The sequence below is a fragment of the Mesoplodon densirostris genome, chromosome 8, assembly GCF_025265405.1.
Source record: "Mesoplodon densirostris isolate mMesDen1 chromosome 8, mMesDen1 primary haplotype, whole genome shotgun sequence".
NCBI classification, from domain to species: domain Eukaryota; kingdom Metazoa; phylum Chordata; class Mammalia; order Artiodactyla; family Ziphiidae; genus Mesoplodon; species Mesoplodon densirostris.
The window spans coordinates 111,054,509-111,181,199 of record NC_082668.1 but is presented as its reverse complement, the minus strand read 5'-3'; the positions used below and the strand labels follow the sequence as shown (position 1 = coordinate 111,181,199).

General features: G+C 45.9%; 1 protein-coding gene across 2 annotated transcripts; it reads right to left on the bottom strand.

Annotated features, from left to right (window-relative positions):
* Positions 1-24,519: 24,519 nt before the first annotated feature.
* On the bottom strand, positions 24,520-112,411 carry CCDC93 (coiled-coil domain containing 93). 2 transcript variants are annotated; one of them, XM_060107224.1, is made up of 24 exons: positions 112,215-112,411; positions 108,008-108,121; positions 106,441-106,535; positions 99,419-99,530; positions 95,383-95,481; positions 94,530-94,586; positions 84,721-84,821; positions 77,279-77,315; positions 74,592-74,684; positions 74,255-74,305; positions 73,310-73,396; positions 53,833-53,949; positions 49,925-49,987; positions 46,072-46,145; positions 44,851-44,932; positions 43,979-44,050; positions 42,660-42,713; positions 41,135-41,197; positions 37,760-37,868; positions 35,710-35,792; positions 33,654-33,691; positions 32,006-32,090; positions 29,524-29,637; positions 24,520-25,036 (listed from the first exon to the last, which is right to left on the bottom strand). In XM_060107224.1, exons 1-24 carry the CDS (start codon positions 112,254-112,256, stop codon positions 24,983-24,985), a joined length of 1,896 nt encoding a protein of 631 aa, XP_059963207.1. In that variant the 5' UTR covers positions 112,257-112,411; the 3' UTR covers positions 24,520-24,982. The 2 variants fall into 2 exon arrangements, with proteins under 2 accessions (XP_059963207.1, XP_059963208.1); XM_060107225.1 differs by having other exon boundaries at positions 53,833-53,946.
* Between the last annotated feature and the right edge of the window lie 14,280 nt (positions 112,412-126,691).

Here is a 126,691-nt window from a genome sequence, read left to right as displayed (position 1 = left end):
CGGTCACTAGAATCAGATCACGAGGTCAGTGCAGCACCATCTGCAAGGCTCGTTTGCACAAAGAGAAGGCCTCCTTAGGTTCCTGTGCTAAGAGCACAGCTGCTGGTGGCATGTGTGCGGCCACTATCTTGACAAATGGGATTAAGTGGCTTCAGCCAGGAAGGCCAGGCAGCGTGGACTGGAAGCAAGCAGATCACTGCCAGCAGATAGAGACCTTTGGGTCCTCTGGACTGCAGGTGTGTCATTGCTATTTCTAAATTTATTTGGTCTTAGCTGCCCAGGTTAAAGCTGAATTTGGGATATCCAAAAAAGGATCTTGTTTATTCAAAAATACGTAGTGATGGGACTTTCCTGGTGGTGCAGTGGTTAAGAATCGGCCTGCCAATGCAGGGGACATGGGTTTGAGCCCTGGTCCGGGGAGATCCCACATGCTGCGGAGCAGCTAAGCCCGTGCGCCACAACTACTGAGCCCGTGCACCTAGAGCCCGTGCTCCACAACAAGAGAAGCCACCGCAGTGAGAAGCCCGCGCACCGCAACTAGAGAAAGTCTTCACGCAGCAACGAAGACCCAGCACAGCCAAAGATAAATTTATATTAAGAAAAAAAAATCATAGTGGTTACAAATGAGTACTCTGGAACTAGAATGCCTGGGTTCAAATTCCAGCTCTGCCTATTTTCTGGGCCTGTTAAATGAGTAGAACAAAGAAAGTAATAAAACCTACTTTGTAAGGTGGTAAGAATTGAATGCACTAACATGTAAGGTGCTAGGACAGTACGAAGTACCTGTTAGCTGTCTTTATTAATACCTAAATCCTACACAAAAGGCCTGCTGCCCAACGGGATCAGGTACAAGGACTCACTGAAAAGCCTGAGCTATCTTGGGCCTTTTGGAGAACAGGCCAAGGATTTCTGACAGTCTAGGTCCCCTGGAATTCTGATCAGACCCAGGTTCTGGGAAGGGCTCCAATCCTGCAGTACCTTCCTAAGGCAACTGTCAAGTTGATTCATGCAGTTTTCAAGGCTGATTTGTATTGGGTATTTGGTGGAGGGAACAATGACTTTGGATAATGCTACATGTTCATGAATCAAGAGCCTGCTAGGTACCAGGAATTGCAGAGGACACGGATGCATGTGGCTGAGCTCCTCTTAGGAGCCTGGTAGGTCTAGAGAAGATAGGTGTCATAAGCAATTGTAATACTGTTTTCCAAGCCATGTGACATGGAGATATATAGAGAAATGTCCCAGCTATTTCTAAGCCTGGAAATTCTGCATCCTTGGGATCATGTGGACTTCAGATGATAAAAGAGCTGTCGGAACCTTCTCTACCTATGGAAGACAGGCTTCTGTTCTGGGAAGTGAGTTCCCAAATGCCACACAAGAAATGTGCCACACAAGAAACCATGAGATTTTTTTTTTTTAAGATTTTTCTTGCCCATGCCCAGGAGATTGCCCATATACGCCTTTAGCAGGGCAGAGGAATCTGGATGGTTCTCAGCACAGCTAGGTGTGGGAACATCCAGTCTAGAGTACAAACACAGACAGTCTCTTGCTAAACCTTGTAATGTTCTCATCCTGTAAAGTAAAATTGCCAGACACAGGAAATGGTGTTAGTGTGTTTCGCCATCCACAAGGCAGGGTGGCCAGAGGAGACACCTAAGACTCAGGCTTTCCAGCAAGAAACAGCTGTGCCTTTGTTTGAAATGCCTGACGTGGGAAAGCACAGTGCAGGATAGCACAACAACCTTGGCCCCCATTCCTCCCCCAGCCAGCCAAAGCCTCGAGATCCCCCAACAGTGCTCCATTCAATTGGGATCCAGTTGGTTGGTTTTAGCACAGGAGATGTCACTAAGAAAGCCATTCTCCCCTCTAGGACTCAGCATCTCATCTGTAATTTAAGGCAGGGGGAGGGGAGGGGGTGCAAACAAATTTTAACTAGATGACCGCTGTAGTGGACATTTTTGGTTTGTGGGGCTGCCCAGCATCTAATCTTCCTGGGTTCAGACACCGAGCCATGTAAGTCCTGGTGTGTGGGCGGGATCACTTCCCCTTGGAAAGCAGAAAGCCTCCCCTGCAGTCAGAAGGGCTGTAACCTAGGTGTAACCTGAAGGCATCAGAATGCTGAATCAGGTACTAAAAAAGGAGCAGAAACAAGTGGCAGATTCCTCATCCATCTTCCAGAGACAGCTGCGTCAGGAGCAGAGGTGGCTCCAGCTGTGGCGTCCGGGAAGCAGCAGGACTTAACGCCAGACTGACTGTGGGACGTGACTTTCGCTGTGGTCCTGCCCATTATCGACCAGCCCCTATTTCTGCCTCCTCTCCAAGCCGGGGTCTCCAGCCACCCACTGTCATTTCAATTAATTCCTTTCAGTTTAAATCATTGAGTGGCTCTTTGTTGCTTATAAGAAAGAACCTAACGAAATAACCTCTAAGGCCCCTCCAACACTCCGTGACTCTCAGGTTTGGTTTCTCTCTCCCTCTGTTGGGAGAGGATAGAAAGTCCAGGTTGCTTCCCACCATCCAGGCTCTCGCCGCGCAGACTCCTGCCTCCTACACAGGGAAAATGGCTGATGTGGAGCAAAGCCAGGACTTGAAACATGCCAACATCCTTGAGGCAAGGATGCGTCAAAGGAGCAAGAAGTGGCAAGTTCACCACCTCCAGGGAAAGATCATAGAGTACTGCCCTGGATCTGGGGGCCTGCGGGGCGGGAGAACGTGGGGCCTTCGCATTTCTCAGAGCCTCGTGTGGAGCATTGGCGCTGGGAACGGACTGGGCTGCCCTCATCGAACCTTCCAGGGCCGCAGCTTCTGGAGTCAACCTGTGTGAATCCCGACTCCACCACTGACCGTGAGGCTTTGAACAGCGACTTCCCTCTCTGTGCCTCAGTTTCCTCATCCACAGAAAGGGAGGAAGTCACGGCATCCGCAGGATTAAACGCAGTAGAGCAAGGGAAAACTTTAGCACCGAATGGAACCGAGTCAGCTCTTGGAAATGACAGCTATTGACAGCTACTACCGCGAACATCAGAAAAGGGATAGGGTGGGTCAGAAACAAAACAATGTTTTCTCGGACTTCCCTGCTTTCTCACACCCTCTCCCCACCATCAAAACGTCAGGGTTTCAGACGTAGGCCAATAAAGCCCGGGAGGTGTCGTACGCTTTCTGTGATTCCGCATCTCGCCAGCAGGGGGCGTGGCAGCCGAGCGGGAGCGACCGGCGTCTGCGGCGGCGGCTGCGCTCCCGCGGCCCCTCTGCGCAGAATCCGGGGGTTGATTGGTCTTCCTTTTGTTGGCAGAGGAGGGCCATAGGGGGCTCCTTCCCCCGTCCCCAGGCTAGAGGAAAGGGCGCGGGGCGAGTAGGGGGAGAGCAGGGGTGCCCGCTCGCCAGGCTCCATCCTGCTCAGGGCTGGCGCGGGTGTCCCCAGATGCAGACGGGACACAGAGCCCCTGAGCCCTGACAGAGCGGGCGATGCTGGCCGAGGGCTCAGGAGGCGTGCCTCGTAGCCCTGATGCTCCGGTCGATAGGGCTACCAGGGCGGCTGTGATAGAGGAAAAATTTTAAAGGTCAGAAACCACATGAGAACTGGGCCTCAACTTTGTTCAGGTAACGTGTATTGGAGCATCTACTAAGGGTAGAACCCCAGGAGTGTAGGGGCGGTTCTGATGCCATTCTAGAAGCTTACTGTGAGAGAGATATGACATAAATACAGGCACAATGTACTATACAGAGAAAATAACCATCTCCAAGGGTTAAAAGACAGGAGCTTTGGGAAGGTGTGACGTCAGAGTGGAGTCTTGCAGGAGGCTTTACCTGGAGCAAAGGGGGTGACGCAAGGGAGGAAGCAGGTGTCCCGGCAACGATGTGAACAGCCTGAGCAAAGGCAAAAATGAAGCAGCTTGGGTAAAACAAGAACAGTACTGTCCACCTCACTGGGCTGCTGTAAGGATTCTATGAACCAATATAAGCACTTCAGATATACTAGCTGCTATTAGCAGAGCAGGACGTGTACTTTAGGAGGCAGTGAGAGACGGGACTAGGAACCTGGGTGGAACTCAGAGAAAGGAGGCTCGAAAGCCAAGCCATGAAGCTTGGACTTTAATTTGGTTCGCAGTGGAAAGAAAGCGGGTGCAATGTCAGATTGTGCATTAGGATCCATGCTGGTTAATGTTTAGGGTGGAGAGGACCAGGGTGAAACTGGAGGTGGGGCAAGCTGGGAATTAGAGAAGGAAACAAGAACAGAGATGAGACATTGTGATGCTGCAGTCCTCCAGACATGACACGAGTGGCTCGAAGAAGACGGTGTGCTGACCACAAAGACAGGGCACGGAGAGGAATGTGGTGCCATTAGCAAATACAAATACGTCGCCTTGAGCACGTAACCTTAACTCATTAGCTCACTTTCCTCCTCCAACTAACGGAAAACCATCCCTGCCTCGCAGGATTGTCGTGAGAATGAAATGAATCCACAGATGCGAAGCAGCTTCTGCACAGCAAGGACTGAACAAGGTTTAACCCCCTCGTCTCCCATTATGAAAACGCTGTCTTGTGTTGCCTTTTAATTATTTCATGTGACGAAGCTTTAGATCCTTGGCCAGTTCATCAGTGTACATACAAGTATTTCCCAAGTCTCCAATTTAATTTTCTTACAGATCACTTCTGTACTTTATGCTTACATCTACCTCATTTGGAAATTTTTCTCTCTCTGTTTTTTGATGCCTCTGCATGTAGACCAGTGGTTCTCAACGGAGGTCAGTTTTGTCTCACAGGGGACATTTGACAGTGTCTGCAGACGTTTTTGGTCATCATGATTGGGAGAAGGATGCTGCCAGCGCTTATCGGGCAGAGGCCAGAGATGCTGCTGCACACCCTACAGTGCACAGGACAGGCCCTCACAGCAGAGAATTATCCAGCCCCAAATGTCAGTGGCATCAAGAATGGGAAACCCTGACCTAGACCCTCCTTGAGGGCATGGCTCTGGGTGTTATTTATCTTTGTACCCCTTGTGTCTAGTACACAGAGTTAAGAGTTTAATAAATAGGGATTGAACAGAAAAGAAATCAGGAAGAGGTGCTGATTTCTGGGGAAGAAGAGGGACTTCGGAGCAAGTCAATGTTGAGAATTCAGCAGGATCTCCAAGGGAAGAGGCAAGGAGGACCAGAAGTCATGAGAGAACTTGCAGCAGGACATCTGGAGTCATTCCGTCACCCATGAGAGCTGTACTGAGTAACTACTTTGTATGAGGCGCCGTGCTAGACGCTGCAGCAGCAGAGGGGAGCAACTCCATCTCTACTCATAAGGAGCTCGTGGTCCACTGGAGGAGGAGACGCTCAGAAGCAAATCCATCATGAGCAGAGCCTCGTGGGAGCCCTGAGGATGGGCCGCTAATGCTGCCTGCGGATTCGTGGATGACGCGAGCATTGACCAGAGGCAGGAGGGGCCGGGAGAGATGTCTTGGGTAAAGAAGACGAGCAAGGACTGGAAGATATTCCAGGTGGTGGGAACTGCTCATGCCAAGCGAAAATGGTGGAAACGCCAGGCAGGGCTGCACGAGAGGACACTGAGGAGTGATGTGTGGTGGGGAATAGCAGGTGAGCCAGGGCTCTGTATTTGGAGAAGGGTAGGAAGCATTTGTAGGTGGACACAAAGACAGAGGGCGGGACTTCCCTGGTGGCGCAGTGGTTGAGAGTCCACCTGCCGATGCAGGGGACACAGGTTTGTGCCCCGGTCCGGGAAGATCCCACATGCCACGGAGCGGCTGGGCCCGTGAGCCATGGCTGCTGAGCCTGCACGTCTGGAGCCTGTGCTCCACAATGGGAGAGGCCACAACAGTGAGAGGCCCGCGTACCACAAAAAAAAAAAAAAAAAAAGACAGAGGGCGGTCAAGAGTCCTGTACAGCAGCTACACGTGTCCTGTGTAATGAGCACTGATTTCCTGTTAAATAAAGGTTCTTGAACTGCCACCTTGCCTAGGTCAAGAGCTGCTGTAGTGTCCTGGGAAGGCAATGCTGTTTGCTTTTCTAGGATTGAAGAGGCTTAAACATATCGTTGGGCAAAGGAGTGAGAAATTGAAGGTGGAAAAGAGAAAGTGAGGGTAGTCGAAGAAGCAGAGCCTCAGAGAAGGCTGGCAGGTGAGTAATTGATTTAAACAGGACACTTTCCTGTTTGATGTCTTCCCCACTCTAAGTAAAACTTAAGAAGTGTCTGCTTCCTAACAGCATCCCTGGGCATCCTTGGCTTTGAGGTGTAAGGTGGCATTCTAGCTCCCCTGGCACCAGAGCCTGGAGGTTTGCAGCTCCATAGGGACCCAGGTGAAAAGACCAGGTTCTGGTTAGAGCAGGAGCACCTCGGATATGTTGGGATCTATGGCAGCCAAAATAATGCCCCCCCCCAATAATGCCCATGTCCTAATCCCCAGAAACCATGAATACACTACCTTACGTGACAAAAGGGACTTTGTGGATGTGATTAAGTGATCATCTTGAGATGGAAAGTTATCCTGGATTACCCAAATGGACTCACTGTGATCACAGAGGTCCTTATAAGAGAAAGGCAGGAGGGTCGGACTCAAAGAAGGTGATGTGAAAACAGGAACAGAGATCAGAGAGTCAGGGAGAGATTTGAAGATACTACCCAGTCAGCTTTGAAGACAGAGGAAGGGCTGTGAGTCAAGGAGTGCAGGCAGATGCTAGAAGCTGGAAACGCAAGGAAACATTCTCCCTGGAGCCCCCAAAAGGCTCTGCTGACACTTTGACTTTAGTTCAGGGAAGCCCACTTTGGACTTCCAATTATTGTAAGATAATAAATTTGTGTTGTTTTACACCACTAAGTGTGTGGTAATTCATTACAGCAGCCATAGGAAACTAATACAGCACCTTTCCCCCATTTCGAGTTGAAAGACTTCTTTGTACCTGTGCACATTTCCCAGGATCCTTGGCAACCATTTGGAAGACACAAGCTGTAAAACATTGGACTTCTGCATTCAGCCTTGGAACAACATTCACAGCTGTGGAAACTGGAGTTTCAATCTTAATAGAACTCCACAGGAATTGAAGACGCTTTAAAACAAGCTATCTTTTGACCCCAAATCAGACATCTGGAAGTCTCATTACAGACTCTTCTGCAAACGCCAGTGTGGCAAGGAATTAAATTCACCAGCATTCTCTGCTTCAGAGAAGTGTCCTCTGCAAACGCCAGCTGGATTGAACCCTTCTGCATCTGTGATGGACAGAGTGCAGCAATGTATTCAATACCTACATGTTTGTTTCCCTTAATTCTTTCAGGTGCCTTTGGGGAATAAGCGGTGGTGGAATGGTTGTAATATTCAGTTTTTTAGTCCACCTTCATTTCCCTCAACTCTAAGTAACAGCTTTACATGCCGGAATAGGTTACCATAGCAATATTTTCTAAGCAATAGTTGGGCTGAATTGCACTACTGAAGAATCTCAAGAGAAAATATGAATAACGACCTGGGAAAGTCCAGCGTGCTACAGAGCCTCGAGGCTGTTTAAACAAGGGGCTCAATGGATTCCCTAGTGATCGATCAGAAAGGTGCGACCCCCAGGTCATATAAAGTGCAGTGTGGGCAGCTATGGATCACCCTCAGAGCGCCCACCTCCTCATCTCCAAGTGACCCATCCACGAAGCTCAAATGACAAAAGACAAATTAAACAGGTTGGGGGGAGGAATCTTTGAAATTCATATCAAAAAGGGGTACTTGACAAACCTCTCCTACAGGGATCCTAGGAAGATGGTGGTCACCCTGACAGAATAAGTTTTTCATTTTTCTGAATCCCCACATAAAAACAGAGCAGCCAGAGAGCAAAACAAAAAACCACAGACAATAGTTACATAAAAACAGAGCAGCCAGAGAGCAAAACAAAAAAGCCACAGACAATAATTACAACAAAAAGTAGGTTACAGAGTGTCCCGTTGAATCCCAAAGCACAGGTGGCAAACAGCCACAGACCTGCTGGTTATTGGCAAAGTGCAGGAGGAAACAGTGGGAAATAATGCAGCAGCTGATGGATCTAAGAACAGGAGAAACCCAAAAAGAACAAACAGGGGGCCAAGTTGAGACCAGCAGCTGAAACTGGAGGTTTTCCCACTCTATCGTGAGTGAGGGCAAGGCTGGAAGGGCTGGAGGAGTCCAATCCCTTTGAACCCTTTTTGGTAGCTCTAATGAGACATAATATATATTATTATACCATTCATGTACCATACAATTCACTCACTGAAAGTGTTTTTCACATATTCAGGGAGTTGTGCAACCATCACCACAATCAATTTTAGAACATTTCCACCATCTCAAAAAGAAAGCCTGTACCCATTAGCAGCCCCTGCCCCCTGCCTCCAGCCACTGGCAGTCACTAATCTACTCTCTGTTTTTATAAATATGCCTATTCTCTATCTTGCACATAAATGGAATCATACAATATGAAGCCTTTTGTGCCTGGCTTCTTTCACTTAGCATGTTTCCAAGATTTATCCATGTTGTCACGTGAACTAGTACTTCATCCCTTTTTATGGCCAAATAATAATCCATTGTATGAATATACCACATTTTATTTAAACATTTGTCCATTGACAGGCATCTGGATTGCTTCTGTTTGGGGGTGTTATAAACAATGCTACTATGAACATTTGTGTACAAGTTTTTGTGTGGACACATATTTTCATTTCGCTTGGGAACATACCTAGGAGTGGAATTGTTGGGCCAAATAGTAACTCATGTTTAACTTTTTTGAGGAACTGCCAGGCTGTTTTCCAAAGTGTCTGCACCATTTACATTTTTAACAGCAGTGTATGAAGGTTCTAATTTCTCACATCCTCAGTGACACTGGTTATTGCCTGACTGTGGTTTGTAGCCATCCTAGTAAGTGTGGAATGATATCTCATTGTGGTTTTGATTTTCATTTCTCTGATGACTAATGATGTCATGAAGATTTTCCTCCATGTTGTCTTCTAAGGATTTTACAGTTACAGCTCTTACATTTTGGTCTTTGCTCTATTTTAGTTAATTTCTGTATATGGTGTGAGGTAAGGGTCTAACATAATTTCTTTATGTGTGGATATCCAGTTGTCCCAGCACCATTTTTTGAAGAGGATGTTCTTTCCCCCATTGAATGGTCTTGGCATCAATGTCAAAATCAACTGGCCATGAATATATGGGGTTATTTTTGGACTCTCTATTCCAGAGGTCTATTGTGTCTGTCTTTATGCCAGCACCACACTATTTTGATGACTGTGACTTTGTAGTCACTTTTGAATTTGGGAATTATGATTCCTACAACTTTGCTCTTCTTTTACCCAATTGTTTTGGCTATTGGGGTTCCCTTGAGACTCTGTATAAATTTTAGGATCAGGTTTTTTATTCTGCAAGAAGGCCATTGTGATTTTGATAGGGATTACATTGAATCTATAGATCACACTGGGGAGTATTTCAGTCTTAACACTATTGTCTTCCAATGCATGAACATAGGATGTCTTTCTGTTTCTTGAAGTCTTTTAAAATTTCTTTCAGCAATATTTTGTAGCTTTAATTTACAAGTCCTGAACCTTTTTGGTTGATTTTATTCCTAAGTATTTTATTCTTTTTAATGATATTGTAAATGAAATTGTTTTTTTGTTTTTTGTTTTTTTTTTTTGTGGTACACGGGCCTCTCACTGTTGTGGCCTCTCTAGTTGCAGAGCACAGGCTCCGGACACGCAGGCTCAGCGGCCATGGCTCATGGGCCCAGCCGCTCCGCGGCATGTGGGACCTTCCCATACTGGGGCACGAACCTGTGTCCCCTGCATTGGCAGGCAGACTCTCAACCACTGCGCCACCAGTGAAATTGTTTTTAATTGCCTTTTTGGGTTACTCACTGCTTGTGTATGGAAATATTCATTTTCGTATGTTGATCTTATAGCCTGCAACTTTGATGAATTTGTTTATTAGCTCTAACAGTTTTTTGTGGAATCTTTAGGGTTTTCTTCATATAACATCATGTCATCTGTGACATGTCTTAGTACCTTCTTTCCAATTTGGATGCCTTTTGTTTCTTTTCTTGCCTAGTTGCTGTGGCTATAAACATGGTGAACATAAGTGATGAAAGTGGGTATCCTTGTCTTGTTCTTAGTCTTAAGCTTTCAGACTTTCACTACTGAACATGATATTAGCTATAGGTTTTTCATTTATATCCTTTATTATGTTGAGAAAGTTCCCTTCCATTCCGAGTTTATCTAGTGCTTTATCTTCAAAGGGTGATAGATTCCTCAAATGCTTTTTTGCACGCAGGCATAATTTTTAAAGATTTGGAAACCATACCCAAAGATTACCTTATACCTTTCCTCTATTTCATGTTCAAAACATATAAGAAAAAGAAAGAAAAGAGAGTTTTATTTTCCTTTGTGATTGACTGCCATTAGCCCTTCTTAAAGTCATTAATGAAAATAATAGCTAGTATTTGGCTGGGGAAGTTTTTAAAGAAAGACAGTCTGAGGATTTCAGAATTTGTCATGAAGTCAATCATGTCAGGGTAAGGGGTGGGTCTGGTTGTAGCTACTTCCATAGTCCTGTATCATTTCACCCTCAATAAAGAACACTCTGATACTGGGAGTTGCATATCTTGCCAACAGAATATAAATGTTACTCAAAAAAGACAACAAGGACTAGCAGCTCTTTTGACTAGATGAGTTCAACTGTCAGATTGCTCAGGAAACAGAAGAATCTCCACTGGACCATACAGGCATAACACTAGAGACTTGACAAAGAAAAACAGCAAAAGAAAATCCTCCATGACAAGATCATCTAGGAAGTGAAAAGCAATTTGAATGGAGAGCTTTGTAACACAAAATGTGAGCTCTTTTAAGGCAGCTTAAGACCAGTGTATCTATTTCTAAAAGGCTTACAATAAAAATCAATATAGAGCTAGGTTATTAAAATTGTTGCAAAGTAAGGGAAAAGAAATACACAAAAATAATTTCTACAATTAAGAATGAAATATGAACCACAATGATATACCACTTCACATCTACTAGGATGTCTATAGTTTTCAAAATGGAAAATAACCAGTGTTGGTGAGGCCGTAGAGAAATTGTAACTCTCACACATTGCTGGTGGAACGTAAAATGGTGCAGCTGCTGTGCAAAACAGTGGGGTGGCTCCCCAGGAAGTTAACCATAGAGTTACCATATGACCCAGCAATTCCACTCCTAAGTACATACCCAAAGGAATCAAAAACATGGACTCAGTTACTTGCAGGCCTATGTTCATCACAGCATTATTCACAATAGCCAAAAGGTAGAAACAACCCAAGTGCCCATCAATAGATACATGGTTAAACAAAATGTGGTTTATACACTTCAGTCCAATATTATTCAGCCATAAAAAGGAATGAGATGTTGATACACTCTACACATTGTTCCTGCCCAGATGCCAAGCTCCCTTCACACGCCACTTGCATCAGTGAAATTTTCACCCACCTGCTTTCCTTCCTCCAATTTAGTCCCAATGTTAACCCGTCATAAAAACTGCTGGCAAAATATCAATAAGACTCCTAAACACACAAACCCAGGAGGCGGGTATCATGGCAGTACATGCCCTGGTACCTCCCTCAAACTCCCTACATTATGTGCCAACATCCCAGGAGGGGGAAAGTGTAATTGCAATGGAACAGTCAAAGGTTGATAAAACAGCTACACATGTAGTGAAATTTGGATCCAGGTAGTCATTTACAACCAAGTAAAAAATAGTGGATTTTTGTTAAAATAAGTAAAATTAGGAGTGATTTTCAATAACTGGCAGCAAGTATTACTATGAAATCTCTGCCCACCTGGCCCCAACCATGAATGTGCTCCTCACTGCTTGTGGGTATTGTATGTCATGGCCTGGCTGTCCAAGTTCTTCCAAATCTGATATTTAACCACAATCTAGCGTATCCAAACCCTATATCTAGCTCCCTCCCACCCCCCAGCAAATGGTGTCTGCTTTGCCTTCCTAAAACTCCTGTTTCACAAACTAGGGATGCTCAGTGTCAAATTGCTTGAGTGATTCCCCCTGTCAAAAGCATCCTGTGTTGTTCTTTCTTCTTTACAAATCCTACCCATCAAGAAGTCCCAACACTTACAACACCTCCTCCAGGAAGCCCCCCTCACTATTTTCACCCTATTGAAGTTTTCCTGTGAATGTGTTTTTTGAATGGTAACTTAATGACCCTTCGTTAGCCTTCATCTTGTATTGCTCTCAACCCATTTAATGTGCACTTCCTCATCCATCAAATTGTGTCTTCGGTATCCTACCTCATCACAGCTGTTGCAGGTGGAATTCCCTAGGACACAGATGCTGGGATGGAGATTAGTGTGCAGGAAGTTTATTGGGGTGTGGCTCAGGGGAAAACATCACCTTCAGGGGCTAAGTGAGAAGCTGAGCTGGGACACAGTCACCAAAAATTCACAGCTAAGCCCACTGGGGGCTCTGAAGCTGAGATTATCCTTCTGAGTCTCAAGTTGGAAGAGGGGCTGAGACTTTATACTGTGTTGGTCATGGCTGAGCGGTCCTGGGAGGGGCTGCGACCTGGGCCAGGGACTCCCTTCAGCAGAGGCAATTCCAGAATAAGCCGGGGGTGGAGGACTCTCTGTGGCAGCTCCCCCAGCTACCAGGGGACCAAGTCCTTTGATTCTAAAGGGGGAGCTGGTTGTCAACTCTGAGGGACCACCACTCACTCCCTGAAGAGCCGTCAGAATTTATTTTAACCTACGGTTTCAAGGACTTTTTCACCTAATATTTACTGATGGAGTATGGGATCAATGCATCTTGAATGAGGCTGGAGGGGAGGGGTTGGCCAAGGTTGGAGTGGCCTCATGTCGCTGTACCATCCAATGATACGTTTTATTTTTGAATTCCACGTTTCCTTTGTTCCCAGGTGAAGGAGGCCCCTCACGAGGCTGAGATGGTGTTCACGGCGCGTTGACCTGTGGTGGCCTTTCAGATGAACAGAGCCTCGTGGCGGGAGCATAAGGTGAAGCGCGCAGCCGTGATGGTGGGCGTTCTCATCAGCGTGTTCGTGCTGTGCTGGAGCCCCTTCTTTCTGACGGAGCTCATCAGCCCCCTCTGTGCCTGCAGCTTGCCCCCCATCTGGAAAAGCGTATTCTTGTGGCTTGGCTACTCCAACTCTTTCTTCAATCCCCTGATTTACACGGCATTGAACAAGAACTACAACAATGCCTTCAGGAAACTTTTCACCAAGCAGAGATAAACCCAGGGCTTGGAGAGACACGCAGGTAGGATTGTGGGGAGGGAACTGGGATTTCTCCCCTTCACTGGAGATCTGGGTGGGAGCCGTCCCCACAGCTGAGTATTAATGACGTATTAATGGGAACCATACCACTTGGGCCTGGACTATAGGAGCAGCAGTGCCAAAAGTTCTCCAGAAAAACAGCAAATGGTTGGCAAGTGTGCAGCTATGTCCTCTTGCCATGTACGTGGAAGACATTGCTAATTGATCTCAGTGCATCTCCCCACTGAGGAGGAACTTGGCCTCAGAATCCTTTTCAGACAGCACATCAGGCAGTTACTGCAAATTGGCTAGAATTCATACAAGAGTCAAAGCTGATTTGCCCTTCCTTTATCTAATTACCATATTCCTCAGCACAGGGCCCCAGTGGCCTGTTTTGTGGCCCACTCAGGAGCCTGTCTTCTTTGTGAAACAGCCCTCCCCTCACCCTTATCCACCCAATTCAACTTATCTTTCCCAAATTCCAAGGCAGTGTATCCCAATTTGGGTGATAAGGATCATCTGAACTTTTGTTTTCCAAAAAAATTGTCCAGTTCAACCCATATCTATTGAATTAGCCTGGTAAAGAAGAGGTCTGGTAATTTACATTTTATTAAATTCTCTAGATGATCTTTTTTTTTTTTGCGGTACGCGGGACTCTCACTGTTGTGGCCTCTCCCGTTGCAGAGCACAGGCTCCGGATGCGCAGGCTCAGCGGCCATGGCTCACGGGCCCAGCCGCTCCGCGGCATGTGGGATCTTCCCGGACTGGAGCACGAACCCATGTCCCCTGCATCGGCTGGCGGACTCTCAACCACTGTGCCACTGGGGAAGCCCGATGATCTTTTTTTTAATCAGTGAGAGACACTGCTGGATGCTTAGGCTGCTCTTTAGAGCAATTAAATTGGCATTTCTGGGGGTTAAAATCCAGGCAGTAGTGCTTTTTAAAGCTCCCTGGGTGATTCCACTGTGCAGCCAGTATTGGGAACCCCTGGTGAGGCCTTTCCTCTGCTTCTGTACAAGGGACAGCAGCTGTGAGAAATGTTTCCATTACTTCACCATTCTGACTTGTATATGTAATGAAGTACTTTTGAAGCATTCATTTTTGGGTTCAGAATCATTCACATGTGATTGGTCACACACACGGATACATGTTCATATGTACATACACTCACGTGTATGTCACTGAAATGGGGAAAATGTCTGTTGTGAAACTAAAACACAAATACCACCACCAACCTCTCCCCCCAAAACTGCCATAGTGAATCTTGGCCTTCCTGAAAATATTAAATGTGGCCCACATATGGAGGAATCCAAGGGCTTTGATGAGGGGGGTGCCTGGACTAAGTCTTCTTGGCCAGGGTCTACCTGACTTTGGAGGTGGCTGGCTGCCTATTGATTAGGTGTTTTAATTTACATGAAACAGTTCACCCCACCATTGACTCACTTGATGTCTGAGGTACGCAGACCATCTTTCAACTTACACTATAGAGTATCTGTACTTTGGAGTTTATCAGAATATAGGTCCACTGGGCCTTTTCCAAAATCTTTGGGACAGATAGAATCTTTTTTTTTTTTTGCCGTACGCGGGCCTCTCACTGTTGTGGCCTCTCCCGTTGCGGAGCACAGGCTCTGGACGTGCAGGCTCAGCGGCCATGGCTCACGGGCCCAGCCGCTCCGCGGCATGTGGGATCTTCCCGGACTGGGGCACGAACCCATATTCCCTGCACCGGCAGGCGGACTCTCAACCACTGCGCCACCAGGGAAGCCTGAATCTTTTTTTTAAGTTTCAGAAATGCAATATGGTGTGTAATCCATAGATTAATTAATACCCCCAGCTGGTCTGAGCCAGCAGCCTCTAATCAAACACATGGGTACTTCTGCAGTAAAATGCATGAATATTTACACTGTGAGAAAAGAACTAAAAATAACCTCACGCTGGGTCAGATCAGATTTTATCATCAAATGAGTTAGAAACAACCTTTGTTTCCTGAGCTTTCTGTGCTTTGCTATTGAGGACCCGTATAACCTCAAGCCATCTGAAGTCCCAAACTTGCTCAGCCCTGCTGAGAGGAGGGATTCTGCAGGGAGTCTGGGAAGAGTACGTGGTCCAACCATTCCTTTGTTGCTAGAGGCCGGGACATCACACAGTGCTTGGCATGGCCCCTAAGACAGCCTTCTTGGAGTCGTATTTTGGAAATATGTTCTTCTCTTTCTTTGAAGGTGCTTCAAGAAATAGTCTTATGAAACTTATCAATGCCTTTCACATAACGCTGTAGTTGAAGGCATCTGATGACACTCTTTGTGAAGGCATGTTTTCTTATGATAATGGGAACTTTTAATTGACCATGTTTCCGTTTTTATTCTGATCAGGAGGCAGAACCAAATTTATGGCTTAACTTTGGAACCTATATAGGAAGGGGTAACCTACGTGTGTTTGATGTTCTTAGCCAGTCTATAATCCCAATTCTTATTTAGGTTCTCCCTATTCTAGCGTTTTATGTCTTATTTATACTTTACCATCATATTCTGTGTATTTCCTACAAGCTACCTCAAATCCTCTGTGAACTGAGACAGGGAAGCAAGGACCAGGAGATGACTGACAACCTGGATGCAGTGGAACAGGTGGGCACATCATTACTGATCAAATGGCGTCCTCCAACATTGTCACTGGTGGGTTTTAAGGGCTATAGCTCAAGCTTGGGGCTAGTGAGGATTTTCCCCTCTTGGTTGAAGGACGCTAGGTGGTGTTAATGGTCTTCTCCCCATCCCTCCCCTCATAAAACACACAATCAGGAATACATTTAACAGTACTCTTTATTGAGCACCCACTGTGTGTAGCTGCTATACTTGGTTTCATATACAAATACTCGTTTAATCCTACATCTATCCTACAAGGTAGGTACTGTCCTCATTTAATCAAGTTCCAAGAGGGTGAGAAGCTTGCCTGTGGTCACACAGCACATGGTAGAACAGTACCTGGACTCAAGTCTGCCTGAATCCAAACATGGGAAAGTGAAGGGAACACAACAGAAATCTGACTGGACTCCATGTTTCAATGTTGGCTTGCATTTCGCAGCACGGGACCCATACCTGTGGTAGTGGCTCCACTTGCATTGTTCTGGTTGGATTCCAGGCAGGAGACTTAGAGGAAGAGTCTAGGTATGGCTGGGGGGTGGGGAGGGGAATGCAAGTTTTTGGTTTACTCTCACTATTGGATAGGATGCTTTATCACTGTGTTCATTTGGCCTGGGCTTTGACTTAATGCAGGATCATTATGGAAGCATCCCAGGCAGAAGGAATCATTTATGTTGAGTTCTTCTTGAAAGGAAGTTGTTTGCTGGTTAACTTGGTGGCAATTTCTGTTGGACCTTTCAGAGTTGACCTTTTTCTTCAGTTAGTGAGGCCTTCCCTGACTACTCACTGTAATTACAAAATGCTCAGTTTCTGAGACAGATCCGTTGATGACTCACTTTATGTAAGGATGTACTTGTAATTCCTTTCAGTACAGAGTATCAGAAATTGAAATCTATAGACAAACTCATGGATTTACAATAAACATTGTAGGAACTCCCTTAAGCCTAATGTCTCTGTTCTGCCTCCAATCTCTCTGCCTGTAGGACATGAGGGAGAGAGGGTTGGGAGGCTGTAAGAGGAACTAATCTCTTCCTTGCCAGAATTTATTTGCTGATTATCACTAAAGGGTCTTCATGTCCAAATCCAATTCCATAAAGTTCCAGGCCTGTAGGGTGGGTGTGGCTAACCTAATAGTTTTATTTTGTAAATTTAGTCCTGCATAAAGTATGCTACTTCTCTCCCCTTTATCACAGCCTCCATGTTTCTGCAGGCTGTGCCTGAAGGGAACCTGGGTTCTGCTCACGACTGCTGTCCTCTGTGAGCATCTCTTTCACGTGTGGGTACCAGCCCCAGAAGCCCTCTCTTCTGGCCCCTGACCTTCTCCCTCCACACTAAAGCTGGATGATACAGAGAAGGTTTTTTTTTTTTTTTTTTTTTTTTTTGTGGTACGCGGGCCTCTCACTGTTGTGGCCTCTCCCTCTGTGAAGCACAGGCTCTGGACGCACAGGCTCAGCGGCCATGGCTAACGGGCCCAGCCACTCCGCGGCATGTGGGATCCTCCCGGACCGGGGCACGAACCCGCGTCCCCTGCATCGGCAGGTGGACTCTCAACCACTGCGCCACCAGGGAAGCCCTAGAGAAGTGTCTTTTAAACTCCAGGTCACAACTTGTCATGCCATCAGTTGGTGATCGTCTCAGACAGCTGTGTTCTCAGTGTCTGTACACAATCACTACAGAATCTGGGTGGCACAGAGCAACAGGCCTTCACTCCCTGCTAAGGTGTCTGTGAGTTGCTGGGATTTCACTGGTCCAGGCTGGGCTCTTCTGGGCTCAGCTTCAAGCTTCAAGCTGGTCTCCGTCTGCTCCATGTGTCTCTCAACCTTCTCGGGCCAGCAGGGCAAGTTCTTTTCCAGAGAGACGTGCAAGAAGACAAGCCCAGCACACAGCACATTCTCAAAGCTTTGCTCCTATCAAGGCTGCGAATAACCCACAGACCAGACCGAGCCCAAAGTCAAGGGTGGGGAAGCACATTCCAGCTGCCAGGGTGCCATGACGAATACGTCCGTTCCGGGGAGTGAAGAATGGAATCCAATAATTCAATGTTTAGCATTTTTCAAAAGTTACGTAAGACAGGAAAACTATCAGAGTGTAGCGTGGAAAGGGTAAGCACTGTCTCATAAACCCCCTCCAGGCATGTTGCAGCTGGAGTATCAGTCACTGCTTAGCCGGACTCCCCACTTCTCTCCTTGCCCCCCCGCCATCTGTAGTCAGCACAGCCGCCAGAGGGGTCTCTGCTGAAATCTCCTCAAAACCCTCCAGTGGTTTCCCACACAGGACGCCTTCCTGCCCCTCACTCACCTGCTGGGCATATGCTCGTACCTACACCTTGACACTTGCTACTTCCTCTGCCTGGAATTCTCTTCACACGGTATCTATCTATGTGATTCATTGCTCCACTAGTAGTGAGGTTTTGTTTATTCATATTTATTTAATGCTAGGAACACAGATATCCTAAAGAAGGGGCCGACAATTAAAGAATCGTAATAAAACCACTAGTGATTCAAACCTCTAAAACAGAAAAGCACACAAATCTAGAAAAATGCACAACATATTTTCTCTCTTACTGGAATTAATCTGACAACACCTAAATATTATCTTTAAGAAAGAGCCATATTGAAATGGTGCCAAGAGACAGTACCCATAGCTTTTAAACCATGAAACCAGCACCTGGCTTGTAATCAAATGAAAGCGTGTAAAACAGTCTGCAGTTTATAGAATTCAAAGAAAATCAGGGGGACTAAAAAGTGAAAGAAAGGCAATTAGGCACAGGAGATACCCTGTAAAGCAGGATGCTCCCATGACGTCTACTGCAAGCTTGGACGAAACCAGGCTCTGAACGCCAAGAACCACTGATCAGACGGATAAAACGTGGCATCTATGACAGGCAGCAAATTATCTGGCTGTCTGGTAAAATTTCCAGACTATAAACTGAGGTAGTTTTCAGTCAAGAATGCAAAGTAGTATCCCCTGCCTGCGCATTATAAAATTGCAGCCATCATCACCAAACCACTTTGCTGGTTTGCTTAGTCAGCACACTGAAGCAGAATGCGATAGTGTACGTGTTACCTGTTTGTACACTTTCCCCTCAGGAGTGTACCTCTAGGAAAACTGGTTCCTTTGCCTGCTTGGGTCTATTCCCAGGGCCTGACCCAGAGCAGAAGCTCAAATATTTGTTGGTTGAATGAATGAGTGAACAGGGATTTATTTTTCTCATGGAATAAGAAAGGAGGCAGGCGGTCCCCACGTTGGTTTGGAAGCTCGTCGTGCCTTCAGGGAGCCAGACTCTTTCCAGCCTTTCGCTCAGGGCGCCAGATGTTCTTTCTGATGGTCTGGAAATGGCGAAGGCTGCTCCAATGCCCTGCTCTTCCCCAGGCAGCTGCCAGGACAGAAGCTCTTCTCTGCATCTCGTGCCGATCATCAGCAGCAAGGTCTCCTCCGTATTGGCCATAACTGGGTTAGACACTCAATTATGTGCATGTCGGTAAACCAATTCTTGGCAAACAGAAATAGAATTCTCATGACTGTTTTAGGACAGCTGTCACGATTCCTCTCCTGGGGCTGGACACACTGCCACCCAGAGCTGGACAGAATTGGTTCTGCTGGTCAGGAAAGGGATCACCCACATCAGGTTTCCACATAGGACAGGCACAGCTCCCCCTGGACCATGACTCAGAGGTCCCATCTCCATCTTTTAAAGCCCAAAAGCCAGAGGAACACGGGTTGTGCTGTGATCCTCATGAGATGGAGGCAACCATACAGCAGCCCTGGTCTGTTCCCAGGATGCAGCCACTTCACCGTCTCTCGACCGCGCGTCCCCCTCACTGCCACCCAAACCCACTCACGTAATCAGAGCAGAGCCACTCTCACTGCTTCGTCTCCCCGGAGCTGTTCCTCCAGAAGAGGAGGGTGCCCTCTTTGCTTCGCTATTTCCCCCAAGACCCGAGAAAAGGAGATTAACTACTTTGGGCTCAAGGACTTTCAATTCCTAAAGAAAGCAGATTTACTGAACAAGAATCTGATGTCCTGTTTCTATTTTTTAGAATAGTAAACAAAGTTAAAATTTAAAAACTTTATTTTTTGAATAGATAATACATGTAGATGGTACAAAATTCAAAAGGTACAAAAGGTACAGAGTGAAAAGTCCCCCCCAGCCCTCTTCCCAGAGGCACCCAAGGCTGTCAGGTGTCAGGTTCCTGTGGATCCCTTCAGAGGCACTCTATCTGTACACACACACGTACGGACATGCACAGCCACAGGCATTTTCCTCCATCCCCTTCTTTTTTTTTTTTTTTTTTAGAAACAAACACTACTAAGCCAAGAGCCTCTTTTTTCCCCACTTAACCATGCATCTTAGGGATCATTCCATGGCAGTACATACAGAGTGGCTTAATATTCCATTGTATGGATTTGCCACAATTTGTTTAACCATTGCCCTACGTTGGTGGTAGTTTCCAACTTTTTACTATTACAAATAATGCTGCAATGAAAATCCTTAGAAGTAGCATGGCTGGCCCGAAAGATTTGTGCATTTGCACTTTTGATAGAAATTGTCTGACCACCCTCCATGGGGTTGTACTGCTCATACTTCTGTATCCAGAAGGCTGTATCCCGGGGCTGCTTCCCACTTCTTGGTTTCATGTGGCTCAGTCGTTTCAACCAGACAAGTTACCGTTATGCATGGTTTACTTTGAGCCCAAACATGCTCATGACCTCATCACTGACAGTAACGTGCTTCCTTGCTCCCCTCTTCCCCCCACCTACATGGGGAGAAAATACTTCTGTAAAACATAATTCCTTTGAAAGGCCTGAAACCTCTGACAACTTTCTCATCCCAACCATCAAGGTTAGAGTGTAACAAAGACTCTGGGATCCTCTAAAGCTGCTGAATAAAACTGCCTCCTTGTTCTCAAGCTAAGCATAAAATAGATGAAAGGTTCAATCTAAACTTTGCTAATACGGGGATGCATAGCTGCAATGTGGAGAAGCTGTTTTATCCAGCCAGAATTTCCTGATCATCCACTCTAGCCAGATGCCGAGGAGACCGCGGGGAACGATACAGGCGAGGTGCCTGCATTTGCTGCTCTTACACACCAGAGGGGAGGGCAGGCAACACACGTCGCAAAAGACTACGTCAGAGTCCAACAGTGACATGTGCCATCAAGACAGAGCGGGGGAGAGGGCGGTGTGTGGTCAGGGCTGCAGGCTGACACTGAGGGGTCTGTATGAGCAGCAGGGTGGGGGGGGGGGGTCTGGCAAAGCCCTTGCCCACGATCTGGAAGGAGGGCGGTCCAGGCAGAGGCAAAGCAGGTGTGAGCCTGGCACTTTTGAGGAACTGATGCAAGGCTGACGCGGAGAACCCGTCGTGGTCCCCACGCTGTCAAAGAGGCTGCAGACCAGCCCTAATGTTTTTACACATTTATTGTGAGAACAGGGGAGACCATAACGTTATTTTTTAGTAGCATTTTCAGCCTATTACCATGTGCTGTGAGAGGGAATGCTGTGGGCTGGCGGAAAAGGACCAAGAGCGGGCCTGGGGACTCTGAAGACGCATCACACAAGGCCCCTCTCCCGGCCAGCGCCCAGCCACCCGGACAGACAGCGGGCCCTCACCCCACGGGGGCTCTTCACCGTACGGCTCTGCGGCAAGTCGTGCTTTCCCTGAGGCCAGCACTGGCTGTGAGCGACTCATAAAGCACCTCCTTCCTCAGAGTGTGTTCTAGGTCAGGCATCCCTGACCCCCAGGCCGGTACCGGTCCGAGGCCTGTCAGGAACCGGGCCGCACACAGGAGGCGAGTGGTGGCGGGCAGAGCTTCATCTGCCGCACACCCCCCACCCCCGTCACTCCCCGTTGCTCGCATCACCACCTGAACCTCCCTCCCGTCGCCTTCTGTGGAAAGACTGTCTTCCACGAAACCGGGCCCTGGTGCCAAAAAGGCTGGGGACCGCCCACTAACTGCAGCTCAGGCTCCGCCTAGTAACTGTCAGCACGTGTTGCTAAAAGGTCCACTGCCCTCTCACACTGATCACCCGTCACCTGCAGAGAGGGCAACACAAGGCCGTACTGAGGCGACAGAGATCAGGGTGGAACAGGTGCGCAGGCCACAGCTGACGGCCCACAGTGCCCTCGGGCAGGGCTGCTTTGGTCACTACAGACGCGATCGGGGCTGTCAACTTGACAGCCTGAGGCCTCCCCATCCCCTGCGCCTGGTTTCAGGAGGCCCGGGAGCTGTGGGGTTAGTCAGGGAGTGGATCCTCAGCCTGGGAAAGGCCTCCTGTCTTCTGGCCCTGCTGCCGGCCCAGTGGACACTGATAGGACCCAGCTCTCCACAGAACGTGAGCAATGAACCCACACCCAATTAAAACCATACCCTGTGGACTCTAAGAGAGCTCAGGCCTGACGAACTTGGGCTGTGCCCTCCCTGTTAAAAAGGGAGACAGGCCCCTGGCTTGTAACCTCAGCGCCTCCCTCGGGTGTGATTAGCTGAGCCCAGTGAGCCAGGAGCCTGAATCCAGGCCAAGGACAGCAACAATTACGTCCCCAGATGCCTCGTGGTTGTCTAGCACGTCCTGCTCGCGGCAGCTCTGATTTCCGTTTAAACCGAAGCAGCCCCATGTACTCCCTGAGGGCCAAGTGGGATGGAGGGGAGCTCCAGCCCACAGGCTCCCCGAGAATCCCAGGGCACCTGCCGTCAGCAAGCTCGCTGCTCTGAGCAGGGACGACGGACCGCTCCCCGGGGAATCCCTGTTCCTCCCGAAGCACAGGTTTCCTAAAAGTAACTTATTTTTTAGCTCCAGAAAAGCCTGTGGGCTTGGCAGAACAGCCAGCCATACTCTGTGGCCACACAGAAGGACACGATCCTGGGAGGGCCCCCTGAGGGGCTTCTGAAATGATCAGGGCCTCGGGGCATCTCCTCAGCCTCTGAGGCCTAACTGTAAAGCACATTTTATGTCCTCATAACTCACAAGGGCAGCATCCGCCCCGTGGCTTATCTGTGGCAAACCGAATTCTGAAGACGGACTTCTGTAGTTTAATTCAAAATGTGCTCAAGGAACAGAAATTGATTTATTATCTGTCTTAGGCCTTGCAGATTAAAAAATGGGAAAAGATATCTACTGATACCTCCCTACACCCAAACCAAACCAAACGGAACCCTTTAGAAACAGCCCAAAGTAAACGCCCCTACTTTTAGAAGAATTATCGGTTGCTTTGGATTAGTCATGCCCTACTTTCCCCAGTCATCTAGGAGGAGGACCACCACAACCTCTGATATTCCCTGTTCCTCTTCCCTACCACCTGTGGATAACACTCGAATAATGTAATTGCTCACAAGTTGTTGGTTAGGGAATGGGTGCGTGAGCTTCTCAACACGATAACCCAAGATGCTTCTCGGAACCCGAAACGGTTTCCAGTCAAACTGTTGTCTCCTTCCCCTGCCCTCGGAGCCCCACCTGCTCTTTGGCAGTCACTTGCTTCAACTTCATTGAGTCCTTTCAAAACCCACAAATGACCAGGGCTCAGGGCCAAGTGGAGAAGCGCATGGCCCAGGGACAGTGCCCTTATCACTCGGGCACCGGGAGCAGCCTCCTCACGGGGTGGGCCTCGCTGAGAGGACACAGAAGCCAAAGGCTGTTAATCCAGCAAGAGACTGTTGAAGTCTGTACGCATCAGCCCCGCTTAACGTATACGTTAGGGAACTAAAAATGAGCACGGCGTCCCTGTGGCCGCACTGAGCGCCCTCCTTGCATGTTTGAGCTTTTATGTTTTATGACCCAAACCTGCTGACTGGTACGTATGCAAGGCTCGTGTGGAATGACGTGCAAGCCTCGAGCTGGGTTCACTGACCCCAAGCTGCCAGATTGCCCAGGGCTGGGGCAGAAGTTCCGTCTGGATGGACTGCTCCTTCCAGAGGAGAAACCTGAGCCCTCCACCTTCCCTTCAAGGCCCTGCAAAGGCGGATCGCAGCCCACCTTTCCCGACTGGTCTCTAAAGCCTCCTGCAGAGACTGGCCGCTCACTCGTCTCCCCACAAGCATGCCTTGTACTCTCCCCACACCCTCCTCAGTTTTAATCACAGCCGTACTTTATCCAAAATGGCCTTCCCACCAATCTCTGCTATTAAATAGCTATTCCCCCTTCAGATCCAGCCCAGACCCAGCCTGCTCCATGAAGCCCTCTGGATCTCCGCACACCTCGCCGCTCTTCCTGCTGGGACGCCCTCTGCCACCTGCTTACGGCCGGTCCCTCCGCCACTTACACGCTGGCCTGGACGGCAGTGGCTGGTGGGAGAGCCCATCTCTGGGCCCAGCCCTGACCTGTGCAGAGCGGAGGGCATGTGATGTGCTCTTGGTGAGGGGGATGCACAGGACCATCCACAGGTTGGCTGGGACTCACAGGAGAATAGGGTGAGGTGAGGTGTCATTCTTACTTACGTGTCCTCTAGCTGAGGCCCCTGTTTTCGATTTGTGGTGAGATGAACTTGAGCGGAGCGGGAGGGGGAAGCCAGGGCAAGTGCTGAGCTTCCTTTCTAGTTGCTACACCATCAAGCCTGCTGGCTGGCACCCGAGGGGACGGGAACAAAAGGCACCACGGGCACGTGAAAGGCCCAAGTGAGCAACACTCACCTGGGCTGGTCATTCAGCTAAAAGCCTTGTTTACTAAGAAAAAACAAATCCCAGTGGTCAAGCTCTGGGGCCACTCGCTGGGAGCCTGGCTGCAGGGTCTACGCCACCCTGCTCTCTCCCTCAGCGCCTCCTTCTCAGTGGCTGCTCAATTAACATTACTTTATTCAGAGTCCAGACAAACACGGTACCTTCATATGTGCAATGTCACTGGAGAAATAAGAGTTGAATCGACACAGAGAACAAATAATGCCCACATTTCTTCACCGGAGGATGGGTGTTATCCAAGCCACAATGGTTGCACCATCTGATTCCATTGACAACAATGGAAGCAAATAGGAGAAAGGAAATATCCAGGGTGTCGAGATCATCACACCTGCGTCCTTGCTGCAGCGTTCAGAACCATTTCACCACCTTGTAGTTGATACATGGCATTTAGAAAAAGACATCAGTGACGTACGATGCCGTCTGGGAATTTTCAGGAGGCCTTGGCTTTCACCTTGGACAGCAGCACCTCGTTCTTGCGGCCCTCCTGGAGGGGAAGCAGAGACAGAGAGAGAGAGAGCAGAGAGGTGGGGACTGCGTCAGCACCCGCATGAGGCTCAGATGGCCTCTGCATCCTTTCCCATCCCGCAGGGAGCCCTGTGGACCATGGACCGGCCTCCTTGCACGCTGCCACCGGCATGGCGGAGCTTCCTGGCCACACGCTGACCTTCAAGGCCCCAACGGCTACAAAGACGACTGGTTTCTGGACTGTCAGACTGAGGATAGGAGAGGATTAGGCACTGTCATTCCAAAGGACTTCAAGAAGCCTCTAAAATCCCAAGGGACAGAAGCAGAAAGCAGATACTTACGTGCCCATCTCGGACCCCTCCAGCGAGGAAGGGGGAAAGTCCTTGGAGACCATGGCCTAAGGAGTTACAAGAGGCAGCGCCCGTCCACACAGCAGGCAGAGCACGTAGAAAAGCTCTTACCCCGGCAAGAGTGAAGGTTAAGAACACCCTTGGCTTTACGAGAGAAACCCACAGAAGACAGAGGGAGAGAGACGCGTCAAGGGACGCCTCCCCCTCAAAGTGAGCTGAAGGAAACCCATCACTGTGTGTGCTGAGGGGTCACTGGGGCCTCCCCCGCGTGGGGAGTCTGGCGTCCAGGGTGCAAGGCCACTGATGCCTCGTTCTGTACCCCCTTCTTCCAAAGCTTATCACTGTGTGTCCTCCCTCCCCCTTGTTCACAGAGGCCTGGGCAGCTCAGGGTACCTGCATCTGCTAGCACACCATCTCCACCCCTTCCCCGGGCCACGTCACAGGGAGCCCTGTTTAGAGTGAGAGGTGAATGCGGCGGGGGGAAGGGCCTGGAGGGGACGAGCCCGAGGGTGCAGGCCCGGCATGTGGCTAGGCCTCCAGCTGCCATGCTTGGCTGGAGATCCACTTAGTGTGGAAGAAAGTTTCTGTCACCCTTGGCCCCTCTGCATCCAAGACCCCTAAAGTCAATGTTTCCATCTCCCTGGGCCCGGCCAGGTGCTCCCACTTCTCTGGAGGCCCTTTGGTCTTTCTGGCTGCAAGGACCCTGGTTCACCTGTAGGGTTTCTGCGTATCTTCCACTCAGAGCTGGGGAGGCTCTGGGCTGGGTGGGGGTGAAGCTGAATTGTTCTGCCAGAAGCAAGATACTCTGACATTTTTTAAGCACGTGTTTTTGGAGGGGTAGATAGTTAATTTTTCCTGGGGATGGGAAAAAAAAAGAAGGTGAAGATAAGTAACATTTGTTGTGTTAGAAAAGTTGAGAAGAAAGTTTTCTTATTTAAAATGAGTTACTGAGATTTGCTTGGGTGAAAAACCTCCAGCCAGAATAAAAGGGGAGGGGGGGTAAAGACAGACCAAGACAGGCAGAGTCATGCTATTATATTGTGAGAGAGACTACTTTCTCTACTTCTGTGTGTTTTTCAAAATTTCCATAATAAAAAGATAAAATAATAAAACAATGAATAAATAACTTTTGTTACCCACCTCACCTTCTGAATAGGGCAAAAAAAAAAAAAAAAAAAACCCTAAAAACCCAAACAAACAACTCATAAGCATCAAAACACTGCTGTGGCAGAGTCCACCAGGGGTGATTTTGCTCGTCACACCACACTGAGATGATGCTGGAAGTTCTCAGTAAAAACATCCTTGGCTGTCACCTGGTGCGTGAGCACTGATTACATTTCATGGAATCTCCTCGGAGCCTTTCGGGGCTACAGAATGATACTGTCGGTCTGTGCAAAGCAAATACAGAAAGGGCCCTTTAGGTGCTTCTTTCTATAAGAAAAGGGAAAATGTCTCCTCCCTCCTGCTTCTTTCCTGCTGAAGACAGTATGGGGCTCGCTATGTGCCAGACACCCTGAGCTCCGCTCACCGGAGATTACGTGCCCAGAGCCAGCGTCATAAAAATGTATGGCTGGCATTTATCAGAGCCAGGCTAGAATCTGAATCTTGGTTTGGTGACCTTGTGACAGACTGTGCTTTGAGAAACACAATTAGTTGGTATAATAATGCAATTAAGGTGATTCCAGAGTATGTGTTTTTTCCTGGCAGACTTGTTATTAATAAACCGTCCCAGAGCAAGCAAGCCAATGGGATTTTAGAGACAACCCGACGTTGTCAGTCAAAAAGGCCTTGATCCCAGAGGAGGCTGGACCAGGCACGGAGCCCACAGGCATCACGGGGCTCAGTTAATGTGGAGTCAACTAAACCATAAAGGGACGACGGCGGTGGTCAAAGGCCATGTTCTGGCTAACACCGTGCTCTGCATGAAGAACCGTTACTGCCCAGGACGGTGCTGGGGACCAGGATGCAGTGAGAATTCAGAACTGGGGAGCAGTAACCCAAGCAGGTCGAGGAGAGGCGAATAAAGGACGCAGACAGAGGGTTCTGGGAGGAGAGTCCATCCTGGGATGAAAGTCTGACTTTTCGAGCTGTGTTTCTTCCACAAATGAGATCTTACCTGACACTGCAATACGTAAAAGAGCAGAATTCCTCTATCTGGAGGAATGGGGTGGAAACTGGGGAGCAGCAAGCAAGCCTCAGCACCTGTGATGGCCCCAAGTTACCTCAGAGGATCTTGAAAAAAAAATTTAAGATTTGGGAATGCTAACCTGTGGTTGTTAATTTAAAATTTTAGCCAAGTAAAATGATTTAAAAAAAAGGAATGCATACTGTCACTATCATTTTATAAGAGAGAGCAATCTTAACATCAAAAAACAAGGGGACGTGCAATTTTTTAGAAAGGTGAGTCCTTTAAATGAAATACACTTAGCTATCTGAGGAACATATATCACATTCCCCCTACCCCCTTTTTTCCAACTTGTTTTGGATTGAAGAAAACTGAGGCCAGCACCTGGCCCAGTCTGGGGTCTTCTCGGGCTCTGAGGGACCCACCCTCAGTCTCTGACTGAGAGTAACTGTGTCGAAGAGGCAGGAACGTGGAAACCTCAACCTTAACGCGTCTGAGGGAACCTCAGACCATCCCAAGCCTTCAGCCTGAGAGCCTGCAGTGCAACAGTGAGCTTTTCTATGCCACTTTTATTTGCTTTGATTCTGACAGCTTATACTTATCCTCCTCAGCTCATTTGCTTTCTGTTCCTGCTGTCAAAAGGGCGGTGCTGGCGTTCATGCAACGTGTGAGATGCAGTTCTCCTCTGGGCCTTTTCTCTTTGTGCGTTATTTGGGAAAAAAGAGCTCAGATGGGGAGCAGTGGGTCCCTTCTTGTTCCCTGTCAGCTCACTCACTGGCCCTTCAGCTCCAACTGCTGCCGGCCACAGGGGCTTCCAGACCCGGAGCACCTCGCCTGGCCACTCTGCCCAAGGCCAGGTCCTTCTCGTTGGAAAGAGGCCTTCCCCGACCACACCCTCTACATTAGTCCCCGTCAAGGCAATGGCTGGAAGTACTTCTTATTTGTTACTACTTGTTTATGAGGGTCTGTTTCCTGGCTTGCTATCTGTCTCCCCGACCACAATGCAAGCTCCCAGACACAGGGACCCAGTCTGTTTTACGACCTGATGTATCTATCCCAGGGCTGTGGTGGGAGCTGGAAGAAAGAACATTTATTGAAAGGATGAGAGAATCTGAAATGCCTATGGTTGTGGTTCTCAAAAATTAAGTTACAAAAAAGGGAAGGAGAAGTAGAGAAGAAAAAGACAAGGAAGGGAGAGAGAAGAGCCTCAAAACAGGTAAGGACCAAATTACTGGTATGGACACATTGTATTTTTTATTCCACTGACCACACCCCAGGATACAACTACCTTTAGCCGCCCCCTGTATTTTCAGCAATCTCTAAATTCACTAAAACCACATGGATTTACATTAGAAAGGGGGAAAAAATTCTGGAACATAAAGCTGATGAGACAGATCTTGGCAAGCAACAGAATGAAGTCTCCTTTCTGGAAATTTTCTTAAAAGGGCACGTTTCCTTCTGGAATGATGGAGAATAATCCTGCCCAAACGCAGGGAGAAAAGACAGGGGCAAACAAAGTTCACTTGCCTGTGGGTGTGACAGGTGCCACAGACTAGATGTTCTCCTCTCTCGTCTGACCCAACAGGGATGAGGTCCCTTTCCACCTGCACAGCTGGCAAGTGGCAGGATGTGAACCCAAGCCTGCCACACTCAAAGTCACTCTCCTCCCATGTGGCTTCTCAAGGTCCCTCCCCAGTCTAAGATTGGGAGGAGGGGAAATGCTAGACCTGAACCCACAGCAAACACTGTTTCCAGGTGGGCTGATGAGGCCATTTTACTTGTGAGTTTAATGTGGTTACTGAGTGTTAGGGAATTGAAGTGACGTTTCTTAGAATGTTCAGTTAGAGCCTCAAGTGGGCCACAGAACAACGCAATCGTGATGCACGCTTCACTGTCGCATCCACTGCCAACTTGCTATTTTCCATTTCAGACCAGTGGAAAAACAAAGCAATGCTCTGGTTTGCAAAGGCTCACCTGGGGGTGAACACAAATCTCGCCCAGCCTTACATGCCAGCCCGGCCCTCCTCTTACCTCCTTGAACTCTTTCACAGTCTTAAAGTACAGCCTCTGTTTTTCTAACAGTTCCAAGTACTGGTCGTTCAGCTGGTCTCTTCTCATTTTGTTCTCTTGCTTCTTCTTCTCCATCTGTTGAAACATTTTGGGAAATGGTGATAAAAGGCATGTTCTGACCAAGGGCAGCTGGCAACGTCCAAAAGGCAACTATTACTAACATTTTCATGGATTTCCTTCCAGTAGTTTCCTTCTATGCATCATTTTTGAGGTTGGCTTATTGATTTGCATAATATTGCACAGAGACTCTATAATTTTTCAGCAATTCTCCTATCACTGGGCATTAACTGTTTCCTTTACAGTAAGTCCCCTATATACGAACCTTCAAGTTGTGAACTTTCAAAGATGAGAACGTGCATTTGCGTGTCCAATCACGTTAGTTCATGTGTCTGGCGTACACTGTCATGTGTGTGCATCCTCTATAAGTGGTTGTGCTTTTGTGTACTTTACTGTACTGTATAGAGTACAGTATCTTTATTTCAAGTCCAGGATGTCTGGAAGCAAACGTAAAAGCAGTGGTGATATAGCTGGTACTGTACTGTACTTTTCAAGGTACTGCACTGTAAGATTAAAAATGTTTTATTTTTTGTTTGTTTTCTATGTATTATTTGTGTGAAAAGTATAATAAACCTATTACAGTACAGTACTGTATAACCGATTGTGTTATACAGTGTGTGTAACACCCTTGGTGTTAGTTGGGTACCTAGGCCAACTCTGTTGGACTTAAGAACAAATTGGACTTAACGAATGCGCTCTCGGAACGGAATTCGTTTGTAGGGGACTTACTGTAATGAGTTTTTGTGTGAATATTTGTGTGAATATAAACAATTTCACAAGAAACAGGTAGGCAGTACCCTCTTTATTCAGCAACTCTTCCATGGACACCTAGTCTATTACTTGCACTCACTGCTCGTCTGTTCTGTGTACACCCTGCACCTGTCAGTTCCGGGGAAACCTGAGCTCTGGCCAGCACTGAGGTGCCTTCGCCATGAAGCCTGGGGGAGGATGGAGAGAATGAAGGGGTCGGGCTCATTTCTTTCCCCAGAAATGCATCAGACAGTAAACAAAGGGGAAGCCAAAGGGGAAAAACCCCAGTAACTTCCTGTTGTCCTTTACTATGAGCAAGAGCATCTCCCTGAGGACAAGCATGGTGGGTGGAAAGGTCCCAGCACTGAGGGTGGGTTGTTACAGGCCTGTGGTTGGCCAGGCTCTCTGCCCCCCACTTCCCTCACACCCCAGATCATCAAGAAGGGACTCCACTCCCTCCTGCGAGAGAGCCTGTCCGCCCTGGGTTAGGGTCCACGCACGTGGACACGTGCCGCCTCATCTTTGCCCTCATTTTTGAGGTTGAGTAGTCTTGTCACCAGTGACACAGTTTTTCTTTTTTTTGCTCTTTTGACATGATTTTATTGACGTCCTTAATAGGAAGATGAATATTTTGCTACAGGGAAGGGGATATGGTGAGCTTTTGCCCGCAGTTCATCTCTGGTGAGATGGGATTACAGGCAGCTTGAATGAGTGGATTTATAGGACAGGTCCTACAGGCAATCCTCCCTTTCATGTGTTTACATTCTGGTTGCCCTCATTGGACCACTTTGCCCCAGGATTGTGAGACGAGATGCCTTAAGTCCCCAGAAGGTTTCACTGCCGTGCCCAAGGACCAGGTGTCTGATATGTTTTAAAAACACGACCAAAAACAAGAGACGTTGGAAGCACTAGTTAGGATTTGTCTGGCTATGGTAGTGGGAGGCTGTGGCTGCGTGTTCGCCTTTCAGACCATCAGCAGATCTTCTTTCCTACTGACACAGTGTGCCCGTGCAGAGCCACAGAGCGTGGGAATCCCCACGCTGCGCCCCGTCTGAATGACTCTCTGCAAAACTATCTCTGGAGCACCCACACCCCTCTTCAGCTCCTCTCTTTTCTCTTCTGACTTCTGAGGCTCAATATCATCTCACTTTAGCAGAGTTCAGCAATTACTTGCACTTTTTACAGGGGGTTCCTGGAAACGAAAATGCTCTTAAGCTGCTAAGGAATGAATCCCTAACGGTAGAATGTCAGGAACCAAAGAGCCAGTGAGGATGTGACTCTGGGCAAGAGAGAAGGCCTGCTGGTGAAAGTATCCTCATCTGTGAAATGGGGGGAACCCCACTCACTTAAGAGGGCTTTAGGAGGATTAGCACAGTGCTTGGCACATGGTAGGTGTTCAGTCCACAGAGCTGTTGCTAAGAGCAGCCTTTGAACAACCAGTGCGGGCAGCCCGTGGAGCTAGCCCGCCCACTGCAGCGTCAGAGGCCTGGTGGGACCCCTTGCAGAGACACTGAAGATGTGTCTTCAGAATTGAGAGCACGTTCCCAGGACAAACAGAAGAGGCCTGCTTTCCCCAGGGCCTTCTCCGTCACCAGTGTGAAACCCTGGCCGCATTACAGAAAGGAAACCATCTGACCTTCATTCGACTTTGCTTAATTCCTTCTACGATCTGTTCCATCTGACGTAAAAACTGGTCCCGGGAAGCAGGGGAGGCCATGGCTCTGAAAGAAAGACCAGCAGAGGTACGACCAGCAAACAGGACCCTCAGAAAGGGGGAGGCACCGAGGGGGTCAGCCCTGTACCCAGATAATGCTCCAAGAGGCAAGCAGGCATTTGCAAGGCAGGATGGACCCGTGGGGCCCCCAAGATTCCAGGCAGCCAAAGATTCTAAACTCTGAGGAAGGCATGAAAATTAGCCTGGTCTTATAACTGAATAGTAATCTTTTTTTCCCACGCTCCCTATAGTTTTCTTACTAATACATATTTTCTTAAATAAAATAAAATGTGACTAAAATTAACAATTTTTTTAAAAAATTTTGAACAATGGCAGGTTCTGCTTAAGAAATGAATTTCACTTAGTTTTTAAAAACCTGCAGATTTAGAGGCACTGCTCACAACTGAGAGACATTTTCTGAGGTTTTCCTAAAACCAGGCTGGGAAACCTGGTCCTGCTTCCAGGAATAGCAGCTAAAGAAATGATGCCCTAAAACATGCCCCTTCACCTGCAGTTCTGCAGAGGAAATGACACCAGAAGGATCAGAGCACATGGATACAAGAGTGAGAATTCTTCCAAAGGACAGGCTGAGAGAAAGCAGAATTGGCCACAAAAACACTCAAACCTCAGCTTCTCTCCATGATCAGGGGATAAAGATGAAGGCACCATTTTTAGAAGTGTCACAAGGTTGTTAAGTCACTAACTGAATCTGAATATTAAATGGGGCTGTGAGGATTTTTGTTTGTTTTAAGTTAGAAATGAAACTTAAAGTCTAGAACTTGTTATCCATTAAGATTTTAGTTGCTGGTCACCTGCTAGGGAACAGCAGAGACCTGTGCTGGAAGGGGAGGAAGCCTGATGGGCGGAGCGCCAGCCTGGGGTTGCCCGGATGGCGGGCAGGCCAATGGCCATGCTTGAGGGCTGGTATGATTTGGGTACAGATGGGCCTTGCCATCCAACTTTTAGAGAATATATTTATACCTGAACAAAGTAGTTTAGAGTATGCACATGACTTAAAAGCCAAAATCTACCACAAGATTTGAAAAGTATTTAAAAAAATCATATAGATTATTTCATTATTTAAATTTTATCTTATTTTATTTTTTGGCCACGCCACACGGCTTGTGGGATCTTAGTTCCCTGACGAGGGACTGAAGCTGGGCCCTCGGCAGTGAAAGCACAGAGTCCTAACCACTGGGCCGCCAGGGAATTCCCTCGTTATCTAAACTTTCAAGCATCTCTACGTGCTCAAGAACCAATGTTATTAATCTCATCCTAGCAGGACAAAAGTCATCTATGAAGAAATCATAGTAGTTAGGCAGAGTCAAATTATTTGAAAGTTCACCTTTTCCCTAAGCTATTCTTTGGCGTTTTAAAAATTCACTGTATCGTTAAGTTTTTGCAAGAACTCAAGCTCTGCGTAAACCGAGGCACATCCGCACGTAGCAGCAGGGGTGAAAGTGTAAGAATCCCACCCTGAGCACTGAGCCTTGCTCGATCGGGCAGAGGTGAGCCAAGAAAAGCGCAGGGCACACAAGCCACCGATGGGAGGAGGGCCGAGAGCACTTACTGTGAGAAGTTCTCATGAACTGAGTTCAGCAGGCTAATCTGGGGAGGAAAGAAGAACAAGAACACAAAGCAAAGGCTGAGAGACGCCTGCGCTGACCCCAGCCACCGCAAGCTCGTCCCGTGTCTCTGGAGGCTGCTTCTGAGATGAACACACCTTGTTCGCACAGATGAAAGTAACAGGAAAAAAAAGAGCGACGTGTTCTCACCTCCGGAGTTTCCCCAGAGCGTCTACCTTCCCACAGCCATGACCACAGGAATGACGGAACCCAGATCCCAGCTGGGAAGGCTCAGCCAACATTAGGGCTCTTAGGGCTGGACCACAGCCCTTTCGATCTCACCAAACACTGCTCTTTATTTTCAGGGACATCAGCTTAGCAGAGGGTCAGTGGGCGTGGAGGGTGAGAACACTGTGCCCATTCTACTCCTTCCCACAAAGTCTCTGCCAATGTGGCCAGCTGCCGGGTGGCTCCGAGAGCCACCGCGGGGATGCGCCATTCAAGGCCCCTCTCTCCCCTAGAAATGCCACAGCCCGCACCTAGGACCCTCTATGTGTCCTGATGATCATCTGGGGAAGGCCTCTGAGTCTGGAGTCTAGAAACCTAGGTCCTCTTTCTGGCTCTGTCACTGACTCGGCTTGTGAGCTCAGGACTGAGCATTTACTATACTTGGACTCAGGTTCACACTCTGTAAAACGGAGATGATATTCTTGTCCTTATGACTCCACAGGCATGCTGAAAGCTAAAATATCACAGGTATAAACAGACTTGAGATAAAATGTACAGTTTATGCAAATGCAAACTTCTAACTGCATTAGTATGGCTTGGAATTAAATAGCCTCGCCCCCTTGCATACTGCTCGTTTTTAAAAGAATGCAACAACTTTAAACACTGCCGATGAAGGAAGGTCAGTGGGGTTCGAGGCTTCCTCAGAAGCGGCTGCCTGTCTTCCCTCACCAGGCAGGAAGAACCCAAGGCCAGGGTGTGCAGCAGAGCTACCCCCAGGGCTGACGTACATCCCCCCAACACACTTGGTTCATCTCCTCGAATGTTTATCAGATGCCTGTCCTGTGCCCATTACTGTGTACGGCCCTGGATACAGAGAAAACAGAACCCAACCCATCCTCAAGGAGTGCATCTCGGAGGAGAGAGATTGATCTGGTTTGACTGACAACAGGCAGTCAAGGACAGTACACACTGATGCCTCCATTTGGGTCCGGGTAAAAGACACACCTGTAATATTGTTCTTAGTAAAGTGGTAATTAGTGCAGGTTGCAGGATGATGATAAAATAAAAACAGGTTCTGTCACCCTCAAGGGGAGGGGGAGGCAGGAGCTACCACGTATCACCACATGCGAGGGCCTTCACAGGCATTGTCCCGTTCTGTCTCCATCACTGCAGGAGTTCTCCCCGTTTTACAGGTGAGGAAGATAAGGCCGCACTGAAACCCAAACCCGTGTGAGTCCAGAGTGCCTGCTGGGGCCACCACACTGTGCTGCCGCGGGGAAGACGGCGCAGCTTTTTCCTAAACACAGCTGCACGCCTGCCCCCATCGCCTGCCTTCCATCGAGGGCCCTGACCACCAGCGGATCTGGCCTGAGTCAGAGGAACAAGGAGGGGCTGCCCCGGTCACCCCTTCCGCTCCTGCTTTCGTTCTCACAGTTCTTTTAGTTCATGCCTCTGCCTGCCATGGATGATTAAACCGCCATTTCCCCCCGTCAACCCTGACAGCCCACCCTCCCCATTTCCTTTAGCTGGCTCTTTCCTTCCCCTAAAACTCAAACTAAAGTCTCACCAGCTCCAGGCCCTCCTCCGTATGCACCTCTCGAGCTTCCAGGATGTTTCTTTTTATGACGTCACCGCTCACGAGGCACCGTACAACTGTTGCCCACCCTGCACAGTGGGCACTTTCTGCCCCTGTACCCAGCACGGGGCACACGACAGGTGCTCCTCCCACTTCAGCCGAGGCATCCCGACACCAGGTTCGTGCGAGCTTCCCGGGCGGACAGCACGAGTAGCTGCTCGTCTGATTACGTTTCTTCTTTCTATAAAGGCTCTTACCTCTTTTTCCAAATAAACCTTCTTGTCATCCAGGGTATTATATAAAGTGAAGAACTGCTTGGTTTCTTTGTGCACTGCTGAAACTGCAAATGCAAAGAAATCAGCACATGAGTGAGAAAATGTATCAAAAGAATCCTGAGTACCCTCTCCCCGCGGAGGCACTGCGGACCTGCCGGCGCCGTCTGTGCGGAAGCCCCACGGGGCACAAAGGCTGGTGCAGGGCCGCCGCAGGCTGATGGCACGTGCGTGGCAGCCGTGACGGGCCCGCTGAGATGAGGAGCCAGCGGAAGCTCCCTGTCGGCGTGTGGGACGCGGGTTTCTCCGAAGTCCTCCAGGTGAGGGGTCCCGGGAGGAGGGCAGGGGGACGAAGCAGCCCCGTGCCAGCTCTTGCTGTCTGTGTGGCTCCCTGCCTTCCCACGCTCCTCAGGGGCGGGAGCCACAGCCGGCTCACTTTTGTAAACCCCGTGCTTAGGGAGAAAGATTTAACTTAAGGCAGAAACTATTTTCTGCTGAGAAACTGCCATCGTTGACACCTGTCCCTGATCATCTGAGTCAAACATGAGGACCGTATAAAACGTCAGGCTGGTGAGGTAAGACGTGAAAGGAAGTGTGCGTCTGGACGCATGTTCTGAGTAGGGACAGTGCTCCGGCTCGAACCAGGAAGAATGGCTGAGACGCCAACGTCTCAAGGGAAAATCTGGGCTATATTCTGAAAGGAGACTTGGAGTTTTCCAAGTGGGAACTGTAGGGCGCTGGCCTCCTGGGCCTGGGACCAGCTCACAGGGGTGAGGGACACAGGGACTGCAGGGGGGCCAGCTGGCCCAGACGAGGCAGGACTTAGGATTCTGAAGATTGTCCATCCAGTTAGGGGGAGCTATTAAATATCAAGGCTTTTAAAGCAAGAGTGTAAAATGATCAAATTTTGTGTGAGAAAGATCCCTCAGGCAAGAGTGCAGACAAGGGGTTAGACCCTGGGCAGTGGTGAGAAGGTGGCTACAGCAGAGAAGACAGGGGGGTCTAACTTGGCTTGACGGCGATGCCAGTGACCGAGCGGAAAGACGGGGTGTGGGGAGGCAAATTCAGTCTTGTATGTGTTGAGTTTGAGGTACCCAGGAGACAAGCAAGAGTGGGAACCTAAGGAAGGGGTGCTGGTCCAGGATCTGTTTACAGAGGATGTGAGCTGGGCCTTGAAGGATTTTGTCTAACAGAGTGAACAAGGGGTCCCAGGCGCAGGTTAACAGGAGTCAAGGCCTAGGATGTCAAAGTGCATGGTGTAGGCAGAGGCAGCGTGTGGACTGAGAAGGCCAGAGTGGGGACCGCGGGAAGGAATCGGGACCTTCAGGCGGGCCACCTAGACGGGGGACGGTCCTGGGCAGCACAAGGAGAGAGGCTTTCTTCAGCGGGTCTAGGAAGCGCCAGAGGATTTGTCACAGGAGAGAAGTGCTATGACTGGATGGGTGGGTGACAGACTCGGAAGGGGCTGCCGACCAGCTAAGGCTCACCGGGCTGAGCTGTGACGCCCGGGAGAACAGATATGGCAACAGCGCTGGGAAGAGAAAGGCAATGACAGCTCTGAGCGTCACTCTGAGCCTGACGAGATGTGCTCACTGATTTAGGCTGAGGGAGACCCAGCCCTGCATCCCTGGGTGAACAGGATGCTGTTAAAGGCAGGGACCACATGAGCAAGAAGGTCTGCAGAGGAGAAGAACAATGAGCGAAGGCTGATCTAGAGACGCCGGGGTCACGAGGTTCCGCATGACGCTGGAAAGAGAAGCCCGATGACTGACAGGGGTGAGGGTGGGCTAGAAGCATCACTCAAAGAGCTCAATCAGCTCAAGCTGTCTGTCCAGGGAGAGGGCAGTCAGAGCTCCATGGTGTTGCTCTTGGGCTTCTGGGCTACATGAAATGAGTGGGCCTGACGATGAGCTGGGGGCCTTCCCAGGGGTGGCCTTCATGGACGGCGCCACCACGCTGAAGTGGGACGGAGCCCCTCGCCTCCTGCCCCTCCCAGGGTCAGCCCCGGGGGCTGGTGTGTGGTCGATGCACCTACTCTGGCGGTAGAGTTCGATAAATCTCTTCTGATACTGTATTAGCTCGGCTCTGCTGGGCACTTCGTCAATCCTGCGATGCAAAATCGCTATTTCTCGGTTTCTTCGAGCCTAGATGCAAAAGGGAGGGGGAGACAACACCGTTTGGTGAAAGGCCTTACGTGTCCTCTGGGGAGCCAAAACACTGCCGCCACCCACCCTGTGCCCACACACCCGCCCTGGAAGGCAGGCACCCGACGCGGCTGTGGCCTGAGGTGCGCGTCTCAGACCCTGGCTCCCCCGGCAACACAGGGAGAAGGCGTCAAAACAATGGATCGGAGGGAGGATTCTGAACGGGAGGGCATGTGTGGATGGTGCCCCCAGGCCCCCGAGGACTCCAGAGTCCAGGACTCCAGCGCCAGGCAGGGACCCGGAAACCGAAGTGCTTCCCAGATGACAAGGGATGCTGCCCTGCTGCGCCCATGCACATCCCACATCCCTTAGCGTGTTTGAAACGCTCCCACAACTTCCTCCTAAAGCAGCTTTCTGGCACTCTCCCCCTCCTGTGAAACGAACTGGGCTCTTCTAGCCGAACTGCCCCAGGCGCAGCCGGGGAGGCAGGGCTGTGCGTGGCACAGGGGAGACCTCGGGCTCCGAGGTGGGCGGCTTCCCCGAGGGGCAGCGCTGAAGAGGGCCACCCAGCTCCCACCACAGGTTCACGGTCTCAGCGCTGCTCTTCGGCTGCGCCTCCCGTCCTTCCCCTCTCCTGGCCCACGTCATGACAGCGGCAGACGGGGACCTCTAATTCGTTAGGGCGCAAAAACCCCTCCAGGCACAAAACCCACTATCAACTCTCGTGATCAAACCAACACAGTGCCTGCTGCTCTGGCTAGAGTAGAGGGAAAGATGCACCTCTCCTTGTGGCCAAGGCTACACCTCCCATGGGTGCTCAGGCTCTGGCTCCTATACTTTCTCAGGAATCTAAAGATAAAACCATTCACTCTTTTCACCGTATCTTTAACCTCTCCTTTTCTACTGGCTTCTTCTCATTGGCATTTACATATGTTCAAGTCCCTCATCCTTAGAAAGGCCCTTCCTTAAACCCTGATCACCTTTCAGCTTCCATCTTTCTCCTCCCTTTAATAGCACAACTTCCCGAGAGCAACGTACCCCAGTGCCTCTGACCCCTGCACTCCCCTCGGTCACCCTTCAACCCAGTGCCGCTGGCTGCTCCCAAGACCCACTGGCACTGCTCTCGCCAAGGTCACCGCAGACCTGCTCCCTGCACCTACGGCAATTCTCAGCTTCCAGCTTTCCTGACTTCTGGCAACATTGACCCTTCTCTCCACTGAGCTCGCTGCTCAGCTGCCACGAGACCTCGGGCTCCTGTCTTCCCTGGGCCTCCGGCTGCCTGCTTGGTCTCAACCCTCATTGGTGGAGTCCTTCTTTCCCTCTTCTCAGCCTGTATTTTCACATCCTAGGTTATCAACTATACAGCGCTGACCCCCAGATCTCCAGCCCAGACTATTCCTACTTGGGTGCATACCCCAACCTTTAAAAGCCCTAAACAGATCTCATTAACACTTCTATTCACACTCCCATCCCCTTCAGCCCTATCCTTTCTCCTTTAGGCTTTTGCTCAATGAATAACTCAAGGATCCACACTAGTGCCCAAGTCAGAAATTCCCCCACCATCCTCGACTCCACTTTTTCTCTAACCCATCCCAAGTTCCATGGATACAGCTGCTCAGCCTCTCACCTGCCAGTTTATTTCTGTCCATTTTCACTGACCCAGCCCTGGCTCAGGGTTCAGCAGGCTTGGGGTTCTACTGCACCTTCCCTCTAGCCAGTATGTATGACTGACCCCAGGTCTCCAGCCTGCAGTATGCAATTCGCATATAAGCCCCCTTGTACTTTGATGTATATGGACATATCTTGGTTCTCAAACAGCCAGCCAGCTCCCAGAAGACAGAGCATCCCATTTACTATTCCTGGGATCTAATGCAACACTGAATACATAGTAAGCACACAGTCAAAAAGTTTCCAAGTATGCAGCTGTACTGTCCTGATTTTATTTAATTCTGTGTCTCTTTAAGATTGGTACAGTGTCCTTGTATCAGGACAAATTTGACTCCCCGGAATTTAGCCAAATGACTCAGCAAAATAAGCACGGGCCAGAGAAAGGAGAAAGAGGGTCCCATTGGCCCCTGCAGCCCCTTGGCCACTCCCCCCAGAACCTGGCCTTCCTTTCCCAGAGAACAGAGAGAAGGCCTGGGCCAAAGTGCAACACAATTTAACTCTTGGCTTTTGAATGTGCATGAGCCAGACCCAGGCAATGTAAAAGATTCTGTAACGTAATCTTGATCTATGTGAATTTAGAGCCAACTTTAAAACTCCCCATATCTGATGGCCTCCTCACAAACCCCTAAGGTTATCAACTAAGACAGCTAAAGTGGGCACTTAATTTTAGGGGAAAGGTACTAGACAAGAACACAATTTTTTTTTCTTTTTTTTTTTTTTTGCAGTACGCGGGCTTCTCACTGTTGTGGCCTCTCCCGTTGTGGAGCACAGGCTCCGGACGCGCAGGCTCAGTGGCCATGGCTCACAGGCCCAGCCGCTCCGCGGCATGTGGGATCTTCCCGGACCGGGGCACGAACCCGCGTCCCCTGCATCGGCAGGCAGACTCTCAACCACTGCGCCACCAGGGAAGCCCAAGAACACAATATTTTAAAATCTACCTTATCCTCCCCCTTTAAACAGCTATGAGATAAAATTCACAGGCCATACATTTCACCCAAACTATACAATTCAACGGTTTTTAGTAAACTCACAGAGTCATGTGACCATCACCACTACCTAAAATTGCAGAACTTTTCCATCACCCCAGAAGAAACCCATACCAATCAGCAGTCACTCCCATGTCTCCCGACCCCTTACCCCCACCATCAGGCAGCATTAATGAACTTTCTGTCTCTACAGATTTGCCTCTTCCAGACATTTTAACAATTTTTTGTAGTTTGCAGAGTACACGTTTTACAATTCTTTTGTTAAATATATTCCTAAGTATTCTGTTCTACTGTAAATAAAATTTTCTTAATTAAAAAACAAAAAAAAGTACTGGGCTAGAACATTAGACCTCTAACCTTGGCTCTGGCACTTACCAGCTGCTTGTACTTCACAGATGTGAGTCAATTTCTTCACATAGAAGATGAGGCTAATAGCTACTTTCTACCCATCTCAAATCAAACCGACGATGGTGAAACAACATACCAATGTGAGGTGTTATAACCAACATAATCCGCTGATTATAATCAGCTCTTAGATGCTGAGACTTTCTACTTCTGCTATAGGCACGCAAGCCTAGTTATAGGCATTTATTGGCCCTTGTTTTCACTCACCTGTAGTAAACGGATCTTGTAAAGCTTCTCTTTCTCCATATTATACCGTCTGTCTAGGTCTTCCTGAAATTGGAAAGAAACACAATTATCTGGGAATAGGAAATTTTCATTTTTTGATGAAATCTTTTGAAGCTGAACAGTTTTTATATATCTCCCTCATCCTGAGGCTCCAAATTCCTTTTTTCAAATGGCCGAATTCAGGGTCGGGTCCTAAGTCCTGTGAGACCCTTGACACTCTTTCACATCACTTTATAACAACTCTTCCTTCTTCCGGGACCCAGGCTGCATCCCGGGTTCTTAAGTGAAGTATCCCTCAAGTCCACATGCCCTTTCCTCCCGCACCAAAAAAGATCCATGAGGAGGAGGAGACAACCGTGATTTAAAGAGCCTGTTGTTTTATGTATCTGTGTTTGGAGATGATGATGGCTTGCTTCCTATGTTTCTGTTTAGACCTGCACTATCCAATATGATAGCCATCAGCCACAAGTGGCTATTTAAATTTACATTAACTAAAACTTAAAAATATTCAGTTTCTCAACTTCCCTAGCCACGTTTCAAGTGCTCCGTAGCCACATGTAGCTAGTGGCTACCATATTGGATAGCACAGATAGAGAACATGTCTACCACTGCTGAAAGGCCCTTTGGACAGAGTTGAATTAAAAGAGAGAAACTAGCCCTTCACTGAACCCAATGGGGTAAAAGACATGGCTGGATGGTTTGCTGAACTGGGGAAAGCTACAGTAGTGGCAGAGGTGCTCCTTCCCCACTGTGCGCGCGCACACACACACACACACACACACACACACACACACACACACACACCCTCCTCCATGGGGCTCAGCTGCAGTCAAACCTCAATAGCCTGGGAGTCCCGAAGGGCACGAAGGGAAGAGAAACCCTAAAGGAGGAGAATGTTAGAGGCTTTCCTGTTTCTCTCTTCCTTCTCCTCTTCCTTTTCTATTCCTTTCTCCTAGAAGCACCTGTTTAACTCAGAACAGGGGTCCGCAAACTACAGCCCAGCAGCTAAATCCCACAGCCCTTGGGTCAATTTCGCCTCTGTGCCTAGTTTTGTAAGTAAAGTTTTACTGGGATGTAGCCATGTCCTTTCACTTATCTATAGACTACGACGACCACAGTGCAGCTGGCCCACAAAGGTGACAAAATTTACTACCCAGCCCTTTACAGGCTGCTGACCCTGGAACGCAGTCCCCCCAGAGAGAGCTCTCTCCCTGTGCACTGCTCGCCCCTCGGAGCCTGGGCTGTGATGGGCACGTGTGGACCACACAGGCCTGTCCCCTGCCCGGCTCAGATGCCAGGGTGGGGACGGCATGCCTTGTGCCAGGTGCCCGCTGTCAGGGCCGTCCCCGGGAGGTCCTGCTCCACCCAAGGGGCGGATGCACAAGATGGAGCCACGTCCCGAGAGCCCGAAGACAAGGAGGTGGCTGCAGACAGGATGAAAGGACGTGTGAGAAGCTGCCACACCCGCAGAGGACAGCGGTGGTCCTGAGAATGGGCAGGTACTTACGTTGTGCGTCATGGCAGGGGTTAGGGCACCGTGCCGCTCTCCCCCGGAGAGGGTCTGCAATGAGGAAAAGTAAAAAAAAAAAAAAAGAAAAAAAATGTTTCTGAGGAAAGGGATGGGACAGAAAAGCTGAGGGTCCAGATGTAGAAAGGGGGGTGGGTGGGCAGACCACGTCTGAACAGGGCACAGCCTGCACACGAGCCCCAGATTTTAAATTGTTCTTAAATGCCTGTCAGCCACACACTAACAAGGTAAACTCTAACTGTCTTTGAACGTGAGTCAATCCCTCTAACAAGGTGTGACTGCTAAGAAGAGAAACGCCATCCAGAAAGTCTGTGATTTGTGCAAACCCAGAGGCTGCTGAGCTCATGGGAGCCTCCGAGCTCAAAGTCTTAGAAACAACTGGAAAGGCTGGATGTGGGTGGGTGGTGCCAGGACACCACCCACGGCACGGCCACACTCTGCTATCCCCGTGCCAGTCCTCACGGCTGTGGCTGGAGTAGCACAGCCCATCACGACAGGGAGGTGGCCCCTCTGAGGCCCATCTCCCCGCAGCCCTGGTGGAAAGCATCAGGACTCATGCTGGCTGCTTGGACAAGTCCCCTCCCCTCTCTGAGCCCCAAGTTCCCCATTTCCCCAAGACAGAGGGTGCCATGGATGGGGCCCAAAGCCACACCCAGCTCTCACATGTGAAGCACAGGGAGCCTCAGCAGATAAGCCTTGAACGGAGTGCGAGGAGGACAAACCACAGCGATCCCTACGACCTCCTCGGGTCAGAGAAACAGACTTATTTTTCCGTCCTTGTCCACACTAGCTCCTTGGAAGATCAAGGCGTCTGTTCCGAGAGCCAGTGGGCCGTGTTTCTGAGCCCGGGATGCTCCCATGCTGCCAGAGCTCTGACCTCACATCCCGTGCTGCTCTCTGCTGCCTTCCTGTGTCCTCGGGCAGGAGCGCAGGGTGAAATGAGCAGCAAACTGGCACAGAATTTACAGGCAAATGGGACGAGTGGGAACAGAGCTCAGGGGGCTCTTGCAAACACCCTGTCCCTGACAGAGGGGGCAGCCGGGCTTCTGACCCGTTAATTCTCATCTGGAGTTGCTGCTGGCCACACCTATGGATGCTTTAACCCATAGAAGGAAGACAAAGGACAGGGACAAATATCTAAGAAAACTACTTGAGAAGTGTGTGTTCAGAGGACCAGGCTGAGGGAAGTCTGGTCTTTTTCGGCACCAGACGCTTCGCTGTTGAGTCCTCTAGAAACCCTTTCACGGTGGAAGTCACACAGCGCCCAGCAGACTGGAGCGCTTCTCCACAGCCCGCACCTTTTCATCTCTGCCTGGAGCCCTCTCAGCCTTCAGGTTTTCAATTTCCTGCTGCAGCCGGGCCAACTCCTCCTTTAAAAGTAACATGAACATTTGTTAAGATTTGGACAGGCTAGTAATCGGAGGTAATTATTTACCTTGATCTAGAGTCTTTTTTTCACATTTCGTGAGTTTACGTGGAGTCAGAAAGTCCATTAGGCGGTAGCTCCCCAGACCCCTGATTTTCAGCCTGGGAAGGTTAACTCAGGAGGAGACAGGCAGCTGTACCTCGGTCAGAAGGGGCCTTTCTTCCTAAAGGGCAGGCGAGGCTCGCAGTAACCCCTGGGACACGGAATGAACGAGTGGCTTAGAGCGCAGTCCAAGCCTCCTTCTCGGGGCCGACCCTTCTCCACCTTTCCTGGGACCTTGCAGCTGGAGCCCTGGCTCACCGAGGCACTCCTCCCCTGCCACCCGGCCCTGCGCAAGTCAGACCAGCCTCCGGATGGCTCTGGCGCTACCAGACCATGAGGTCTCACGTGGCAGAACACACAACACACAGACACGTCAGGTTTTCAGGGCGGCCCTGGTCTCCTAAGATGCTACGCCTTTCACACTTTGTAAGACTTTTCTTTTCAGTACATTTGGAAATTAGAAAACATCGTTTGTTAGACCGTGCTCTCAGTCTGGGGGTTTGGCACACCTAAGTCACTTGCGGTGTCCTCGGAGGGCACCTACCATAGTCCTCTACCCGTCTCACACACTGCCGCATACCCGCCTGGTGAGCCTGCTTTTCTGACCGCACCTGCACAGGACCCTCGGCAGTGCAAGAGAGGGAAAGCAGGAGATCTTACAAGAATCTTGTTTAACATCTGCCGACACCAAGCAACACTTACTCGACAATGTGCTTTAAACTCCTGTTCCTGACTTTTCAGATTTTCATTCATGGCTACAAGGGCTCTCAAGTTCTGCAGGATGCTGAAAAGAAAAGACCAAAAAATGACTGACTTGAAACAAACTATTATGATTTTATGAATCACGGGGAAAACCAAGACCCCAGATAAAAAGGGATTTCTTTCTTAATTTCCTTGTCTCTCCCAAGAGTGTCTAATGGGCTTCCCACAAATGGTTATGACTACCCTTTAACTGACATTATTATTCATTTATAAGCCGAATGAATATATATATATATATATATTCATTCATCAGGCCACATCCAAAACAAACACTACAGAATTCAGCATTAAAATGTCAGTTGCAGAAACAACAAGGAGTTTCAAGATTACTGTATATTTTTAATGATACTTAACAGACTCAGAGCACAGACAGTATCGCAATTTTAATTCCTATTTTTCATTTCCCTTCTGAAAGGAAACGAGTTTTAAGGTCATTAAAAGCACTAATTTGAAATTTAAAATGTCAAGTATCTAATAGTACTTTGCTCCACATCATGAAAAGAGGGTTTCTAATCATAAAGCCAAGTAATCTGTAGGTACTTCTTGGCTAAAAATGTCCTCCAAACCCAGAACTGCTCAATCTGTGCCTGAAGCATTTTATTATTTCATGATTTCACTCAAGTGAGTGACACTTGGGAGATTTCACCACCCAAACAGTTTGGTGCTAAAATGGTCAAATGTAAGTGATTATATTTAATTTAAATTGTCTAAATACAATTAATTGAAAAACAAAACAAAACAAAACACAAAAACCCAGCAGCTGTGTCTTGGTCAAAAAAGACTGTACCTTCACTCCCAAAGGACAGGGCTAAAATGTGTGCTGTTAAAACCTGGTAACCATGGTTGATTCTAAGGGAGGGGGGCAAGGGCGGGAGGAGACTTTTCGGCGCACGTCCTTTTGAACCTTGAATGTATTACTTAGTTTTTAAAAACAGAAAAACAAAACAAAACACAAAATGAGCTGTTCCTGACCCCAGGGGGAACTGGGCGGGGGAAGGGGAGGCTAACTCAGCACTCCCTGGGCAACAGGCACGGCCCAGATCAGCGGTGAAGTAACTGAGCGGCACGGGGCCAGCAGCAATGACCCCCAGTTCCTCAGCCCTGTGCTCAAACCACCAGATAGCTTCACGGAGAAAATAAGCACACGCTGAAACCTCTTACCTTGGATCAGCTTTGGCTTCTACTTTCTCAAGGGCGGCCTGTTCTTTGTCCAGTTTCTCACCATAACTCTTGAGCTGCGGGAGACAAGGAGGCACGTTGGGGGGACAGGAGATGTCCTCTCCTTCCCGGCTCACACCTGCACCCCTTTCCTGACAGCCCACTGGATTTGGCTGTATGTTGAGAAAATAGGTGAATGAGAGGAAGAGGATGGGGGTGGAGGGACAGCATGGAAAGGTCAAAACCAGACCCTTCTTGACACATTCTGTTGGTAAATGAGACCTTAAAGGCAATACCTTTAAATCACAGCAGCAAATGGGTGGAAAGCCAAAAGTAATGCTGACAGCAGGTGTCTTTCAATAGGAAGAGGTAAATAATAACCGTGGCTGTGAGAGACAGACCTGGGTTTCAATTTCAGGATACCACTATCATGGCTGCTTGACAGGGGTAGGGTTAAATCTCCCATCTTGAAAAATTCCACTTTCTTTTTCTGAGTCAGACAGTTGGGGATTTTAAAAAAGAAACTTTAAAGAAACTCAGATTTTAATTTTTAAGGTGTGCAGATCTATCACACAATAGAATACTAAGCTGCTATTGAAAAAAGAAAGAATAAACAGCTCTTTTATGATGATCTCTAACATCTACTGTTGGTTGAGGAAAACAACATATAAAGCCATGATTCCAATGTGCTTCCAGTGTGTATAAAGGAATGTATACATCGGATGTACACAGGTATAAAAGAACCTACATGTTATTTGTATATGCATGAAAATTTTCTGAAAAGATTCACAAGAAACTGGTTACCCTCTGGAGAGAGTAGCTGTTTGCTTGGGTTACAGGGGGACACCCTTCATACTTTTGGAATTTTGAACCATGTGAATGGGTTACCTATTAAAAAAAAACAAGTTAAAGAAGTTCTAAGAGTTCCAGCTGAAAATGGAAGACCAAACACAAGCTGCAGCAAGCTCCTCTTGCCTCAAGTCCTAGAAAGTCCAGGTCATTCTGCTGGTCCACAGGAGTTGGGTACCTCGGGGACAAGGAAGATGGCGGCAGACAGGAAGGGCCTGCAGAGGACCTGCCGTGTGGACCCAGAGGACGCAGGAAGGCCTGGGGTGCAGGGCTGGGGCCTGCATCAGGACGAGCCAGTGGGCTACGCTGTGAAGCCTGGCTCCCTTGACCCAAGGGCTGGCGCATGGGTCCCAGAGGCAGGGCAGCCCCCAGAGAGCTGGCAATGCTCGGCAGCAGAGACGGTGCCCCAGCCCCGAACATCAGGTGCCACTGGCTCATCCCACCAAGTAGTGGGACCCACCCTTCCAGAACAGTCACTGCACAAAATGGACACAGAACCCACACAGCTGGTAACAGAAAATTTCAGAATCAACAGTAAGCACACCATGAAGAATTATCAAACATCTGAAGAAAGATATAACCATAGGGGGCTTCCCTGGTGGCGCAGTGGTTGAGAGTCCACCTGCCGATGCAGGGGACACGGGTTTGTGTCCCGGTCTGGGAGGATCCCACATGCCGCGGAGCGGCTGGGCCCGTGAGCCATGACCACTGAGCCTGCGCGTCCGGAGCCTTTGCTCCGCAACGGGAGAGGCCGCAACAGTGAGAGGCCCGCGTACCACAAAAAAAAAAAAAAAAAAAAAAAAAAAAAAAAGATATAACCATAAAAAATGTATCAATTCAACAAATGAATTCTGATCTGAAGGAATAGTTTATAGATCAAGAAAAACTTCAGACACAGTTAATGCCCTCAGAGAAGCAGGAGAGGATACTGCATATTTCAAACAGAATTAACCTCTCAGGTACAAAATCAAAGCTGTGATTGCTGAAACTGAAAGCGCACAGGCTAGAACCCGGGCGCCTCCGCTGACGCGGGGGCCTGTGGCAGCCCCCATCCCCCGGCCACACGTCAGGGCTCCCGTCTGTCCTCTACCTTCCGTGTTCTGCTTCACTTCTCCTAAGCTAACTGGGAAGGCAGATCTTCCCAGTTTTCCAGGGCTACTAGGTTATCCTGCAAGGCAGGTTTTGCTGAAAAGGTAAAACCTGGGCACACTGGCACGAAAGGGCTCAGAGTGGTCAGTCTGCCCAGTCCTTGCCTTGAACAGATAAGAAGACTGAGGCCCAAAGGCAAAGTTCATTACTGATTCAGGTTCACAGTGCTCAGGATCTGACCAAATCCGTCTTCTATAGAAGTTGTTCAGCGCTAGGTTTTGGATAGCCTCCCATTTTTCTAGATGGGGATTAGTTTGACTGCCCTCCTAGACAGCGAGCTCGCTAAGAGGTCATTGGTGCCAGACTGTTAGCAGTGGAATCTGAACGGCCCCTCTGCTTTAGTTTCTCCAGCTGAGGAACAGGGATAGCAACAGTGTGGTGCCAGGGTTGTTATGAAGATTCAATGACTAATACAAATGATGTGCCCAGAGCACACCCAGCACACTGTAATGTTAGCTGCTACTATTATGTGAGGACAGGAAGACTATCTCCTATTACTGACTTAACTCATACCTTCCACCTTGCTAGCACATGTACGGGGTTCAAAAATATTTGATTTAGTGTCTAATACCAAAAGTGACTTGATAGCCATTCTGGATTTATATCCTAAGACATTTAAGTGTTTTGGGAAATTGATATCAAGATGTTTTGCCTTTAATCTCTTCCAGATTGTTATAGAAAGATGGATCCATGACTTGGCAAACTTCAAGCCAGGGACTGTGTAGCATGAAAAGTAGGACAGCTGCAGGGATTCCACCCCAGGAGTTTGCCATCTAATCCAGAAGGAATGGAGTCACAGAATAGTGTAAAGAAAGCTGATGTGTCCAAATGCAACACAGGCATCTTTAGAAAGAATTTTTAAAAAAATTCCTCTAATTGTCATTCTTGCATCTGCCCTTTTCAAACATTCTGACAATAATTGAAGCCACCAGTCCAGGTCAGAATTACAAAGCTTTGTCAGGTTTATAGCAAAGCAGTGAACTAAGTGCTGCATACTGCTAGAGAAGTGACAATTTTAAATGGACAAATTTCATGTGAAATTAAAAAAAAAAATAGGGACTGCCTTGGCTTCAGAGATGCCTTTGAAGGCCAGTCCCGCTTCCACATGGTCCAGAAAGCACTAGGTGGGGCCCTCGCAGCGAGGCCCTTGTAAAGTACAGCTGTAGCCCGAGCACAAAAATCACAATGGGGAGAGCTCTTCAGACCTGGGTGAGGATTCGCTTTCCATGGAAACAGGAACAGGAGTAAAAAGAACTACATTCCTCGCATGACAGAGCTGGTATCACAAATGTTTGTTTTCCTCGCCTGGCTTCTGAGGCAGTCGCCAGTGGGAGGTAAGCATGCTGTGATGCTGACGGAGGACCGCAGGGTCGCCACCTGGGTCAGGACACGGACCACAGGGTCAAAGAGACCCACAGCCCCTCTTCCGTTCCGCCTAGATCACCGGCAATTGTGAACAACGAATTATACCCTCTGTAGTTGTGTCAGAAACCTTCTCTCTCTCACGGAATCCAGTGTTCTAGAGCAGAGGCCCTTTGCCGTGAATGACCCACCCACCGTGTGCTTCAACGTGGCTGCCCTGCCCGTCAGGCCCACTGTCCTCAGGAAGCTTCCCTGACCCTTGCAGCCCACGGCGACCTCTCCCAGCCAGACTCTGATGGTTTAGAACACGGCAGTGTGGATAAACTGATGGCTCGAGTCATGCACTACCATGTGATTGTCCTTTGTCCCCAGATGGACCTGAGCCCTGAGAAGGGGACGGTGACCCCTCCACACGGACTGATGATGTAGGCATCCCATCAGTAGTGCAGGTCAAACGATTACCAACAAGACCCGTGGAGGAAGGAAACCTGCTCACCTCTGTCAGTGTTTTCTTCTTTTCCTCGTATCTGGCTTGTAGGTCGGTACGACTTGCCTGCAGCTGTGAACGAAAGATAAAAGACATCTGTTCTCATTCAATCCTCACAATGGCACAGATATGGGAAGTATCCACATTTCACAGATGAGAAAATGGAAGCTCAGAAAGATTTGAACTAAACAAATATGGACGTTTCTGACTCAATTAGCACCAACTACATGTCAGGTGATATACTAGGTTTTCTGCGTAAATCCTAACAGTGAATCCTTACTAAAGTCCATGGACGAAGACATTATCCTTATTTAACAGATGAGGAAATAAAGACTCAGAGGGGTTAAGTTACTTTACTAAAGTTTCATAGCTGATAACTGATAAGGCCTCGGTTCAAATTCGGGTCTGACTTCTTTGTATGGCTACAATCACTTCAGTTAACAAACCTGCTCGTTCACAGGATACAAACTGCATTGCTGCACTCAAGAATCTAGCATAAAACTTGACTGGATGGCAGACAATGCCAGATAGAAGAAAGGATTCAGGACTTCAACATGAAGAGAAAGAAAATGAACTAGCTTCACTGCTCCAAGTTATACAATCGTAAACTTACATCTCAAAAATGTCATTTCCCTTTTCCTTACAAAAAAGGTGTATCTTGTGCTGTCTATGAACTTTCAGGTATCTGAAAACATTCCATTCAAAGCTCAAAGCATCTGTACATTTCTACTTTTGAAAAGGGGATGTGGTAGAAAACCACAGTTAGACTCATCAGACACTTTGGTTGTTACCTGCATACAAATTAACAATGAGAAATTGTATTTTGTATCTCAACGATGATTTCAAAATAACTCAGCCCATTAAAAAAATTTATTTATTTATTTATTGGCTGTGCCATGTGGCTTGTGAGATCTTAGTTCCCCGACCAGGAATTGAACCCGGGCCCCAGCAGTGAGAGCATGGAGTCCTAACCATTGGACCACCAGGGAATTCCCAACTCAGCCCATCTTTGAACCTGTAAGCAACCTATTAAGAATTATGTCACCTTCAAAAATCATTACTCTTAAACTGTGCTTCTAGTTACCAGTCTCCACAACTGATGAATTTCCAGCCAGGCCTCTCACGAAGCCGCCTCAAGCAGAGGGCAGGAGAGAGGAGGGAAGCAGGGGGCTCTGGCTTCTTGCTTTTCAAAGTGTGCCATCTGTGCAATGGGGACTGTTATTAACCTGTGTCACTAGCAGATGAGAGCATTTCTGGAGAAAGTTTGTTTTTCTCTTGAAATCCTAATGACTTAACTCTTGAAGCTCCAGGAAGAGTTCCTGCTGTTTTTGCACCTGCTTCACCCACCTTCCTGCCCCCCTCCCTCCCCTGCACCCACCCACCCATCTGACAAGGCTCTGCTCAGATGAGGTGTGCAGTGGAAGGCAAAGAGCACGGCACAGTCCTTTCCCTCAAGGAGCCGAACCAGTAAACTGGGGATTAAAGTATGAGAAGAGCTGGGCCAGAGACAGGCCCCGGGGAGGCCAAGGAAAGAGTCGGCTTGCTCATCAAGGAAGGAGTCACTGACAAAGACACACGGGGGCTGGATCCTGACAGGGAAGACACCTCTTCTCTTTAATTAACTAATCACAGATCTGCCCAGCTTTTCTCTAACAGGGGCTGTCCCGATAGCTTAGCTAAGTTTTTGTCTTGCTGGAGTCCTCCATGATTCTCCCATCTCCATCTTCTTCTTCATCATTAACCCCGAGATTTACCCCCCAAACTTCAGCTGCTGGTTAACACTTCCTTTCTGGATTCCTCTTTCTTCAACCTCAGGTTTCTTGTCAGCTGTCTACTAGCTGGCTTCCTGCTCTCTGCCTTTGGCAGCATATTCCCCTATTGGACCATGTTCTTTATTCCTTCTCCTTCTTTTACTCCTCCTTCCATCTCTCTGTTGGGCTAAGGTTCTCTCCGTGGTTCTCAACACCAAGGCCGCAGGAGAATCCTGGTCACTTTCTACCCTCATGGCCTTGTAGGAGAGGTTCTTAGATTTAAAGAGTTTGGATTTTCTCATACACTATTGGTAGAAGTATAAATTAGTAAAACAATTGGTGAATAATTTGAGTTTCTAGAAAAATTGAAAATGCATATTTTTTTGATCCAGCAATTCCACTTCTTCAAATCCATTTTACAGAAATATTTACATATTTGCACAAAGATGACTGTACAAAGATGTTCACGGTAGCATAAGTTTACAACTGGGAAAAAAACCCTGGGGAAAAAACCTCATAAATAGAGGACAGGTGAAATAAACTACAGTACATATATACTGTGTATATATACTACGTTCTTTCATCAGAAAGAATGAGGTAGATCTATATGTTCCAATCTTGGTTCCACTGCTAATAAGCTGTGTGGCCACAGGCAAAACTGCTTCACTTTTGTGTCTCAGGTTCTTCACTTGTAAAATGAGGGTAATAATAGTATCTCCTTCACAAGGATGTTGTGTGAACTGAATGAGTTAATTTTTTAAAAATTAATTTATTTATTTATTTTTGGCTGTGGTGGATCTTCATTGCTGTGCATCTTCGTTGCTGTGCACAGGCTTTCTCTAGTTGCGGCGAGTGGGAGCTACTCTTTGTTGCTGTGCACGGGCTTCTCTTTCGGTGGTTTCTCTTGCTGCGGAGCACGGGCTCTAGGCATGCAGGCTTCAGTAGTTGTGGCCTTAGGGCTCTAGAGCACAGGCTCAGCAGTTGTGGCGCACGGGCTTAGCTGCTCCGCGGCATGTGGGATCTTCCCGGATCAGGGCTTGAACCTGTGTCCCCTGCGTTGGCAGGTGGATTCTTAACCATTGTGCCACCGGGGAAGTCCCTGAATGAGTCAATTTTGAAAAGCACTTTGTAATTACTCTAAAAGAAAGTCTTTATTAGACATTACTATTACTGACAGAGAGATATCTGTGATAAAATAAGTGAAGAACAAACTCAATTTTTTTTTTTTTTTTTTTTTTTGCTGTACGCGGGCCTCTCACTGCTGTGGCCTCTCCCGTTGCGGAGCACAGGCTCCGGACACACAGGCTCCGCGGCCATGGCTCGCGGGCCCAGCCGCTCCGCGGCATGTGGGATCTTCCGGGATCGGGGCACGAACCCGCGTCCCCTGCATCGGCAGGCGGACTCTCAACCACTGCGCCACCAGGGAAGCCCCAAACTCAATTTTTATAACCAGACAACCCCCTCTCCCCAGGTGAATGAGCATATATAAGAGCTTGCAAAGCCTAGGAAACAGTGGGTTGCTCTAGGGAACGGGACTGGGCGAGAGTACAAGGGGATTCCCATTTTTAACTTCATACAGTTCTATATTATTTTGTTTATTTACAGTGAGCTTGTATTATCCCTATAATTTAAATTTAATGAGCTGAAGCATTTAAATTTATAAAGACAGAAAAAAATGATGTATTTGTCTAGAGTACGTCTCCTCATCACTACCTTCAGACCCCTGAGAGCAGAGATCATAACTTGTTCTTCTTTCACCACCACGGCCTAGTTCAGTGCCCAGCACAGCGGTGCTCAGCTAATCTCTGTGAATTAATAAATGCTCTTCTTGCCCTGTGATCTTCTTCTAGAACAGACGTTGGCAAATATTCTCTATAAAGGACCAGACAGTAAATACTTCAGGCTCTGTAGGTCTCAATTCTGCCACTGGAGCTTGAAAGCAGCCACAGAACATATGTAAACAAATGAGTGTGCATGTATTCCAATAAAACTATTTACAAAAACAGGTGGTGGCTGGGCTGCCCTAGGGCCTGTGAGTGTCGACCCCTGTTCTAGAATCTCCTTTGACCATTCTGACATGGAGATCTTAACTCCTTCCCCAGTTTCTCTCTTCTTGAAGAATGGTTTTATTTTACTTGAATAAAATTATGAAAAGAAAACACTAACCTCTTCCAGTTGTTTGGTCTTCTGCAGAATCTGCTTGTTCAAGGAAATGACTTTATGATGATGTAGTTGGGAGGTTCCTAATTTTTCTGGACTTTCTTCAGCTGATAGCTCAGACTGCTGTGGGAAACAGATGGAAGACCCAAAGGATTTAATTAGCCCGCCCCAGTGCATTAAGACAGCCCTGTCCCTGTGCAGTCTGGGCAAAACACTACTGGGCAGCCAGTCACAACCAAGCCAGTGGGGCCCCGGGGTCCAGTGCAAACCCAATTCAGAGAAGAAGATTTTGACCCAATGACCAAAAGCCCTATCAGGAGCGTCTACATTCCTGGCAGAGTGAACAGCGTGCGCAGAAGCACAGGGATATAACTGCGGTTAGGTTGATATCACATAAGCAACAGGGTCTCAACACAGGGTTTCAAATAGAGGAATAACATGGTCATCTTAGTATCTTCATTAAGACCATTCTGCAGTTATCAAGAACAATGAATTGATTCACTTTCATCAAGGTATTATAATTATATGGTTAAAAAGTTTAACCATTCAGAAGCACTTACAATGAAAAGAAACGGTCTCTCTCTCACCTTATTCTCCCCATCCATGGGCCCATTTCTTATTTCTATTCCTCTGGTGTTCAGAGGATAGATTTGAGAGGGGTGAGGGTTGCTGAGAGAGTCCAGGAGGAAGGTCCTGAAATTGTGTCAATGATGAGCAGATGGAGAAGGGCTGGACAGGACGTCAAGACTGTCAGGACGGGAGGAGAGGAAGGGAGAGATTTCTGGTTGGGGTGATGAGGTGAACGCAGCAACGTTACCAAGAAACCATGCAAAGAAGGGGCAGCTTGGTGCAGATACTGAAAACAAACACTTGCCTCAAGACCCCAGAGAGGGAAGTCCGAGGAACAAGAAACAAGAAGTTTGACCCTATTCCAATAGGCATCTTTAAAACACTTCTTGGGTGATCACAGAATAGACAGCTTCATTGACCAGCCAATGAACATCCATTATAACCACATTGCCTTCTTTACTGGAAGTACCCCAATTCCAAGCTAATCACTGATTTTAAGCCCAAGCACAACGTAACTGTATGAATATCTGATTTTCCTTGCATGTTTTAACAGTGATCATGAGCTTCAAAGTTTTGGAAGATTTACCTCTAGTGGAAAGAGACAGAAAAGTGAGAAGGAGAAGAAACTGGACGGTACAGTCATTACTTATCTTGGTTAAGGATTTCCCTGAATAAGTCAGAGGCACTATTAATAGGGGATAAGTTTTTTGCTGCTTAATGACTCTGGAGGTGGGAGTCAACCAGCAGGATATGGCTGCATAAAATGGCAGGAAACATCATTTTCTATCTTGTGAGCTGCTAGGCCATAAAGGAGAACTAGGCATTACAAAATAACTAGCCTTGAAACCTGGGATCTTTGGAAAATGTCAACTAACACACTCCAGCTTATCTGAATTTCTTCAAATTGGAGTTAACTTTTAAAATGCAATTAACTTTGGGCACATCAAGATATTTACAACCTGTAGTCAAGGGAAGGAGAGCTGTTCCTGAAAATTATTTGAGAGCATAAAAAAAGGGGGAAAAGGAAAGAGCACTCCCTCGTGATTTTCAAATCACTTGTCAGAAACATAATTATAATTAACCAATTATATCTCCTCCACTTTGACTACATCACCCTGAACTATGTTATCAATTTGGCCACTTTTGTCTGTTATATATTTAGTAGCTTTCTTCTTATAGTTCATTTCAGATTTGGGTTTTAACATCCAGCTTAGATTCCTTGATACTGATTTCCAAAATGTCACTGGCATATCCTCAGAGCATCCTGCTTTACTAGCAGAATTACATAAACCCTCCATCTCATGCTTTATTGATGTCTGAAATGGAATTAATTCCCTAATCATAGGAACTACCCCACGTGGTATGTCTCTATGTTTGATGTCAGGATTATCTTGAGTGCCCTGACCTCCTCTGGCTGTCTCTCTGGCTTTGGATCAGGTCAAGCTGTGGGCAAGCAGGCTCCAGGGGATCCATGTCTTGGTCACCTCCCAGGGAGACTTCCTCCAGTCTGTGGGGGTGAGGGGTAGGCACATACTCATTCAGTGCTGTCCTGCACCTTTGGCATGAGTTGGATGATGTCTCCAACTCTCAGCATGCCTTCCTGCTGAGAAACTGCTTTTATGGCCCAGGTCCCAACAGAATGAAAACTGCATTTCCCACCCAGCTTCCACACCCTCTTATCAGTGTACCTGGCAACACGCACAGCTTTGTTTAAGACTATGACCTTTGACTTCACTTCCAAGAACCCTTCTTGCAGGAAAACCAGTAGCTAGCTTGCAACCTGGAAAGAGGACTTCTGGGCTAGCTGGCTATTCCTCCCCCCTGCCCCTGCCTCTCTCTCAATTTAAATTTTTAGCCACATGGTCCCTTAAGATCCTTTCAGGGGGTCTCTGAAGTCAAAATCTTTTTCATAATCATACTAGGATATGATTTTTTTTCACTCATTCTCTCATGATTGTACAGTGAAATTTTCCACCTGCTATATGACACGTGACGGTATCACTGCTCTGATGTTAATATGTAATGCGTTTATCATTGTTATTTGTAAATGAATTAATATGTAAGTTTAGGACCTCCTCAGTGATTTTTAAGGGTTCTTATAGGGTCCTGAAACTAAAAATTTTGAGAACCATTACGTTAAGGGGTTGGCTCTCTTGGGAATCTACTCACTGACTGGGGCAGCCTCATTAACCCTGACTCCAGCCAATGCAGTGGGCCCACCCACGAAACTGAGAGGGGAAGCGCTTTCTGATTCCACCCTCACTAGACAGCTGCTTCAACCAACCAGAGAGAAAATACTTGTAGCGCACCGACAGGATGCTCAAGTCTCCATACAAACTTACTATTACATCTCTGTTAGGACAGTGTATGTCCCAAGCAAACATGGGCTTCCAAAATCCTTTCTCTTGCTGCTAGGTAGCAATTCTCACTGCTCTGTGCAGTCCCTTAAACTTGCATCTGCAAAGCATTAATGCACAAGTCAGGTTATTAAGTACCATTTCCACATCTGACATTTCTCCAGTGCAATTAAAATGAATAATATGCACATAAACAGGCCCACAGTACATATAAATTTGTGAATTCCTCCATTTGCCTGAGTCTAGAGAGGGTGCTATGCAAACTGCTTTATTTAACGGGAAGTTATTTTTGTAACAGAAAAAAATCATTTATTCCAGAGCTGAACTGAAGAGAGTTCTTAACCTAGTCAACGGAAAGCTGATTGCTCTATATTTCAAACACACTTTTTATTAAGTAATTGAAATTTTTCATTTCTTTCAAATACCCTCCTCAAAGCCAAAAGAACTAGAGCGATGAAGGCAGAAACAGGTCTTTGAAACAGTATGGCTCATCTGACATTGTGTTCACTGACAGTCACAGTGGGAAGAAAACTAAAGATCACCAAGTTGGATCTTAAAGGATGAAACAAAGTTGGACAGATGGGGAAAGGAGAACGGGCTTTACGGTAAATCCTTGACAGAAAAAAATTAAGTCCCTGGGGTATATTAACTGATTTTTACTTGAAAAGCCCAACATCTCTCAAAGAATGCCAACCATCTATAAATATTCCACTGTGTTTACATTAGAGCAGGGGCTAAAGTGCCAATCTAATTTTGTTCAACAATTTCAGATTAAGAACGTGCTTTCAAAACCACTGGGTGGATTAAGATGACTTCTAGTGCAGATTCAATGTTTTCTAATAATTGACAGATGTTTGCAATTTCTATTCTTAGGGGAACCAGATATAAATGTCACTCCATAATATTAGTCCAGTTCAAAATAGTAAATTCCTAAGAGAAACAAAAAATTGATTACTTTAGCTAAAACTATATACTTTCATAATGAAAGAGACCCAAAAGGTTATCTACATATCAACCTTCCTAATACAGGAATCTTTCCTATGTCATCCCTCTCCCATTCCCCCACTAAAATATGGCTACTAAGCTGTCAATAATAAAAGATCCTTATCTCATGAGGGTGCCACAAGTTCTCCATACTGAACAGATGAACTTCAGTTTCTGGACCTTGACAAACCTTCCCACTGAAAACAAGTAAACAGACAATACAAAATATTTATTTTTTTAATCTTAAAAAAAATCTATGCACTAGCAAGAATGTAAGAAATCCTAAAAGGCCAAAAAGTTAGTAAAGGTGGGAATCCAAGAGGTAGGTGTACCCGTGGAGGTTGGCTTTTTTCTTGAGGGTATTTGCCAAAACCAAGTTGATCTCAGGCTTTGCTTTTTATAATTCAACAACTGCTTTGCATAATCCTTGACACAGATGTAGGAGGAAAAAAAAATCTGCAGTGAGATTGTGTGACAACAGATATGCCCTCGTGCAGTTCTATAATCTAAATTTACACACTACCTGGATGGTCCAAAAAACCTACAAGTCAAGACTGTGTGTACAATGGGCCTGAGCTGGGGTGTGCCCAAATGCGTGTAAGAGCAAAAGAAAATCCTCTCTGGAAGAATAGAGCTTCAACTCCAGGTCCCAAAGAATTTCTACAGATAAATTTCCAAGCAGTATGAACTGACAGTCAAAAATCAAAAGCACACATGAAGTCAAAGCATCATGAGAAAAAGCTGGCAGAAACGAACAGCAGAAATGGACCTGCAGACTCACACACATATACCCACTCCTCCCGGAAGCCACAGAGATAAAGTGTAATCACTCTTGTGTAACGGTCCAACTTTTCTAACAAAGAAGCATCCACAGCTCTGTCTTCTCTCCTTTTCATAATAAGATGTTGGCTCCTTTCACCATCTTGGCTATCCCCTGGACATACCGTAGCTCATAATCCTTTTTGAGCATGTCCAGTGGAATCTGAGTACTGCAGACAGGATGGGATCATTCACTTTCCCTGATCTACACTCTGCTCCCATTAATGAAACCAGATACATAAATGTGCTTTTCAATGTTCTTGACTTCCACTAACGAAGTCCCATGAATTTCAAAGACCCATATTCAGGTAAACTTGCTGAGTCTAATGCACAGCTCTGGGTCCCAAGGTGAGCAATACAGTCTACCTGCCCAGAATGCAGCTAATATTTAGGAGGTGTGAACAAAATCCAAAACCTCCCACTTTTACCCCATGAACTAATGTCAGGCCGGACGGCATCCTCACCAAATCCTGAACTGGTATGACTGATTTTTCTGAAATAAAATAGCTCCCTCTTACCTTCCTTAAAAAAATGAATTTATCTGTTTGGGCTTCACATTTCAGTCTAAGATATTTTTGAATGTTGAGTCTATTCTCCAATCTATTAGCCACCTTTTCTATTCTAGCTTTAAATGACATTTAAATCTGACGAAGCTAATTCCTATGTTTTTATCCAAATTGATAAAGACCCTGAAAGGTACAGGTTATGCTGTGTGACTTGAGACAATCCCACCAGGTCAACAACTCATTAGCTAGTATCATTCTCTTCGCTGTTAGTTTCTGTTACATAACTCAGAATTTAGGAAACCTGGGAGCAGTTTGGAGACACAAACATATTAGCATATTCTCTCCAGATATACAGGGTTCCTTCCTCTCCAAATTCTGATTGTTTTAAATCTCTCTCCCTACCTTCCTTTGTTTCATCAGCTAACCTTTACTGGGGCACAGTGTCAGGCACTGGAAACGTGGAAAAAGACACAGATCTCACTGTCTAGTCAGGTAACACCCGCTCATCCATAAAGGTGCTATATCCGCCACATTCTCCCCAAGCCTTCACTGTGACAGAGCAAGAGAGTTTTGAAAGCTCTTCTCGTTCCTTCTTCTTCCTCCCTTCCTTTTTTCCTTCCTTCAACAAATGGTTATGAAAACCCCATTACGTTAGGCACAGGGCATGTACGATGCTCCCAGCCCTGGTTGACAGCACACATTCTAGTCCTGGGAGACAGGCAGAGACAAATGAAATAGTGCCTTGTGAGCAGTGCTATGAAGGAGACGACACGGAGCTGACCCACACATCAGCGAAAAGCCTTAGGAAGGAGAGGCACCCGCAACTACGGGCGAGCGTTATTATGTGCCAGGCAACAGGAACACAGAGATGAAAGATGAAATCTTGGCCCTCCAGAAGTTTACACATCTGGAATATGACCTAACATCTGTGACCTTAAGTGAAAAAATGGAGCCTAGAAGGAAGGGGCTTAAAAATCCTCCCCGACCTCGCCACCCCACTGAACCCCCGAATCCCAACCTGGGTTTTTCTATCTGCCACAGTAGGAGGGCCCCGAGAGGGCACCTCCTCCCCTGTACTGCACTTCTTCCCCAACCGTACGTGCTCATGCTGCTAGAAGAAAAGTTTTTCGGGTGGGGTCAGGTGATGCGATTAGAATCATTCATACCCAAGCTTATTAGAAATCACACTGGTTCCAGCTCAGCTCAGGACAGATTCTCTAACGAAAGTCAGGGTCTCCTAGTTGCTAAGCACCCCATGACCTTCTGATGCAGGCAAGGTCCCTGTGCTGGACAGCAAAGTTTCCAAAACCTACGGAGAAAAAGAATTTCCTCCACAAATAAGTCCCCGATGACCCCCACCCAATGCATCTCACCTTAAAATAAGATCAAGATGTTGACAGTCTTCTGGCTAGGATGTTACACTCTGGAAAGCTGGATGAGAGTATTTTAATGTGGCATTTTCCAGTGATATGAAAAGCCACTCACATACCCCAAACAGAAAGTCCCACAGTTTTTAGTAGCTTAGGCACGACTGCGTGGGAGTGCTTGCGCTGCGTCAGTTTTTTACTTATTTCTGTGGTTAGTCCCCAACATGACCTGGCCTCTTCACTCCACTCAGCCCCAGCGGGCAGTCAGACAGTGGGAGAGTCTAAAGAGGCTTAGTCACTGCAAAGCCTGGGAGGCAGACACTAAAGATGGCCAAGGAGGCCGTCCCTGCTGCTCCCTGAGGACACTCCACCCTGCCACAGAGACAGGTTTCAAAGTCAGACAGTCCTGTATGCAAACCTGGAACTTATTAGCTACATGGTGGTACACAAGCTACTTATTAACGCCTCTGATGATCATCCCATCTGCAAAACAGATATAATATCACATGCTTACGTATTGAGCACCAACACTGCCAGGCGCTTGGTGAGGCTCCGAGGTTGCAGAGAAGAAGAGTAAAGTGTGCTCCACGTGCAATAAACAGGTAGCTTCAATTGCACGTGAGTAAGTATCAACATAAGGATGGAGGAAGGCAGAGGATTATAAGCAAGGAGGCAGCATGTTCTTTTGAAAATTAAGTAAGATAGTGCTACAAAAAGTACCTGGAACGGAGGTCGATCAAGATGGTGGAGTAGAAGTGGAACTCACCCCTCCCATGAACACATCCAAAACACACCTACAGGCGGAACAGTTCTCACCGAAAACTAACTGGAAACTGGCAGAAAGACTCCTGTACAACCAACGCTGTAAGAAAGATCCACACGGAATCGGGCAGGAAGGGAAGAAAAGCAATCAGGTCGGGTCCCCTGGGAAGGGGGTCAGAGGAAAAGGGAGATTACGTGGGCGGAGATCCACCCTGGGGAGTGAGCCGTTCAAGCCGCATGTTGGGCTCCCCGTTCCCGGGGTCCAGCACCGGGAAGATGAGCCCCTCGAGCTGACTGGAGCGCCAGTGGGACGGACAAACAGGAGGGCTGTGGGAAGCCTGGACTCTGCTCGAGAGAAGCATATCTGCGGTGGCCTGCTCTCAGGGCAAGGTGGAGGGCGGACGGAGGACTGCTCCAGTGGCTGCCTTGTTTCCCACCCCGGCATGTGCCCCAACCTGAGACAAGTGAACACCCTAGCCCAGCTTACGTCACATCGCAGCTCCACGGTGGACTGAGGGCCGTCACGGCTGGGGAGAGAGCTCGTCCACTGCTGGCACTCACTCAGCCAGTATCAGAAGCAGCCCTGCTCTCGGACGGCACCTGGACTCCACAGCCCACACCCCGATAGAGACTGAGAGCCCACCTGGGCCCCATCTGCCCTGTGGCATGGCTCCACAACAGGGCAGGGGAGGCAGAGGCTGGGGGCAGGGGCTGGCTGTGAGGGACAAAGAAGACGTGGCCCCGAGGCTGCGTCTGAGCAGGGTGGGAGCAGCCACTGCGGCGCTTGCACAGGAGGCACAGGGAAGCAGCCCTGACCTCTGGCTGTGGCTGGGTCACCACAGTCCGTGCCCCATCATGAGCCGAGAGCCCACACAGGCCCCATCTCGCTCCAGCACTGCTCCCCGATCTGGGGAAAGGGTCCCAGTGCTGAGAAAGGGGAGAGCACACACTTAAAGGGAACAGAGCCGGCTTGGAGCCAACCCTCAGGGCTTCTGCTACAGCAACTGGGGATCTGCCCCTGCCCCTGATAGGGCAGTAACGGCCACAGAGCAGAGGGGAAGCCTGAGCTCACAGCTGGCTCCAGCTTTAGCCCCTCCATCTATAGCCCCACCTTCTACCAAGGTGAGAGGTGCCGGCACACCCTGAGGAAAGATGTGACTTGCTTTGAGGTCAAATCCAGCTCTCCCACCAAAGGCAGGAGGCAAATGTAGTCTGTACAGGGACACTCCCACATCAGGACACGCTTCAGGACTGTAACAGATAACTACTGTTTCATGTAAGTTCATAAAGGCAGAGAAAGTTAAGCAAAATGAGAAGGCAGAGGAACTGGTCTCAACTGAAAGAGCAAGAGAAACCTCTGAAAAAATAAATAATGAAAGAGAAGTAAACAAATTACCAGATAAAGAATTCAAAGCATTAGTAATAAAAATGCTAACTGAATTAGGGAAAAGAATAGATGAACACAGTGAGAATTTTAACAAGGAACTAGAAAATATAAAAAGGAACCAGTCAGAAGTGAAAAATACAACAACAAATGAAAAACACTATAAGGAATTAATAGCAGACTAAGTGATACAGAAGGATGCATAAGTGATCTGGAAGACAGAATTATGGAAGTCACCCACTTGGAACAGCAAAAAGAAAAAACCAAATATGAAAAAATGAGAACAGTTTAAAAGATCTCTGAGATAACACCACACATTACCAACATTCACACTGTAGGGGTCCCAGTAGGAGAAGGGAGCCAAAAATATATTTGATGAAATTATGGTTGAAAAATTCCCAAACCTGAAGAAGGAAACAGATATTAAGGTATAGGAAGCACAGAGGGTCCCAACCAAGATGAACTCAATCAGACCCATGCCAAGACATATCATAATTAAAATGGCAAAAGTTAAAAATAAAGAGAGAATTCTAAAGGCAGCAAGAGAAAAACAGAGTCATATACAAGGCTATCAGCTGATTTTTCTGCAGAAACTTTGCAGGATAGAGGGAGTGGCACGATATACTCAAAATGCTGAGAGGGAAAAACCTGCAACCCAGGATACTCTACCCAGCAAGTTTATCATTTAGAATTGAAGGAGAAATAAAGAACTTCTCAGATAAGCAAAAACTAAGAGAGTTCATCAATGTTAAACCTACCCTCAATGAAATGTTAAAGGGTCTTCTCTAAGTGGAAAAGAAAAGGCTATAACAAGAAGCAAGGATCTATAGAAAAGGAAAAATCCAACTAGGAAAGGCCTCAGTGAGGGCTGAGGATCAACCACTTAAATAAGCTAGTATGAAGATTAAAGACAAAAAACTGGAAAAGCAACTCTGACTACAATAAATGGTGAAGGGATAGACCTGAAGCTGTAAAATGTGACATCAAAACCACAAAACGTGGGGGAGGGGAGTAAACAAATGCAGATCTTTTAGAATGTGTTTGGACTTAAACGACTATCAGTCTACAACAAGTATCAACAGACATAGTTATAAGCCGAGATACATGAACCCCATGGTAACCACACATCAAAAACCAGCAATAGATACACACAAACTAGAAGGAAACACAAACATACTACTAAAGAACCACAAGGGAAGAAACAAGAAGAAGAAGAAATTAACAGAGAAGAACTATAAAAACAATAGGAAAACAAGTAATAAAACAGAAATAAGTACATACCTATCAATAATTAATTTAAATGTCCATGGACTAAATGTTCCAATCAAAAGACATAGGGTAGATGACTGGATTAAAAAAAAAAGAAGACCCATTTATATACTGTTTACAAGAGACTCACTTCAGAGCTAAAGACATATACAGACTGAAAATGAGGGGATGGAAAAAGATATTTTATGCAAATGGAAATGACAAGAAAGTAGGTGTAACAATACTCGTATCAGACAAAAGAGACTTTAAAATAAAGTCTATAACAAAAGACAAAGAAGGGTACTATATAATGATAAACGGATCAATACAAGGAGAGGATATTTTACTTGTTACCATATATGCATGCACCCAATATAGGAGCACCTAAAAGTATAAAGCAAATATTAACAGACATAAATGAAGAAATTGACAATAAAACAGTAACAGTAGGGGACTTTAGCACCCCACTTACATCAATGGACAGATCACCCAGAGAGAAAATTAATAAGGCAACAGTGGTCTCAAATGATACAATCGACCAGTTGGATTTAATAGGTATCTACAGGACACTCCATTTCAAAACAGCAGAATACACGTTATTTTCAAGTACACATGGAATGCTCTCCAGGACAGATCACATGCTAGGCCACAAAATAAGTCACAACAACTTTAAGAGGACAGAATTATATCAAGCATTTTTTTTCCCAACCATAACAGTATGAAACTAGAAATCAATTACAGTAAGAAAAATAGGAAAAGCACAAATACGTGGAGACTAAACAACATGCTACTCAAAAACCAATAATAAAATCAAAGAGAAAATCAGAAAATACCTCAAGACAAATGAAAATGGAAACACAACTTTAAAAAAATCTATGGGATGCAGCAAAAGCAGCTCTAAAAGGGAAGTTTATAGTGATGCAGGCCTTCTAGAAGAAACAAGAAAAACCTCAAATAAACAACCTAATCTAACATCTAAAGGAATTAGAGAAAGAAGAACAAAGTCTAAAGTCAGCAGAAGGAAGGAAACAGTAAAGATGAGAGGAAATAGAGACCAAAAGAACAATGGAAAAAAATTCATGAACCTAACAGCTGTCTTCTTTTTTGAAAAGATAAACAAAATTGATAAAGCTTTAGCCAGGCTCACCAAGAAGAAAAAAGAAAGAGGACCCAAATAAACAAAACAAGAAATGAAAGAGAAGAAATAACAAACGATGCCACAGATATACAAAAATCATAAGAGAATGTTATGAACAACAAATTGGAAAATTGCTATGCCAACAAATTGGAAAACTTAGAAGAAACAGACAAGTTTCTAGAAACATATAGCCTGCCAAAACTGAGTCAAGAATAAACAGATAATTTGACAGATTACTAGATGTGAAACAGAATAAAAAAAACTCTCTGAAAAGAAAAGTCCAGGACCAGATGGCTTCACTGGGGAATTCTACCAAACATACAAAGAACTCATACCTATCCTTCCCAAACTATTCTGAAAAACTCCCGAATTCATTCTATGAGGCCATTATTACCTGGATACCAAAACCAGACAAAGACACCACAAAAGAAGAATATTACAAGCCAACATCTTTGATAAATGTAGATGCAAAAATCCTCAATGAAACATTAGGAAACTGAATCCAACAACACATACAAAGAATCATACACCATGCTCAAGTGGGATTTATTCCAGGATTTCAAGGATGGTCCAATATTTGCAAATCAGTCAATGTTATATACCACATTAACAAAAGGAAAGATAAAAATCACATGATCATAGATGCAGAGAAAGCATCTGACAAAATTCAACATCCATTCATGATTAAAGCTCTCAAAGTGGGTATAAAGGGAATATATCTCAACACAATAAAGGCCATTTATGATAAACCCACAGCTAACATCATACTCAATGGGAAAAAGCTGAAAGTCTTTCCCCTAAAATCAGGAACAAGAGAAGAATGTCCACTCTTACCACTTCTATTTAACATAGTATTAGAAGTCCTAACCACAGCAATCAGACAAGAAACGAAGGAAGAAAGGAAGAAAGAAAGAAAGAAAGACATCCAATTGGAAGGGAAGATGTAAAACCGTTACTATTTGCAGATGACATGACACTATATAAAGAAAATCCTAAAGTCTCCACCAAAAAAAACTATTAGAATAAATGAATTCAGTAAGGTTGCAGGATACAAGATTAATATACAGAAATCTGTTGCATTTCTATAAACTTATAATGAACTATCAGAAAGAGAAAGTTAAAAACAAAATCCCATTTAAAATTGTGTCAATAAGTCAGAAAGAGAAAGACAAATACCGTATGCTAACACATATATACGGAATTTAAAAAAATAAAAAAATAAAAAAAATAAAATAATTAAAAAAAAAAAAAATGTCATGAAGAACCTAGGGGTAAAACGGGAATAAAGACACAGACCTACTTGAGAATGGACTTGAGGATATGGGGAGGGGGAAGGGTAAGCTGTGACAAAGCGAAAGAGAGGCATGGACATATATACACTACCAAACGTAAGGTAGATAGATAGTGGGAAGCAGCCGCAGAGCACAGGGAGATCAGCTCGGTGCTTTGTGACAGCCTGGAGGGGTGGGATGGGGAGGGTGGGAGGGAGGGAGATGCATGAGGGAAGGGATGTGGGAACAGATGTATATGTATGACTGATTCACTTTGTTATAAAGCAGAAACTAAAAAAAAAAAAAAAAAAAAAAAAAGAACAACTCTGAGTAATAGAAGATAAAATTGTATAAAAAAAAAATTGTGTCAAAAAAAATACCTAGGAATAAACTTAACCAAGGAGGTGAAAGAACTATATTCTGAAAATTATAAAACACTGATAAAGGAAATTGAAGATAATTCAAAGATATGGAAAGATATCCTGTGCTCTTGGATTGGAAGAATTAATATTATTAAAATGGCCATACTACCCAAAGCAATCTACAGATTTAATGCAATCCCTATCAAAATACCCATGACACTTTCCACAGAACTAGAACAAATAATCCTAAAACTTATATGGAACCATAAAAGACTCCAAATTGCCAAAACACTCTTGAGAAAAATGAACAAAGCTGGAGGTATCATGCTCCCTAACTTCAGACTATGCTACAAAGCTACAGAAATCAAAAACAGCATGGTTCTGGAATAAAAACAGACACATAGATCAATGCGACAGAATAGAAAGCCCAGAAATAAATCCACACATCCGTGATCAATTCATCTACAACAAAGGAGGCAAGAATATACAATGGAGAAAAGACAGTCTCTTCAACAAGTGATGCTGGTAAAACTGGATAGCTACATGTAAAAGAATGAGATTAGAACATTTCCCAACACCACATGCAAGACAAACTCGAAATGAATTAAAGACCTAAATGTAAGACCTGAAACCATGAAACTCCTGGAAGAGAAAACAGGCAGAACACTCTTTGACATAAATCATAGCAATATTTTTTTGGATCTGTCTCCTAAGGCAAAAAAAAATAAAAGCAAAAATAAACAAATGGGACCTAAATACACTTGAAAGCTTTTGCATAGCAAAGGAAACTGCTGACAAAATGAAAAGACAACTGTTGGAATGGGAGAAAATATTTGCAAATGATATTACTGATAAGGGGTTAGTATTCAAAATACATAAACAGCTCATACAACTCAATATCAAAAAAACAAACAACCCAATTAAAAAGTGGGCAGAAGGTCTGAACAGACATTTTCCAAAGAAGACGTACAGATGGCTAACAGGCAAACGAAAAGATTTTGAACATCGCTATTAGAGAAATGCAAATCAAAACCACAATGAGCTATCACACATCTGTCAGATTGGCTATCATCAAAAAGTCTACAAGTAACACATTTCGGTGAGGATGTGGAGAAAAGGGAACACTTGTACACTACTGATGGGAATGCAAATTGATACAGCCACTATGGAAAACAGTATGGAGGTTCCTCAAAAGCCTAAAAATAGAACTACCATAAAATCCAGTAATTCCACTCATAGGTAAATATAAAAATAAAATGAAAATGCTAACTCAAAAAGACACATGCACCCCAATGTTCATAGCAGCATTATTTATACAATAGCCAAGATGTGGAAGCAACCTGAGTGTCCATCAACAGATGAATGAAGAAGATGTGGTGTATATACACACACATACCCCACACACAATGGAATATTACTCAGCCATAAAAAATGAAATTCTGCCATCTGCAAAAACGTGGATGGACCTAGAGCGTATTATGCTCAGTGAAATAAGAAAGACAAATACTGTATGTTATCACTTATATACAGAATCTATAAAAAAACAAATGCACAGATATAGAAAACAAGCTAGTGGTTACCAGTAGGGAGAGGGGTTGGGGGAGGGACAAGATAGGGGTATGGGATTAAGAGATACAAAATACTATGTATAAGATAAATAAGCAACAAGGACACATTGTACAGCACAGGGAAATACAGCCGTTATTTTGTAATAACTTTAAACAGAGTATAGTCTATAAAATACTGAATCACTATGCTGTACACCCAATAGTAATGTAATGTTGTAAATCAACTATACTTTTAAAAATATTTTTTAAAGTACCTGGCACTGAGAAGGCACTCGGTAGAATCTTCTGATTCCCCAAGACAGATCTGTGCCTCTAGATGTACAACATGTTTTCAGATCCTGTCTCAGGGAGATGTTGACCAAGAATGATTTAGTTGCAGATGAGTCAACATGGTGTACAGTTGATTCACATGTGGCATTGAGGAGAGTCCCTTCCTGCCTTTCTAGGCACCCTGCACCTTCCCTGGCCCAGCCTTGCTTGGCTCAGCTTCCTTTCCTTCCTTCTGGGATAGTACAGTGGAAGTATTTTGGGGACAGTCAAGCTTTTAGTTTTCTGCAAATCACAGTACTAGATTCTTCTTCCCTGTAAAAATGAATGCTACGATGCAGTGAGCATGTTGGACAGTAACACCACGAAGCACAGTGGCGCCTCACCAAGTACATTCTGGGAAGAGTGTCACCCTCTGGAAACAAAGAGAGATGGTGTTCCCTGGCCGGAGCCTGCTGACACTCATGAATTATGTATCTGGAAACTTATTCACATTCCTCTTCCCTGCTTTACAGGAACCATATGAAATTGAGTGATGTATCTCAGGGACTTGCTCTGAAAAACACGGATTACGTACCATGTTACACTGTTGTAAGAACCTGTGAACTTTACAAATGAAAGAGAAGCCTGTACATGTTTTTTACTTCATTTTTATTTCTCAGTGCCTGTCGACTTTCCAACCACTCACACCAGGCAGGCTGTTTGATTCATTCCCTAGTCACAAAATCACTTTCACACTTTCATCCTCCCAAAATTATCGCGTCCCTTTTCTTCACTAGGCAAAAAATCCATCCTGATCTCAGCCTAATTTGGGTTTCTTTCAAGTACCAACAAAGGCTTTCCTCCTGAGCATTCCTCAATCCCATCTCTACTTTCAAGGGTTTCATTACTGAGGCCAGGAAGGTAGGGGCATGGATTTTTACTTGAATTGCCAGTGCCCTGTTTCAGCCCAATGTATGGCAGTAAGATTAAAGAGAAAAACAAATACGCTGTGGTGAGCAACCCTAACAGAGCCCCACAGTCTCTGCAAACGCGGTGGGATGCATGTAATTGCATGTACATAATTATGTCACATAAAACTGTAATGTCTGTCTTGTGGGGAGGTGCTTCCTTTGCTGGCTTTGATGAAATAAGTGATGTTGGTGAGGCCCACCTGGCAAGGAACTGAGGGTAGCCTCCAGCTGACTGCCAGAACTGCTGACCTCAGCCAACAGGTGTCAAGGAACTGAATGCTGCCAACAACCATGTGAACTTGGAAGTGGATCCTTCTCCGGTCAAGCCTCAGATGAGACTGCAGGCCAGGTCAGCACCTTCACTGTAACCTTGTAAGAGTCTGAAACAAAGGACCCTGCTACACTGTGCCAACCACCGACCCACAGAAAGTGCAATAATAAACCATGTTATTTTAGGCCACCGCATTTATGTAATATTCCTGTGTAGCAATACATAACTAAATTCAGAGAAAGAGAAAACCAGACCCTGACATCTGAGAGCTAATCTGGTACTCTCAGCAAGGCCTTGATGTTGCTGGGAGCTGGCCTGCACTCATACTAGGCTTCGGTGTTAAAGATAAATAATTCCAGAGAACAGCAACATCAGACAACCACAAGGATCGACCACTCTGGAGTCATGTTTGTACGTGAACAAAAACCTGAACATTGTTCAAATCCCCTAAATGATCAAACATCCCCCTATACCAGCTCACATGGGCATACAGCTTTAACCTTGATTCACTGCCCTTGTCTCATAGATTTCTTTAGATAATATTCACTGAACTGCCCCTCCTTAAGGCATACAACACAAAGCAAAGCTCTACTTTCTTGAAGTGTCCCCCAAATCCCCTAAAACAAGTCTGAATCCCATAAGTCTTTTCTAATGCCTCCTTACTGAGATGCTGTATGATTCCCCATTGGTGTGTGGTCTCCTTCACTACAACCAGCAATAAACCCAACTTGTTCAACGATGGGTATGTTCCTAGTGGTCTTTGGCTGGAGGACATTGACAAGACTATAGCGAACAAATAAAGCAAATAACAAAAACAAAAAAGCAAACATGATTTTACCATGGAACTTGCATAAAAATAGAAGTATAAACCAATAAAGCAAGAAAATACATAGTTTAAATTAGATCTAAAATACAAAAATATAACAAAGTATCTCCAAATGAGTATAAAGAAATTATTTGATAAATGATATTAAGTGGAGAGGAACAGGAAAATTAGGATGAATGTACATTCAGACTAAATAAAAATGAACTCTACACAGGTTAAAAGATTAAACATAATAAAAAATGAGCTGAAATGTAATGAATTACTTTTTTTTTTTTTTTTTGCGGTACGCAGGCCTCTCACTGTTGTGGCCTCTCGCATTGCAGAGCACAGGCTCCAGACGCGCAGGCTCAGCGGCCATGGCTCACGGGCCCAGCCGCTCCACGGCATGTGGGATCCTCCCGGACCAGGGCACGAACCCGTGTCCCCTGCATCGGCAGGCGGACTCTCAACTACTGTGCCACCAGGGAAGCCCTAATGAATTACTTTATCAGATCCATGTGAAAACTATTTTGAAGACTGGAAACATGGAAAATGTTTAGAATTTGATGCGACAAAAAAAAAAAAAAAAAAAAAAAGCAGATTGTAAAAGTGCAAATAAAGCCTACCATTAGGTGCTTGGCTATAACGTGCCAGGAACTGTTTTAGGCATTTTGTTCACATTTCATTTAATCTTCAGAACGCCATGCCAGGAAAGTTATATTATTCCCATTTTATAGATGAAGATACTAGAGCAAAGAAGGTAAATAAACTGCCCAAGGTCACAGAGCTAGGAAGTTGAGGAGACAGACATGAACCAAGATAGGACTCCAATGCTGTGTTTGTAACTACACCGCTCCACCTCTTTTAGACACACATGATGATTGCAACTAGGTGTTACTATGGATATCTGGGGACAAACACTGGATTAAACATGCAAATGTGAAATAACTGTGATACGGGAACAGGATTAAAGGCAATTTAATTTTAAAAGCACTCGTCTTTAATGCTATATATTTAATGCAAACAACACAGACAATCAAGCAATGAACTGGTGAACTCCGATTCTCCATGAAAAGTTTTAATTATATACGTTCTTGGAAAAAGACTTGTCCAAAACTACTATTTCACTCTTTTGTGGAAGAACAGAACAGGTGCAGAGAAGCAAGAATACAGAATGCAGCCATCAGATCACCGTACAAGGGTGAGGTAGGGAATGCTCAAGGGATAGAGACCCAGCAGGAATAGCTGAGCTGATGGGGAAGACAGGTAAGCGTCAAGACTTGCAAGCAAGGACAGGTATACTAAGGAGGGTCTGCCTACTTGCTTCCCCTCTTATAATCTGAGCTCCTATCTGCTTGCAGTGGGCAAGTATGAAGATAAAAATCAGAGTCCCTGTAGGAACGGCAGTGAGTGCCCCATCCATCTGTCTTTTGGTAAAAACTGGATTCAGCAATGCTATGTGGCAACCTAAGGGCAGGTACAGACTCACCCTCTTGCCATCCAGGTGTGTGTGCTGACTGCAAACCAAGATAACTTCTTCTTAGGGCAGTGAATTAATCCCTCTTTCCACAACTATGTCTTCAAGTCTTTTGATTTTACGGGTACTTTTAGGATGACCTAAATCTTTTTCTGGTCAAATCTCAGATGACACTTTGACAACTGTCACCTTTTCTAGGTGGCAAATATAAAATACAGGATACTCTGGATTCTATGAAAGTTGGATTAGAAAACCCACGTTAAGAAGCATTGATGTGGAGGGTGGGGAAAACAAGAGAACTCCATTCCCCAGACATTCTATGCCATTTTTAAAAAGCTGGTTTATAACATTACATGAATGTATGTGTACAACGTTTTATTTCGACTTCTGAAAGAAAGTGTGTTCACCGACAAAAGTTGTTTCCACCCGTCACCGTACTGTTGACTCCCTTTACCCGTTTCGCCCTCCCTCCGCCTTCCTCCCCTCTGGTAACCACTACTCTGTACCATTTTCCTCAGCCTTGCTCAGAAGGCCCCCCACTTGGTGGGAGATGACCACCTGCTGTGTTTACAGCAGATTATAACTACCAGATTACAGGTGACACCTGTTCCCCAACTACATCATCTGTGCAACTGCTCCAGAAGAATATTTCTCAGAGGGTGAGGGCAGAGCTAATTTGTCGTCAAGACTTTTGACACAGGGAAAGCAAAGCTGGATGCTTCAACAGACATCAACATTTTAGTGCGGCAGCCTGAGTAGGGCTGGGGAAGGACGGATGTGAAACAATGCCCTGTAAATCTGATTTTACCGATACTACATTTCAGCCAGAGTAGGATCAGTTATGTGCCAAATGATTAATCACTGTCTCCCTGAAATATTCAAGGTCCTGCTGCCTATTCTTAGGATGGAAAAAAATCTAACGCTGAAATACGACTTTCAGGCTTTTGTTCATTCTATACCCTTTTAATAAAGCAGAACACAAAATTCTGCCTTGGGCTTGGCTGACTTATGGGATTCACCTCCTAAGTGGCAAAGTTTCACCCCTCAGTCCCATCACCAAACTGAGCCCAAGTTATAAGAAGCCTGGTAGAGAAGGAAAAATGCAGGTGCTGTACCTAACACATCCATTTATCAGATGCAATAATTGCTCTGAGAGACAGGTTTTCTCTTTATATTTATAGAAAAATGGGCACTGCAGAAGAAAATGAATTTGGCTAACGGGCAAATGTGGATGACTCCGCGTGGTGTATGTTTTTGACAAACGAGGCTGATGAATTACAACTTGCCTCCCTCACTGCTGGGAGGGGGTAGGGAAGCAGGAGAAGTCCTTGGGGCATTATCTGAGGCAAAGGCTCCAGCTGGGTCCCCACATACCTTCTCTGCATACTCAGACACGATCTGCTTGATCTCGGCAGAGCAGAGGCCCACGATCTGGCCCACGGAGCTAGCGGTCAGACGGCTCTGCAATCACAGGGAGGGTGTGTTCTCAAGGCCGTGCACTGTCTTTCACACAACTGGAAACCCTGAACACTATTAAAGTAAAATAGATAATATTCCCAGGGGAAAAATAATTTGGCTTTTGCTCATGTGTTCGGAAACACGGAAGGGAGAAAACAAGCTTCAGGGCAAAGGTTAAGTCACCTCCCTCCTCCTGAGTCACTCAGCAGACTGTGTTAGATTCTCCTCGGACCCTGGGTATCCTGGAAAATCATTCCAGGGTTTTTACTGCTGAGGATCACTAAAAAGAGCCTGAAGGGAACTTGGTAGGCATCGGACTCCGAGGAAAAAAGTACAAATGGGAGAGGAAAAGGGAGCTCAGAATTCCTGAACTATCTCTTGACTGCCACAGGCCCTTCCTGTCCTAAAAAGGAATTCTCCTTTCAAAGCACTTGGTTAAACCTTTTACACAGGTCATGAGCTCTGGGAAGAGTGAATATAAATTTAGTACCCTATCGTCTACCTAGATGGTGTAGGAGGGAAACAAGGGCTCCTTTGGCATGGGATGCCACATGCAGTTAGGGAGAGGCAGGGCTGAACCACAGCTCTCCTGCAGGGGCCCTGTGATGCCACCCCAGCTGGGACATCCTGTCTTCACATGGGCCCTTCAAATCTCCTTCCTCGAGGTTCCCATGGCCGGCAACACCGTGCATGTATAAAAGGTTTCCAAAAGAAAGATCCCAAGAAAACGGGAAGCAGGGTGCTGAAACGAGAGGGCCCCGAGGGTGGACACTCGGAAGAGGCCCCCTCATAGCAGAGCCGGGGTGGTGCCGAGCCTCCACCCCCACACCACGCCCACCCATGTGAGCACACCTGCCTCACCTCCTCACGTGCCACGGCAGTCATCCTGGTCATCAGGGACTGAATACGCTGCTAAAAGAAGAACAGGGAGAGGTAGCAGGGAGCAGGTCTGACCACACAAGACTTAAGCAGGGTGTCGCAACAGGTTTTCGCAGTGGAACCCAAGGGCTATTTCAGCCGGTCTCATTTTACAGTGAGCTTCATGATAGGTGATGAAAGGAAGCTGAAAAGGGCGCGAAAGGCCAGCCAACAGCAGCTGGCTGTGGGAGGCAGCGGGCCATCCTGGAAGCTGCGGATGAAAGTGAGATTTCCCCCAAAGACTTAGGCGGAAACCTCAGGGGCTACATGGACCACTCACCTCTTCAGCAGCCTGGAGCTCATCTTCCTCGCGGGCGTCGGCTTTCTCTGCAGCTAACAGCCCTGTGGGAAGTGCCATTTTCTTGTCCTCAGCCTGGAAGGGAAGATGGGAAGACAGCTGAGCACTGCAGTTGGAGATTCAGTAGAGAAAGGACAACACTGCAAAGGAGCATGAGTCTGTGAAGGAAAACACACGGATCTGGACAAGTCACCCAGTCTCTGGGGAAGAAAGCAGGATCCAGAGATCGGGGCTTCCCCTACTTTAATTCCTGCCAAGAGCAGATCACTGCCTTAAGGTCACTGCCTGTTTTTCAGCAGAGACCCATTAGTGGGATAGGAAAGTAATTTAGCAGGTATGATTGGCATCTAAATAAATTAAATAAAAATAACAGAACACAACACATCCAAGTGTACTACAGGTAGTAAAGGGTTATGTACTGCTTTGTGAAACTTTTGTTTTGGGGGTTGTATCTGCAGGTGTGTGTCTGTGTATGTGTAGTGTGTGTGTGTGTGTGTGTGTGTGTGTGTGTGTGTGTGTGTGTGTGTGTGTGTGTGTGTGTGTGTGTGTGTGTGTGTGTGTGTGTGTGTGTGTGTGTGTGTGTGTGTACTGAACCATGATGAAAAACAGCATTCTTACTGCCAAGAGTGGTCAGCAAAGTTTGAAAACCACTGGCCTGAAGGATAAGACTCTAAACTGCTTGCCCTGGTGCTTAAGCTCCAGGCTATGGAACCAGCTCAAGTTCTAAATACACGGCACCACGCTCAGGACACTTGGAGTAACGGCTGCTCCCCAAACCTGGGCTGCAAGTCTAGGGTTCTTGGTTTTAGCTCCATCTTTGCCATTCACCAGCTGGCAACCTCAGGCTTACCTTCTCTGGATACTGGGGTCTTCTAGGGTTGAATGAGAGGACTGCCCTCAGATACCCTTCTGAGACCATCCCAGTTCTGAGATGCATTTCTATAACAAGCCTATGACTGACCCTGGGGCGTGGCCTGAGCGTCTCCATATATCTACAGGGGATAAGACTTCCAGTTCAAATGTGCCATCTCAGATGAGAATGATAAGGCAAGGCCAATGCGAATAATATTTCATGGGCATCTCATGATTTTTCCAATCATAACCAAACTGCCTTATTTCAGAATATAGTCATATACATAGACATTCTTTTCAGACTTAAAATTACATATTACACATACACATCAAATTCTTATACACTAGATGCCACATGACACTCAAACCCAGAAAAAAAACCTTGCTTTGGAGGAAATGGCTGTTTGGTTGAGTGAAAACACAAATGTGGAAGAAATAAGAAGAAAACCAAAAAAGAATATGTCGTAATGAATGCATAAATGATTGTTAATGATGATCATAATAATGATGATAGTTAATGCTTTGTAGGTGTGCACTATGGGCTGGATCATTCTACATCCTTTGTATTTTAATCTTCACAACCATGTTGTGAGGTAGTACAATTTCTGCCCCCATTTCACAGATGCTGTGAACTAAGGCACAACAAAGTCTACTGACCACAGTCACACAGTGAAGGGGAGGAGCTAGGACTTGAAACCAGCCAGTCTGGCTTTAGAACATAAGCTCCAAGTCACTGTCAGTGCCCCCCAAGGACTGAGACAATGACCGCAGAAAGCAGAGGGAGGCCGCGGTCAGGGAAGGCTTCCTGGAAGGACTGAGGAATGGGGGATCTGCACAGAGGAGGGGTGGCAGGAGAACGGCACGGGGAGTGGCGTCTCATTCAAGAAAATCTGGGGGTCAGGAGGGGAATGAGGAAAGAGGTTTTACTAGATCTCAAGCTGTGGACTCTACTTTTAAAGAGGCCACTGGCCACTTTAGTTAGCACGTTATTATTGCAAAGGCAGTGGGTAAGAGCACAGGCTTTGATGTCACACAGATCTGGGTTCAGATTCTTATTATGGCACTTTAGGAGCTGTGTGATCTTAGACCAATCACTGAGCCTCTCTGAACCTCAGCTTTCTGCCCTGAAAAACAGAAATAAGTATCTTCCTCCCAGAGTTGTTCAGAGGAATAAGTGAAAAAATACACGTAGGGCCCCGAACAAAGGGCCTGAACACAGGAAAGGTTTGGCACTGTAAGATTTATATGCCTTCCCTGCTGCTGACAATTAAGAACCATGAATGAATACTGATACATACAAAAAAAAAATACGTGAATGAAGAGAAATCCTTGATACTCTTTTATGAACTTATAAAACCCCATCTTGACGTTCCGTTTTTCCCACACCAGGTTGTCTTAGTACAGGGCCAGCCTGTAACACATGCTGTGCTCTCTCTCACTGCCAGCAGCCCGCTCACACCTGTGTAGGGCCTCTCTCATCAGATGAGGAGTGCTAAGGGCTCTGGGAGTGGACTTCATCTCTACAGTTTTAGAGTTATTACAGGCCATCTGTTTGACCCTGGTGTCATGACTTCCAATCACCCTTCACTTCCAGTCCCATGACGAGGTGTTGCCTGCAGGGGCAACAGACTGGGGATGCCACGAGGGAGATTCAGGGGCTAAAGGCAGCTGGCACATCCCCGCTGCCCGGGGTTGCCCAGGGACCAGAGTCCTGCTGTCCCACCCCTGCTGGGAGCCCGTCCGCGTCAGACAGAGGCAAAGGGCAGGGGCACTTGCGTCTCTCAAACATTCTCTCCCATTAGCCAAGCTTTTCTTACCTTCTCTGCTTTGCTCTGGCGGCTAAATCCATACCTCCTGCAAGCCACAAAAGAGGGGAGTTCAATTACTATTAAAAAAATAAATTTGATCACAGGCATTTTAGTTGGATTTTTATATGAAAGGCACCAAAAAGAATTTAGGCTATTTGGTGACTGGAGAACATGTTTCAAGTGCCTAAACCAAAACCATATCCCATTGTTTTTGAATAAAGGGCCCGCCATTCTATTTGCCATGTAAATACTATAAATGGGAACGCTTCCTGCAGAATGCAACGTTCTCTTTAAGTGAGATTATTACTCTTTGAATCAGGAACTGCATTTCAGATCCACGGTTTAAGCTAAAAGCCTTAAAAATATCTGTATGATATGTGAATGTGTTTGCTCAAGCTAAATATGCTTTCTAAATGACTACTTTCATAACCTCACGTCCAGCCCATTTTTCATTCTCAAACACAATCCAAGCATGACGCCAATAATGTTGTGTGCTCACTGCATGCCAAGTTTAAATTCAAAGATGCTCACAAATGCACTTTGGTTTAAATTAGCTTTTCAGGTTCTAATTAATATCTATTTTTTAAAGCAATGCAAGAACCATTCGACCTAGAACAAAAACCATAATGCGAAACACCCAAACTCACTTACCTTTAAATAGCTTTTAAGGAAATAAAGTCACATGCGACCGTTTAAGAAAAACAAATCAAGGGCTCCTGCTCTGCCCTCGCTCACACCTCACCCTGCTTGCTGCGTCATGTGCTGGCCTCTGACCCGGTCTCGGGCCTCCACGCCCCCTCTTCCTTCCCCATCCCTTATTCAACCTCCCGCTGGCCTGGCCCACACCTGTCACTGGCAGGGAACACACGCCCTTGTGGCCACTGTCACCAGGGCCTCCCTTCCACGGCCCCGCCTAACAACCGCTGAGCCTCCCTCACCGCCAGCAGGTCGCCTTCCCCACTCCTGTGCGTCGGCCCCTGAGCAGAGCTCTGCACACTGTGCTAGTCTCCTGGCTCCTCCTACTTTCCTATTCACTCCTCACACCTCAGCTCTAAAGCCACCTCTTCTTTGAAGCGTTCCCAGACTTTGCTTTGGATGGCTTTAGTCATTTCCAAAAGCCAGTTCCACTTTCAATCTGAAAATCTCAACCTGGGACCAGTGCTTTGCCTGCCATGTGATGAGTGTGAAGGGAAACACACACTTGGGCACAGGATTTCTTAGAACTCCGCTGACAAATCACAGGCTCAGTTTACAGTTGAGTCTGGTATACAAGGTGGGTTGGGAAGTAGAAAGTCAGGACAATGGGTTTAGCTAGAGTCTTCACTCTGGTGCCAGCAAACTGTGTAACATGGGGGAAATTGCTTCACCTCTCTGAGCTTTGTACCACTGATATGGTACATCATGCAAACATGATCCCAAGCCCTGTTTAAACAGCTTCCATAGGATTTCTATAAATTACCACTGACAGTACGGGAGGGCCGGAAGGAGATACAAACTACAGGCTGGGTAGTTTGGGTTGGAAACTTTTCAATTGCTCAAACATTCTGCCCTGGCTGATCCATCCCTGTGCCTGTACGTGTTCCCCCTACTTCCTTGACAGAAATCATGTCCAACTGCCTGTTTGCCTGTCTGCATCCTTCTCCAAGAAAATGGAGAAATCAAGAAGCCAAAAGTATCACCCGACCCTGCAATAGGTTGTCTTATAACTGGAGAGACCAAAAGTCACTGCTGGTTACACTGTGCCCATCCTCTAGGCACAGATCTACAGGCCCAAAGTGCAGCAGACCAAAGTTATGTTTTGAGTATCCACCCAAATCCTGTACAGGACCTTATGGCAGATTCAGTGAACTGGCTTAGTCAACATCTAGCATCTTACTATACCGTGGAGGCAGGAGAACAAACAACTCTATTTTCCATACTCTCTTGCACCTGGGGCTCTGAATACTACTTAGGTTCAATCAGTGAGATGCATTTGCTGGAGTTCTGAGTGTGTAGCAGTCAGAGAAGGAGACGGCAAAAGCACAAAGGATTCACTGCACTGGTGCGGATCCCAGTAGCAGTAACCTGGCTCTGGGGCCAGAAGCTGTCACGGTGGTTTTCTGATTTTGGCAAAGTGAGTGGGTTCTTTGTCAGCAGCTGCAGTACCAGCTTCCCAACTCCACAGGCTGTTCACGAGCTTCCTGATGATGCAGGAAGAAGCAGCAGCCTAGGCAGCCCAGATCTAATGTGACACTTGGAAAGTGACCCTGCTCAGCCTACGTCACATCTCTTAACTCCTCCCATCCACCCCTGCAATCAGTCCTTTCTGCCGAAACTAGTGGGAAGGCTTTGTGTCCTGAACCAGGGAGCGCTGACCAACAGAGGGTCTCTCTGAAGTTTCCCACTCCTAGAAGTGTCCTTGCAGGTATTCTTTTGTTTCCCAAGCCTTCAGTCTGTGGAGACCTTCAGGGCAGAAAGACATACCCTCAGGCAGAGGGGCCTTATCTAAGGCCCAGGAACTTTACAGATTTTCCAAACAAAGCAGTAAACAGCTAAATCTGAGTATTTCAATTCCCAGGTCGCAGCTACCTCTCCTTAAAGACAGAGGCTCTGGGAAGACTTTTCTGACCACCCAAAACTAGGTTAGGCCCACACAGATATGCACTTCTGTGTTGACACCCACGGGGTACAATAATTATGTGCTATGTGCAATCTGTCTGTTGAGCCCTGGAGGGGAGGAAATTTGCTTCATTCACTTTTTTTTTCTTTACATTTTTTAAATTGAGGTATAATTCATATAACATAAAATTCACCATTTAAAAATGTATACTTCAGTGGTTTTTAGTGTATTCACTATTTTGTGCAACCACCACTACTATCTAATTCTAGAATAGTTCCATCACCCAAAGAGCTCCACACCTAATATATATATAAATAGCAGTTAGTCCAATTTTCCCCTATCCCCTTCCCCTGGCAACCACTAATCTACTTTCTGTCTCTGTGGATTTGCCTATTCTGAACATTTCATATAAATGGAATCGTACAACACGTGGCCTTTTGTGCCTGGATTCTTTCACTTAGCATGCTTTCAAAGTTCATCAATATTATAGCATGAATCAGTACTTAATGCCTTCTCATGACTAAATAGTATCCCATTGTATGAAAAAACCACATTTTGTCTGTCCATTCAGCAGCTGATGGACATCTGGCTTGTTTCCACTTTTTGGTGACTGTGAATAGGGCTGCTATGAATACTCACTTTTGTATCCCCAGCGTCTAGTGCAGTGCCTGGCACATAGTAGGTACTTGATTAACATTTGCTGAATGAAGAGTCCTGCTGACTCTTCTAAAGGTTTCCTTCTCCATGTGATGCAGTGGCAACGCTTCCATGACAAAAAAGAGCTGTCCTCAGCTGCCTATCAACATCTGCCTCACTGGTCCCACATCTCTGGGAGACTCTTCTGTGCTGTTTGAGTTTCACCAGGAGAACATGATACCCTTTTGTGGCCTATCATCCTCACAAAGAGCAGGGAGATGCTTCAACTTATTTCTACTACAAACACATTTACTTCTCTTTCATCCTTCCTAAAGCATCCTTTCATGCTGTATCCTACAACCTACCTTTCCTCTTGCCCTGTCAGCTGGGCCCTTTCCTCTCAAGCGCCAGCCTGATATGCAGTGCCACGTGCTTCAGTGTGCTCCTGGATTTCCCGTTGTTAGCTCTGACCCACCAACCCGGCTGACCTCTACACCGTCAACACCAACAGAGCTCCAGCCCTCTCACCACCCAGTCACTTCCTCACACTCCAGACCCAGGACTCGGTCTTTATCATCAAGGATGTACATCTTCTAGAACTTTAAATTAGTGTTCATATAGCCAAGTTATTCCAGACATACTTAAACATATTCCAATAACTAAAGCATGTAATAAAAAAATTTAAATTTAACTTAATTATTAAAATTCTGTTCCTGAGCCATACTAGTCACATTGTAAGTGCTCAACAGTCACACGTGGCTACTGGCTACCATACTGTACATCACAGTTCTAGAAAACAAACTAACTTTCTCCCCTAGGGCAAAGTAAGACAGATATCAAATCGTCTGGAATCCAGAACAAATCAGGGGCATAAAAAAGCCCTAAATACTAAGGACTGTGGATTCTGTTCTTTGTTCAGTCAACGAGCATTTACTAAATACTCTATGAGCATGTCATGGGCCTTCAGAGGGGACACAGGTTGGGAGAGACATGTCATATGCACTTAAAATGCATTTCCCCACAGTGACAGTTTCATAGTGTGGTTAGTTGTTTAAGTTTAGCTCTTAAAAGTTGATTGGACCCATAATATAATTGAAATACTATAAAGATACAATTGTGTTTAAGTCTAAAATTGAAACTATGAGTCTTGTTTTTCCAACAACATAACATTTAAACAAATATACCCAACATGTTTTTAACAAGACACACAGTCTGTAAGGTCCTCAGCATAGTTGGCCAGGCTCAAAGTCTAGCCTTATTTGAGCAACTGAAAGTCAAAAAAGGGAGAAGAAACTGGGATGCGGGCCTCAAAGCCAGATGCTCTGTGGGCTTAGGCTGATGACTGACCTCTAACCCCAAAGAAGAAACACTGCTTTCAGATCTTCTTATGCTAGGAGTCAAAATATTTTCCCTCTTGTCAAGAGGCGAGATGAAGAGGAAAACAGAAGAACTGACAACAGATGAGGGATGAGGATTCCTAGGTGGATGAGCAATTAAGGGGTGCCACGACAGTGAGGGGGTGGCAGGGAGGAGTGGAGTGAGTCCCCAAGGCAGCAGGGGCCCAGCTTTGCTGGATTAGGAAGGAAAGGGAAGAGGGTAAGGCTTCTCATAAAGGGGCTGGAGGGAGGGCTAGAGCTGGGGGTAAGGAGAACATAGGGACAAGGAGAACTGAAAGGAGGGGCTCAGGTGAGGCTCCTCATCTGATTCTAAAGGTCACACTTAAGGGCATTTGAGAACTGAAAACTGCTGTTGCTCAGGATGATGGTGATAAAGACGACAGTGGTGATGGTGATAGTGATGAAGAGGAAGATGATAGTGATAATGATGGTGGTGATGATGGTGATTGTGATTATGGTGATGATGGTGATGATAGTGATGGTGATGATGATGGTGTTGGTGGTGATGGTGATGATAATGATGATGGTGGTGGTGATGATGATTGTGATTATGATGATGATGGTGATGGTGATGGTGATGATAATGATGATGGTGGTGGTGATGATGATTGTGATTATGATGATGATGGTGATGGTGATGATAGTGATGGTGATGATGATGGTGCTGGTGGTGACAGCACCTAACAGTTGACATTTCCTTTTTTTACATGAGACAAACTGTTCGAAGTCCTTCATAAGGACATTGTTATGTAATCCTCATTGAATGGGAAGGATCTCAAGCCGTGGAGAGTATTGACTTAAAACCCTAAGGGAAGAGTAAGACAGACAGAAAGGAGGCAAGCAGCCTGCCCAAGGAAGGGGAATAAATGGACACTTCTTGGGGCTCTAAGTTTTATCCCATTTGCTCTGCCAGCTGTAACATCCACTCTCTGGTTGTTCAGTCTCAGATCAAACAACCAACGCTGGGCCTGTCTTCCTGAAATCAAGAACCAAACTCCCACCAGAGGCTCAAACAACATTTGCAGATAATAATGATGACCTGTTTTTGGAGTCCAGCAAACCTGAGTTCAAGTCCCAGTATGAGGCTCTTACTAGTTCTTAATCGTCAGCAGTTGACCTTGGGCACGTTATTTTTTAACCTTTCTGAGTGCTGTCTTCATCATTCTCAAAAAGGGGAATGAGGTGAATAAACCATCAGGATTCTCCACCTTCACAAACTCACCCTCTCCTTACCAGAAAAGCTTAAAAAAAAAAAAAGGCAAAATAACCCCATCTCCTAAAAAACAAACAAAAAAAGGCTTCATCGAACACCCACCCCAGGCTCAGAAATCAGGCGTCAGCATGATGCCACCAATAAGAACTAAGGCTAGTTCTGAGACACGTACTGGATACTGGAAAAAATGGAGGTATGGACAATACAAACTACCAAAAACCACACGTGCCGAAGTCTTCTCTGGCTCCAGAACACGTGACACTCCCAGAGGCTGCCTCTCCAGCTCTGGCTCGCCCGGACCAGCACAGTCTCGTGTGCCCGCCTGCAGCTGAGGGGTGGCTAGAGAGCCCCCCTCGCAGTGTCCAAGGCGCGCAACTCGTCCAGTGGCACGGGACCTCACACCCGAAGGGCCCCGCATTTGGCTGTTGCCGCTGTCAGGAAATCCTTAATGATTAATCATTATTTATGATTCCCAGGGGCCTAAGGTGCCCTGCATTTTCATTTTACGCTGATTGGGCCCTGCAAATTACGTCGCTGGTCTGGAGGTGCCTGACTCAGAAGCAGCTCAATTCGCGGCAACAGCTGGTGAGCTGCGGGGCAGCCCTCACGCGCAGGTCAGGGTCAGAACAACTGCCTCTGAATGAAAACGGACTAGCTTTCGTTCTCAGGAAGAAAGGATCTGAGCCCGCATTACTCTCTCAAAAACAAACAAATGAACAAACAAAAAGCCGCAACTGCAGTTCCATTTGAGAGACGGAATAAGTAAGGCAATTAAGCCTTAATTTCCTTCTGGTTGTCTCCAGTACCCTAGAGGGAGAAGCCATCAGGTGCTCACTTGGAGATGCTACTGGCAGTGCTGTTACTCCCAGCCCCCCAGTGAGGGCTGGGTTATGAGCAGGGCAGCGCACAGCAATCACTCCGAGCAGAGGGAGAGGAAGCACAGGAGACATACTCACATCAAGGAATCAGTGACCCTAAGTAGAAAATTCAGGACACAAAGGAAGGTTAATACCCACAGTCAAGCAAAAAATTCAACGAGGAGAAGCATTTCCGTGTGTGTGTGTGTGTGTGTGTGTGTGTGTGTAACTGAAAACTGAGGCTATAAGAACTGTATTTTTTAAAATTAGAGATGTTTTTAAGAAGTGACAAAACTACTTCTAAATTCTTCATTTTCCTGGTCAGGACAATTCTTCACAGGGAACCAAAACTATTAGACTCCGACACAAAGTAAAACCGCCGTAACTGCTTTCAATTCTTAGTTTACCTGAAGGTGTTAACATATGGCAGGGGCATGAAGGCAGCCCACCTGGGCCTCTGCGAACGCCCCACGCTTCCCAACTCCCCGAGGAGGGCAGAGCCGGGGATGGGGGCTCGGTGAGGAACTTCAAAGATCAGGCCTCTCCCACCACCAGAGAAACCACCCACAGAAACTGAGCTAATTCAACACGAGGGAGAGAAGTCCCCGGTGCTGGCAATCACAGGCTCAAACCCGTAGACTCAGTCAGGTGAAAACCAACCAAGTTCACCCCAATGAAGCAATTTCAACTAGCTTTCCTTTTCAATGGTTTTATCAAATAGACACCTTAGACTGGGCCGCCTTTGTTACCTGCCATATTCCAACAGCGTCGTGTGGACCCGTGATTCCTCATCCAGCATCTCCCCTGCTCCCCGCTGGCGTCTGTACTTCCGACGGGGCTTGTAAGCATCCTAAGAAGTGGATGAGGCGGGGAGTTAATAAGCGTGAGGGGGCTGGTCTAGCCTGCCAGGGGCGGGAGTCCTTTCCCATGGCAGCGGGTGTACAGCTCCCCTGCAGGAGGACAGCTGGCACATGGCGACGGCCTTCAAGGAATCTGCCCCTTTGATTTTTATACTGGAGCAAATATTTCCACCCCATCTATTGCCTGTCAACTTTGTTTAATCTTGTTGGGTTTTTTTGTCCTATGACATTTTAATATTTCATGCAATCAAACTTATCAGTCATCTTACTTCCTAACCCAGGGACTGTAAAAACAAAAAAAAAGCTCTTGTATGTTATTTTTATAGATTATATTTAGCCTTTTAATCTATTCAGAATTTTTTTGGGGGGTATAGCGAAAGGTAGGTATCTATAGATATACGTTTTTCTCTGAATGGAAAATTAAGAATCCCAACATCATCAGTTTCATAGTCTATCCTTTCCTTGATTTAAAATGACAACTATATACACATATATAAAACATGTACCAATATCACCCTCTTCAATTCCTCTTGCTTTATGAGTCTTTATCCTGTCTCCACTGTTCTTTTTCAAATTTCCTGGCTATTCTTACACATTTTCTCTTCCAAATGAATTCTAGCATCAGCTTGTCAAGTTCATTATGAAAAACTGTTGAGCTTTGACTAGAATCACACCAAATTTATACATTACTTTGGGAAGAGCTGACATCTCTGTAATACTGAATCTTGCCTTGAAAAGCAAGATTTATCTCTCTATTCAAATCCTTTTTATTCTTTAATAAAATTTTCCAGAAAAAAATACAAATTTTCCAGTCACTACATATCCAGACCTTTCTACCACCCAGAGACATAAACCACGCAACAATCACAGATATACACGTTAACCTAGAATGTTTAAAAAAAAATTCTCTCATGGCATAGAAATCTCCATTACCAGAAAAGGAAAGTAAATACAAACCCTTCAGAGATATATATCTCTTTACAAAAGTGTTTTGAGGTTTATCCTTAAAAAACATATAAAAACACAAAATGCACTTTAAACTTTCAATGACTTTAAAATTATTACAGTATTATTTAGTTATAAATGTAGAAACACAGACCTCTTTTGTGTAGGACACATTCTGAAACTGCATATATATATATATATATATATATATATATATATATTTCCTAAACACAAAGTACATGGCACATAGTAGGTGCTCAATTAATGTAGGTCTTCACCCCCAGATGACCTGGTTGTCATTCTACCCCAAATGAATGTCCTTCTTGACTGCCAAACTGGCATCAAACAATACCTTAATAATATTTGCTCAGGGCTCTGGGTGCAAAGAGGCAGCTGTTTGTGCAAGGTATTCCAGTCAGGGCTCTGGGTGCAAACAGGCAGCTGTTTGTGCAAGGTGTTCCAGTTTGTCCCTGGATCTTTCCTTCTCCACTAGCGGAGTTCACCACACCTAATCTCTACCTGGACATCACCAGGACAAGCATACTATCAGGTTTCTCCAGACAGTGGTATTTTAATGCTAATTAGAATTGTCCCCCTCTTGATAATTCTTGTTAACTTTATTATTATCTCACTTTTTGTTATGAAAAGTTTCAAACATACAGAAAAACATCCTTTCTGTAACATATATAATCTCAACAATTCTGTGGAAAAGGAATGAAACGGGTGCTGGGATGACCCTGGAGGGTTGCTCTTGTAACTCACTGTTGCAAATATTCCTAGGTTGCTGCTGGTGCCTACATGAATAGGAAGCTATAAATAACACGAAACAGACTTATGGGGAAATGAAAAACATAATAGACCCATATGACGTCAGTTACTGTGTACAGTTTAATTTCCAAGGAGCTCTACCATTACAGCCGCACTATATGACTGAGCTTAACTGCTAACTTTCCTTAGTTACCATTCATAGAGTCGATGACCCCAGACAGGAAACTGGAGTCTAAAGAAGGACTGACTCCAAAACAATAGCATACTGAAACTGACAGCCACAAGGACCTTTTATTCTGCCAAACAATGACAAATGTTGGCCATCGTGTAATTATCCTTACACTTTAAAGCACGCCACATACATCTCACCTTTTACATTTTGTAACTACACCATGAGGTAGAAGCCGGGCAGATGCCATTACCTCCACCTTTGCTACTAAAGAAGCAGAGATTAAATAATTCACCTCTCAGTTACGGGGGGGGCAACCCCTTCAGGAAATACCCAGCGGGCAGCAAGACAGCCACGAGCAGCCACTGCCCTCCAGAGCTCCAGGGGGCCGGACCATACACAACTCGGCAGGAAGCACATCTCATTCTCCCAGGGCTCACCTGGCAGCCCAAACCCAAACCCTACTCTAATGGACACACCTCGCCCACCAGCCCCTGAACAAACGCTGCCTTCCACCCAGAGGGGCTCCGCTGATGTTCCCATCAGCAAGTGCAGGGCCCTGAAACACCCCATAAGAAAGTCATTATAACTGAGACAAATCAGGTTGTTTTCTTCATTCTCACATGAATAAAACCACCACCACCACCACAAAAATGAAGTCCTGGGAACTGAGTGAGGGAATGACAAGAGACGGATGGCAATCATGTCTATGGGTAGGAAAGTTAGCTGGGGAGGTAGGGTTTTCTCCAGACGCCCCTAAACTTTGTTCTTCCTCTATTCTCTTTTACATGAGCTCCGCTATGCAGGCCTGTCTTCTGTTTTTTTTTTTTTTTTTGCGGTACGCGGGCCTCTCACTGTTGTGGCCTCTCCCGTTGTGGAGCACAGGCTCCGGATGCGCAGGCTCAGCGGCCATGGCTCACGGGCCCAGCCGCTCCGCGGCATGTGGGATCTTCCCGGACCGGGGCACGAACCCGCGTCCCTTGCATCGGCAGGCGGACTCTCAACCACTGCGCCACCAGGGAAGTGCCTGTCTTCTGTTGTTTGAGGTTCGACACAAGTCCCACCTCAGGTCCCTTTGAGTTTGTACGAAACAGTGTAACTCGGTGGGTAAGAATGAGGTCACTGTTTTGTGTACATGAGCCAAGATGGCTTCTGTGTATCGACTCCTAGCTTTACTTTTTAACAGCAGGCTGAGACCCACAGCTCAAAACCCTCCAGCGCCAACCTCAAACTTTTCACAGACCCAGTTGTTTAAAAGATGGCCCCACTAAGCAGAGTTTAGCGGTTTACAGCCTGCCCACGTTGCACGCTCTGCAAAACTGCACCTGACATTTGCGAACCACAGGTAGGATAAGCCCCGTGGTTATAAAGACCCCAGGCTGCAGCTGTCCTTCAGATTTCTCGAACCTGCCCCGGCCGAGGCTCCCTCATTTCCTTGTCTCCCCTCCTGAATGGTGGCCCCGGTGCCTCGGCCTCGGGATGGCCTGCGCACTGACAGCCTCCCTGCCCTTCAGGCAAACCTGTCAAAGCATCGCCCAGAGACCCTGTGTGTGTTACTGCTAACGCCCCGTCCCATTTTTTCCCTTGATGAGTCCCGAAATCCCTTGAATCCCTTACAGCTGCAATGCTCCTGCTTTCACCTCATACCCTAGAGTGCGGTCTGGCACACAGTGAGCGCTCAATTACTATTATGGAATGAATAGATGGAGTCAGACAGACAGGGTTTTAACCCGTGCCCCATTACTACCTCTCTGATTTGGGGCAAATTACTTTAACCTCCGAGGTTTTCCATCTGTAAAATAGGTATATGGAGAGAGTCGTAAGGATTAGTCAATCTATTTAATGTTATCTGATACACATTAAGGGCTAAGATATACATACATGTGTATATTTGCTATTGTTGATATATATTATTGATATATATATTGATATAATATCAATATCATTGATATTGATATATTATACTAATATATATATTTTTTACTTATGCTGCCACGTTTACATTTCATGGCCTGGATAGAAAGGCCCTCCTCACAGCATTTCCTATGGAAGAACACAGTGGAGTCGCAGTTTTAAATGACCTGGTCTCTTAGGGGACCAATAAGAAGTCTTTTCTTATTCCCTCTGTCCCCTCTGTTCTCATACAAAATTCTAAACATTACCAAGAAATGCTCAACAAACAGTAAGCAAATGTATCTTTGGGGGCTTTGGGTAAAATTTCACAGCTACTCTTTACTCGAGGTTGAGAGGGAGTAAAAGACCTCACTGCACAGGTCAGATACTTCATGAATATGGAAGGCTGACAGTTCAGAAAAGGAGGAAGTAGGCTATACAACAGCACATTAGGTGAGACAAATGAGCGATGATGATTATGATGCGAAAGTGGAAGGGTAAGGGGAGGCCTGTCCTGGGCAATAGTTTCATTTTCTTATGTCCTTTGAAAATACCACCTCCCATCAAGCAGGCCTTCTACAAAGTGGCCACCTATTCCGTAAAAAGGAGATATGGAGAAGTCAAGAAAAGAACACATTTCAAAGGAGAAGCAGAAGTACTGGGAATAATCCCCAGGACAAAGAAAAATGAGGCCAAGACAAAAAGAGAGAACACTGGAAGGTGATGAGCTCAGAAGTTAAAAGTTCACACAACAGGGCTTCCCTGGTGGTGCAGTGGTTGACAGTCTGCCTGCCGATGCAGGGGACACGAGTTTGTGCCCCGGTCCGGGAGGATCCCACATGCCGTGGAGCAGCTGGGCCCGTGGCCGCTGAGCCTGCGCGTCCGGAGCCTGTGCTCCGCAACGGGAGAGGCCGCGGCAGTGAGAGGCCCGCGTACCGCAAAAAAAAAAAAAAGTTCACACAACAGCCTTTCTGCCAGGCAATCTGGCAAGAGGTACTAACAGACTGAGGCATAACCTCTGAACCAACTCCACTTCATGGAATGTAACCCAAGTAAATAATTAAAGATAAAAGAAAAAATTTAGCTATGGGGATGTCCTACATAATAGCCAAAACAAAACAAAACCAAAAAACCCCCCCAAAAACAAACTAAGCTAGTTAGGTTAGTACCACACAATGTATAACGTACAGCCACTAAAAATGCTATGGAGGTATATTTATTGGCATGGAAATATATCCTTGATTATACTGTTGAGCAAAATAACCACACAACAAAACAGAATATATAGTATCATGTCATTTTCTGTGCTCTCTAATTTTCTATATGGATACCCATAACTATATATCTCCCACTTGGAATAACAGTGGTTATCCCTGGCTGGTGGTATCGTGGGTGATTGAGTCTTTGTACTTTTTCTCCAATTCCTAATTTTTCATTATTACCACAGTAGTAGTATGAAAGAAAAATAACCTTTTGTAAAACAAAAAATCATGCATCAAAAAAATAGATGAGCTACATAACCAAGGATGAGTGCAAAAAATTGGAACAGTCCTACAATGATGGCTAAAGAGAAGACAAGCTTATATTCTTTTTTTTTTTTTTAAGATGTTGGGGGTAGGAGTTTCTTTTTATTAATTAATACATTTTATTTTTATTTTTGCTGTGTTGCATCTTCGTTTCTGTGTGAGGGCTTTCTCTAGTTGTGGCAAGCGGGGGCCACTCTTCATCGCGGTGCGCGGGCCTCTCACTATCGCGGCCTCTTGTTGCGCAGCACAGGCTCCAGACGCGCAGGCTCAGTAGTCGTGGCTCACGGGCCTAGTTGCTCCGCGGCATGTGGGATCCTCCCAGACCAGGGCTCGAACCCGTGTCCCCTGCATTAGCAGGCAGATTCTCAACCACTGCGCCACCAGGGAAGCCCCCAAGCTTATATTCTTATAAGCTAAAATATTTTGAAAAATATTAAAATGTTTAATATTTATTTTTGAAAAGACATGTAAGCAAGAGTAAGTAAAGTCTGCTTGTTGAGGCACAATGATAACTTGTTAATAGATGGAAAAAAAGACAACAGGACAATCTCCACTTGGCACCCATTCCCCAGCTGGACAAATGGTCTTCAAACGGGCAAAGGCAGAGGAGACGCCCTCACAAGGGCAGAGCAGGCAAGCACTCTGCATGCATTTGAGTCTCTGGGACCCTGATAAATACTACCCCAGGGTCCTGAAATCAGTCAGAAACATTATGGCCAAATCAGTGTCAGGGATATGTCGGAAATCAGAGACCAGGGGAACAGTGGAAAACTAGAGAAGCACCAACACCTGCTGTGTCTGAGAAGCCAGATGTAAAATGAAAACCTGGCTGCCTCTTCTCAGCTCTGCAACTGTGTAGGGAATTTATTAACCTTTCTGAGTTTCAACTTCCTGATTTATAAAATGGAAATGTAATGCCTAAGTCCTTGAGTGTTGATGAGGAGTACATGAGACAATGCTTGTAAAATGCCTCATTAGATGTCCAGCACATAGAAGGCGCTCAGTCAGTACCCGGCAGCTACATGCATATTTTATAAAAGGCTGGCTCTAGAAACCTGGCGCTGTCTGTAAGAGCGAATTTTAATCCTTAATTTACCATTCAGAGTTTAAATGTGGGATTCTACATGTGTCAGTATAAGGGGCAGGTAAGAAACAGGGATGAGACATCTGAAGGGGAGAACTGGGGAGAGGCTGGAAGGAGAAGAAAACATTCTTGAGAAACTGAGACTTGCAAAGAGCCACACCCTGGTCACCTAGGAAAGACTCTATTCCCTTTACGAGGGGAGGGACTCTCTTTGGAGAGAGTGACAGCAAACAAAATGCAGCAAGCTGTTCCATGTCTTACACTGACTCACAAGAAGAAGACAGGGGCATGGAGCCCCGGAGTCCCTGACAAGCTCCTGGGACCCTCACTCCAAGGCCGCAAGCAAGCATGTGCAGAAGTGGTGGGTGGGAAGGATGGAAGTTAATGGCAACAGGGCTCAGCTCAGAAACCTAAGAAGACAGCATCTAGAAATGGGAGAGTATTTTCAGTAGGTAGAGAAAGAAGAAAACAAACAAACAAAACCCAAAGGCCAGCTCTGGCCATCCATAAAAATTTTTTTATCATTCCTGTTGCAAATGTATTGACAGTCAACCGAGGAGTAGGTTCACACATAAAAAAAGGAAATAAACTAAGCAATTTGAACTATTATCAGAGACCTACAATTTTTTTTCCATTTTCCTTTATCTTGAGATTATTTTCTAATGAGCTGCAAACAGCATTTTATCTAGCATTTTATTGCATCCTGGCTCCATCATCACCAATGTGACCTAGGGCAACCTACATAACGAATCTGTGCCTTAGTTTCCTCACCTGTCAAAAAAAAAATACTATTACTTCATAGGGTTGTGGTGAGCACTAGATAAGTTACATATAAATGCTTAGAACAATGTTTGGGCACTATATATTTGTCAAGAATTTAAGTCATATTGCCAAGCAGAAGACGATTATCTTTAAAAACTCCATTACAAACGAGAAGAAGAAATAATGTGTCTCTAGAGGCCTGAAATGTTTAATAGGTAAAGAGACATCAGGCCCAGTTTGATCAACAGCTACACTGGCCTTTTATTCTTGGTGATACAGCCAAAAAATGTAATATTTCTCACTCTCTACCCAGGGCTCCAAATGAGATTTGCACCTGAAGATATTCAATTAAACATTAAATATTTTTTACACTATTGATACTATGTATAAAATAGATAACTAGTGAGAACCTATTGTATAGCACAGGGAACTCTACTCAGTTCTCTGCAGTGACCTAAATGGGAAGGAAATCCAAAAAAGAGGGGATATATGTATATGTAGAGCTGATTCACTCTGCTGTACAGCGGAAACTAACACAACGTTGCAAAGCAACTATACTCCAATAAAATAAAATAAAATAAAACAACATGCTGAAAATATCAAAAAAAAAAGAATTGGATTTTATAAGATTTGATACAGTAATATATGCCTATAGTTGTAATTCTGGAAAAATAAACTTCCTACAGCTTCTTAATTAAAAAAATTAAATAGTTTTTACGTTATTGTTTTTGAATAGGTAATATACAGACTTAGTATAAAATCCAAATAGTACAGAGTTTATAGGGAAAAGAGAATTTCCCTCCCTCTCCTGCCACTGGCTCCCCCGCTCCCTGTAACAGAGGGAGAAATGAAAGCATTTCTTTTCACTTCTTTTAAATGAAGCATCATTTAAAACAAGGGAAAGCAACAGCACATCCAACCAATTGGTTATTATTTGTCATGAAAATGCGATTAGGAGGAAACTTTAACAGCATACAAGACTCTATATTGGTTTAGCGGAAAAAAAACTACAAAATTACATTCAAAGTATAATTCTAATTCACTATAAAAATACACATTAAAAACACAGAAGAAGGGCCTCCCTGGTGGCGCAAGTGGTTGAGAGTCCGCCTGCCGATGCAGGGGATACGGGTTCGTGCCCCGGTCTGGGAGGATCCCATATGCCGCGGAGCGGCTGGGCCCGTGAGCCATGGCCGCTGAGCCTGTGCGTCCGGAGCCTGCGCATCCGGAGCCTGTGCTCCGCAACGGGGGAGGCCACAACAGTGAGAGGCCCGCATACCGCAAAAAAAAAAAAAAAAAAAAACACAGAAGAAATATGTCCAAGCATCAAAAGTGGCTGCTTCTGTGTTGTTAGATTAAGGTTGATTTTCCTCTCAACTATCTTTTTTCTTTTTTTATGGCGGCACACAGGCCGGCTCCGGACACGCAGGCTCAGCGGCCATGGCTCACGGGCCCAGCTGCTCTGCGGCATGTGGGATCTTCCCAGACCGGGGCACGAACCCGTGTCCCCTGCATCGGCAGGCGGACTCCCAACCACTGTGCCACCAGGGAAGCCCCTATCAATCTTTTTAAAGAAAACTTTAAAGATGTTCTAAACTGAACGTCTACCTCACAACCAGGAAAAAAATTACTTGCTGTTCTATCATGTCCTCTTAGTATTATTATTTAATACTGCCACCAAATCTGAAAACAGCATCTGGCTTCAGAGTGTAACTATGTTAAAGGTTTTCCATTTCTCCCATTTCCAAAATGGAACTGTGGAAAAGATACAAATTACAACCATAAACTGACAAAGGCTTTTTTGTTTTAAATGAGCATTTCATGTCTTTCATCATCAAACTACTGTTATTCTTTTCACAGTAATCACCTGGGGAGACCACACATTTATTCTTAAAAGTAAAAAAAAAAAAAAATGCAGAATAACTCTAGACATTATTTTCTAAAGGAAGTGAATTTACAGCCAGGCATTGAGGCTCCATTCCCATCAGCTCAAGCAGGAAGGCTGGGGGGTGAAGGCTGGCAAGGTCCTGCTGGGCTCTGGCCCAGCGTGTTTTGAAAAGGCCCTCTGGCCCTTGCACTGGGGAAGTGGGCACATGAGTGCAGACCCTGAGGTTAAGATACACTGTGCTTGGGGACAAAGGCCGTCCCAGAGTTTCCCACACAAAGCTCAGAAGCTACTCTGCCATCCCGAAGGCGTCATGGCGGTGGTCACCTCCGTGCAGCAGCTCTAGTACGTCATCTGCTCTTTGGAGCTATGTGAAGTTTACAGCTGCCGCTGGCACAAATGAGGAAGGGCTTCGGGTCTGGAAAACTGGAACTAAGGGAAACACAGGGCAGTGGTGGTGGCCCGTTCTATCCTGAACGCTGGCATCAGATACCGGGCACGCACAGCGGGCAGGGCCTCTCTCACCTGTGCACCCGAGATCAGCTCTTGGGCAACCCGGCAGATGGCAACGCGGGGCAGGGGCTTCTGTGATTTACCTCAAAGGGCTGCTTGGAGGCTACGACCCTATGCTCTTCCGTTACAGAAGAACTCAGGCAGGGAACTCACCGAGAGGTCAACTACTGTCTTGACGGCCTTTTCTTTTCTCTTGATGAAGTCATCATCCTGCAAGACAAGAAGACACAGGGATGAAACAAATCTGCCTGTGTAAAGACGGAAACTCAACTGGACTGCTCAGCAGTCCGTCTTATAAACTGACTTCTCGTCACAACTTTGCCTGAAGAAGTCTCAATTTTCTAACAAATTGGAGTACATCCTGCATGGGAAAAAGCTAGGGCCTCTGCCGATGGCTGCGAAACAGATCCCTATAGCTGGTGAGAAAGAGGGGGACCACAGGGTGTAGAGGTGAAGACAAGCGTTCTCACTTCAAATCCGTATGAGCTCTGAAACCTCAGCAAGTTACCTAACCTCTGAGCCTTAGCTTTTCCACCTGCAAAACAGGGATGGTACCGCCTATCTCAGGGAGCAGTCACGAGGATCCAAAAGCAGAAGGCATGTGATGTGCCGGGACTGGAATGTAGTATCTGACAGTGATCGGCTAGTACTGTTGCTGTGATTACTATTCAGCTGTTACTATAGGTGTGTTCCAAGCAGGTGGGCTCTCGAAAACCTTCATAAGACTACACGAAAATACACTCATGCTCTTGTAATTTAACAAAAGGTCCAGATCCAGTAGCAAAATTGAGAGACAAGGACCAAACTGTAGGGCTTGACACTCAGTGCCCATTTAAACAGGCAATTCTAATGAACCAGGAGGCCCAGTTTCAGTGCTGATCAGGTGGGGGCAGGGATGCCACGCAGGCGGGCGGGAGTGCAGGGGAGCCTGAGCGTGCTCTGAGCCTTCCAAGGGGTCCCTCACTGTGCACTCAGGTTCCCAACTGGGCTAGAAAAGAACACTGACCTCAGGGAGACTGTAGGTTTTCTGGAACTGGGAAATGGAGTAGGAACGGATGTAGTCGCCCATCTCTTCTTTTGTTTCTATAGCTCGCTTCACCAGCCACTGGGGAAGAAAGTGAGGAAACGTGAGCCGATAGGGATGAAACACACTGTGGTAAAGGCCAGCTCAGAGACGGCACGGGTCCTGCACCCGAATCACAGAACATGAACTGCCCAGGTGGTGAATAACCACCAACACATACTGCTCTGCAGGAAAAACAGCCGCTGGGTGTCTGGATGCTGAGATCCAGGGGGACCTGAGCTGACAGCCGCGCAGGAGCCTTCGAGCCTCGCTTCGGGTGCCCGGGCCTCAGTTTCCCTCTCTGCTAAAGAGGAGGTGAGAGTATCAGTTCCCTTCACGTCACAGAGCAACTGTGGGAGCAAATGAAACACAAGCACTAGACAGCTCTGTAAACACCTGGAGCCCGACACAAACAGAGCTGTCCCCCAAACCTCCCCGCGCCGAGTGGCAGATCTTACCAGAACTCTCTCCTTCCCGTGCTGCTCGCACCGCAGACCAGAGGGAGGGAAGGGAACCAGTGAGAATGCCTAGTGTAACCCTCGTTTGATAGGTGGAAAAAAATCCCCCCAGTATTCAGACTTGAGACCAGGTGTACTGAGTACAAGCCCTCGGCTTCAGGTGAGCTTGGCACTCACAGCACAGCGCTCGAATCCACCCAACACTATAAGGTAATCGGCACTGGGTGCGTTTTACAGAATCGGAAGCTCGGAGAGATGACGTGATCCGCCCACCGATCCACAGCCAGCAGCCACACAGCCGCCGGCCACATCGGGACACTGCGCGTCTGGGCTTCACGCCGCGTGTCCTAGGTCAACGGGGCTGATATGCGCACACCCACGCCCCACAGCCTGCGGGAGGCCCAGGCGCTCTGCAGGTGAGAATGCAACGTGCAAAAAGAGCCTTTGCTTCTCCTCCTGACTCTTCATTCATTCCCGTTATAACTACAGAACTTTACGGAAGGATGCCATCCTCTCTCCAGAGACAGCTACTGCATCTCAGGAGCAGTTTCTGGACAGCAGCTGTGCTTCCCCGGGGCAGGGCCACACGTGGCAAGGTTCAGACACATGCACACGGCACAGGGCTCCTGCGGGGACGGCAGGAACGTGCGCTCAGGGAGGGCGGCCAGCTCAAGTAAAGGACACACTTAGGAAGCAGCTGCCCAGGAGAGCAGCGGCTGCAAATAATTCTGTGAGGAGTATTCTTTTGTTGCTAGTATCTTCCATTTGTTTGCATCACTCCACTCCACCGCCCCTCCAAGCAGTGACCTCAGGCACTGACTAAAACCCAGAAGGGCAGAGGCAGAAAATCGGACGGCATCTGGGGCTACTCCAGCCCCTCACCTGTACCCCAGCCCCGGCCCTGGACATCTAAGGAGGCTGAGTCACTGCTCAACTCAACTTCTCTCTGCTTCGCTTTGCATCGGGAGAGCCAGTTTCTGGCCTTTCATTGTTGTTGCCTTTTCAGATCTGCCTCTGGTTAATTAGATCGACACTGAGTGGTAACTTGGCTGGATCCTGGAGAACATGCTCAGATGAGGAAGGCAAAGCCCGTTGATTCAAAGGATTCCTTAGAGACGCGACCGCTGTGTTTTGGAGTTCCCAGCATGAAGGGCTGCGGAGGGAACCTCTAGGACAGCTGAGCTCTGCCACAAGCCCCTGGCATTTGAGAAGAATACCTACGCTTACAGGATCCATGTGCCCCACATGGGAGAAAAAGATGTGACCTGGAACTACCAGTAGCCGGAAGTCAGCTCTTCTTTCCTCCTGGTCGCATTCAGAGAGTGTCACCGCAGCTGTGCTAAACAGCGTGAACAAGGGTGGTGGACCCCTAGTCCCACACAAGACAACCAGTTCAGTGGTTCCCCGTGGCTGGTCCACGATTGCTCTTTCACTGGTGTCTGGCAAAACAGAAAACTACAGGCATGTGGCGAGTTTTTCATAAGGCTACATGTATTCCATTTGAAGGACTGTCCTTTATTCTGAGAGTGAGAGTTAAATGGCCTCTCTTTTAGGAGATGGTAAAGAAAGCAAAATAATTGTTGCCTTTAAAAGCGTCCCTTCCTGCTAAAATACAGGTTGCAACCACAGGTCAACCTCTATTTGCGCTTTAAAATTTTACAGGTCCACGAAATTAAGATATGGGATAACCATCAGAGAGGGCTCTCACATCCAGACAGGAAGCCCTCTGACATTCTGCTCACAACACAAACATAAGATACTCAAAATGCCCAAACCAACTGTAGACAATCACTTCCCTTTCATCCCCTTCTCATATATGGACTAGAGTTTTGGTCCTCAAAGTTCTAGCAGAGTTTTGAGTAAGGTCTAGTCACTAGAGATCCAGGCTTCAGGGGAAAGGGCAACAACTTCACAGTATGATGGGGTTGGAGGTTTCTGTAAGAATCTACACAGACTCCCTACTTCTTACTTTCACAAAATGATTGGGTACCATCCATCCCCTAACAAACAAACAAGTCAAATCCTGAGTTAAAGTCCTAGCCTCAAATTTACAAATTTCAGTTATAAATTTCAACATATTTGATTTGAAGTCTAGTGCAGGGGAAGATTCCCAATAGCAGTAACAACAGAAACAACTATATAACACTTACAAAGCACTTACTGAAAGGTGCCAGCCCTGCAACCAAGTGATTTACACGTACTAACTTACTCAGCTTTCATCCCATCAGGTAGGAACTATTATTTCTACTTATCAGGTAAGAAGTTAAGTCATTTGCCCAAGATCACACAGCTAGAAAGTGGCAGAGCCCAGATGTGAGCCCAGGAAGTCTCCAGAGTCCAGGCTCTTAACTGCTACACCACATAATCTTAACAGAATCACAAAACCTCTCCAGCAGGGGCTGTGTGGCTTTCCTCTGGGCGGCTGCATGGTGGTGGAGGGGAAAGTACAGGCTTAAAGACATGGAGTTTAGAGGAATTTGCCTCTCCGCTCACTAGCTCTCTGCCCTTAAGCAAACTGATTATCCTCTCCGAGTCTCACTTTCCTCAGAGGTAAGACTGGGATTACAATAGATGCTTCAAAGAACTCTATTAGGATTCGAGGCAAAGTACTGTCCACACAGCAGGCAACAAAGGTAAGTCCCTTCGCTCCTCTTCTTTCTGTGGTGCCTGGAGGAGGGGTTGAGACAGGAGAACCGCACAGAATACAGGGACTTGTACAGCAGGGCCACTTAATCACAGGGCCTTGGGGAAAAGCCAAGGTGGAGATAAGGCTCCTGTTAAAAATTTAGTCCTTTGTAGGACTGAATGCCTACAAAGTGCCAGACATTCCAAGAGGTGCCGGAGACACAAGAGCAAGCTGGACAGCCATGGTACCTGCCCTCAGGAAGCTTACAGTCTGATGGGAGAGACATACAAATAACCAAGCACTGAATGGACACAGTCACAAACTGCAGTGAGGAAGCTTCCGGTGAGGGTAGGGAATATGCCATATGAGAGGATATAGCAAAGGAACCTACTCTAGATCTGGCAGTCAGGGGAAGCTTTCTTGAGAAGACTTGGTGGAACTGAGATCTGGAAGATAAAGGTAAGGAGAGAAGGGAAGACCTTCCCACCCTGAAAGGCCCCGTGACAGGAAGAAGCACAGTGTGTATGAGGAAATTTGAAAGAAAGTCAGAGGGGCTAGACTAGAAAGAACAAAGAAAAGCAAAGAATAAATTGAGGCTGGAGAGGTCAAAGGGGGCCAGCGCATGGGGTGCGATGGGGGGCTATGGGTTTCCATCTTTACCAGAAGGGCAATGAAAAGCTACTCATGGAAACATTCAAAGATCAGAACAGGTGACGGTGTGAAACTAGGGTGGACTGAGTACTGGCAACGTTCTGAGGAGTGTCATCATGTTTTGCTGCCACCAAATCCATACCACACCCATCAGATCCAGGACCTAGGCCAGACGGCCCAAGAGCCAAACCCGTTACAGGAATTCCAATGTTCAGAGGTCAAGAAACCCCACAGATGCTCTTACCTGGACAACAGGAAATATGTGAATAAAATCCATCCCCTGGATCTGGTGGGGCTCCAGCTGGTGTGGACATTTCATTCTTGGCAGGACGGAGACAATTTTTTCTGATAGAGCTCTGCTCAGAGAAAAACAACGAGCCAAGAGTGAGAACACACCAAGTGGCTCTTAAGACATCTCTCAAGTCTGGCTGCAACCCAAAGGGATCTGAGGTTTCTCAATAGCAGACCATGACCACATTTCTCCTGGCTGATGGCAAATTAAGAAAAATAAGCACAACTTAGGCTTGTGTGTGTGTGTAAGGACACAAAACTATCTTCATCCTTAATTCTAACATCGTGTTCGTCCTACTTTTTACATTAAAATATTTTGTTTCTTGAAGTTATGGCGGTGTTTGAGGTAGTAGCTATTTTTTTAACATCCTTACATGGTAAAATAAAAAGTTATTAGTGGTGCATATTCTTTTACATTTCACTTAACTGCCCTACTTTTTCCAAGTCTGGAAACCATTAGGTTAAACATTAAAAAAATTGTTCTAAATATCATTCAAGCAACAAATAATTACCAGACTCTGTGCCAGGTGCCAAGAATATTAAGACAAAACATGAGGCCTCATGCTCAAAAAAAATAAATAAATAAAATAAGTTCTCTACTCCAATACAAAATATTTTTGAAATAAAAAATAGCCTTTGGGGGCTTCCCTGGTGGCACAGTGGTCGGGAGTCCGCCTGCCGATGCAGGAGACGCAGGTTCATGCCCCGGTCTGGGAGGATCCCACATGCCGCGGAGCGGCTGGGCCCGTGAGCCATGGCTGCTGAGCCTGCGCGCCCGGAGCCTGTGCTCCGCAACAGGAGAGGCCACAGCAGTGAGAGGCCCGCGTTCCGCAAAAAAAAAAAAAAAAAAAAAAGCCTTTAATTTTTTTGATACTCTAAAATTAATCCTATACGCCCTCACTCTCCCTTCCAGAGAGAAGGTGCTTTCCAGTTCGCATGAGGAACACTTGATCTCTCTCCTACACCTTGCTCAGCCTTCTCTTGAAATGGCTGGAGGAAGAGAGCAGGAGTCAGGCTCCTTGAGGCCCTGAGCATCGCCTGCCTCGGTCAGGAGCTGAGCACAGCTGGACGCACAGCTGAGCCCTGGCCTGGGTGGGGCAGTTTTATGGCAGGAGTGACAGAGGGACTTGTGTGCAAGTCCACTTCACCACAGATTTAAATCTTCTCTAACCAGCTGCTATTTGATCTCCAACTGTCTGGTTCCTATTTCTTATACCTTAATCGGATCACATTCAAAAGGAGAGAATAGAGGTTATTTAATGGGTCTGTGAACCCCCAAAGCCATGGTACATAGCCTAGGAAGCCTGAGAAACAAGTCACAAGCTGTGGCTTTGTGAGGCCATGTGGAGAAGTGGGAGCTCTGACTCAGCCTACATGGATAGTTTAGGTTATACCCCATCTAAGACATTAAAAAAAAAAAAAAAAAAAATCGTAGCTAGTTACAGCAGCTACTGTGTAGCTCCAAGTGTCAGACTTTTCTCTAATAAATGAAGGCCCTGTTGAACAGTCACCAGGTTCTTATTAGATGCTTCAAATGCAGTAAGTTTCGGGTCTATCTATCAAAAGTATTTCTTGTTCAAAGAAATCTTGTATACTTTTGTCTTTCTGCAGTTCCATAATCCTTCTCAGGGGACAGACGCCCTTAAGACCGACACCTAACTCAGGCCTGGCTGAGAGTACTTACCTCACCGATGTTCCCTTTGGTATGTTTCATGCCCTTACTCTTGGTAGGAACCAAGGGAGCAATCCCCAGGGACAGAAGCCAAACAGCTCCCAGAGAATGATCCCTGGAGAACCTGCTACAAAACCACGTTTATGTCTACAGTAGCTTTACAAGGTGGGGCCAAGGTTAAAACTGCTGAGTGGAAACAGTCACAGCCCCAGCTCCACTGATCACAATATCGAGTCCAATATGTTAAGAGAAAAAATCTGGAAAGGGAAGGCTGATCCCTGCTGCACACATTCACGGAAGGAAGGACTACCCACCTCCCAGGAGAGGAGTACACGGGAGGACGTTTTCACCGCAAACAGAAGGGTGTGTGTGTGTGTGTAATTTATCCAAAAGGTCCGAGACGGGGAAGGAAAGTGTCATCTGACTCCCAGAAGCCCCTGCAGGCCCCCTTTCTGAGCTGCCCATCCTTAGGACACATGCATCTTCTCTGCCACGAGGTACATGTCCTGCCCCGGTGGGGAAGCCTCTGGTCGTCCAACTCTTCCTGGGGCCCAAATGGGACAGTTTAGTTGGAAGGATTGGCAAACCCATTTGGCAACATAGCTAAGGCTCTCTCTCTGATAAGCTTTACTTTTTAATGTGGTTTCCATAAGACGCCCATTCCTTGTTCCTTAATTTCTTTGAAACCTGTGAGGGGAAGAGATGGATGCCTACTTGGCCCTGCTCCCCAGACTCCAAGCTTAGCAAAGGAAGATGGTCCCCAGCTCTGGCTTTGCGTCCTTGCTCAGGGCAGGTCTTCACTAGGCATTCACATCTTGGTTCGGCAGGAGGAGCGCGCCCTCTAGTGGCTACAGATCCGTGGGTCTGTGTAGGGTTACTGATTGCCTACAACCAGTCAGCAGCTTACAGATCACCATCCAGCCAACCCTCTACCTTCAGACAAGGTTCTCCCTGGCCACTCCTCAGAGACGGCCCACTCTCCCAGTTCACAAGGGCCCTGAGGGAAGGACGCCCAGGGTCATCTCAGGGTTTACAACCCTGTTAAACCCGCTTCCCAGAAATGACTGCCAAGTCTGCAGTGGGGGTGGGGGCCGGAGGGAAACAGGCCGAGGGGCAGAAGTCAGGAAGGCTTCTTGCGGAAACCTACCAGCCCCCATTCGGCTTCTCCCTGGGGCTCAGAGGAGATCCTCTGACTTTCTGAGAATCAGGGAACATGACAATCTCAGAGGTCACCAGATGGGCTTCCTAATCTAAGATTCCTCACCTAACAAGCCCACGTTTCATTACAGGTGACTGGTTTGACTCCTTAGCTTTCTAAGTGTTCAGTGCACTGTTTCCTCCTCCACCACAAACAGTGTGAAAGAGAGTGAATTAAACCAGGGTCTAAATTCCAAGTTCCATCACCTACCACGGAACTTCTGGCAAGCCACCCGGTCCCACTGGTCCAATAATCCCATCATAAAACAAGGGGTAATCCCTGTCCTGCCTGTTCAAGGGTTGCTGTGAAGGTAAAATAATAAAATGCATGTGTAAGTACTCTGCACACAGGTGGCTAGTAAATACGTGTTGTAGAAATGAACCCAGTTATAAGCCTAAAATCTCATTTATGGACCTCAGAACATAGCACTCTGTGGTAATGGGGTTTTAGGACAGGCTGGGGATAGAGGGTCGAAGCTCATGGAACCCACAAGAAAGAAGGATCAAGAAGGAGGGCAAGGTCCCAACGGAGCCTGGAAGATAACTGTGCCCTGTACACGGGCAAGTGTGCTCCTCAGAGGTGCTGCTGGCCCCCTCCACCCACAGCAGCTGGGGTGTGCGGAGGCACTGCAAACACACGGCGGTATTAGTCTGATCTGCAAGTAACCAGAAACTTTGTGGGGGGGACCCCAAACACAGAACATATTCCAAAACCAAACAGAAAAGATGTTTGGATAATTCAGTGCCCTGTGGCTATGCCATTTCTCCTGCAGATAATAAAAGACCCAACTGTCTGATGCACTGCTAGGAGTCTGCTGGGTCTTTACAAGTTAACGCTTGTCAACAGCTTTGTCTTCAATTGTAGTTCATGGCTGTGCACTTAAAAGCTACACAGCAAATACTTACCAGGGAACACAATACACCCTCAACCCCTTGTCCAAACCCTTTAGGAGCAGATGTGTTTCAGAAGTCAGAATTCTTTAGATGTTTGTACCTTAGTATACCTAAGGGGCATATACTGTGTATTAGGTAAGACCCAGTGAAATCTAGAGCAGCACCCTATAATCAAAGAAGTGAATATTTCTGCAGTAAAACATATGAATATTCATATAAATGGGATCAATAAAGACTATAAATAACCTTAAGTCAGTTCAGGTCATGTTTTGCTTCCAAATAGTTTTGTATCGGCACTTGAAAGAAAAAAAAACCCATTTTCAGTGTTTTTTAGATATCAGAAACACAGATAAGGAATTGAGAATCGTAGCCCAGAAGGAATGCAATGGAAAGATATCCCAGAACATTAGGGGTGCCACACGTGTAAGAAGCAATCAGCTCAAATTGGAACAGAAAGAGGCTTCAACCAAGAGTGTACTCAAGAAGACAGTGAATTCATGTTAGTCGACAGACTGATTAAGAAGCTGGCTGATCTTCATTACAGGTGAAACTACGTGCTTCTCTGTCATCAAGAAAAAAGAAAAGCAATCAGAAATGTAAGGGAAAAAAGCCGTATAAACGTGAAGCAACTTGCAGTGTGCTTGATTCTCAAGGACTTGCACAGACCATCTCCACTCGCTAGGGCCAAATACTTCCGAATCACCCTCAGCTCCTCTCTTACTCACACTCCAAATCCAATGTCATGAAATCCTGTTGGTTCTACCTTCAGAATAGATCCAGAATGCCACCACTGCTAGCCCACCGTTCAGGGCACCACCATCATCTCCTGGGAGGATTACTATAATACGCTGAAGAATCTCCCTGATGCCCCTTAATTCGGTAATCAGACCAGGGTTCCTTCTTAAACATAGAACAGATTATGTTCCTCCTCTGCTCAAAACCCTCCAAGGATTTCCCATCTCACACAGACTAAACCCCAAGTCCTCACTCTGACCTACAAGGCACTGCACCTGATCTGCCCCCACGACCTCTCTGCGCTGACGTCCTGTGCTCCCCGCTCCGCCTTCCACCGCAGGCAAGCTTCTGCTTGGGGCCTTCACGGTGGCAGTTCCCTTTGTCTGGAACGCTCGTCCCTCAAGTCTTAGCTCTAATATCACCCTCTCGGTGAGGCCTACACTAACTGAAAACAACTGCCTCCTGCCCTACGTCCCTCCTCATACCCCTTCCCAGCTTTAATTTTTTTCACAGCACATATTATTTCTATATATAATTTAGTGATTTATTAAATTAGTTTTTGGTCTGTCTCCCCCAATAGACTATAAGCTCCATGAGGGCAGGACATTTTTCATTAATGTATCCAGAACAATGCCTGATTGTTCGGTAAATGTAGGAGTTTGATATTTACTGAGTCTATGAATAAATGAAAACAGATTGCTTTTGACTATGATACATTGAATATTCTCCTTTAAACAGCACCATTATGGTCCAAAAGATTACAGTTCCTTCTTTCTGACCCCATGACAATTCTCAGTTCTTATTGTAAATACTGTTTATAGATTTGCTTTTAGAATTTACCTGTAGATAAAACACGGACAATTTAACTGCTACTACAGAAGAGACTATAAATATTATACGCTAAACATTATAAAAGTGATGTCATGATGGTACATGGATGCTGAAGGATAGAAGGAAAGATAGAGATACTAAAAGGTTTACTCAGGACCTAGGAGAAACCACCTTATGTTAATGGGTCAAGAAACAGAAGCTTAAGTAGATTCAAATTATGCAAGTGATCACAGAAAAACCAGAAAACAATTAAAAGAGTGGAAGATGGGAGACAAAGGGGATGCAGTGAGTTGTACAGGTGAGCCAGTTTCCTCCTCTCATTAGACTTGAATGAAACAGACTGTATACATTGTTGGAGATGTATTAGTGACCACTCTGAAGAATCTAAAACCTGGACAGCCAAAGATGACTGTTTCCAGGCAATAAAACTGGGGTGTAAAATAGGAAGGAGGAGAGGCATCAGCTGAATGTTTTGTTCCCTTCGGTAGTATTCGAATTTTTTTTTTAACCTTCAAGTATGTAACACCTACATAAAAACAAACAAAAGAACAAGAATACCATCTACCTCTGGATTGAGCTGGACCGGCAGGGAGCAGGACCACACGCCTGGACTCCATCGTACCCTCCCAGTGGAGGACTTTTCACTGCGGGTCGCTGGACGTGATGCCACAGTCCCACACAGACGTTAGGACACAGAGCCCACTACCCATGGCCGGGCACCGAAGACAGTGTCTCTGTGTCAAACAGCATGTCCTCCTCAACCAAGGAGCCAAGAGATGACTTTTGGTCTTAGTGTTAAGAATTTTGGTGATTCACGGGGACCTATTTTTCTTCTACTGTATGGAAACTGTAAATTGGGTAATTTAGCATGTTTTTTTCTTCTTTTCGCAGTCAAATCTGTGTCCCACCCTTGGAAAAACAGGGCCTGTATGGCCCCTCACAGGTGTGTCCCTTATCCCCAACTCTGCCTTTTGTTTCCTTTTTTTCCCTTTTGCTTTGCTTCACTTTTCCAGTATTACTGCTCCCTATGCGTGTTTGCAAACTATCTTTAATCCATTTAGGGGAGGATAAGGCTTCAGAAAAATGAGGAAGTAAGTCACAGAATCATACAGATCTGAGATCACAAACACTCCTTCCTACAGAAAAGAGAACTAAGGTTTGCCCAAGGTCATACGGCTGCCCAGGGCAGGGCTGAACAGAACTGGGGATCCCAATGGTCTCATGAAATCACCAAGCCCCTGCTGAGCTACGGACGACCAGCCAGGGCACCCTCCCGTGACATCTCCAGCGAGGAGCCCAGGCTGCCTTCTCTCGATGGCAGGCAAAGTGCGGCTCTGCCTTACCCAGAGACAACGGGGAGGGAAAGAGTCCCCTTCTCCCACCTATTCAACTTCCATCCACATTCACTGCCTTTGGAAAGAGATACATGAGCAGTCGACAGAAACTGTGATCAAGGAAAAGCACCAGAAATAGCCTATATAACATTAGAAGAACATTAGGCGACCCTCATATGTTAGCTGTGTGACCTTGGCTTCTTTCAGCCTATAGGTAAACTGCCTAACACAACTTCTGGCACATAGCACACGCTCAAGAGTTAGCTCTTTTTTCCCCCTTCAGTCTCCTCCATGGAAAGCCGGATAACTTACATTTTCTGACCTATTGTAGAGTTCTCCTGAAAGAGCAAATCAACATCCACATCAAAGTTGCAAGTGGTGATGCACCAGGTCATTCCTCCTACCACCTGAAAGACACAAAAAAAGACCTATTTTCTCTTCCTAGTTTGGGAAGACGGGAAGAAGTGGAAGGTAGATAAAATATAAATAGTTTTTATATACAAAATTGGGTAACCTCAGAGATAATATGTGTCCTGACTCCATCCACTACAATTCACCTAAACAGCACTGCTGAATACTGTGAAGCTTTCTGCAAAGACGGGAACAGTCTGTATCTGCACTGTTTAGTACCTAGTGCTGCTAGCCACATGCAGTTACTGAGCACTTGACTCATGTCCAGTGGACTGAGAAGCTAACTTCTATTACTAAATGGACCTATGATGCATAGATCCTCTTTATACTGATGGGACAGACATTCACTCTCAGCTGGGTGAAGCCTTAATCCAATTATAGGCAAGTGCCAGACTGCAGAGAAATTATGTATTTTATGGACCAGATATGTGGGTAACAAGGGTGTCATTCTGTGACTCATTACTTCATTTCCATACATCTCATTTTTTTCTACTACCTAAAGGAGATGAGAAACCTTGCTCTAGTTTTGTCATGGGATTTCTCTCAGATGCAAATGAGACTCAGGCTAAAAATCCATTCTGAAACAAAACATTTTTAGACACAGCTTGATGTTAGAAAAGAACAACAGTGAATCTTATCCCTGGCTCTACTGCAGACTCATGTGAGATGCATAATAAAATACAGATTCCAGTGCCCAACCCAGACCTAACAAACCAGAATTTCAATGGCCGAGGCCTAGATATCCGTATTACAAAAGAATCTGTTACGTGCAGCCAGGGCCGTGGCCCACTGGAGGACTGAACGCTTTCTTCCACCAGGAAGCTTTCCTGGCCTGCCCCAACTGATCTGAATGCTTCATTTCTGTGCACAGTTCACTGTGGCACTTACCGAATTGTGCCATTTAGTCCATGCACGATGTTTTACTTGCCTCTCTTCCCTACTCTTGAGAAGTCAGGCTCTTTGGGTATAAGGCCTTTGTTCTTATCCTTGTGCCCTCAACACCTACTACTATGCCTTGTGCATAAGAACTGTTCAAGGTTCTGCTGAATTAAATGACTTCATCCCATAGTGACTTCTTCCTCCTCTAAACCCAGCGTTTACCACCCACAGAACACCTGGCAATTGTCTGTGAGCGCCCCGACTTGGGATAGCTCCTCAAGTTATTTTATCTTACAGAAACTTTATCTCCCCACCCAAGCGTCAAGTTCCTTGAAAGAAGGAACTATTCATTTTGCTTATTTGTATATCTCAAAGCTTCGAGCACAGAAAGGACTTCAAGGTGTACCTACTGATACATGATTATTTTCTTTTAATAGGAAATCTGAACACTTCCATAATGAATCTGAATCCAGGAGAAATGGCTACAAGGACGTAGAGAAAGTAAAAACACAATCTCTTCCTCGTTTCCACAGTAAACCACGCCGTCCTGACAAAAACTAGCCCAATGCTTAGAAAGACTTCGTCTTACCTTGTCAAAAGGTGACAAGCCTTTAATTCTTGCCCTGAAATACCCAGCTGCAACCAAGAGCTCCAGAATCTCAGTCAACTTGACATTTTGTTCTTCATCTTCTCTTGTTTCTACCTAAAACAAAAGCAAAAGGCTGGTAAAAGCTACCTTGGATAAAGGAACACCAGGTATATTTCCGACGCCACAATCTCATTGCCAAGGAGCAGATGACGTTGGCTGTATCACGGCATTCATGCTGGAGCGAGGGGACACAGTGCTGCCAGAGTCACACAGAACAGGGTCCCTGGTGCTCAACCAGCTGTTAATCGTCATAGGTCGGGGGGGGGGGCGAGAAGACGTACACAGGTGGTATGGACTGTTCATCAGGTGTGAAGGAATCCAGGGAAAGGAATATTCCAGCACATTGCCGCCCTGTTCTCTAACATGTGACTTGTATGGCAGGCTTCTCGAGTGGATTATAAACTCCTTTCAGACAGAACAGGTGGTTTGTTTTGTTTCAGTTTATACTCATCTTGGTCCTAGAAGTTACTGACAAGAGGGGCAAGAACAAAGAATTCAAACATGTGTCTCCATCTGCACTTTGATCTCTACAGCAAATACAAGGAAGGCTTTCAACCCAGATATATTACGGGGAGATTACTACCACATAACAGGATTGCCTTAAAAATAAAAAATTCACTTAATATGTTTAAATAAGGATTTTATTTAAATGTTTTTAATTAATAGCCTACCTTTGCTCTCAGGTTTTTTATCTACAAGTTCAATATATCTAAATATTCCAGTACTTTTGCCTCCATTTACTTTCCTGAACTGTGCCTTTCCTGACTTCCATTACTGCAGAAAATAAAAAACTACCTCTCTACAGAAAACAATGCCAAGGTACCCTGGTTTAAATCCTCACACCCACCTCTGACTCCTCCCTTACCCAACAATGCCTGCTAAACCTTCCTTGACTACGCAGCTCACATTTATCCTCCCTCCCCTTTTCTTTGCACATTATGCCAGGACTATGGCAACTGCCTCTCAATCTTTCTTCCCTGTTAATTTGTCTTGCTCATTCCTTCCTAAATCACAGCTTTCTCATCATCCCTCTTCAGCTCAGCCCCCAGCCCTCATCATTAAGGCATCATTCACTGTCTATCAGATAAATTCCAAACGTCTTGGTTTGGCATTCAGATCTTGGGCTGCAACCTATCTTTTCAGCTTCATCCTTTACCTCCTGCCAAAACAATACAGACATGGCTGTGGCCAACCTAAACAAGCCCTGTTCACTCTCATCCCTTCACGGCTCTCCTGATATTCTCTAACCACCCAGACGCCATCTTCAAACCCTAGCTCCTATTCAATGTCAACCCTACAGCTTCAAGTGGTCACTCCTCTGCATTTCTATTTTATTTATAGTCTGTCATTCATACAATTATCAACCTCTTCTGAGTGAGATATCTGGTGTTAATGTACACTCCACTCTTTCCAAATAGACTATTAGCTGGTTCAGGGGAGGACCCATATATTCCATATGTTATCCACCCATGTTTACTCCTCTGTTCTGAACAGCATTAGGCTCCAAGAACACACTTGTTAAATATGGAATGACATGCTCAAACATTACATAAAGTGCATGACCTAAGCCAGTCTTGTATTAACAAAATGTTTTCACAGTCATGACACTGATAATGGAAATTCAAGTTTATTTTAAAGGACAAACTGCCAGGAGAAGGAGCACACATGTAGGGCTTCCCTGGTGGCGCAGTGGTTGAGAGTCCGCCTGCCGATGCAGGAGACATGGGTTCGTGCCCCGGTCTGGGAGGATCCCACATGCCGTGGAGCGGCTGGGCCCGTGAGCCATGGCCGCTGAGCCTGCGCGTCCGGGGCCTGTGCTCCGCAATGGGAGAGACCACAGCAGTGAGAGGCCCGTGTACCACAAAAAAAAAAAAAAAAAAAAAAAAAAAGAAGGAGCACACATGTTAACACATAGCTGGACATGGAACTATTCAAGTGACTGTTAATCTCTTGCAATGGGCAGTGATGGAAGAGACAGCCTTGCAACACTGCTCAGTTTACTTCCCTCTCAAAGGACCCTGGTCTGGCCTATCAAAGATTCTGAAGGTTAGCGTTCACTAATTCCCAGGAGACATGCAAAAGTAAATATTAATTATTCACACATTCTCTCCCTTGGCAAAAGATCTGTGATGGTTGAGAACCATGTACAAGTCAAGAGACACAAAGAGAAGAGAAAATAAAGAATAGTTATGGTTCATAAAAATAGAATAGAAAAGGAAAATGGGATGATATAAGTATTTTCTTAAAACTCTTGGGATGTAAAACAGGAACCCTTCATTCGTTCAATCATTTATCATGAATACACTTCCAAGAAGAGGACAAGACATCTGGAGAAGGGCATCCCTGCCTCAGCTTGCACCTAATGAGCACCCACTGCCCACACCATGGCAGGTGCCTGGTCCATGCTTCCCATCCACTTATCCCACGAATGGAGAAGTGTACTTTTGCTATGTACCCTGCGAAGTAACTTTTTAGCACGAGACAATGAATGGAGAATGTTAACAGGACTCCAAATTCAATTCACAGATTAACACTAAAACAAAATGCAAAAGGGTTACTGGCTAATATGCAGGGAATGAAAGAATATCCTCTCTTTAAGCCATAAAAAGTCACCAGGCTGGGTAATACATCCCATTGTTAAAACTAAAATTCTGATAAAGATGAATGCTGTGAGCTCTTAAACCAGGCACACTAAATTATCAGTTGTCTGATACTGTAGTTCACGTGAGCTGGAAGGCAGGGCCACATCTAACTATATCTCTATCCTTCACATACATACAATAAAGGGCTTACAAAATTGAATTTAATGAATTAACCGGACTAGTGACAGCTGAATGACGTATTCATATGTACTGGTCTTTGAACGAAGTGATAATAATTGGATTATTATATTCACCCTCACCCTGTTTGCCTCCAATTGCCAGGAACTTGGAAAAGTGACAAATTAGACCCAGTCTCCTGACAGTGAAGGGTTAAGCAAAGGACAAACAGGGGCAAGTTGCTTTTTATTTTAGAAAGACTCTACTGGTAGTACAGTGGGACAATGAAAACGTCAGAAAACTTGCTAGGTTTTCTGGAGATAACAAAATGGATTTGCATTCTGGGAGCACACACTGACAGCTTAAGTCTGTCCTATTACTACACCTCCGGCTTTTATGCACAGAACAGGGATCCCTCAATTAGTGGTACTAGTGGGATTTAAGAACTACGGATGCGGGGAGAGGAGAAAAGAAGCAACATTGGCCACAGGCAGCTAAGTGTGAAGGGACCACGCACCATGTCAAGGAATCAGTCTCTCTGACAAATGCCTGCTTCAGAACCCTAGAAAGGAGACAGAGGTGCAGCGTGGATTCCACTTCTTTCAAGAATCTAGTCAACTAGACTAGCTTTTGAGTATATCAACTGGAATAGAGGACAGATGCAAACCACCTAGCTAAGTGATATTTGCAGCCAAAAGGAAATGCACTTTTCCTCTCCTCCCAGGTAATGTGTATGTAAATCCAGAAACCGTTGTTCATCCTGTCCCTCAGGACCAAGTGAGTACTTAATAACAAACACCTACCTTCTTGAGAAGCAGCGATGGTTTCCGCCCGGCCACTCCGCACGGCTCCCAAACTTCCTCCCGCCGGCCCGGCGGGGCGTGGGGACAAACGCAGGGCGCCATTCCCTCCCGATACCAAGGCGGCGGGTGCCGGCCGCCAGGACCCCGTGGGCCCGGGGAGGTGGCGGCCGGCGCCACAAGGTCACCGCCCTTTGCACAACCCAAGCCCGGACCGTCCCACCGCGCGTCTCGTGACTACTGCGCGCAGCAGCCCCTGTCCTCGAGGCGAGCCGAGCGGCGCCGGGGATCGCGGGGGACTGCCGGGGGAAGCCGGAGAGGTGGCACCCCAGGCCCCGCGGGGCCTGGGGCTGCGTCGGCGCAGGTATTGGGCTGGGAAGGCTCCCTCCGTCCCGGGAGACCCGGCACCGGCTGAAGTTTGTCCCCGCCCACGCCCACACTTGCTCGGCCCCCAGCGGACAGGGCCGGTGCTCCCGGCGGTGGATACACCTGAGAGAGGGGGCGGGGCGCCCTAATCGCAGCCGGCCCCTTGGGCTCGGCCCTCTTTCGGAAACCCGGACGTGTCAGGGAGGGAGGGGGGGTCCTTACCTCCGGGAGACCCTGGCCTTCTGGCCCCTTGGGCAACCCCATGATCTCGTCGGACTGCCGTGCGGCGGCAGCGAAGCCCGCTGAGCGTCCGGAGGAAGCTGTCCCCAGCCCCGAAGCTGCTACCGGGGTGGAGTGCAAAGCGGTAACTTCCTCCCGCCGCTGCCGCCACCGCCGCCGCCGCCGGCCGGGAGCGCCCCGGCCCGGCGGAGCATGCGCGTTGGGGCGGGAGCGCTGCGCGACTACGCCTGCGCGAGGGCAGGTCCGGGAGAGGTCCGGACTCGATCTGGCGCGCGAGCTGCAGTCCAGGCCGCCTGCCGAGCTCCAGGTTCTGCGGAGCTTCGCGCCGGGGCTCTGCATTTTCTTCGAGGTGCTTTATAAAAGGGATTATTCTTCTATCTTGGGGAAATTTTGCATCCTGGTTCCCGTCTCTGCTTCTTACGGGCATCAGATGCCCCAAGTGGGTTCGGTCCTCTCCGCGAGCTGGACTTCGGAAGCCCGCTTGCTTCCGGGTAAAGGCTTGAGCACTGATGAGCTTGGCGATTCAGACCCGGCCGGCTGTGGCTCAGAATCGGGGTGTCCCCTGAGTAACACGCACTTGGGCAAACTTCTTGATATACGGACCAGGGAACCGAGTACCCGAAGAAGGATTCTTCAGCTCGCTGCCTCCCCAGTGTCCGAGCCAGTGCATCGTGTTCCCCGGGAACTCACCCCCACCATCCCCAGTTTCAGGTTCTTCCTGAGGAGAAGGTCATTTCTGAGAACGCGACTCCGGTATTGACGTCATTTTAGCTACATCATTTACCTGAAGCACCCCTTGTCTGTCCCAGAGGATGGCAGCTATGTAAAGGAGTGGTGTCCCTAGCCACAAGCCCCTCGCACCCGCTCCATAATGGGCTTCTCCAACCTTTTTTGTTTAAGCGATGAAGAAAGAGGTGACATGTGAAAACTTTTCTGTAGGAAAGGTCCTTCCCTCTGTGAGTGTGTAGGGTGGGGCGGGGGGAGGGGGCAGAGCGAGGAGTGTGAGGCTATGAGCCCCTTGAGATCAAAGAGGGGGTGTGTGTGTTCCTCTCTGTAGCCCCAACATCTTAAAAAGTAGGTGCTCAGTTAACGTTTGTCCTTGAAGAAATTCTTTGTGCCTTTTGTACTCCTCCTGGAGTTTATCCTGACAGAACAGAGATTTCTCTGGAACCAGAGTATACAAATTGTTGGAAGCATCCTAAGAATGACCATTTCCTTTTAAAATGTAGTTGGTAAATATTGCTAACAGTATTTAGCAGTTGTTTGAGAAATTTGAATATGCAAATTAAGGTGCTATGAGAACTCTCTTGACTGTGTTGTGTGATATTTTGCTCTCACCCATTGTGAAGCCAGTGAAACTCAGTGTCTAAGGTGCCCACTCTCATAACTTCCCAGATGTGTTATCTTTGTAATCTTAACATTGTCCTTCCCTGAGATGGTATAGGATGAGGGGGACTAAAGGTGGATAATTTGTAGCCATTGTTGAATGACCAGACAGGTGTTGATGCCTAGGGAACGGGTGGCACAATCTCACATAGCAGCAAGCCTAAATAGCTGTATTTAAAGTAGCTTGGGGAATAGGGCCTGGAGAATAATAGGACTCGGGTAGGCCACACTGGACTTCCCTGTTGTAAATGGCTTTGCAATGTTTTAAATAAACATGAGCAGCTATCTTTCCCAGTAAGAAACCATCCTGTCTGTATAGGGTGAAAGTAGCAGGGTCAGGGTGGCAACATGCCTTTTTTTTTTTTTTAAAGATCCAGCAAGGGGTCTTCCCTGGTGGCGCAGTGGTTAAGAATCCTCCTGCCAATGTAGGGGACACGTGCTCGAGCCCTGGTCTGAGAAGATCCCACATGCCGCAGAGCAACTAAGCCTGTGCACCACAGCTACTGAGCCTATGCTCTAGAGCCTGCAAGCCACAACTACTCAGCCTGCGCACCACAGCTACTGAAGTCCGTGCACCTAGAGCCTGTGCTCCACAACAAGAGAAGCCACCGCAATGAAAAGCCTGCACACTGCAACGAAGAGTAGCCCCTGCTCACCACAACTAGAGAAAGCCCGTGCGCAGCAATGAAGACCCAACACAGCCAAGAATAAAAAAATAAATAAATAAGTAAGTTTGTATTAAAAAAAAAAAAGAATCCAGCAAAATAGCCATGGCAAAAATCAAGAAAGCTTGAGTAGGACCCCAGTGTTCATTGCAGCACTATTTACAATAGCCAGGACGTGGAAACAACCGTAATGTCCATCAACAGAGGAATGGATAAAGAAGATGTGGTACATATATACAATGGAATATTACTTGGCCATAAAAAGGAATGAAATAGTGCAATTTGCAGAGATGTGGATGGACCTAGAGACTGTCATAGAGAGTGAAGTAAGTCAGAAAGAGAAAAATATAGTATACTATCACTTATATGTGGAATCTAGAAAAATGATACAGATGAACTTATTTGTGAAGCAGAAATAGAGACACAGAGGTAAGGAACAGACATATGGATACCAGGGGAGGTGGGATGAATTGGGAGATTGGAAGTGACATATATACACTACTATGTATAAAATAGATAACTAGTGAGAACCTACTGTATAGCACACAGAACTCTGCTCAGTACTCTGTGGTAACCTAAATGGGAAGGAAATCCAAAAAAGAGTGGATATATGTATACGTATGGCTGATTCACTTTGCTGTACAGCAGAAACTAACATAACATTGTAAAGCAACTATACCCCAATAAAAAATAATAAAAAATGAAAAAAAAAAGAAAGCTTGAGTAGGGACTTCCCTGGTGGTCCAGTGGTTAAGAATCCACCTCCCAACGCAGGGGACGCAGGTTCGATCCCTGGTCAGGGGACTAAGATCCCACATGCCATGGGGCAACTAAGCCCCTGTGCGAAAACTACTGAGCCTGTGCGCCACTCCGGAGCCCACATGCTCTGGAGCCCATGCACCACAACTAGAGAGAACCCTGTGCACTGCAACAAAGAGCCCGTGCATTGCAACAAAGATCCTGCGTGCCACAGCTAAGACCCAATACAGCCAAAAATAAATAAATAAATAAATAAAATAAACATTTAAAAAAAGAAGAAAAGAAAGAGCATCTCATCACAAGAAAAACAATTTAAAAAAAAAAGAAAGTTTGAGTAGCCCAAACCTTCTCTAAGGTTTGCCCTAGAGAAGACCTCAAACAGATAATATCAGAAGAGGAGGTTTGTGAGGGCTCAGATAAATGCATCTCTCCCCTTCTTCTGGCTCAGGGTACCCATACACATATTTTATCTCCCTAATGGAGTATTTGGGGATTAAGGATCAGTCTGTCCCTCCTCTGCACATCCAGTACAGAGATGAGTGATGTTCTTCTAAGTGCAAGGTTCTCGGGAACTCCACAGATACTTTCCTTTTCCAGGTGAAATGTTGCTATAGTAAAGAGCTTCCTGTTAGGATCAACTTTATCCTGGGTGACAGTTTTACAAAGCCTCAATCATTCTGTCCTCATGTTTCTCCCAGCTCTTCCACTCCAGGGCTCTTACTGTAACCAAGAAGGGGAATTGTGAAGTCTTGAAGCAGGAATTTAGACGGCAGCTATGGGTGTTTAGAAAAGTAGAGTGATACAATTTAGGGCACATAGCATGTTATTGGCAGTGCTGGGACTAGAGCCCCAAATTTCCGATTCACAGTGTCCTTTTTTCCTTCCATCATCCATCCATCCATCTATCCAACAAATACTCCTGAGTTCCTTTTACGTCAGTGGCTCTCAAACTTGGCTGCACCTTGGAATCACCAAGGGAGTTTTAAAAGGTACCAGTGCCTTGAGTTCTACCCCCAGAGATTCTGGTTTAATTGATCTGGAAAGAAGCATGAATACTGAATTTTTTCCCTTGGAATATATTGTTTACATATAAAACAATACAGGTATATGTACCTGGGCAACACAGTAGTAACTACAGTGACTATTATTATGTTTCTTTATAGATTACAGTGGCATACAAAATTTAAGATTCCTAAACAAAGAGTCTTTAAGTTAAATGAGTTCTTCCTGAAAATTCTTAGTTGTATGCTGATCTATTCTCATGCAGTAAAGTTTTACAACACACTACTCTGTATTTAGCATGTCACATTTCTATAGTAAAAAATAGAGGCACAGATGATACAAGCAAACCTAACCCTCCTCTGCTTCTGGACGCAACCCAGCACACACACACACACACACACACACACACACACACACACGGAAACAAACACACTTGGATGAGTTCTTCTAGTGCATTTTCCTAAACGTGGTAGTTTTATTAAAGAATTCCAACAATTTCCATAATTTTCACAACCACACTCTATTCACTACATTACAAAGGACTTGACAAGGATCCAGCTACACAGCAATGAATAAATGCTTGAGAACATCTCTTACATTCTGTATCTCCTGCAGAAAATGACATCCAACATTTTCTTGGTAAAACGATTGGGGAGGCAAGTGGATTTTTAAAGCTTCACAGGTGATTTCGATGAGCGGCCAATTTGACAACCACTCTCTCTGTGCCAAAGACTCGTTCCTGGTGCTGGAGGTGCTGCAGTTAGCAAACCAGACAGGATGGTGACAGAAATTAAACATGTAAATTAATAAGATGATATTGGATACAAATAAGTGTTCTTCATGAAAGAGAAACAGTGTAATGTGATAGGGAATATTTGGAGTCAGAGGCTCTTTTAGATCTGTCATCATGTACATCTTTTAGATGAAGGGGTCAGTATAGGGCTTTCAGGTGCCATTTGAAGGGAGACCCAAATCTTAAGAAGATGCCATGGGAAGATCTTCCAGGCAGAAGGAGCATCTAGGGTGTTCTGGACAGCCTCTCTTTGCCCCTCCAGACCCACTCTTACCCCTCTCGCCTTGCTTGCCGCTATACAAAGCTGGCCAGTAACAGTCCATCAGCAGGACCTTGGGTACGGGTGCCTAGGATGTGAGGATCTGGAGTGTCGATCCTGGGGTGGCAAGTTCTGGGGTGTGGGACCTGGAAAGTAGGGTATCAATAGTAATTTGGCAAACTGTATCAAGACCTTACAACATATCTTTGGACATGATACTTCCATTTTTAGGACTTACACACAAAGATCTTCATCATGATGTTATTTGTGAGAGGAAAACCTGGAAGCTCCGTAAATAGCCCATGAAAAGGGAACGGGTAAATACATTACAGTATGTCTTTTTGGTGCAACATCATGTTGCCTGTAAAAACGTTCACTGCAGCAGGCCAGGAAAGAAAAGGGTAAGAGATGAGGCTATATAAATATTAGCAATGTCTGCCTGTCAAAAACTCATTAAAACATTGAAAAGGCAAACTGGAAAACTATTCATTACCAGTGGCAAGAGTTCTTGCAAATGAGGAAGAAAAGTTTAATAGAAAAATGAGCCAAAGACTTGAATAGAGAATTACTCAAAGAAATTGTCACTGTATATATGAAAAAAATTCTCAGCCTCACGTTAGTTATAACCTTTGCACGGAAGAAATAATTAATGTTTTGAGGACATTAAACTAATGCCATAACACTCCCTCATCATTAAGATTTTACAAGGGTTTTGGAGGGCAATTTGGCAAAGTTAATTTGTTACCAAATATCCATTAAGTGCCTACTGTGTGCCAGGCACGGAGAAGGGTTCTCAGTGGGGGTGGAAGGTGTGATTCAGCACCCAAGGGGCATTTGCAGTTTTCACAGTGACTGAGAGTCATTACCAACATTGTGGATGTCAAGTGTCCTGTATTGAATTTGAGTCATAAGAATTGCTTTGGCTGGAGGAATGAGGGAAGATACGAGACTGTGCCAGTTCTGGGTGGGGATGCTAAGAGCCCTTCTGTTCATTCCAACCGTTATGAGAACGCACCCAGGCAGCCACGGCTCCCTCTGCCTGGGTCCTTCCATGAGAAACAGAGAAGGGAGCAGACCTGAGACCCAGCCCAGCCAAACCCAGCCCAGCCAGCCACATGAGTGGGGGTATCACCGTGAGCACTGAGATTTGGCAGTTGTTTGCCAACATCATCACAGCGTAGTCTGACTAATGCACCACACAAGGAAGAATTGTCTCTCCAGATGCCACAAGCACCCCCAAACCTCTGACGGAAAAACACTGGGTACAGTAAGTGAACAAAATGGAGCTGTGAGATGAACGTGCACAGAAAAATAATACATCAAAATAATACAACAAAAATAATACAAACGAATACAAAATAATACAACAAAAAGTAATCACATCAAAGCTACATGACTGCAGGTGAAATACATGCCATTCATGGCAGGTTGAAAGGTGGGATGAGAAGGCAGAGAAGGAGGAATGGCTTTGAGTGGGAAGTCAGTGAGATTTTCTCCAAGGATATCCATTTGAGAGCTGGGGTGGAGTAAGAGACACCGCAGGGGAAAGCGTTTGGGGCTGAGGGATGTGCGCAGGCAGAGCAGGGGGGCTGGGTGAGCCTGAGGGACTGGACTTCAGAGAGCGGGAGGTGGAGGGGCCCCGCCCACGCAGGGCCTTGAGGGCACCCCCCCCCCCACAAGGTGTTCGGATTTCACCTAAGCACAAGGACAGCGATCAGAGAGCTTGAAGAAAAAGTATTTCATAAGCACGTTCATCTTGTCCCTGGAGTCAGTTCAGCCCTTGGTTCACAGAAATGGACTTTGGGTTTCAAATGTCCCCCAGTGACAAGATTGCTCATGTAAAACTCCTACTACTGTTCATGTTATGGGGACTCAGTAAACAGCAACAGCCTAAACCCAGCCCTTACACCGTCTGGAAATGGTAGGGGAGGAAACAATTGACTCAGGAAATGTATTTCTAAATAAAGTGCATTTATGTAACGTTATCCAAGGAACCACAGTTCCATCAAGTTTCTGTGTGAAGCTAAATGAAAAAAATCCAAAATTACTTTAGAAGAGAGACCAGAAAACGATGTTTTCCTGGATCAGTAGGAGACACTTCTTAAATAGTCTTAAATAAAGACATATTCTTTCATTATCTTGAAATCAAATAAAATGGAAATAATTTACTAGTAAGATTTACAATTATGTTGTAGATTTCTGAAATGTTCTCTTAGGACCCTTCACATTTCTTGGCAAAGACAAATGATTGCTACAGTGTTTCTGGATTATTTGATTGGATTTGTTAAAACAACAAAATTGCTCTATTTACTCTACCTGCAAACAATGACATGGAAGTCATCAGCTTATAAGATTGGCATTTAAATAATCTAAAATTAGAAAACATCATCCTAAAAATTTTAATTCTAACAGGCTTCTTTTTGAACCATTACTTAATAACAATAAAAGTAAGAGGAAAAGAAAACAGAATTAAATTAGTAGAGAGAGAAAAAATCATCTTGTTGCAGTTCTGGATCCTCAAAATTGGACTCATCACAAGGTGGGATCAACTTGGAAGGTAAGTCACTTCTGTTCTCAGGCTGTGTGGATAGAGGGCTGAATCCAGCGCTTCGGGTAGTGACATTTCTTGTTGAGAGTAGAGGATGTGATGGACCGGCAAAGACCCTCAACAGAGAAAACACCTGGGGAGTTTCCTCCTCACTTTCCAGAACAGGGCAGGGAGTTTCCTCCTCACTTTCCAGCTGCAGGACAGAGGGTCCTCTTTTCAAGAACTACACATGTGGACAAGGAGGTGTACATGAGATTGTTCATGGCAAGCATTTTTTTGAGATAGAAAAATACAATGACCTAAATATTCATCAAACGAAGAATGGATATATATAATTTCGGATATCTTCATACAATGGTTTAATACCCAGTGGTGCAAATGAACTAGAGTTATGTGTTTGAAGATGGATAATTGTGAAATATAGAAAGTTGAATTTTTAAGAAAAGCAACATTCATAAGGATTTGCTAAGTTTACACACATTCAAAATAATATTAGTCAATGCTTATGGATACATAAATATGTAGTAAAACTGTGAAAGCCTGCCTGGGAATTATGCTCCTGACTGTGATTCTCTTGGGGCGGGGGGAGATGGAGCAGGGAAAGGAGTGGGAAGGAGGGTCAGAGATCATCTATTCTATCTGTAATGTTTTATTTCCTGGGGAAAGAAGATCTAAGGCAAATATGATATAATGTCAATATTTGATAAAGGTGGGTGATAAATACATGGGCAATTTTATTATTATTTTCTGCATATTTTAACTATTTATAGTAAAATATATTAAAAATGAAATAAAGAAAAACTTTAAAGTGAATTAGCAGCAAGAAACAGGGGACAGAGGGTGTAGACCCCTCTGTGGAGAAGCTTGGAGGAAAGAAAGAAGATGGTTAGGGGTAGTAGATCGATGGAGAGTTTGTTTCTTTGGCTTTTTAAAAAGACAACAGGGACTGGAATAACTTTTAGTAAATTGCAGGGAAGAAGCCAGTTGAGAAAAAAAAAAAAGTTGAAAATACAGACTTGAACCTTAGTGCCTTAGCTCTTACAAATCTCCCTAAAAAATGCATGTTTTTCTCCCCGTTAGATTGTCAGCTCCTCAAGGATGGACAAGGGCTGTGTGTTTTCTGTTTATCTTAATGCCCAGAGCCTGCCTCAAACAAGTGCACCGTGGATGTATGGATGGATGATGGATGGATTGGTGGATGGATGAAAAGGTGTGGGCCAGGTGTGCAATATTAGCATAATGTGTACATCAGAATGGCCACCAGGTGGCAGAGGTGACAGTGATTATCCTTTCAGAGAGAAGCGTTCAGATGGACCACAGTTATAACTGTTCTCTTGAGTAAGCTTACGTAAGTGAAATACACCCAATATTTACATGGGCATTTGGGACTGTCCTATCATCTATTGATTTCTCATTTCAAATATCAGTAGGTCAACTTAGTCATTCTTGGAAAAAGAGCTCTTGGTGTAAAAAAAATGCAGTTGCATTGATTTGTGGTTAAAAAAGGGACTAGACTAGACACATGTGTCCATCTTCTTTCTGTCCTGATATCCAGATAGTATGATAGCGAAAGTATGATTCCACAAGGACAAAAAGAATGGAAGAAAATGGAAGAGGAAACCAAAAAAAGCTATTATAACCAGTTCAGTAAATGGGTTATACTCGATAAGCTGCAAACAGAGAGAAACCTGGTTTTCCTCCCACCCATCTTCTTTAAAGTTGCTCTGTTAGAGTTCCTTTCCCCCCCATCTGGATCAGATCTTGTGCAGATTCTAAGGCTCTTATGGGCACTTTGGGAGATTAAAATCCTCTCCTTGTCAGGTCTTAAAAAGTCCAGTCTAATCTAATCTTCAGTCTTTTCATCCAGTTCATACGTTCTCCCCCTTCCTAGCTTGAATCTGACCTGGAATTCTGCAAAATGGAAGCAGGGGTCCATGGACTATTCTTTTATCGCTCTCACCCCACTTCTTCCCACATTCACTAACTGATGCTTCTGCCCCTCCCAGTGGCATGCCCAAGGGGAACCGGAATCAGAAGAGGAAAATTGTATTTGACTGGGGTGTTATGCCTGTCATTGATGCCTCTGTGTGACAGGTGCCCCAAGCTGATCCCTTCTGGTGAGCATGCTGTTGTATTTTTTTTGCCAACTGTCTCGTGGGACTTTTGAACTTGCTCTGTTCTCCCCACACTTCACTGGGGGAAACACCATGCTGCTGACATCTCATGCAGTTCCCTCTATTCTCCTTCCATGTGCTCCTGAAGAAAGCTCATTCTGCTAGTGCATAACTGTTAGGTGGGGGGCCCTTTCAAGCTCACTCTTACCTTCCTGGTTTTCCACTTAGTTCCTGGAACTCATGAATCTCCATCCAATCCAACTATGAAAGTTTATAGACTATTCCCACTCTAGTCTCTTCTTTGTTCTACACAGGTAATACCAGGTAGCCTCAGGTGATTAGAAGGCACTAATCTGTCCACCCCCCACCCATCAGACTCCCTAAGTCCAGAGGACATGGGTCTAGTTCTCCCCCAAAGCACTCTCTTCCCACACTTTGCCCGACTGCCCAGGTTGCAGCATAGAGCAGACCTACAGGTGTCTGCAGCTCAGCAGAAGCTGGCTGGGGCCCAAGATGTTAGTCTCTACCCATGGCAGAGAATCCCAGGGTCTTAAGTGTGTGTTGAGAAGCCTCCCTTTGCTGGGCCTGAGGGGTAGAGAGAAGCATCCACTTTAAATGTTCCCACTCCCACGTATAATTCTTTAAAAAAATTTTGACTCACTTTGAAGTGTCTCCAGCCTTTCTTTTTCCCTCCCTCCCTCCTTCCCTCCTTCCTTCCTTCCTTCTTTCTCTCTCTCTCTCTGTCTCTCTCCTTCCCTCCCTCCTTTCCTCTTTCTTGCTTTCTCTTCATATATGCATAGAGGTGGAAGGTAGGTTAAGGGCACAGGACCTGTTTCACTATCTCATAGTGAGTCTTATATGAATGGTCTAGCATCTTTCTTTGGAATATGGGGGTACATTACATTCTAAGTTTTAAGCCTCAGCCAAAACTCCAAATTTTTTTAAAAATCCTCATTTCACAGCCTTGTATGCTGTACTTATACAATTACAATTATAGATATTTACTATTTATAATTAATAATAATTCACATATGAAAGGGAGCCCTTGGCAATTAAAAAAAGATAGCTGATTAAAAATCAGTAGAAGAGTTGGAAGATAGAGCAAAGGAAATGTCCAGGAGGTCAGACATCATAATAGAAGACAGTAGGGGAGGCGATTTTCAAAGATATAATAAAGGAGTGTCCAGGTTAGAAAGACCCTCCAAATGCCACACATAATGAATGGAAAAGTGATTCACACCAAAGCACAGTATAATGACATTTCACAACACTAGTGATGAAGAGAAGATGCCAAGATTTTACAGAGAGAAAGACCAGGTCACAGAGAAATGAGAATTAGAATGGCACGATTTTGCAACAGTAGCACTGGAAGCTAGAACAAGATGGAGCAACACATTCAAAATTCTAATGAAAAAAAATTTTTAACCTAGAATTCTGTACTCCAGTAAGATTTTAATCAACCAGGTAAATAGAATAAAAATATACATAAACAGGCAAAATGTACTCGCTAGTCACCTATGACGTCCATTCTTCCTTGCTTCCTTTGTAGTAGAACCTGTTGGGTGTAAAAATATGCTCAGTTAAATTTCTAACTAACCTTGAAACCTTCCTCTGCCTGAAGACAGTAAGTTTCCTCTTTGATCAAAGCTGGTGACGTAATGTGTTTTGTTGGTGTCTGTATTCCCAATGCCCAGTGGAGTAGGTTTTCAATGACAGGTTTTTTAAATGAATAAATGAGCCAAACGGTGAAGACATATCATCCTCCTCTATCACCTTCCAAGATATGCCCACCCTCCTTTAAGACATCAGCATTTAATTCATAGTTTATTTTCCTCACCGTCTTTGGCTCACAACCTCCATGATTTCAATGCCCACAAGATCCTTCCAACCTCAGACCTCACTGTGCCTCGACTTCTAAGGGGATGAACTAGATTATTCCCAGATTCTGTTCCTTGCACCTGTATTTTTGTCTCCCACAATTTTTTATTGCCTCTCGGCAGAACAATTACAATACCTTCCAGTACTCTTTCATCCCATGACACCTCCACCCGATTTATCATGTGAACAATGCAGCCCCCTGATATAAAAACCCATTTATGAGAAATAGTCTGAGGATTTTGTTTCCCCTTCACAACCTTGTCCCAACATGTCCTCCTCTCCTAACCTCACACAGCCACCCTAGATTTCTCACCTCTTCTCAGAACCCACCTGGAATCGTCCTAGTTCTTTACAATTGTATATACTGTTCCCTCTACCTGGAACTGACCTTGCATTACCTCCAGCCCACAGTGCTTCATCTCAGCCAATTAAAAATGTACCCATTGTCCTAGGACCTGTTCCAATGCCACTGTCTCCCATGAAGCATCCCCCAATGACTCAAGCAGAATTAGTCCCTGAAGCCTCTATGACTGCAAAACACTTTGCTCTTATGTCTAGTCTATTACAACATTTATTAGGACAGTTAATAGTATACATGGCTACCTGCCCATGGACCCTCATTGAGGATGCTCCATTTCTGTGATACTCCAAGACTTAGCTGTATGCATTGTATGTGCCTAGCACATAGTACATACCAGAAGTTGTTAGATGAACTGAACTGAGGTTCAAGGAGCTATCTCTGACTGTGATTTAAGTCTAGTGACTTGTGGAAATGGGCAAGAGCAATGCATATCTCCTCCCTTAGGGACACTGCCTCATAATTATTTTTAAAGTTTTCTATTTTATCAGAGCCTTAGAAACTGCTCCTTTTCAAATCTCCACCAAAGTATTATTTTCCTAATTAATTATTGCAGAAGGATAACTATTGCATAAATCAATTCTCAACTTAGTTTGATCGTGACCACTAATGAACTAGATTGGAGATCTGGAGCCCCAAAGAGAATGTTTTCAGACGCATAATATATTTTATTTGTCAGCAGTCCTCAGCCTCAATTTATGGTGAAATTAACTGAAAGTGGATTGCATATAATTGTCAGCTCATTGTCAGTCTGCGTTTCCAAGGCCGGGAGAAGATAGAATGACGAAAGGTAATTTCGTTTTTCTTCATAATTGCTTCTGGATGATACCAGAGCCTTTGAAAGGGAACGTGAGGCTCTGCATTTTGAAAATTGCAAAGAAAATGCAAAGCTTGGGTTGAATACCAAAAATTATGAATATGTCAGCTATAGCAGAATTAACATTTCTCTATATATATACTTTTGCAATCTGTTCCACTAAAATTGTTTACAACAGATAACATGATTTTGGATTTGAGATATGAAAAACACTATTTTATGTGTCATCAGTGTTAGGATGGGGATTTGAGTCCAGTTAGCTTTATGGTAATTTCTAAAAAGGGTTAAAGAGCAATAGACTTTCTTTCAAATGATACAAAGAGTTGGTGGAAGTTTTTTAGGTACTTAAAATTACCAGGGAAGAGAATAATCTACAGCCGATGCAGATGAATGAGCATCCAAAGAACAAATGCAGAAGATGAGCAGATAATGTTGAAGGAAAAATTAGAATGTGATGAAAGACAAAAATAAAATAGCAACTTCAGTTTTCTGTCATTTATTTATATTTATTCTAAAAATGAATTAAGGTAAAAGAGGCTATTGCTTGTTGTAATGAATAAATCACTAATTAGTAAGTAGTGCCAAAGCACTGTGCTGTCAGACTTCAGATCACCATTTCCCACAATGTGTTTCATTGAGTAATACCTTGACTTGTTCACCTTGCTGACCCCACAAAAGGGCTCCATGGGTCAAATAAGTTTAGAAATGTTGTGTATTGTTTCTCACCCCACCCCGCCTTAGAAAGTCATAATGCCTATTCATACAGGAAACACCTGGAGAAATCCTGCAATAGAAAAACTGTGTGCTTTGTGTATTTCACAAATGTATTTGACTACAGATACCAATTGATGCCTCGTGGAGCACTGGTGTTCCCATGGAAGCCTGCCTGGGCAATGGTGCACTCAAGGATCATGCTGGATGGTGATGCAAGAGGGTCTTGATCCATACATTTAGGTGTAATCCACCCTAAAGGTTCTATCTGGGAGAGGCGTGCATGCACGATCCTGTATGTATGCCAGAGACTTACTCAGCAGGACTGTTGTCTTGTAAAGGATGGGCAGGAAAAGTGGGAGAGAAGTTATATTAAATGAGGAGGTCTCTGTGAAATGAGGGGGTCCCCCTAAATGCAAACTGAACAATAAAGTATTGCTATAGAGAGATCCTCAGTTGTCAACTCAGCCAGTAGAAAAAGTACCTGAATTGAACATCCACTGTTTTCTAAGTAATCTATGATGTGTCTCTCCTTGCAAGCCCCTCCATAGGCCCCAGAGCTGAGTGCAACACCTTAACTCGGGCTGCAAGTAGCTGCTGGCTCTGGCCGGAGCCAGCCTGTTCATGCTTGCCTCACACACTCCCTCTTGTGGCTCTAGCCTCCCTGGAGCCCTTTCCCACCTTCCAGAGGTCAAGCTGTTCTCCCCTCAGCACCTCCTGCAGGTTCACCTCTGTGAACCCCTCTTTTCGACTTCTGACTTCCTTGGGAAAGCCATCCCGGACCCCACCCCCCAGATCAGATCATGTGCTCTTGTAGGACACTAGTTTTTCTTGGTAGCACTTATTGCAAATGATTAACTCTATATGGGGACATTTGTTAACGTTGTATTGGGGTATAACATACATCCAACGAAGCGGCCAATCTTGAAGAATTTTTACATATGTCTAAATCCAAGGAGCCACCACCCAGGTTAAGCATAAAACATTTCTAACATCCCAGAAGGCTGTGCTCTCCTCTCCCATAAATGATTCTCTTTTTTAGCTTTTATCACCATAGGCTAGTTTTCCTATTCTTGAACTGCTTACAGATGCTCCCCATTGTGGCTGTAAGATGCACCCAGATTGGCATGTGTAATAGTATTTTATTTTACTAGCATTTTGTAGCATTT

Bases quoted from the DNA above. Each gene is read 5' to 3' on its own strand.
- CCDC93 (XM_060107224.1), bottom strand. From the start codon at position 112,256: ATGGGGTTGCCCAAGGGGCCAGAAGGCCAGGGTCTCCCGGAG. The intron at 95,482-99,418 runs GTAAGAGCATCT...TTTCTTCCCCAG, and splicing joins ACATATTTCCTGTTGTCCAG to TGGCTGGTGAAGCGAGCTAT. The intron at 41,198-42,659 runs GTAAGTACCTGC...TTCCAATTTCAG, and splicing joins CCCCTGCCATGACGCACAAC to GAAGACCTAGACAGACGGTA.